Raw genomic sequence first — 144,179 nt, forward strand, 5'->3', positions numbered from 1 at the left:
GGGCAGGGGGCACTGCTCAGGCCTGCCAATTTTCTGTTTATTATCATTCTCACTTGTATCTTCCTCTTATTTTATCCCCTTCATCTCCTGGCCTCCCCTGTCTCCTCCCTGGCCCTTCCCCATGAGGCCATGGCCTTTTTTTGGGTGTCCCTATTTGAAAAATAGAGGGTGAGGCACCAATGCTCTTTCTGGCACAGGGCACCAAAAAGTCTTTTCACAGCTCTGAAAATACGCATCCAGATTTTGCCATTAGGAGCATAGAACTCGGGCAATGTAATAGAGGGGCTTATTCATCATGGATAGCAATTGCAGCCATGTACACAGATCGGCCGATGGTGCGTACTGTGCATGTGTATGCACCGCAGTGCACGTGCGCAGGATAGCATTGTGAGCGCACTGCGATCAAGCACGCACATAGAAAGCCATACAGAGTCAGTGACAGGCCGTGAGTGTTTGTGGGTGTTGACAGGGGAGTGGTCAAAAAAACGCAGATGTGTCTGTCCATTTGAATGCCATTATATGGGCGTGCATAAATTAGCCACTATGACGTCATACACAACTTGTGTACTCACTGCGTGTGACGAGACTTGTAATTTCTGAGGTCACAGCTGCTGGAATTGTGCATGAGGGTCCAATGTCCCTCGATGTTACCGGTGTGTACGCAGGACTGTGAGATCTTACGGATGTGAGATAGCGGCAGTGGGCGTCTCTATGCTGGCTGAGCGGTTGCAAACATTAGCATATTTTCGCAGCAGACCTGTCTGCGAAATGCAGCGGCGACCACAATAGCGATCTGTGCTGATTCAGGGCCCAGAGCGCGAGTGTTTCACTCACACTCTATTACTATCTGTAAACTCGTAAAAAATCAGACCAGCTTCTAGTCTGAGCAGGTCCGAGTTACACAGAAAAATGCACAGATCCGTGAGATCCGCGCATGTTTCTGTGTGTTTAAAATAAGGAATGAGTAAAAAAAAAAATATATAAAAATATGTGCGCCCCCTCTATTAACCTTGACCTCAATTAACCTTGCAGTTCCCAGCATAGGCTACAATTAGCGGTTCCCACCATAGACTTTAATAGCACTTTCCCACCATTGAAGTCTATGGGGAAAAGTCTGACAGGCAGCTTGACCGCTTAGAGCCAGTCAGCAGGCAGCTCCTACGGATGCACCTGCTGATTGGTGGGATGCACAGTATGCTGGTACTTGTGGTTCTCCAAGTACCAGCATGCGGGGGAGGCTTGCTGGGACCTGTAGTTTGCCAGCAAAAGACAATATTATTAAATCTATTTTTTGCACCACACTTTTATAAACAATCAACCCGTCACCCACCGGCCAGGAGTGCCAGGGATAGCCCTGGAGAGCGGGATCCCTCTTGTTGGTGGGATCCCCACCTCCCCAGGGATCCCCGGCCTGGGCTGACTAGTGGTCAGGTGTAATGCTTTGGCTAGGGGGATCCGGTGAAAGGGTTCCCCAGCTGTGGCATCACACACCCGCTAGAAAGAGTCCGGTGCTGGTTATGGAAAATACAAGTGACCAGTGGCAGCTCCAGAGGTGGTGCTTCAGTGCAGGCCAAAATTCAAATAGAGGACACACACCAACTGCCAGAGATGTTTGGCAGCGTTTGGGGTGGCAGTTGGCGTGGCTCCCCTATTAGAATTTTGGCCTGCGCTAAAGCCCCACCTCTGGAGCCACCACTGCAGGGGACCCCTACTCATTTTGTCCACTGTATTTCCACAACCAGACCAGTTCAGCAGAGCTTTGTGCTGGTTCATAAAATACAGGGGAACCCTACACATTTCCCCCCCTGTATTTTAAGAACCAGGACAGATTCTACAGAGCCCGGATCTGGTTATGCCAGTGGTGGGGGCACGTCTTATTATTCATATTGTGCCACATTACAGTGATCACGTTCATATTGGGCCACATTACAGTGATTACGCTCATACTGTGCCACATTACAGTGATCACGCTCATACTGTGCCACATTACAGTGATCACGTTCATATTGTGCCACATTACAGTGATCACGTTCATATTGTGCCACATTACAGTGATTACGCTCATATTGTGCCACATTACAGTGATCACGTTCATATTGTGCCACATTACAGTGATCATGTTCATATTGTGCCACATTACAGTGATTACGCTCATATTGTGCCACATTACAGTGATCACGTTCATTTTGTGCCACATTACAGTGATCACGTTCATATTGTGCCACATTACAGTGATCACGTTCATATTGTGCCACATTACAGTGATCACGTTCATATTGTGCCACATTACAGTGATTATGCTCATATTGTGCCACATTACAGTGATCATGTTCATATTGTGCCACATTACAGTGATCACACTCATATTGTGCCACATTACAGTGATTATGTTCATATTGCACCACATTACAGTGATCACGTTCATTTTGTGCCACATTACAGTGATCATGTTCATATTGTGCCACATTACAGTGATCACACTCATATTGTGCCACATTACAGTGATCACACTCATATTGTGCCACATTACAGTGATCATGTTCATATTGCGCCACATTACAGTGATCACGTTCATTTTGTGCCACATTACAGTGATCATGTTCATATTGTGCCACATTACAGTGCCCCCAGTTCATTTTATGTCACACTACAGTGCCTCCACTTCATATTGTGCCACATTACAGTGCCCCGTTTCATATTATGTAACATTAGATTGCCCTCCAGTTCAAATTATGCCACAATGAAAGTGCCCGGTTCAGATTATGCACATTACAGTGCCCACTTACCATTATAACATCCACTAACCACACACCTCTCAGTGAAAATGGAATGTCACCACATTAAGTTTGGGCAATGTGTTGGAGCCCAATTGCTTAGCAGGAAGATCCAACTACAGTATATATCATAGGTGCAGGGCCCCCTAAGCCACTGGACCCTATAGCAATGGCACCCACTATAGAAATGCCCATGTGCGTAGCCATCTTGGATGAGTCTGGTCCGCTCTTTAATGAATAACCTCCATCGGTGATGGGGTTTACATATAATATAATATATTCTTAATAAAAACAGAGTTATATCAGAATAGCGTAGTTAACACTAATGGCTACATTCATTCGATTTCTTCCTAATGGACTATGGTGCAAAATCTGAGCCAGGGCTACCCTAAACGCCTCACCACTACCACCAACACTAACTAATCACCCAGGGCACTAATCTCTAATACAGACATTGTGCCCACTCTGCCCGTCTTTCAGGGGGTTCTCTGACATCTGCCCCCTGGTCTTTCCTCTGTCTGCCTCTCCTTATCTTCTGATCTCATCCACACTAGCTAAGCCATTTGGATTGCTCTGGTTACTGTAAGGCAGACATCTCAACACCACATTTCCGGACTGACCCAGAAGCAGAAAGATTGGCACCTTGTGCCTCATTTATTGCCCAGACTCCAGTGCCAAAGAAGGCTGCTGCATGTTTGAGAACCCTGCCAGTCAGTGATGTGCGGTCCAGTGAGGCAGATGAGGCAGAGCCTTTCCTGTCATACTTAGGCAAGGATGTCGGAACAGGACGGGGGGGCAGCTCACCCTCCCTATACGTGCAGTAGCCAAGCACAGCAGGGGAAAGGGCTCTGAAAGCTGTTCCTCCAGGTCCCCTGTGCGCTCTGCACTGTCTGCAGCATCAGGGTTGGGAGGCATCGGTTTATTGCCCCCCCACCCCCAACATAAAATCGTTCTGACGCCCCTGTACTTTGGTATACTCCAAAGTTTTTTTTACTATAAAAATTATAAGAAAAATGTAAAGAAAATATTAGAAATATCTTCTTGTATTATTCTAATAATTTTTATAGTCAAAACTCTGGAGTGAAAATCGTATGGCAGGTGAGGCACTGCCTCCCCTATCTACCATTTCCGCACGTCCCTGATCAAAACTCACCAAATTTCCAGCACTATATACTGCTGCACCTTTGTATAATACCCACATGATACGAGTCAGTGTCTCCCCAGCCATTTACCTCCCGGCTGCCAGTGGTGCAAGTAAGGCCCGGAGCGCTGGGCATGCCCCAGAGTGCCGATAAAAAATGTATTTTACCTGCACCACTGGCCCTACCTAAAAGCACAACAGTGAGCTTGGGGCATGTAATTGTGTAGCCTCTGAGGCCCTTGTTATACCATATGTCACAGCTTCAGCGAAGACACCAATAGCTCTACTTAGTCATTGTCTTTCAATAGTGTTGTGCAACAATATTGTTGTCATCTTCATCATCATCACTGTGGCAAGATCACAGTGTCAGGCGTTGCGAATAAAGGTTTATCCCAATGGACACCCGCCTGCAGGTGATGGTCCCAGGGGAAGTGAGTCTCCGTGAGACAGGCAAGATACAGTCACAGCACAGGATCGAGTTCACTGTGAGATGGAACGTGGTCACCTCCAACGCGAGGTTATGACTCCAGTTGGACTGGACACCTGACGGTGAGTGTCGGCAGCAGACAGACAATGGCGGTGAGTAGTGGGAAAGCCTCCGCAGACTCTGAATTATTTGTCAACCAGTCAGAGCTTGAGGTTGAATAGACTTTCAGGAACACTGTCAGGCCCAATGGGATAGGTGATCACCCAGGTCACCGCTCATTGGCATGCCAATCAGTAAGGGGTAGGCCTGAGGCTGTAGTGCCCATGGTCATTGATTTGTGCTTCAGTGCTCGGTCTGTATTCCATTTATTATTAATGCTCAGCTCACGGCCCACAGATGCCCTCATAAATGGTTGTTGCGCCACTCCTCGCTCACATGTTGGCACAAGCACAAACACTGAGTTTTACAGCAGGTGTTTATTTGTTGAAACTGGAAATTAAAATATGTTGCAACATGTGGGAGGGCATTAATGGGTTTAAAACACACTTTTATGTGCTCAGGGGAATCGATATAAAATACCGACGGAGGAGATGTCGGCTATCAGTACAGTGACAGCGGCATCCCAATGGTTGGAATCCTGACAGGGAAATGGTGAGTACTGTTTCCCTGTCCTATTTACCCCCTAACCCTCCTTTTTTTATACCCTCATACTAACCCTCCCTACCCGCACCCTAAACCTCCCGAAAAATACCTAAACCTAACCCTCCCCCTTAGTGCCTAACCCTAACCTACCCCCAGGGGTGTATCTATAATGGGTGAAGGGTGTGCGTGGAACACGGGCCCCTGGGTCCAGGGGGGCCCCGCACCGCACACCCCGCATCCATAATGTTACTTACCTCTCCGGAGTCCCACGTCGGCCAGGGAGTCTGGCGCTGTGAAACGACTGGAAAAGGGCCGCAGCGGCCATTTTCCCGTTGTTTGCTCACGCGCAGTACAGGGAAAATGGCTGCCGCAGCCATTTTCCTGGTGACCTGTGCATTCTTTATAGACTCTGGGCACACTCTAGTGCCCAGAGTCTATAACTCCAGTGCTGGCCGCACACAGCTCAGTGCGCTGCCGGCCGCCGGACGGAGAGAAGGGGGCCCGTGTCGGAGACTGCACATGGGCCCTCTCCTCTCTAGAAACGCCCCTGCCTACCCCCGATGGTGCCTGAACCTAACCCCCCTGTCTGGAGCCTAACCCTAACCTCCCCCCTCCCGCATCCTAACCCTAAGTCCCCCTGGGGTGCCTAACCTTAACCCGCGGCTAATACTTGCCTGGCTTCGGTGTCCTTTACGATCGGAATGCTGGCTGCCGGGATTCCTGCGCTCGGCATCAGCAGTCATGTCGAGATCCCGACGCCGGTGTTCTCTTGGTAATCGGGATTCTGGCGCCGGGATTTCGGCAGTCGGCATCCCGATCGTCAGGCTATTAACTGCATCCCATGCTCAGGTCACATTAGAATGCCTATCAGGATGCCTGGAGGCAGGATCAGGCCAACTGGGGGCCTAAGAGATGGTGGGGTCTATGTACTAAGCCTTGGAGAGAGATAAAGTGGACATAGATAAAGTTCCAACAAATCAGCTCCTAACTGTCACTTTATTGTCACTTTTTGAAAAATGACAGTTAGGAGCTGATTGGTTGGTACTTTATCTCTCTCCAAGACTTAGTATATGGATCCCAGTGTCTGCGGAGACAGTAGAAAACAGTGTTACAGACTGTTCCAGCACCTGACACATGGTGGTGTAGTCCTACAAGGAAGCAGCTGTATTTCTGGGAGCTCCTTCGCTGCAATGTTCTCCGTCTGGTCAGAAGCTCTGCGGATTATTCTGGTGCCGCTGTTTGGAGCTTGGCCCCGTAGGTTAATGCCATCTTCAGATGTCGCTAAACGTTTGTTGCCTATGGAGACATTCTGGTAGGAGAGAGATCTTTCTGTCCCTCGGCCGCAACCTCTATTCTGCTGCAAAACTTGCCAGAAAAAGTCGCTGCATTCAGGGGTCTATTTACTAAGCTGTGTTAGGAGATAAAATGACGGTGATAAGGTACCAGCCAATCAGTTCCTAACTGCCATGTCACAGGTAGTTAGGAGCTGATTGGCTGGTACCTTATCACCGTTCACTTTATCTCTTAACACAGCTTAGTAAATAGACCCCTCAGTGTCAGAAGGTGAGGAGGGGTCTTTCGGAGATCCAAAGGAGTCCTCGTTTGTGTCGGCTTGTATTTTGCAGGGACGGCGTGTCTTAGAGGCCGCTGTCCCTGCATACATTTTTATATATAAGGAATAATTATGTAAAATAGGACAAATGCCCCCTTACAGATGGATACACATTGTGGCACCACCGCACTTATTAATACATAGGCCCAGTATCAGAAGCGCTTTCACCCTATCACCCACCCCAATGGTAAAGCATTTTCATACACATATCTGAATAAAGAATATTAAAGTTTATTTCATTGAAATGTGCACTAACAGCGCTATAGCACTTTATGTAGCCCAGTGGTGCAAGTAGCAAAAAAAAATCTTAGTTGTACTCTATGCGTGCGCACAAAAATGGGTGTGTCCAAACATCACGAGGGGTGTCGCCACTCAAAATGCGGGCGCCAGCATGATAGACCACCCATTTCTCGTCACTCTGGGACCATTCCTCTCCATTCCATTCAAAATACACCTCACCTCTTTGCAACAGGGAACCTTTTTTATTAGGAAAAATAATATTGATAAATATGGCCGTTTATGTGGTATCCAGGGCTCCAAGCTCCCAGCCTCTTAGGGTCCATCTGATCATATATTCCCGAGACAGTGCTTTGGATACATGCCCACAACTCTCTCACAAGAGAGGACGGCTCCATGTGATCGCATTGTCACCGTCCAGTTCTCACTCCAAAACGCCCAATTCCACGGGAAGTCAGATTCAGCCAAGTTCTGTCTAACTCAGAAAAGGGCGGCCATGTCGTCGAATAAAAGTGGACGGTCCAGGGGGGGCGCAGCATCGTAACCCCGCCCTGGCTTTAAAATTTTGGTAATATCGGCATTGTAAAGCAGGGGGCAGGGTTGTGATGATGCAATCGTGCCGCCGCGCCCCCGCGCCGCCCACTTACGCCGCCCGCTGCTGCACCGACCTGGCTGCCCCAGAAAGTCGGTGAGTGTGTCTAATATTGGTACATTCTCCGCACAGGTATATAGTTATTCCTTAATCAGCTTTATAGTATATATTGGGGATATTTATCAAACCACCTTCAATATTTGTTGCATGTTTTTCTCCCGATAATAGTGGCAGCACTTACCCCAACTATAGAGTATATTGTTATCACATTGGGGCACCCCTCGGCTCTAGAAAGAAGAGAGGCAGGAAAGATCTGTGTTCTCGTTACAGTGATTATATCCAAATTGAAAAATATAATCATGAGCCAAATGGAATCCTGGAGAAAATTGCAGGGATCTGTTCTAAGTTACAGTACATTACAACTTCACTCTGTACCCATATACATTAAAAATTAAAAAGGTGAAATATAAAACCTCTGTATAATAATATTAAAGAGCAATAGTTATCTGAAGTCATAGGAGCATGGTTCTACCAAGGAGCAATAGTGTTTCTTCTAGCCGGCTTTAAGGGGTCATTCAGACCCGCTCGCAAGCGCAGGATGCTCGCAAGCGGGTCGATGTTATCCCAATGCGCATGCGCACGACGGAGGGAGCTCCGACGTGCCCATGCGCGAGACCCCGACAGCGACAGCCAAGCTGTCGCTCCGGGTCTCGCACCAAAGGGGGCGTGCTGTCGATGGTGACTGACAGCACGCCCCCTTTGGTGGGCGTGCCGGGGGCGTGGCTGCCAGACGGAGGCGTTCCCATGGGAACGCCTACCGTCTGGGTCCGGCCCCACTGACATCACTAGTGATGTCAGTGGGAGTGATTTTGGCTCTGATAGAGCCAAAATCACTCCAGGGCTTGCGGTCACCGAGACCCTACCGCAGGGTTTCGTCGCAAGCCCGATAGTCGCGATGGTCTTGACCATCGCGACCATCTTTTGGCCGCTCGCATATGCTGTGGGTGGTCACCCACAGCTATGCGAGCGGCCAGGAGGCCGCTCCATTTTCAGGTAGGAGGGCACTGATTCAGAGCGAGCGCTCTGGTCAGAGCGTCCGGCTCTGAATCAGGCCCTTACTTCCCACTCTAAATCGCTTGAGAGGCCCTGACTGCATAGATGTTAGAATCTACTTCAGATCGGCTACTGTCAACCAGCAACCAACTGGTAATGGAGGACACTAAATGGGAGTTATGCAGGGGAAGGGGTTCATTTAAAAAAAAAAAAAAAGTGATTTAAAGAAACATTTTTTGGGAAGACCTTATAATGACCATACCCACCATGATGGATTACATTAACAGCTAGTTATGATCGTGATAAGTACCCTTTTTACGGCAGGGGTTTTCAACTCCAGTCTTTAAGTAGCACCAGCAGGTCATGTTTTCAGGATGTTTTTGTCATGCACAGGTGATTTCATCTATTTCACAGGTTCTCAAACTCGGTCCTCAGGACCCCACATAGTGCATGTTTTCCAGGTCTCCTCACAATCACAAGTGAAATAATTAGCTTCACCTGTGGTTCTTTCAAAATGTGTCAGAGAGTAATGAATACACTTGTGCTCCTGCTGGGTGACCTGGAAAACGTGACCTGTGTGGGGGTCCTGAGGACCGAGTTTGAGAAACACTGTTCTATTTTGCTGAGTCAGTAATTATCCCACCTGCATCCACAGACAGAAGTGCAGAAAAGGTGACCTGCTGGGGGTACTTGAAGGCAGGAGTTGAAGATCACTGCTTTACTGCATGGTTACATTACAATCTATCTTCAAAGATAATCCAGTCTTAACCAGCAGGGATTCCAATGTAAAATAAAAATAGATTCATCTGTACACCTGCGTCCAGGTGCAGATTGTGCTGGGTGGCACCAGGGAGTGTCAGCAGAATGTATACAAACCTTTTCCTTAGAGGTGGATGCATAAACATTTCACAATTTACTGATAAAGAACTAACGCAAGGGTTTTTAACTCCAGTCCTCAAGTAACCTCAACAGGTCATGTTTTCTGGATTTCTTTGATCATACACAGGTGAGTTAATCTATTTTGTTGGGTCAGTAATTACCCCTAATCCAGAAAAAAGGAAAATACAGGTTTGGATGGGAATAAAGTATTGGGCGCGTGCCCACTTATCCCCGTATTCAATTTAAAGGGTGCGGAATCGGGAGCCGTCGAAAAACTCAATGGCGAAAAGTCCAGTCAATTTTCGGGATTTGATCCTGCCACACCCCAAAATATGTCCTGAAATGGGGAATCACTATGGGTACCCCCGATTTGTCCTTCTGCATATTGTCAGGGTTTTTAAATAGCCGCGGCAGGTGCATAAATGCGTCTATGAAGAAGTGGTGAAGAATAGCACTTTGTTGTTTTTTTTTTTTTAAAATAACTATTCCCACTAAATTTGGGGTAAATGAAAATGGGTGCAAGCATATTTTTAAGTCCCTAAAGTAATTTTTAAAAAATCTGCAAAAATGCACCTGCTGCTACCAGCCGCAATTAAGAAAATACCTGCCGCATACATGTGAACCCCTCTGGAAGTGATTTAGCTACTTTAGAAGTTTGTACCCCAATTTTTTTTTTTCAACCCCAAAATTAAAGTAAATTTTTTGGGATGTTTTTATTTAATTTTTTTAACTTTTTTTTAACACAGTTTATTTTGAGATGACACTCCCAGGGGTGCAGGCTATTCTTTTAAGCCTGCACCCCTAAACCCCAATTTTACACATTGGTAAAACATGGTGAAAACTTATCCCCGTTTTTTTAAAAAAGACTTTTCGCCGGTGCGAAAAGTCTTTGTAATTGAATACGGGGATAATTGAAACATGCGAAAATGACATCATCCGACTTGTCGCAGCCAAATTGATTAATGCCCTATGAATACTGATGATCTATAATGATTTATAATAGAAAACAATTAACATGGTGATGGTTACTTCTTAGTACATGTTTGGCCAAAAATGTTTGCCCACCTACCACATCAGGGTGAACCTCATCAGGTGGCTCCCTAACATCCTTAATACTGATATAAATATAAACTTATCTAGGACTTAAATTTACCTTTAATAGTGCCCATTAAATGTGTGTACTGTAATGCACAGGCCCCATACTAATTAAAAATACCTGGGGCAGGTGGGAGGAGCGCTAGGCCAGGAAAAGGGGTCTCACCTTCGAGTGTACCTTAAATACACACTTACATAGGAAACAGGGGGTGTGGGCTGCACATGCTAATTTAAACATAATAAGAGGTGTTACCATGTTGAGACCTGTAGTTCTAAAGCAGAAAAAAATTGTTTGCCCACCTACAGAACCTCGTCACAGTGACCTCATCAGGTGGGTCCCTAACATCATTAATACTGGCACATTAAATAATCAATAATTATCCCACTTGTTCCTGGAGATGGAAATCCTGAAAACATGACCTGTTGGGGGCAATGTTGTGTTCTGTGTAAGAAGAAAGTCAGTCTCCTCTGCACATGCTCCAAAATATTTATTCTTTTTCTTTTTAACTAACAACTATAGATACCATAGGTGTGCACAGGCCCGCTAAGAGCTGGTTTGGTCCTGGGTGAAGGGGGTGTGACCTAATCGCAGGAGGCGTGACCACACCTCCTTCGTGGGGGGGAGAAAAACTATTTGCAGCGCTGTGCACTGGGAAGGGGGGCTCTGTAAACCCCAAAGCCCAGTGCAAATCCAGGGGGGGAGGGGCGATCAGAATGCAGCAGCAAGCAGTCTCCCTTTACAGCCCAGCACACAGCAGCCTGTGAAGCACTGCACAGCTGACAGGGAAGAGGGAGGGGGCGGTGCCGGACCTGAGCCCCCACCGGACCCCTCCAGCAAGTCTGGGCTTGGGTAATTAGTACCTGATCTCCCCCCTCTCGGTGCCCCTGGGTGTGCGCAAAAGCCGTAACAGGTGGTGCCGTATTGGGATCTCCCAGTATGCCGGGTCATGGACTACCCCACCCACTCCTCCCTCCTTAACATAGTCTATTCCCTGGGCGGCTATACGAGTAGTCTATTTCCCGGAGGGAGGTGGGAACTGGGTAGTCCATGACCGGCGGAGGGGAAGGTCCCCCTGTGCCGGCTTCTGTGCACACCTATGATAGATACGAGTCAATACGATGTCATTGATAAAATATTGACTCAATAAGTTGATCAGGAACCTCCGATTGTCAAGCACTACTGGGAGGTTGCAAAATTGGGGATGCAGCAATTTGGGGGGAGCTTGCTGTGGGTGTACCCGCCTCCACGGTGTGCTGCAGCAGCATGGCTCCCGACCTCCCCCTTATTTGTACAGTCCTGTCATAACGGCAATTTCTCTCCAAAATCGTGGTGTTAGGATAGTCTGCAGCGGATCCTCTGTTTGCTGACTGGGTGGGAAGTTTGGGGGAACAAACCGTTCTTTGTCAGTGTGGAAGGCTGGTGTTACCGGAACAGAAGCATTACACATCGCATTTTAATTCTGCACTGTTTACATTCTTTTTTTATGTATACGAGAAGAAAAAGATAAAATAATAAGTGTAATAATGTAAGTTAAAGAAAAACAATGACATTATATATAAGTTATACCCTATCTGAGTTATTTGCCAAGTTGTATATGAAGCTGAAATGTGACTTCACATTTTTAAAAGACTATTTTGTATTATTCATTGAAAAATGTGTTTTTTTTGGTCCTATTTTCATCGTCTCTGTGTCGGCTGTCATCCTTCCAATGTATGGAATTGCTGAATTCTCTGTGCTTGTTTGGCGGTTTCTGCAGCTGTAGTATGTACCGTACACACCGGTCTTACAGGGCAGATTCCTGCCTGGTACAAGCATCTCTGAGATAAGAGATTAGTGTCTGTTATAGAAGGTAGTAGCAGAGAGTACACACATCTTAATCAGGGAATCGGTATGTTATACAGCTGGACGTTAGCCCGGCGGATGAAATACCGACGCCGGAAGGCCGGCATATGGAGATCCCGACAGGGTAAGTATAAAGGCTATCCCTAACCCTCTCCCCCCCTAACCCTAACCTCCTCCCAGGGGTGCCTAAACCTAACCCGCCCTCCCCGCACACTAAACCTAACCCTCCCTTAGGGATGCCTAACCTCCGCCCTTCCCATAGCCTAACCCTAACCCTCTCGGGGGGATGCCTAACCCTAAGGGCTCTATTTCCACATTTAGAATGCAGATTGTAGTGTGTAATGTCACAGAGATTTACTAAAAATCCCTCAGGGACAGAGCTTGTGATAAAGCTCTGTCCCTGCAAATCCCGCGCATGCGCCGACTGGCCGCCACTACGCCCTGCCCCCGCTGCTAAGCCCCACACCCTGCAATAGTGACCCCCTGCGACCCCCCCCTCCACCCAATCGTGACCCTCCACACCCTTACTTACACTTACTTCCGGTGATAGGGGGTTCGGTGATGTCCTCCGTGGCTCCGGTCAGCTGATCTCCCATCCTGCACTGTGACCCAGTCACCTAATGACTGGGTCCCAGTGCAGGATGGGAGACCAGCTGACCAGAGGGAGGACATCATCGGAGCCTCGATCTCCGGTCCCTGGACTTAGGTAAGTTATATATTTTTTTTACTTTTTTTTTTTGCAGTGTATCAGCGTGTGCTCTGTTTAGACCACACAGCTAATCACTGGGGCCAGCTCCGGGCTCTGCTCTGCTTAGGGCTTGGAGTAGAATTTTACGAATTCTACTCCAATTGCCCTTTAGTAACTTTAGGTGATACTAAATAATATGAAAAGGATGTGAAAACAACCTTTTTCACTTTATTTTAGTAAACATAATGATAATAAATAGAGCCCTAAGTCCCTCCGGGGAGACCCGAAACCTAACCCTCCCCCCCCCCGCGCGGCTATCCACTCCCAACGCCCGGCTTACCTACGATCGGTATGCCGGGCATCGGGATTTCGGAGTGGGGCTAATGATAGGCAACGATATTTAGACGCCTATCATTAGTCTCTCGCCGGGATTTTACTGTCGGGAAGCCAGCGAACGGCATTTTGACCGCCAGCTTCCTGAATACATCCCATTAATCAGAAAGTGGCTGTGCTGTATGTAACACTTTGGGTAGCGGGAAGAAGAATTCTATTAATGGTAAAATATGTTGTGTCCACTAGAAGGGTTTATTTTACTATCATTTAATAATATTCAGCAACATGTGTAAAATGTTGGCGTTTGTGCCTGCGTCTAATGGCGGTCGTCTGGCTTCGACTTTATTCAAATGCCGCTACTAAGTCCTTCTCTTGTGTACATCTGTGTGTCCAAATGTGTAAGGCTTGAGATGCCTACTGCCAGCGACGCAGAAATACCGATTGTGCGTCTTTAGACTACATCACTGACCATTCTACTGAGGAAAATAGCCCAGACGGTCTTAATAAGGAAGTATGGATGCTTCCTGTACAGCAACAGTTTAATGGAGACTACAGGCCCCCATACTTCAGAGATTGATTGCAGCAATCGTGCAATTTGCAAACGATTGTGTATAAAAATCTTTCCCTTTTTCAATCGATTGCAGATTGCAGAATTGCCACAATCAATTGAAAAAGGGAAAGATTTTTATACACAATCGATTGCAAATTGCACGATTGGTGCAATCAATCTCTGATGTATGGGGGCCTTCACTTACAAGGTCATTAAGGCATTCTACAGGTGTGTTAGTGTGATTTGGGGGCATAGTGATATAAAGGGGCCTATCCATTAGCAAATGTATTTCTAAGCGATGAAAGACAAAAGATATATCCCTTGAAAATTCCGGTGGATGTGCTGAACGATATCTGTCATGTACATGACAGATTTTGGCAAATGATGAACGATATCGCATGACATCATTCAGGGAGTGGATTTTGTTCTCTGCAGCGCTCTGTAGCTGCTGCTAATATCTTTCGTCGTTCACCGCACATAGGGCCTAATTCAGATCCGCTCACGAGCACTGAGCGCTCGCAAGCGGGTCGATGTTAGCCCAGTGCGCATGTGCATGACGGAGGCGGCTCCGTTCTGCGGATGCGCGAGACCCAGATAGCGACGGGCAAGCCGTCGCTATGGGTCTCGCTACAAAGGGGGCGTGCTGTCGATGGTGAGTGACAGCACGCCCCCTTTGGTGGGCATGCCGGGGGCGTGGCTGGCCAGACGGAGGTGTTCCCATGGGAGCGCCTACCATCTGGGGCCGGCCCCACTGACATCACAAGTGATGTCAGTGGGAGTGCTTTCGGCTCTGATAGAGCCAAAAGCACTCCAGGGCTTGCGGCAACGAGACCCTACCACAAGGGTCCCGTCGCAAGCCCGATGGTCGCGATGGTCTTGACCACGTGACCATCTTTTTGGCCGCTCACTATAGCTGTGGGTGGTCACCCACAGCTATGCGAGCGGCCAGGAGGCCGCTCTAAAATTAGGAAGGACGGCCCTGATTCAGAGCGAGCGAGGTGACAACCCACAGCTATGCGAGCGGCCAGGAGGCCGCTCTAAAATTAGGAAGAGCGGCCCTGATTCAGAGCGAGCAAGGTGACAAACCACAGCTATAGCGAGCGGCCAAAAAGATGGTCGCGATGGTCAAGACCATCGCGACCATCGGGCTTGCGACGAGACCCTTGTGGTAGGGTCTCGTCTGCCGCAAGCCCTGGAGTGCTTTTGGCTCTATCAGAGCCGAAGGCACTCCCACTGACATCGCCTCCGTCTGGCCAGTCACGCCCCCGGCACGCCCACCAAAGGGGGCGTGCTGTCACTCACCATCGACAGCACGCCCCCTTTGGTGCGAGACCCATAATGACAGCTTGCCCGTTGGTATGCGGGTCTTGCGCATGCGCATGACGGAGCCGGCTCCCTTGTGCGCATGCGCACTTGGCCAACATCGACCCGCTTGCGAGCGCTCGGCGCTCGCGAACGGGTCTGAATCAGGCCCTCAGTCCTGTGTCAGCGATGTATTATCTTCAAGTTTACATATTTATGTTTACAGTTTAGAAGCGTTAACAGTTTGTCATTTGTAAAAGTCTGAAAAGTTTTGACAGTGGCTCTATTGTAACCTATTTAATATTGGAAAAAATTATATTTTTATTGAATTAAGGGAGACAATAGCCTATGGCAGCAGTCATGGGCTAGGATATAACACTGTGAGGGCAGTTGTGTTATAGGTTCAGTCAGTTAGGAAAACTGTGATTTTCAGAGGTTAAAGGTTGGTCCCCTCTACTCCATACCACAGCAGGTGCCCTGTCAAAGCATCACATGGGTTAGGTTAGGGCAAGCTTAAGGGGCTAGAACAGGGTTGCAGGGCAAAATACTGCCCTGCGGCCCACATGTGCCCACCAAGCCATTTCAGTCTGGTCCCCTACCTATTATCCCTCCCCAACCTCTATAAGGCCAGCCAAGTAAATACAGATATATGTTGTGTGTGGCTCTCGGCGGCTGGGTGTCTAGCAGTTCCAGAAGACTTGGTGGTCCTGTTATTGGTGGAAGTAAATACATTTTCTGGTAGGGGTTTCTATGACAGTGAACGTCTTCGCCCTGACATCACGCTTCTCCGGAGGGCTGGAAGCTAATGTGATACAGGACTGCAGAGAGTCGGGTGGCTGACGTGATCACCTTCCAAGGGGTGGGTAGGTTGGCACAGGCATGGTCTATGGGGTCTCCAGCCCCCCCTGGGACGTTGCAGCTAGCAGCCTCCTTGGTGTGTGAGCTAACTGGCACAACTAGGAGAGGTGACCCCAGAGAGCCCGTCACTGGTAAATCTGAGCCCGACGCCCCCATCCCTATGTGTAGAGAGGCCTCTAATGTCAGATGATGGCCTGACTGTAACCGAGCTGTTATTTTTTTGTAATTCCCTCTTCCCAAAGGACAAGAGCCACTACCACCCGCACACAGCACTAGTCAGGGATAATGGCAGTGACACAAGACTCAGGCACTCCATTCATAACCTCACATTTTCTTTTACATTGACATGCAGACCTGAAACTCAGATAGGGCTACTGTACTTCCCGGTCGCTCTGTGATTACCCTTGTTATAATCTGGAATAATTCCCCCCGTGTCGTCACCCCCGTACCCAACTCCCCATACAGGTGAAATAATTGTCTACTGCAGTGGTTCCCAAACTTTTTTGAATCACGGCACCCTAGAGTATCAACATTTTTTCCACGGCACCCCTGGGCCAAAAGTTTATTATTGAGAAATTCAGCATCAAGTTGAATGAAATTGTGCTTACATGTCACCCTTAGGTTTAGTTATGAGGTGGTTGACAGGGTTACGCTTATTTTTGTCCAAATATTTTTTGATTGGCAACCACCAGCACTGGTTTTACCAATCAAATAACCAAAATAATTTTCTTTGGTACTAGACCACCATCCCGAGGCACTCCTGCAAGGGTCTTGAGGCACCCCAAGGTTGCCACAGCACCCAGTTTGGTAACCACTGGTCTACTGTCTTCCTGTGTCAGCACAACAACTGGTGTAGAGACTCTAGGACAATGATGTGTGAGCTTCTGTCCTTTCTTTGAAAAGCTACACAGTCAGGGGCGTATCTATAATGGGTGCAGGGTGTGCGGGGAACATGGGCCCCTGGGTCCAGGGGGGCCCCGCACCGCACACCCTGCACCCATAGTTTTACTTACCTCTCCGGAGTCCCACGTCGGCGCGGGCGTCCAGCGCTGCAAAACGACTGGAAAATGGCTGCGGTGGCCATTTTCCCGTCATTTGCGCATGCACAGTACAGGGAAAATGGCCGCCGCGGCCATTTTCCCGGTGACCTGTGCAGACACTATAGACTCTGGGCACACTCTAGTGCCCAGAGTCTATAACTCCGGCACTGGCCGCGTACAGCTCACTGCGCTGCCGGTCGCCGGGCGGAGAGGAGGGGGCCCGTGTCGGAGACTGCACACAGGCCCCCTTCTCTCTAGAAACGCCCCTGTACACAGTAGTTGAACATTGACATTAATTAGACTGGAAAAAAAAAGATTATGACACAGTATGTGAGTGTCAAAAATGGTTTATTGTATTTGGTCACAACATACAAGTTATGCATGATTAGAAGAATTGAGAGTCAAACCACGGGTAGGTTACACATATGTTAAAATTCTCTGTGCGGTGTGTTTTTTCGTATGGGATAAAAGTACTGTAAGTAAAAACAAAAATTAGTTCAGAGCGAAATTTGAGGTGTCACTAGGCTCTCAAAGGGTTCTAGGGCCCAGCCCTAGAATCATACTTGCCACACAAACACACTCGCAATTAACACTAATTACAAAAATAAAAAAAGTTAATTTCTGTGTTTTTTTTTTTTTATATATATATAACTGTAACGGTGTCTTGTAAGTCTTTAACATGGAATTATTAATTTGGCCAATGACCCCGTTCACTGTGCTTGAGAATGGATGTCTGTGGGGGAGGGGGGGCTGCTGAGGGCACCCAAGGGCTGGCGCAGGCCCTGGCAGTCTCAGTGGTAGCTAGCACACATCATCCTACTGTGGAATGGAGACGAAGGAAGCACCAGAGTAGGTGCTGAAAATTAAATTTTCAAAAAGTTTTTCTTTTTCTTTTTTATAAAGTGCCAAGGACTGGTAATCTTTCCATGAAACTCATCCTGGTAATTAACCAATACGTGTGTCTATATATAGCTGCATAAGAATAGTGCCAGATAATAATATTATATAGAATTCACATGTGGTGGATAAATGGACTTACCATGTTAGCAGCGTAGCAGTCTCCCCGTTCATAGCCAGAAAATGAGGCTGACCATGACTCAGGGGTCTAATGTGCAGTAGGTATCCTCTCGAAGAACAGGTGGACTTCATCTGAACACTAGCCTCATTGCATCTAGGCTTTATCTTTCAGTGCAACCTAGACACCTCAACCAGCTGGTAGAATTTTTTTCTGTAGTTTTATTAAAAAAAAAATTTCCGCGAGACACACTTAAGAGGCTAAAATTGTCAGCACCAAATAATTTTTCGTTAAGACAGCTTGTAAGTACAGTATGTTAATGGCAAAGTTTAATGGTTCATAAAAAGTCTCAGACTCAAAATCGAACAAAAGGATTTTTTTGTAAAAAAAAAAAAGTGAATTAAAAAAAATAAATAAATCTTTCCTGCCAATATTAGCATAGTGGAGTTACCACTCCTGAGACCTTAACAGTTTGGGTTGTACCTAACCTCTCATGGTTACACTGGATCATGGTTGGACTGGCCCACAGGTTGACAGGTGAAATCCCGGGTGGGTTATGGCTCAGGTTCCAGACCGTGCACTTGAATAATACATTGTTATCTATTAGAGGGTGAGGTGGAGGGTGACCATACCATGGACTGGTGGCTGGCCACTCCCATTAAGCATGGGACCCTACCATTGGATCGCCTCAGTAGGCCCTTTATGGCCCAGATTGACACTGCACTGAATGCTTTCTCCTAGCATGTAGACCAGGAGAATTTTAAACCTGATCTGGACTCCACCAAGATGTTGGCTGAAGCTAATTCAAAAAGTCATGGCTGCTATCAAATCAGCCTCAAGTAGCACATTACATGAGACCTTGTCAGTCTCAATATATCCCAGACTAGGAGGGTGATGTATGAAGTAGTGAAAAATGTGGAGAAGTGGGCCTATCATTTTATAGAATGCACTTGATAAATGCTACCTCAAAGCTGATTGGTTGCTAGGGACAACTTCTCCGCTGGTCCACTTCTCCACTTTTTTCACTGCTTGATAACCCTAGGCTTGAATAATACATGTCATGTAAGACCTAGGAGCCCAGTATCTGATAAACTGTGAGGGTTCCCAAGGCACGGGGTTCCACAAAGTAAGGGATCACAGGTTTTCAGTACCACATCATTTTGTTTGGGGATCTTATCTAAAAAAAGAAAAGTAGATGACTTCTCTAACTGTTAGATGATGACTAAAGAATCAGGGTAGTACAGACACCTATGCAATGTGTATCTCTGCCAGTTTCAACGAAAAAAAGACTGTTGTCAACTAGATACCGTTCAGATGGAAGATAGCGAGAGAAACAAGGTTTCAACTGAGTGTAGATAATTCTTACTAATAGACAATCAGCAATTTTGTCGGCACATTATAACACCATAAATGCTTACAAAATTGGAGAGATTACACTTATGTGTTTCGTAACCATATACAGTATCCAAAAAAATCATTGCTGGGTGTCAATAATGTCATATTTTGTAACTTACCAATTTTTCTTATTAGTCGTTTGGTTGCGTTGCTAATGGCTCCCAACATATGTTACAGAAGCCCAGCAATAAACACTTGCAAAAACATTTACAAAAAAATATCAATAAATTAAGGATCATACCGATGATAGAATTGCTCCATTTTATGGATTCAAAGTGGGCTGAAATTGTGGTGCGCCTCACAGACAAATATAAACATGACCTTCCAATGCATAGGCCTGACTTTCAAAAACAAAGTGCAATTTTCAAAAAAGTTTTCCTTTTGTGGGCCTGATTCTGAGTCACGCGCAATCCAAATTCGTTCTGCATCTCCGTATGGTAACAAACGAGATGCATGCGCAGTTGCGACTTGAACGCATCGAAGTCACCCACTGGGATAACAACATTAGGTAACAATATTAGACACATTCAATTTCACATCCAAAACACATTTTTTTTAGTGGTAAATAAATTAGTAAGTCCTATGTTATTAAATAATTTGATCAGGATTATGAAAGTATACTAAAAAGTTCCTCGTCTTTCTTACATGTCTTTTTCTTCCAGTTTCTGTTTGATTCTCTGCCGTAGATAAATTGCAGTGATCCCGGTGCAGATGATGAGCAGGAAGAACGAGAGACAAGACACTTGGGTTAATTCTGGAGTGTACCGCGCTGTGAAATTTTCGTGCCTGGCTCTGTAGTCCAGGAGAACAGCCTCGAGCTGAGAAAGAGTGCACAGGCCGAGAAACACATGGAAAATTTGATGACCGTGTCCGATGATATCGCAGCCACCTGGGAAAAATTTCTCTGGGACCGGGCAAGAGAAAAAGTAGGCACCAATGACAAAGAAGATAATCTGTAGACTGTGGAACCAAATAGCTCTATCTAAGCAGTCTTCTGTATTACAAGCTACAATCCGGTGAACTACTGGGCTGATGTCCAAGATGTATGCCAGGCCAGATGGGACAACCTGGCAGATCTTCCTCATAACTGGATAAGGCCGACTGTAGCGATATTTAGCGTAGCAGCAACCTATGCAGGACATCCAACCTAGAAAAGCAGCTCCTGGCAAAAAGAAAGGCCAGGCTTGGTCATACCAAGCTTGGTCGGAACTGTAGTAGTAGTGGGCCAAGGAACTCCCATACTGGTAAATGCTTACTCCAACATAGTCCATGAAGTAGAAGGTATAATGAGCCAACTCAGATTTGGACTGCAGCAGGTGGGCGAGGATACTACATGTGAGATAGGTCAATGAGGCTATTACATATAGAACTAAGGGCATGGATAAAGTTTCCCAGGAGAAACTCTCGGTCTCCACAAAGGCTTTGAACCTTAAAAGAACAGCCAAAGCCACCAGCAGGTGAGTCCAGACATTAACAGATTCATTGTGTTTCTGGAAAAGGCTTAGAAAATAGTATTTCCAGTGTTGGTCTGTTGGTCTATAGCCAGTCTGAATGTAAGGTTCTCTGAAGAGGTTAGGGACATCTGAGTCCTTGACTGTAGAAGGCATCTTCAACAGGCCACCTTCTACAAGCTTGGGCAAGCGACGTAACTGCTGGGCACTAATGGATAACGTGCTGATACATTCCAGAATCGCCGTAGTCATGGTAGAAGAAGTCCGAAAAATCTGACTTTCACCCTGCAAAGTAGAAGAGAACCATAAGTCAGCGTAGGCAATATATTGGTCTATACCGAATGACCATGAGCCAAATGACCATGAGCCAAATGACCATGAGCCATCACGAATAAATGACTAACAAGGACAAATGGCAGATGACAAGACCAATCAACTAATTTAATCAGATTAGTTTTGTTTCAAGGTCTCAATTAATCTTTCGACTTCCCTTATTTCATAAATGACTAATGCATAATGAAATGCAAAGAACTGCAGCTTAGAGCTAGATACATACAGAAAACCATAGTACAGCAACCTGACAGATTTCACTAGTTACTTCTTAGTGTCAACTGCAGTAAGATAAAGACATTGGTACTGTACACTGTAATCACTGACAGTCCACTGTCTCATTATTATTATTATTATTATTATCCTTTATTTATATGGCGCCACAAGTGTTCCGCAGCGCCTTACACAGTACATAAACTAATAAGTGAACAAGAAACAAGTAACTTACAGTACATTACAGTGCAGGACAAGTACACAACTTATATACATTGCTGCAATAGCGATTGAAGCACTCACAATAAGCAGCCGGGAGTTGGCAGTGACGTGTTAGGTGCCTTAATGGGGAGTAAGGAGTAGAATAAAGTGTAGGGAGAAGCATATGAGGGAAGAGGTGCCTGCTCATGAGAGCTTACATTCTAAAGGGGAGGGGCAGACAGACAGGCGTGACACAGAAGGGGAAGATAGGGAGGAAAGAGCATGAGGTGGGTTAGGATGAGAGCTGGAAGGCCTTGATGAAGTAGTGGGTCTTGAGAGCCCATTTGAAGATTTGTAGAAAGATGGAGAGTCTGATAGAGAGAGGGAGAGCGTTCCAAAGGTAGGGAGCAGCATGGCCAAAATCTTGGATGTGGGAGTGGAAGTAATCAGTTGGCAAGAGAGGCGGCATGCATTTGTTGAGCGTAGTGGGCGAGCGGGAGTGTGAAGGGAGAGAAGGTCAAAAATATATGTGGGAGAGGATTTGGTGAGGGCTTTGTAGGCGAGTGTAAAAACCTTGAATTGGCATCTGAAGGGGAAGGGGAGCCAGTGTAGGGCTTGAAGGAGAAGGGAAGCAGATGTAGAACGTCTGGAGAGGAAGATGAGCCGAGCAGCAGCATTGAGAACCAATTGTAGTGGAGATAGGTGAGAGACTGGGAGGCCAGCTAGGAGAAGGTTACAGTAGTCCAATCTGGAGATGACCAGCGAGTGGATGAGGGTTTTAGTGGCATCCTGGGTGAGGAAGGGTCTAATCCTGGAGATATTTTTTAGGTGGAAACGGCAGGACTTCGAGAGGTGCTGATTGTGTGGTTTAAAGGAGAGGGAGGAGTCTAGGATAACTCCAAGACAGTGCACTTTGGGGCTAGAGGAGATAGTTGTGCCATCAATAGATAATGAAATTGTGGGAAGTGAGGTAGTGGAAGAGGGTGAGAAGATGATCAGCTCAGTCTTAGACATGTTAAGTTTAAGAAAGCACTTGGACATCCATGATGAGACAGCAGAGAGACAGTTGGAGATACAGGTAAGGAGCGAGGGGGAGAGCTCAGGGGTGGAAAGGTAAAGGACGTATATAGGGAGAAAAGGAGAGATCCTACAACAGAACCTTGGGGAACTCCTACTGTTAGTGGAAATGGGGGGAAGAGGAGACCTGAGAGAATCAGAGAAGGAATGATCAGAGAGGTAGGAGGACAGCCAGGAGAGGGCAGTGCCACGTAAAAAAAGAGAATGAAGGATTTGCAGGAGGAGAGGGTGGTCTACAGTGTCAAATGCAGCAGAGAGGTTGGGGAGAATGAGTAGTGGCCCTTGGATTTGGCAGCAAGGAGGTCATTGCTGACTTTCATGAGGGCAGTTTCAGTGGAGTGGAGAGAACGGAAGCCAGATTGAAATTAGTCAAGGAGGGAGTGGGAGGAAAGAAAGGTGGTAAGGCGGTTGTAAACAATACGCTCAAGGAGTTTGGAAGCAAAAGGGAGAAGAGAGATGGGTCGATAGTTTGAGATTATGTTAGGATCAAGGGTAGGTATTTTAAGAATGGGGGAGACAAGGTCATGTTTGAATGCAGAAGGGACAGTGGCCCTGATTCAGAGCCGGACGCTCTGACCAGAGCGCTCACTCTGAATCAGGGCCCACCTCCATAAATATGGAGCGTCCTCCTGGATGCTCGTATAGCGGTGGGTCACCACGCACAGCATATACGAGCGTGCAGGATGATGGTCGCGATGGTCTTGACCATCGCGACCATCGCCACTGCGAGCCGAAGCCTGCAGTTGAGTTTCACAACCGCAAGGCCAGGAGTGATTTTGGCTCTATCAGAGCCAAAATCACTCCCACTGACATCACTAGTGATGTCAGTGGGGCCGGCTTCTGACGGTAGGCGTTCCCTTGGGAACGCCTCCGTCTGGGAGGCACGCCCCCGGCACGCCCACCAAAGGGGGCGCGCTGTCAATCAACATCGACAGCACGCCCCCTTTGATCAGACACAACGAGCGAAGGAAAGTCCTTCGCTCGTCGCGTCTCGCGCATGCGCACGACGGAGCTCCCTCCATCGTGCGCATGCGCAGTGCACACCATCGACCCACTTGTGAGCGGACAGCCGCTCGTGAGTGGGTCTGAATCAGGCCCAGTGTCAGATGATAGGGAGAGATTAAGGAGGTGAGCCAGATGGGAACAGGCAGAAGGAGACAGGTAGGAGAGGAGACGGGAAGGGATTGGGTCAAGAGGGGAGGTGGAAGGAGGGGAGGACCGGATTAGGGCCATGATTTCCTCTGCAGAAACAGGGGAGAAGGATGTCAGAGTTGGAGACAGAGGGAGAGGGGTGGTCAGGGCAAGGAGGGGGAGGAGTCCTGAGGGTCTGATTTGATATGATGTCCTCACGTATGGAGTCAATTTTAGATGTAAAGTAGGTGGCAAAGTCAATGGCAGATAGCGAGGAGGGGAGGCGAGGAGGGGAAGGGCAGAGGAGGGAGTTGAAAGTTGAAAAGAGACACTGGGGGTTTGAGGACTGGGAGGAGATAAGGTTCTTGAAATATGTTTGTTTGGAGAGGTACAGGGCAGCACTGTAGGAAGAGAGAATAAATTTGAAATGGAGGAAGTCAGCCTTAGAGGGTGATTTTCTCCACTGACGCTCGGCATCACCAATTGCCATTGTCTAGGGAGAGGTTACACCATTGAAGCTGGAGGCCAACCGCTAAATTAGAGCCCGTCATACAAAAAAAATTATTTACCGGGTGAGAATAATTCCTGGGACCACCAATATTTTGGAGAATTTAAAGATAGATTCAGTATTGGATGGGAATCATGGTCTGACCAAAAGGGTACCGGCCCTTAGAGACATCAGCCATTTTGTTAGGTAAAGTAAAACCATCTAACTACGCAATTCATATTTAGGGCTTGATTTAGAGTTATAAGCAAATCCAGATGGGGGGATCAGGGGGCCGGTGTGGGAATTGTGCTCCTGGTCCGAGTGATACAGGGGGACTATGCACGCCGTCACAAGGAGGTACGTGCACATCGTGAAGTGGGACATTTCTCCTCCACAGCTCTTGAGGCCCCTGCCAGGCCCCTCAGACAATGCCGGGATTAGATAATTAGTACCCTTCCCCCATCTCCATGCCCCTGATTGTGGTGATGCAATTTGTGTCATCATGGTTCTCCCCGTCACAGTAAAATGTTACGATTCAATGCTTCATTCAGCAGGGGTTGGTCTATAATGTATACTCACGGACATTTTGTCTTGTTCCCGGGAGAAGTGGGCAGTGATTGAGGTGGTGCTGGGACTCACAGGCATTTGAATAGGGGGGCAAATATAAATGACGCGATTAGCATAGAATTGCGTTATTAAGCCCCGTCCCCTCCCGACGGAACGTAGAACCACGGTATAATTCTCCCCATTCTGCGGGAGAGGTGTCTATTTTTCCGGTGGTGCGAGGGGCACCTGAAAAAATCATGAGCCTCCTGCAACTTCCGGGAGAATAGGTAAGTATGCTATAATGACGCAAATCACGGCAAATCATGCCCCTGTCCAGCACACTGAGGAACCGGGAGGGGGGGGGGGGGGCTATCTACTAACTGGGATTTGGGAATCTCCTGAACGTTCAGGGAGTATGCAGTTATGGTTTATTCTAGCTGATCTCTAATATGCAGTGCAAAAATAAAATATGTGTGCGCCACGGGAAAAAACAGCCAGTATTCTCCCTGAATACAAAAACACAGCATTTGCAGCCCATGCATGGTAATCTGGTTTGTTCAGTGCCAAAATTACCCCCTTTGCTCGTTATTTTAAAATATGTTCTTAGGGTTCTATTTATCAAAAGCCAGGCCCCTAAAAAGTCCTTTTTTTTTAACCATTGCAATATTTTCTGTGGCTACTTATTTAAAAAAAATATATTATCAGACACAGCTTAACGAAGCACAGCTCCCCAATGATAATGACCGGCATAAGTAAGCCGTTACTTGCAGCCAGTCGGGGGCCCCCGATTGCGCATGTACACTACACCTGTACCTGGAGATTAATCTCCGATTCCTGGTGCTGATTCTTCAAAACTGTAAAATACCAATAAAAAAAAAAAAAAGTAAAAAAAAAAAAAAAATTGATTATTTTAATATTTTATGTAGGGAATTAATTGAATAATTTTTTCTGCACCGAATCTGCTGTCCCCCCCCTGAGGTGAAGACATCATTGGAGGACCGCCAGTGGTACAGGTATTGCCATGGCCATGATCAATTTGCTTTAATAAGCTTCCCTGTAACTAGGATGGTGCAACCCAGGGCGGCCCACTCATGGCGCAAGGCCCTAAATGGGTGCTGCCATGACCGACTGACTACCATTGCTCGGGTGCGCCGCTGGATCCCAACGCCCACGATGGCCACTTCCGACAATACCTGGCGATGCCATTGTATCCAGCGGTGCTTGATAATGAATGAAATCTGGGCCTGATTTAGAGCCGCTCGCACTGACAGAGCGCTCGCTCTGAATCAGGGCCGGGCATTTTTTTTTTTTTAGAATGGCCTCTTGGCCACTCGCATAGCTGCGGGTGACCATCGCGACCATCGGGCTTGCGACGAGACCCTTGTGGTAGGGTCTCGTGGCCGCAAGCCCCAGAGAGATTCTCAAACGGTGGCCCCAAACGGTAGGCATTCTCATGGGAACGCCTCCGTTTGGGCAGCCACCCCCCCCCGGCCCGCCAACCAAAGGGGGCGAGCTGTCACTCAACATCGACAGCACGCCCCCTTCGGTGCGAGACCCGGAGCAACGGATTGACCGTCGATATCCGGGTCTTGCGCATGCGCACGACGGAGCCGGCTCCGTCGCGCGCATGCGCTCTGGGCCACCATCGACCCGTTTGCGAGCGCACAGCACTTGCGACCGGGTCTGAATCAGGCCCTCTGTTTTAAAACCGCCCCTTAATGTTTTAAAACTAAGTAAGTGGGGCCCTGATCCCTTGGAATGGCAAAGGTACAATAGGAAGGGACATGTAATTAACATGACAATTGAGCTGTTTAATAATATGTTTCAAGCTTTAAATCTGCAATTACTTATAAAAACCCCTTATGTATTTTAATCATCAAAGAACAACGTGTAGAAACAACAGAACGGGCATTTATAGCTACACTTTCTGTGTTTCTCCCCAGGCCACACTGGCGCGTGCCAACGCTCTTCTCACTGGCATGTCGATAATCCGTCCCTTGTCAGCAGTACAGGGAGAGAGGGAGAGGGAGGTTTTGAACAAGTAATTATATACAAAGTAATCCGGGGCTTTTACACTGATATACTAGAAGCAAGGCAACTAGTCTGATACCAGCATTGGTGACCCCCAGATTATCGGTAATAATATGATCAAAATCAGTTGAATCATAATCACTCATATTGGCCCAATTTCTGTTGGCAGAATTGACCCATATGTCATAAAAAATTGTAATATTGTGATAAAAATGATCTTTAATTAATCTTTAGCCATATTCACATATAAAATACGTCCCAACAAAATTAACCCTAGTGAGTAAGTGTGTGAGCATGTGGCAGGGAATTTAGATTGTATGCTCTGCTGGGGCAGGGACTGATGTGAATGGACAAATATTCTCTGTAAAACGCTGTGGAATATGTGGGTCTCATTCAGACCCACTCGCAATCGCCTATGCGTTCGCAAGCGGGTTGATGTTGAGGCCCTGCGTACCCGCAGCGGCCGCACTGCGCATGTGCAAGCCCCGGAGCGAGAGAGAAATTCTCTCACTCCGGGACTCACTACAAAAGGGGCGGCTGTCGATGGTGATCGACAGCTCGCCCCGTTTTGTAGGCGGGGCGGGGGGATGGCTACACAAACAGAGGCGTTCCTGACGGAACGCCTGCCGTTTGGGGCGGCTCCACTGACATCACGAGTGATGTCAGTGGTGAGCTTCCGGCTCTAATAGAGCTGAGAGCTCACTGGGGCTTGCGGTAGACGAGACCCTAACACAAGGGTCTTGTCGCAAGCCCCGACGGTCGCGATGGTCTTGACCATCGCGACCATCAACCTGGCCGCTCGCTAAAGCTGTGGGTGGTCACCCACAGCCTAGCTAGCGACCAGGAGGCCGGCTCTGAACATAGAAGCTGCCGCCCTCATTCAGAGCGAGCGCTCGCATTTTGCGAGCGGCTCTGAATGAGGTCCTGTGTGCGCTATATAAATAGCTGGTAATAAGTAATAAATAAATGATCTTCATGAATTTTACATTTCCACCTTCAAACGGCATAAAATAATTGGGCTGCAATTTTTACTAAGTACATTGCTCTGTCATGCGATCACCCATGCTTGCTTTTCAGCCACGTCTTTATATGATGAGGCAGAGTTGTGGTATATGACACAAAGCAGCTCTCAAAGTGTTCAATGCAGAGAACAGGGAAGAACTGCTGCGTCCAAGGACAATACAACCAGAAAGCTCTGCCGAATATTAGAAACACATGGCTGAAGCACACAGAAGACAGCTAGACCTACTGTAAGTGATGGAAATAGCCATATATTTAGTAAAAGCTGAAAGCTAATAAGTAAATGTAATCTGATGCTGTAAACTACCTTTAGGGGCCTATTTATCATATGACTTATGGCCCTGATTCAGAGCTGGACGCTCTGACAGAGCGCTCGCTCTGAATCAGGGCCGCCCCTCCTACTTTTTGGAGCAGCCTCCTGGCCGCACGCATAGCTGTGGGTGACCACCCACAGCTATAGTGAGCTGCCAAAATGATGGTCGCGATGGTCGAGACCATCGCGACCATCAGGCTTGCGGCGAGATCCTTGTGGTAGGGTCTCGTCTGCCGCAAGCCCTGGAGTGCTTTTGGCTCTATCAGAGCCAAAAGCACTCCCACTGACATCACTAGTGATGTCAGTGGGGCTGGCCCCAGACGGTAGGCGTTCCCATGGGAACGCCTCCGTCTGGGCAGCCACGCCCCCGGCACGCCCACCAAAGGGAGCGTGCTGTCAATCACCATCGACAGCACGCCCCCTTTGGTGCGAGACCCATAACGACGGCTTACCCGTCGTTATTCGGGTCTCGTGTATGCGCACGACGGAGCCGCCTCCGTCGTGCGCATGCGCACTTGGGCAACATCGACCCGCTTGAGAGCGCTCAGCGCTCGCGAGCAGTGTCTGAGTCAGGCCCTATATCCTTAAAACAAACCGAAATTACTGTTTCCACACATCTAAGGCAAAAGAAACCATCGCAGCATTTTAAGAAAACTATAACGCAGGAGATATCGTAGCTCGCGGCCATATGGACTGGGATCTATCACGGTCTGCAATGTGGTCTCACAACAGGGGATAACCGGAGACCTCATGGACAGAAGAAGCCGGTCCTATTCTCCTTGATTCTATTCTGAACTTAGGGGATCTCGCTCTTCCTCTGCTCTGTTCAATACCAATAGGTAAACAGGGACAGAGGTGAGGGATCTTCCTCCAACAAGTCAGAATCCTTTGACCTCTTTATCCTGCCTTTTTTCAAGTATGCAATATCAATTGTTTGCTATTTTTGTTTATAAATTAGCTGATATTAATTTTGCAACACAGTAGAGGCAATTACATTCTGATGACTATTGTGGTAAGAACTGTTTATGTCATAGGTGACAGGACTTGAGATAGGAATATATGAATCTGCATATACCTGATCAAATGCTTTTGGGAATTAATTAGCAGTTAATAGAGATTTATTACAACGGTGTGATATTTGCAACAGACAATTTACCATGTACACAGATTACAAAAATTAAGGTATTGAACTGATGCATGAAATAAAAACAAATCTGGTATATGGTCTAATGTCACTTAAATACTATTATTTGAAAAAATAGGTAACAATAGTTATTTCACTCTTTGGGCTCTATTTACTATAATCCGCACTGGGAATGCAGATTGTAGTGTGATATTACCGACTGAATTCGCATTGTGAATTCAGGCAATATCACAGGGATTTACTACAAATCCCTTGCAGGGACAGAGTTTGCGATAAAGCTCTGTCCCTGCGAATCCCCTCCGCACACTTATCACGGTATTTCTGCAAAAAATACCATGACAAGTGCACGCGCATGCGCCGACCAGTGCCGCTGCTACCCCCCATAGCTAAGCCCCGCCCCCCCACGATTGCGACCCCCTCCGCGACCTCCCCTCCCTTAATTGCACTTACCTGCATGATCCGGGCTCCGGTGATGTCCTCCATGGCTCCGGTCAGTTGACATTCCATACTGCACTGGGACTCGGTCACCTGATGACCGGGCCGCAGTGCTGTATGGGAGACCAGCTGACCAGAGGGAGAACATCAGCGGAGCCCCGAATTCCAGTCCCTGGACTCAAGTAAGTAAATTTTTTTTTTACTATTTTTTTTTTGCAGTGTATCAGCGTGGGGTCTGTTTAGACCACACAGCTGATCACTGGGGCTGGCTCCGGGCTCTGCTCTGCCCATTAGAGCAGAGCAGGAGTCCGGTAACCGGGGGAGACCCTGGATAACGCAACCTCCAGGTGGCGTTATTATCACAGGGCTTTCTCCGGTATTTTTTCACAATTTATTTTTAGTAACTTTGGTCAGATCACATTTCCCATTACAGTTATGGGAAATTAGATCTGATTACTAAAAATAAGTGATACTTAGGGGTTGGAGTAGAATTTTATGAATTCTACTCCAATTGCCCTTTAGTAACTTTAGGTGAAACTAATAATGTGAAAAGGGTGTGAAAACACCCTTTTTCACTTTATTTTATTAAAAATAATGATAATTAATAGAGCCCTTTGTCTTTTGGAATACCTGATACTTGACTAAAAGCAACAATGTGTTTATATTGAAAGCTATGCGACTTCTTTATTAAAAAAAATATTTTGTTGCTATAAACACCACAAGTATTCTACACTACCTTGAGCTAGAATAATACTATTCATGTATTAAATACTCTATCCAGAATTGGAGAAGACCCTTGAAGCGATATATCTGTTTAAAAATCGCTTGCAGCATCAAGCTTTAAAATAAGCAAACTGTTTTTGTTGTTTAGTCTTTTTTATATTTTCTGATTGTATTAAAAGCTAAGTTTTAGACAGTATTGTCAGAAAAGAGTGCACCTAAGGAATTATTGTTTGTAGTTGAACCATTTTTTCTTGAATGTTTCAACACAGACTGTATGATCTATCACGGTCATTTGGAGAGTATTTATAGTTAGTATTTAGAGTATTTATAAGTAAACCCTTTGGGGGGAAAAAATATATTTTTTTAAAAACAAAACAAGAATTTCTTTAAAGTTACATTTCTCATGCTAAATATAAACTTTTACATATAAGCTTCACAAGCAAAACAATTATTGTCCTGGTTCACTCTTAAGCCATGCCCGCTTCACATTGTGAAACTTACAAAGTAGTCACAGTTTTAGAAAAATTTTATTTCCCCCCTCCCATCCATTGTGAATTCACCCCCTGTTGGGTCACACCTTGCAAATTAAACCATTTGCAAGGTGTGAATCCAAGCAAATTACTTTCTGAATGGTAGGACGGAGTGCATTTCATATGCATGGAGGTAATTAAACACCCGAGCCTATGAATGACAGGAAGTGGCTAGTTGTTTAGTGAGGTAGTATTGTGGGTGGGGTTAGGTTTGGTTAGCCCAGTGGTTCCCAAACTTTTTGGAATCAGTAATGTTTTCATGGCAACCCTAAGCCAACATTTGTTATTGAGAAAATCAGAAAAAAATAGTAAAGTAGTAAATACCTGTCATCATTAGGTAAAGTTATGTGGTGGGGGACAGGTTTGTGCTTCCGTTTGTCCACATATTTACATTACATTGATCATAAATAATTTGATTTGGTACTGGACCACAAACCTGAGGCACCCCTGCAAGTGTCCCGAGGCACCCTAGAGTGCCACGACGCACAGTTTGGGAACCACTGGGTTAGTCTATAGAATTGGGCAGGGGTGGGTTTTTCAGTGCTATTTCAGAGTAGCTGTTAGAAGGGCACACTGATCAGGTGATGGGGAGTATCCTGAAGAGGAACAGGTGTATCCTGAAATTCTATCCACTCATCCTGCCAGAGACCCACTGGTCTTTGGGGCGACACAACTACAGTACTAGCTTTGCCAAGTTAGACCAACAGGAAGGCTCGGGTGAGAGATTATTTAGCGTATGAACTTGGGAACTTGTGATATATAAATGGATTGGAGAGATGAGGGGCATATGAAAGTAACAGCCTGCGAGTTGCAGACAGCGTGAGATACCGGTAGATTTAAAGCGGATTTTGTTTTTTTAAAGCATTTGAAAGAATTGCTCCATTAAATCTATCGACTGTCCCCAACTCGCAGGCTGCTACATATGCTCTATGGTTTATGCAGCTTGGGAAGGACATCCGTTTTCTGTCTATGGGGCCTATTCATCATCGCCAGCTGGATGAGCGACCTGAGGCACGAGTGAAGAGATGGCAGAGGGATCTGATCCGATCATGGTCACGTTGCTTCAAGTTTAGAACCGGCAGAGCAAGTGCGCATGTGCGGTCACCGGGCCACATACGTGTAAGCGGTAATTACCAGAGAGAGTTCCGAAAGGCTTCATAAACGGGCCCAGTGCAATCCACTACAATCCACTGTTTACTAGCAAATGATGGGATCACCAAGGGGCCATTTATGAATATTATTTACTCCATTCATGAGAAAACAGAATAGCTCACAGGGTTATTTAAACCCACGTACTGATGAGTACCACTGAGCCCAGGATGTTCGGTGCCCCCCAGCAAACTATAAATTTGCGCCCTCCTTACCTCCGCGGTAGGCAGTTGCCAGCTGTCTTTCTCTCGCTCTTTTCGGCGGGTCCTATTCCTGCAGTTGCTGCGTGCAGTTGAGGCAGCTCCTCCGTTGCTCCTCTTCTAGGGCACAGCGGGTGTGCGCAGCGTGACGTGACATCATTGTGTACATCATTGTCTACATTAAGCATGTAAACTGCTGGTCTACATGCTATTGCTGGCAGTGGAGCTACTTATAGGAACTTAACGAGGCAGGGGAACGAACTAGCTCCTCCAGCTCTGGGGCGGGCAAAGATTAGTTCCTGGACAAGCGGCCGCCGGCATAAAATTACACTTAAATTCAGGCGGAGCGGTTATTTGGCTAATGGGTGGTCCAGAGTCTGGACTGCCCATTTGCCAGATCACTGATCCACCTGAATTTAAATGTAATTTATGTCCACGGCCGCCCGGACCATCCCTTAGTTTCGCTCTTAGGCCCTGATTCAGACACGGTCACTCTGACAAAGCGCTCGCTCTGAATCAGGGCCGGGTTTTTTTTTCTTTTAGAATGGCCTCCTGGTCGCTCGCATAGCTGTGGGTGACCACCCACAGCTACAGCGAGCGGCCATGATGATGGTCGCGATGGTCAAGACATCGCGACCATCGGGCTTGCGACGAGACCCTTGTGGTAGGGTCTCATGGCCGCAAGCCCCAGAGAGATTTCGGCTCTAACAGAGTGATGTCAGTGGGGCCGCCCCCAAACGACAGGCATTCTCATGGGAACGCCTCCGTTTGGGCAGCCACCCCCCCGGCCCGCCCACCAAAGGGGGCGAGCTGTCACTCAACATCGAGAGCTCGCCCCCTTTGTTGCGAGACCCGGAGCGACGGAGTGCCCGTCGCTATCCGGGTCTTGCGCATGCGCACGACGGAGCCGGCTCCATCTTGCGCATGCGCTCTGGGCCACCATCGACCCGGTTGCGAGGGCTCAGCGCTTGCGACCGGGTCTGAATCAGGCCCAAAGTTAGCTCTTCAGAACTTACCTACGACATATGACAAGGGTCGTTAAGAGCCAGCCCGATCTCGGGAGGAAAGGGGTGTGGCCTAATCGTGGGAGACGTGACCACGCCCCCTTAGGGGAAAAAAGAATAGATCTAGTTGCAGCACCTCGCGCTGGGGAGGTGGGCACCCCTGAGCCCCTCAGCCCAGCTCAAATCTTGAGGGCGGAGGCACAATCAGTGTGATCGCTCCCCCCCACAGGCAGAGGAGACTGCTCTTGCTGACAGGTAAGAGGTAGGGGGAGGCATCGAACCCAGGGCCCCTCCAGTAAGCCCGCTCCTGAATAATTAGTACTCCCCTCCCTCTTGGCACCCCTGCATCTGACTCCATCTTCGGAAGGCAATAGAGCTACAAGAGTTCTAAGATGGATTTCTGCAGGTTTCTCTGTTCCTTCCACTTATTTTTATGTAGGCTTACCACTATATCCCTTTATATATACATAGGCTTACCACTGTATCCCTTTATATATACATAGGCTTACCACTTTATCCCTTTAAACCGGGACACTCATGAATTACACAGGTTCTGTGGCTGATTAAATCCAGGTGAAATCCAGGCTTGGAGTCAGCCAGCCACAGAGCCTGTGTAATTCCTGAGTGTCTCGGGATAGTATGGTAAGCCTATTTGTACGCGCATGTGCTTACCATTGGTCATGCATACGCAGGAACACAAGGGCCTGATTCGCTCGTTCGCTCTGAGCGATGTTCGCACAACTGCGCATGCGTATGGGTTGTAATACACATGCGCGAACCAGTCATTGCGGTCAGAAATTATGTGCTCGCAAAATAGCAAATGCCTGCTAATTTGAGTGACAGAATGAGGCGTTTGTGGGTGGTAACAGGGGAAGGTGCTTGAAAACGGGGAGTGGAGTTCCAAACGCAGGCGTGCCAAACGGTCAAAACGGGCGTTTTAAGGGTGTGCATAATTAACAAAGCAGCGTCATCGACCATGTCACTTGGTTGTTTCTTAGCCTGAACTGCTCGCATGATTGCGGTAGGAAAATCCAACCACAAGCACTGCGAGCAGTTCATACGCCTTTCGATGTACTCGATTAATCTAATAAATAGCGGAGATGACGTAGGATGCGAGCGGCCAGGGGGCGTTTTATAAAAAATAGCGAGCGCATGTTTCGTTCGCTCGTTCAGACATAGAGGCGTCAACAGACCGCAAAGAGCGAGCGCTCTATTTAAATATACGACCCCTTTTTCTGAACGAGCGAGCACAAATAGCGTCCGGCTCTGAATTTTGCCCACAGTTGGGATAGAACCTGACAGTGTAATATTAGGCAGCTGGGATTGGCAATGAAAGCTTAGGTTTTTCCAGTAGTCATTTTTATCGGAGCAGTTGTCCCGGCATAATGGTTTAGAGCAGGGGTCTTCAACATTGGCCCTCCAGCTGCTGTGGAACTACACATCCCAGCATGCACTGCCACCTTTTTGATATAACAGCATGCTAAAACTATGGCAGTGCATGCTGGGATGTGTAGTTCCACAGCAGCTGGAGGGCCAAGGTTGAAGACCCCTGGTTTAGAGCATCAATGTTACATCTCTTATGGCCATAAAGAGCAGCGATAGGAGATGTTATTTATAGGGCAAAATTGCAAATAATGATAAATATGCCTCCAAAGTACTAATACTGTAAAACCGTGTAACTCTACTTTTCGGATGGATACATTCAGTAGTTTGCGATTTCCCCCTGACACCATATCAGCAGGTAAGTAGTTGAATTTCTAACGGCAAATATATTTTAACCCTGACACTGTTGTTTTCCTGGGGTCATATTTCAATTGTGATACATGACCAAGAAACGCAGGAGCGATAGACACGCCGTGAGGTAATGGTTCTCAGCAGAGATCCGCTGTCATTTCATAAACAGGGGAGAAGCAAACATCTTGCAGAAACCGTTCTTTACCCACAGAAACCGAAAACAACATATTAATGTTTTATGAGGACCTGCACTCTACAGCACTGGGAAACCGCAACAGGCGAGAACATAACACAGACAGCGTAACAGATATATACTGAATGGTCCCAGCAGTTCTGCCATACAGTTCTCTCTTTCCAGCTATATATGGTACTCACTGCACAGTATGTATCATATACAACAGACGTAGCCAACTGTTGCAGAACTACAAGTCCCAGCACTCCTGCTGCCCACTTTAACCTGAAGTCCAAACAGTATCTTAGAACAGAGATAGTCAGTCTACTACAGTATGTGCTGTACTAAAAATACAAGTCGCAGTATTCCCTCTATTTGAATTATATTTAAATAGTGCAGGGTACATCTTATAACACAGATAGGGGAACCCATGTGTTGTAGAACTACAAGTCCTTGTATTCCTTATTTATAGTATATTTAAATAGTACAGGGTTCACCTAAGAACAGTGGTAGGCAACCTGTGTACATTCACAGCTGTTGTGGAACTACAAGTCCCAGTATAACTATCCTGCCTGGAGCTACATTCTCTATATGACATGTCCTCTCGTCGCCTTACCCCTTTCGGACACTGTCTACACCGCGGTTGTCCTCAGGAGAGCTCTGCTGCTTAGTACCAGCTCTACAAGTGCAGCCTATTATTAAAGCTATACACCCCTCCTATTGTTATCTCAGTGCTGTAACCAGGCAGGTCTGGTGTGTGGGAGTGTTAAACAATGAATGACACATTATGTAAATCTGTCAACTCACATAAACCTTGCAGGTCAAGCTTGTTCCCACAAGCAGGTTCCTTTCTCCAGCCTGTTCTCACTTCATTGCCAGCACCAGACCTCTATCAGGGCTAGCTGACTCACGGCCGATATATACTGCAATCATTTCCAAGGATCATAATGTATTTTATATATTCAGTTTCATGAAATTTCGATCTTGAGAGTTGCACCTAGGGAAGCCAATCCTGGGTCGTTTTTCCAATTTCAGGAACCGGGATTTAGTTGGTCAATGGAGAGGGTGTGCGCCGCTGATGGGACGGGCTGGCGTGGGGCTGCGCAACGTGACCTCTGATGTCACAAAATAAAACGAAACGAAACTGCGCAAAAAAAAACTAAACCGCGCATGCGCTCACTAATCATGGGATTGGAAACTCTAATTCAAATCCCGACAATTTTAGGCCAAAATCCCGGGATCCCGCCGATCCCCATCCCAGGATTGGCCTCCCTAGTTACATCCAATGTTACAAATAAGAGTGTATCTCATAATTAAGCTGCATCCCTAATCCACCAATATTCCATCTGTGTTGGTTGGAAAGTGACCTCAACTTCCCAAATGGCAATGTCCCTGTTGGTCTCAGAAAATTGGGATAATTCAATAAAAATTGGGACTGCTGGGAGGTATGTAAGAGGAGGAATCGGTATGAGATGCCAATACCGACAGTGAAAGGTCGAATGGTGAGGATCCCGACTAGTGGTGGTAAGTAGCCTAACTCTCCCCTCTTCCCCCTTAACCCTAGGGGGGTGCCTAACCTTAGGCTCCCCACCAGGGGTGCCTAACCCTATCCCCCCCCTTTCCCTATCCTAACCCTCCCCGGGGGGGGTGCCTCACCCTAACTCCCCCTGTGGGTGCCTAATCCTAAGCGCCCCATCCCCGGCTAAGCCCGCATACTTACTGCCGTCCGGACGTTCGGACTTCTGATGGTCGGGATGCCGACGCCAGTATCCTGGCGTCCATCGGACTATCGGCAGCGGGATATCGGCGGCGGTATTTCGACTGCCAGCATAATGTCCGCCGGCATATTAACTGTATCTCGTAAGAGGATTTGTACTGTATATTTGGGTTATAATGACTTTTCCAGAGTCAAAAATTTTTGCAGGTGAATATTTACTTTGGAAAATAGGGACAGGTGGCTAGAATCCAGGGTCACCCTGTTCATCTTTGAAAACAGCCATCTACTATATCTGTGCACTTGTTATATCTATCAGAGACGTGCGACTTGATTTGTCCAAGTCGCCGTTTGTGAATCTTTCCAAATTTCCAATTTCTAGATGTACTTTTTGGTGCAAATTTGCAGTTGAAAGAAATAGTAATTTGTAGTAGAGAAAGTTGCAAATTGCAACTCTGCATGAGACCTATATGTGTTGAAGAGCTCAGGCAAATACTTGGCATCCTATCTCTATCCCTTCAGCCTGGCACATGACTGGGGTCCATGATCACCTTAATATGTTTCTTGGTGTATGCCACTGAATGGTTCTTCATCGATGGTGCCATCTGTGCTTTATATTGATGGCAGGAAACTATCAATGGAAAAACCAATGATGGCCATCACTAGCTGGGGATACATGGATGTGATGGGCCGATCAGAGAATGGGTGGGGCTAGTCAGCACCAAAGGGGTGGGGCTAAGCATGGAAAAATAATTGCCACACGATCATCAGAGCTTTGTCCTCGATGGTGGGGAAACCATCGATGACCATCCTTACCTTGCTGCATTACAAGCAACACTACTAGGCACCTGAAATTCCAGAATCTAGGGCCCCAAAATTAAATTCTGCATAGACAAGAGGGGAAATGTGACGTTCCTATCCTCAATGCCTAAGAAGCGCAGAGTGGGCTAAAACGGGTGGCCTTCGCACAAGGTAAGTGAGGGGAGGACGGGGTGCCCTCTGGAAACTTTGCTGGCCCCCACAAATTAGTTACACACCTGGATGGAGCCATGTTCTATCCCAGAAGACTTCAGTTACAAAAATAAAATATATTTGCCAATCTGGTGCAGAACCTTCTTTAAAAGTGTAAAGTTCAATTTCATGTCCAAGTTCAAAACCCAGCGCGTTTGCATTTGTGTGTCTGAGCAAACCAGTGATTGTTTGCGGCACGTTTCTCCAAAAACAAAGTCCTCAATGCACTTGTTACATTGTATATGGCATTCTGCATTACCGGTAGTGTAGCAGTAGGAATACTGAATGTTACCGGCACTTTGTAAGTAATCTTCATTGTTATGCTGCATATACAAATCACTATTCGCTCCATGAGCGATATCGTGTAGTGTGTTCCCGGCAGTGGGGTGGTCAATGTCCTTAACGACATTGACCACCCACACTGAGCGATATATCATTCAGTGACGTCACCCTCCCTCATCCCCCTACTTGCAGAACCTGACATTATATAAGTACGGGCAGGAGCGCGCATCGCTGGTCGTTGACGGCATATCCACTGGACGATATAATGAACGATTGAACGATATCTATCCTGTCATCCATATGCATCTTTACATTAAACAGATTAGCACACACACAGATTACAGCTATGTATTGACAGATTATAGATTAATAAATGAAAATTATTTAAAAAAAATATATATCTTTCTGTAAAGATATTTTTATAGAATAAAGGTTTTCATTTGTTTCAACAAATTTTTATCTCTATTTAAACTTTTACTTGTTATTAATACATGATTAAAATCAGAAGCCCAAAACTACGCATGCGCACAGCCGCAACGTGTGACTCAGTGCGGGGGTCAATTGAACCTCTGGGGGCCTGATTCGGAGGCACACCTAATGCCGCTGTTCACGCGTTTAAGCGATCCTTTGCTGCTGCGCATGCGCAAATATCCCTAAAAGCTTGTATGGCACATGCGTCACGCAGTTTGTGCGCATAAAGGCGCTGTGGGGACTGAGACTCACGGTATAAGAAATGTCTTGGAAAAGTGCTGGGCGTTCCTAGGCGGTGACCGGGATCAGATGCATTGAGATGTTCCATCTTATGTGCGTTTTATGGGAGTGTGACGGGCGTGGCGCTAAAGTGTTTGCGCACATAGGCGCGTCATTGTTCACACTAAAGGACAAACTCAGACGGAAAATTTACACCTGCGAATTTCAAAGGCGCAAATGTTCAGTATCACCCTGGACAGCAAAGTATCACTGATCTGCGCTAAAGATATCGTTTGCGGAAGCGACAGCGAGAAATGACATAGGTCTCGTAGATTTGCGCTGCTCCCAGAAACCTCCACACAGACCTGCCTGTTTGTGGCATAAAACAGACGTCTCTTTATGAAACAAATTCTAACACACATTAACCGTCGATATCACAAATGAGGTGTAATTTGTGATATCGATGGTTAATGTGTGTGAGAATATTGCTGCCCAGGTGCCTCGCATATTGCGTGCGATGCGTTAGATGTACAGTATATGTCAATGTAATACAGTTGTACGAGGGATTCAAACTTGAGATACAAGTTGGAATGAGCAGATGATGTTATGTTACTAAGCAAGGCTGGGTGTGACCGAAACATTCCTGAAAAGAGTTTATAATAGCACAGAAGAGGAAGTACTGTAAGTCAACATTATAGATAGCCAAACATTCCGGGGAGCGAAGACTAAATATATACGTTTTGATTGGAAAGTAGAACGTTTTGTACAGCTGCCATGCTTGAGGAATTCTTTGGGGTGTTGTTACTCCTTAGTAAATGTAAGCAGCATTCTGTGATGATATAGACACTGGGGCTGATTCAGACCCGCTCGCAAGCGCTGAGCGCTCGCAACCGGGTCGATGGTGGCCCAGAGCGCATGCGCACGACGGAGCCACCTCTGCCGTGCGCATGCGCGAGACCCGGATAGCGACGGGCAATCCGTCGCTCTGGGTCTCGCACCAAAGGGGGCGTGCTGTTGATGTTGAGTGACAGAACACCCCCTTTGGTAGGCGGGCCGACGGGGTGGCTGCCCAAACGGAGGCGTTCCCATGAGAATGCCTACCGTCTGGGGCCGGCCCCACTGACATCACAAGTGATGTCAGTGGAGAGATTCCGGCTCTGTTTGAGCTGAAATCTCTCTGGGGTTTGCGGCAACGAGACCCTACCACAAGGGTCTCGTCACAAGCCCAATGGTAGCGATGGTCTTGACCATCACGACCATCTTCCTGGCCGCTCGCTATAGCTGTGGGTGGTCACCGACAGCTATACGAGCAGCCAGGAGGCCGCTCTAAAAAAAAATAGCCGGCCCTGATTCAGAGCGAGCGCTTTGTCAGAGCGTCCAGCTCTGAATCAGGGCCACTGTTCTAATGAAACACAGAATAACTTTATTAAGGCTAAACTGCAGTCTGAAAAAGGACATAACCACAATGCAGTTTAGCAGTAGTCAAGCACAGGGGGGGTGAAGTGGTGCGATTTGCCTCTTCAATGTCGTGGCATCAAACAGCAGTTGGGGTGGGCTTGGTCATGATGACGCAGTGTGCTGCAAATTTAGGTTGCTTACACACGGTACGATATCTATGGATGATAACGATATCGTTCAATGATAAATCGTTCATATAGTTAATTTTTAAGCAGTGAACGACCAACGATGCGTGCTCCTGCATGGACGATAACGATATCTATGGTCGCAGGCCAACTTGGACGATTTCATCACGATTTACATATTCAGAGATGCGGCAGGAAGACTTCACCGAAAGATATCTATCATAGATAGTGTGTACACCCAATATCGTTTGTCCTGCACTACAGAAAGTTCAAGGGAAATCGTTCAGTGATATCGTTGGTTGTACAGATCGTACCGTGTGTTCGCAGCTTAAGGGAACCGGGTATATGTGGAGTCTCCTGGACATTCAAGGTAGAGTATGAATTATACCAGTATTATAGGAGTGGACAGTGGGCCTCATTCAGACCCGCATGCAAGCGCTATGCGCTTGTAAGCGGGTCGATGGTGGGGCACTGCGCACACGCGGCGTGCACATTGTGCGTGCACGAGCCCCGGAGCGAGTGACAAATTCATTCGCTTCGGGGCTCGCTACAAATGGGGAGGTTGTCGATGTTGATCGGCTGCTCGCCCCGTTTCCTGAAGGAATGCCTGCCGTTTCAGGGTAGCCCTACTGACATCACTCGTGATGTCAGTAGTGAGCTTACTGCTCTATTAGAGCTGGAAGCTCACTGGGGCTTGCGGGAACGAGACCCTACCACAAGGGTCTCGTCGCAAGCCCGATCGTCGCAAGCCCGATAGTCGCGACCATCACCGTCACCCACAGCTTAGCAAGCACCCAGGAGGCCGGGTTGAAAAAAAAAAGCGGCGCCCTGATTCAGAGCGAGCGCTCGCTTTTTGCGAGCACCTCTGAATCAGGACCAGTCTGCCAAAATAACTTCTTTTTTTTAACACTTATTTACATAGAACCAACGTTTTACTCAGCGTTTTACAGAGAATGTTTACTCATTCACATCAATCTCTGAACCTTATTCAGAGCTGCTCGCACAATGCAAGCGCTCGCTCTGAATGAGGGCGGCCGCATCCATTTTCTGATACGGCCTCCTGGCCGCTCGCTAGGCTGTGAGTGACCATCCACAGCTTTAACGAGCGACCAGGATGATGGTCACGATGGTCCAGACCATCGCGACCATCGGGGCTTCCGACGAGACCCTTGTGGTAGGGTCTCGTCTGCCGCAAGCCCTAGAGAGCTTTCGGCTCTAATAGAGCAGGAAGCTCTCCCACTGACATCACTGGTGATGTCAGTGAGGCCGCCCACAAACGGCAGACGTTCGCTTGGGAACGCCTCAGTTTGTGAAGCCACCCCCCGCCAGGCCTACAAAACGGGGCGAGCTGTTGATCAACATCGACAGCCACCCCTTTTGTAGTGAGCCACAGAGCGAGAGAGTTTCTCTCTCGCTCCGGGGCTTGCACACGCGCAGTGCGGCCGCTACGCGTGCACACAGCCAAACATCGACCCGCTTGTGAGCGCATCGGTGCTTGCGAGCGGGTCTAAATGAGACCCTCTGTCCTACTGTAGCTTACACGCTAACTGGTTGATTTTTCACTGGTGATCTTTGCTGCAAAAGTGCTTTTTTTTTTCACTTAGCTCATCAATCGGGGGGGTTACAGCACCAGTGACACAGAGGGAAGCTACTTGCCAAGTCTTGTTGCCTTAACAGAGGCAGCTACAAAATATTGGTTACAGGTATATAAACCAGCAGGTTTCTATTCAAAGTGATTTTTTTTTTCAGGAGGAGATCAGTTATAACAATAACATAACTCAAACATTGTATCTATAACTACATATTTATGTATCAAAGCTTTACAAAATAACATACGGCCAATAAAAAATTAATTGTGTTGATAAGAAATTTTTTGGGGCAGTAAAAAGAATTCCACTTCTAGCATAGGCCCTCATTCAGAGCCGCTCGCTATTTGCGGTCATTCGTTCTAAAACAAGGGCTGGCTATTCAAATGAACCGTTCGCTAATTGCGGTCTGTTCACGCCTCTAAGTCTGAACAAGCGAGCAAAATTTGCGGTTGTAATTTTGAAAAATACGCCCCCTTGCCGCTCGCACCATACGTCATGTCCGCTATTTATTAAATTAATCGAGTACATCGAACAGCGTATGAACTGCTCGCTATTCTTGTGGCTGGTTTTTTCAACCGCTATTTTGCGAGCAGTTCGGAGTAAAAAAAAAAACAAGTGACGTGGTCAATGACGCTGCTGTATTAATTATGCACTCCCTTAAAACGCCCGTTTTGACCTTTAAGCACGCCTGCGATCTAATTCCACACCCCCGTTTTCAAGCACCTTCCCCTGTTACCACCCACATCCGCCTCCTTCTGTCACTCAAAATAGCAGGCATTCGCTATATAGTGAACAAACGATTTTCGGTCGCACTGACTGGTTCGCGCATGCGTATTAAAATCTGTACGCATGCGCAGATGTGCGAACATCGGTCAGAACGAACGAGTGGCCGCTTACGAGCGGCTCTGAATCAGGGCCATAGTGCATGTTCAAGGAAGCAGAATTAAGTATCCCCTTTGTAGTCCCAGTTCTAGTTATACACTTTAAATTCAGCAATATATGAATATGAAATACATAGTGGAAGCTCAAACCTCTGCGAAACAGCCTGTTCCACAATGAGATTCCATTTGCACAGAAGTTTTGCAGTAGTGTCTAATTACTGACGGCAATCTCTCAAGCTGGGGCTGCGATGAGAAATCTGCTAGTTCCGAACCATTGTACGTGCGGCATGTGGCCACACTTATTCGCACTGCGAGCCGACTCGCTGCTCATTGAACTGACCCCTTAGTGTCATTTGATCTAACAGACCCCAGCCGTGCTTATATTTCTGTTCACGCTAGCATTAATATGTCCGTAATGGGGCTGATTGCGAGTGTCAAACGAGTCGCAATACACACGGATCTTGCGGGATTTTAGCATACGGCGCATGCCCCACAGGAAGGAACCGGATTCCGCGCACGTGCCGGATCAGGTATCCGTACATGGACAGTCTGTAAATGGACAGTTAGGAGCTGACTAGTTGGTACTTTATTTCTCTCCAAAGTTTGATCCATCTCCCCCTCAGACGCAGGCCCAGTGTGTTGTGCTTTACTTAATGTTAGTAAGGAACAAAGAACCACATACAGTACACAGTGCAGCCTGCTCCCTGCACACACATATGGATATACTGTACGTTTATATACTGTGTAAGGCGGAAGCAGTTCTAAATTATACATCCTGAAATTAGAACTTATACAAAGTGCGATCAAAGTAGCAGGATAAACTTTTTTTTTACTATTGTACTCCAGGCAACCTCCCAGTAGCACCCTGCATTTATTACTGTGATCACCAACGCAGGCAGAAGACAGGATTTCTAGAAACACTGTTTTGGAGACGGTTGCTAGGAGACCATTGTCTGCCATTGTGACAGTAAACTCTAATGAGGCCAGCGTGGTTCAATCACAGTGGATGAGCGGTTTTCAACTAAGCATGGTGTCGTTTAACTCTTACCCTGCCAGGCGTGTTTGTTTATGCTCTTGTGTGTACTCTGTTATGGTTAAAGGGACCTTTAAGCTGGACATCCACTATGCAATTATCTGTCAGATATCTGTCCAATCTGGTTGGAATGAACACCTGGTAATGTATGGGAGCAAATGACAGTCGATCATATGGTTTTAAACACTGAAAAAAGGACAAAAAAAATTGTTCAAATTAGTTACATTTGTGTGTTTTAAGTTTTAACCAATTTGTCTGAACAACCATTTTTGGTTATTTTCCAGTGTTTGTGAGCAAATGGACGATTGTCATTAGCTCCCATACATTACCAGGTTTTCATTCCAACCAGCCAGATTGGACAGATATCTGACAGATAATTGTATAGTGGATGCCCAGCTTTAGCTCACTGGACATATGTTGTCTATTCCTGCAAACAATGGCCCTCATTCAGAGCAGAGCGCACGCTCTGAATAAGGGCCGCCCTCCATAAAAATGGAGCGTCCTCCTGGACACTCGTATAGCTGTGGGTCACCACCCACAGCCTATACGAGCGTGCAGTTTGATGGCCGCGATGGTCGTGACCATCGCGACCATCGAAACTGCGAGCCGGAGCCTGCGGTTGAGGTTTTCAACCGCAAGCTCCGGAGTGATTTTGGCTCTATCAGAGCCAAAATCACTCCCGCTGACATCACTAGTGATGTCAGTGGGCCGGCTTCTGCTGGGAGGCGTTCCCGTGGGAACGCCCCCGTCAGGGAGGCACGCCCCCGGCACGCCCACCAAAGGGGGCGTGCTGTCAATCAACATCGACAGCACGCCCCCTTTGATCAGACACAACGAGCGAAGGACTTTCCTTCGCTCGTCGCGTCTGGCTCATGCGCACGACGGAGCTCCCTCCGTCGTGCGCATGCTCAGTGCAGAACATCGACCCACTTGCGAGCGGACAGCCGCTCGCGAGTGGGTCTGAATCAGGGCCAATATTCAGAGTTGGTCGTATTCGCAGGTTTGCTCCCTTCCCCGTCACATACAGGGGCGGCTGCAATACAACTAAAGTTGTGGCTTCACTGTAATGAAAATGCTAAAAATCGCAATGGAAACACATTTGTGTAGGCTCCCGTTCTCCGAGAGTGGCAAGGCCAGGGGCTGTCTGCACGGACGCAGATTCCTGGCCTCACAAGCCCGGTTAGCCCGTGTAAGCTGAGGCTTACTCAGTTGGCCGGTGGCCCGGCGCCGTCCACCATCGCAACCGATGGTCGCAACGGTTATCCCAGCCTGTGACTTCGGTCGCAGTGCTGAGATTGGAAATGCAGCAGAGGGTGTCATACAGAGAGTGTGCTGCGGGGGGTGCTAAGGTAATTGCGGGGGGATAAAAGTGGAGGCCGGGAGGATTGCCTGCCTTCTCGGGAGGTCGGGAGCGGCACACGATTTTCGGGAGGCTTCCGACCAAATCGGGAGGGTTGGCAAGTATGCTCTGTTCCCAAATGGGGGCTCAGCTGCTGCGGCTGTTTTCTACAGTACTTGAAGCAGCATAGTCAGTGCTACTGCATATAGCGCAGAGCGGCTCCTAACTGAGGGCCTGATTCAGACCCGCTTGCTAGATGCGTTCGCCCGCAGCCGAAGTATGCAAATCCTGCACAGCAAAACATTAGCATGCCCACTATGTCTTGGCGTAAAATCGCGGTGTGTATGCAGATGCCCACGAGCCTGTCTTAAGACGCCCACTTTCCCTTCACAATCCACGTCATCTCCAGGAAGTGTATGCAACAATCGGTAACATCAAGAACCATCGGATGCATACGCAGCACTTGTGGCTGACCATACCCTACCGCAAGCACTGCGAGTGCTTCAGTGTAAAATTCAACCAAGTGACGTGTACTATGACGCTGCGTCTTAATTATGCACGCCTCTGAAACGGTGCTAAGACGCTCAGGCATGCCTGCATTCGCACCACCACTCTACCGTTTCCGCCGACCAACCCCTGTCACCACCCACAAATGGCTTGGCCTGTCACTCATTCTAGCGAGGTGGCTATGTGCAGCAAGCAAACGCTTCCCGATCGCTTGAACTAGTTCGTACATGCGATGTGTACGTATGCGCAGATTGCAAACATCGGCAGGCTGCATGCGAACGCATCCTAGCGAGCGGGTCTGAATCGGGCCCTGAGTTCCCTCATCGGCGTCACATGACACATCACGTCAGTGACGCCGATGAGGAAACTAGGGAGCAGCTCAGTCGGAATCGGGAGGATGACAGGTAAGTAATTAGGGACGGTTATGGAGGCAGGGACGGTTATGGAGGGACGGTTATGGAGGCTCTGTGTGGCTTAGGTCATGGAGTGGGGGAGGGGAAGCATTGGTGGGCTCTGTGTGGCTGGAAGGGGGGGCCCCACTATTTAGTTGCCCTGGGGCCCCCACAAGCTTTAATCCAGCCCTGAGCGGACAAGCTTTGGTTAGCACCCTAGAACATAGGAATCAGCCTAGAGCCAGTGAAGCAGACACGGCCTTTGTGTATTTTGTATATACAGGGCCATATGAAGAATGGGATGGATGGGACTACAGCTCCGAGCATTAGTATTAATATTTTCTCACAAAATTATGCATTTTTTTATGTTCACATATTTTCACACATGTAGGGAGACATTGTAGATGATAGTGTGTACACGCCCACATGGTGCTGGCCACACCCACAAAGCACTGTTCACACTCACACAGCACTGGTCACAGCTCCTCTGCTTCACACAAGAGGTCCTTGCTAGGGATAGCCATTGGTATAGTTACCATCGATGGCAAAATAACAAGTGGCCATCGATGGTAGCCAACTATGAAATGGATGACCATCATTGGTGTCACCAACCGATGGTCATCCCTGTTCTATGACTGACTGGCACGTGGGCCAATCAGAACTGGGGGGCATGGCTTAGCGGGTGTCGGGGGCGGAGCTATGCTCTGTGTCCCGGCACCTTATATAAAAAAAACTATTCGGTTCTGCTTTACCATCGATGGAGGGAAACCATCTGGTTCTCCCCATCAATGGAAAAAAAAAAACATTCGACATCGGCCATAAACCATCAATGATTATGAATCATCGATGGTCGATGGCCATACCTAGTCCGTGATCATTTTCAGCCCCAGGCCCATGGGGCCATTAATCCCTGTGTATATACACATTACAAGCCCAGATCCTTATACAGTAAAGGCTGTGACTGCTTGCAGCATAATGGGCAACACACTGAGAGAAAAGTTCATGCTCTGAAGCTGGCGGATGGGAGCCTGAGAGTACAATGGGACATTAAGGCTCGTTTCCATCGTAAGCAGCATGAATGAGCCCATATACATCTGCCGGTCAATGCTTTGATAGAAGATGCAACTATTTGGTACTTAGGTAGCCCCAAAATGATATGCTCCCTCCCTAAGTGAAATGGTTGGTTAACATGGAAACTCAATGGCGTATGTGGATAAAGAACTAAAACCAAAAATCAATACGTCCTATGTTGATAATAACAGGAGGCGCCTTTAGCCAAACGTTAGCGCTAGTCAGTTGTAGAGAAGTTTCTAGGGCTCAGGGCCTAATTCAGACCCGCTCGCAAGCGCATAGCGCTCGCAAGTTGGCCGATGGTGTGCCAGTGCGCGAGCACCGGAGCGAGCGCACAAAGCACTCGCTCCGGCGTTCGCATCCAAAAGGATGTTGATCGACAGCTCGCCCCGTTTGGAAGGCGGGGCGGTGGCTGGGCAAACGGATCGCGGGAGTGTGTCTCCATAGGATAGAATGGAGATGATATTGGGCGTCCCCGATTGCGGGAAGGCGTCTTGCTCAACGCAGCTGGGCCCATCTGTATGTACAGGGGACAGCTGCAGTTATCAGAGATATCTATTTTGAGCCCAGGTTTTTGTTCGCAAAAGCAGCCATGCCCATAGGTTTTTATGGGGGTGCTTAATTGCCAAATTTACAGCTCTGGGCTGCAAAGCATTTAGGAGCTTGGCCCAGTAACGTGCGGGATCGCAGAAGCTGCGATAGCATTAGCTCCCATCTCTGAATCTGGCCCTTAGGCAGGAACAGACTAACGTTTACATTTTTACCATTGGTTTCACAACCGCTCTTAGGGGAGATGTACTAGTATCAAACCTTGGAGAGAGTGCATGCGCAAGTCCCGTAGCGAGTGAGAACTTCACTCGCTCCTGGGCTCACTACAAGACGGGGCGGCAACAGCTTGCCCAGTTTTGTAGGCGGGTAGGGGGGGTGGTTGCACAAACGGAGGCGTTCCCGAAGGAACGCCTGTCATTTGTGGGCGGCCCTACTATTAGAGCAGGAAGTCCACTCGGGCTTGCGAGAGCTGAGACCCTACCACAGGGTCTCCTCGCAAGCCCGATGGTCGCGATAATCGCCACCATCGCCAGGCCGCCTGCTAAAGCTCTGGGTGGTCACCCACAGCTTAGCGAGTGGCCTAGAGGCTGGAATAAAGAAAAAAAACACCCCGCCCTGATTCAGAGCGAGCGCTCGCAAATAGCGAGCGCCTCTGAATCAGGCCCTGTGTTGGAAAAATGATAGTTACAAGCTGTTTGGTTGGTACTTTATTTCTCTCTACTTCCTCTGGAAGGTTTGATATATCTCACCCTTAGGGCAAAATGTATTAAGCAGCGGGTTCTACACCCCTGCGGTTTGGTGGCAGGTTCTAAACCCCGGCGGTTTGGTGGCGGTTTTGTATCGGTTTCTAAATGACAGCCATGTTCTATTATATTCTAAAATGTGTTTTGACTGCGGTTTTGCAGCTATTTTGACCTTAGCAAATCTGCGGATAGCAAAACCGCTGCCAAACCGCCGGGGCTTAGAACCTGCCGCTTAGTAAATTTTGCCCTTAGTCTCTCTGACTACAGCTCCTCTCTTACAAGCCCTGGCTGGGCTCTGTAGTGCCACAGCTTTTCTCTGTCTCACTGGTTCATTATCTGACTACTGACCCCAACTGTCACTGCCTGGCCACACCCCTCTGGTCATTATCTGGGCCGTCGCCAGGGGCTGTGGCCTCACACTCTTTCCGTAGGAGGCGTTACACTAATTCAGACACGTTCGCTAGGCTGCGTTCGCACGTAGCCTGCCGATGTTTGCAATCTGCGCATGCGTAAAAGACACAATGCACGTGCGCGAACCAGACCAGACGCACCGCAAGCATGAGTGACAGGACGTGCCGTTTGTGGGTAGTGACAGGGGGTGGTCGATGGTAACGGGGGTGTGGTGGTGCGATCGCAGGCGTGTCTGTGCATTGGAACGCCATTTCAGGGGCGTGCATAATTAAGACGCAGCATCAGCATACACGTCACGTGGCTGAATTACACACAGCAGCACTCGCAGTGCTTGCGGTAGGGTATGGTCAGCCACAAGTGCTGCGTATGGGTCCGATGTCAGCCGATGGTACCGATTGTTTAATACTCTTCCTGGAGATAACGTGTGTTACTAAGAGAAAGTGGGCGTCTTGTGTCAGACTGGTGGGCGTCTATTCTAAACTAAATGCATACCGCGATCGCACAGCAAGACATAGTGAGCGTGCTAATGTCTTGCTAGCGATTGCCGGATTTGCATACTTTGGCTGCTAACGGCTGCGTGCGAACGCATCTAGCGAACGGGTCTGAATCAGGCCCTAAGTTTGTCTAAAAAATATTAAAATACAAACATTATTTTAGGACTTTCCTACACTCTGCTGTCTGATAACGGTCCGCACCCATCCAGTTCATTCTGCGGCACTCCTCGAGGGATGTAAGGGCCTGATTCAGAGCCGCTCGTAAGCGGCCGCTTGTTCGTTCCGAGCGATGTTTGCACAACTGCGCATGCGTACAGATCGCAATACGCATGCGTGAACCAGTCAGTGCGGCCGAAAATCATTTGTTCGCTAAATAGCGAATGCCTGCTATTTTGAGTGACAGGAGGAGGCGTATGTGGGTGGTAACGGGAATGTGCTTGAAAACGGGGAGTGGAGATCCGAACGCAGGCGTGCTTAAAGGTCAAAACGGGCGTTTTATGGGTGTGCATAATTAATACAGCAGCGTCATTGACCACGTCACTGGGTTATTTTATAGTCAGAACTGCTCGCAAGATTGCGGTAGGAAAAACCAACCACAAGAATAGCGAGCAGTTCATATGCTGGTCGATGTACTCGATTAATCTAATAAATAGCGGACATGACGTAGGATGCGAGCAGCCAGGGGGCGTAGTTTTCCAAAAAACGACCGCATGTTTGGTTCGCTCGTTCAGACCTAGAGGCGTGAACAGACCGCAAAGAGTGAACGGTTCATTTGAATAGCCACCCCTTTTTACTGAACGAGCGAGCGCAAATAGCGTCCGGCTCTGAATGAGGTCCTAAGTCTAGCAATGGGTTAACCTGCAGTCAGTTTCTCCACAGTCTTCCCTGTGTTATTACACTGGCTGCCCCTGGAGATCGTCTGTCCCCATAGCTGCTAATACAAAACCTGTTTACACCGAACCTAAACACGATACTGACTGTTATGCTGCTTTTTTGTGCACGATAGATCACAAACCACAACCTGTTACCACAACACACCGGAAACCTTCATCTTATGCAATGAAGGGAGCAACACAGAATGCTCATATCTACTCCACAATCATATTCATGTATTATCTATAAGTGTCATATTATCACTAGTTATTGATTATATACTCACATATGTTAACTAGCAGGATAGACCCGGGCCTGAGTACTTTGGGGAGGGCAGATGTATCAAGCCTTGGAGAGAAATAAAGTGTAGAGAGGTAAAGTACCAACCAATCAGCTCCTAACTGTCAGTTTACAGGCTGTTTTTGAAATATGACAGTTAGAGCCGATTGGTTGTTAAATTATCTCCATCGACTTTATCTCTCTCCGGGCGGGGTCCATGACGCATCGCACCCGGGATGCAATGCATGCCACCACTCTTCGCATGCATGCCGGCGCTAATTATGCATGAACAAAAACGCAAAGGACAGCTCTCTCTCGGTAAGAGCGGTGCTTTGAGACCGAGTCATAGACCCGGAAGTGCCTCTGGTGTTATTCTGCGCATACGCAGAATGACATACGTTGGTGCTGGGATGGATCCGATTGGGAAGAGAAGCTCATAAGCTTCTATAGGGTAATGCCATGCCCACCGCAACCAAGGCCCAGAATGTATCGCGTTCCGGGGCTTGGTGCATATGAGAAATGCGGTCAAACCCCTGAAAACTAAATTTTTCGTGGCTTTGACCGCATTTCTTGCTTTAATGCATCCTGCCCTCCAAGGCTTGATACATTTCCCCCATTATACCTGCTACCTTCTCGGCAACTGTGACTTACCACTGCATCAGCTCCATCCGGGCATGCTATGAGAGAGTTTGGGACCTAGTATTGCAGGGGCATGGCCAAGAGTATGGGGGCATGCCATATTACAAATAACGGGGTGCCCAGAAGATGCTGAAGGCGCTGGCCACACACCTCTTGGAGTTATGGATGCAGTATGCAGTCGGGATGCGACGGTCTAATCCCGGCAAGAGTCTAAAGCAGGCGTCGAAATCCCCACGCCTGCAATTTTACCTACGCCGAAAGCCCGACGCCCGGCATCCCGATCGAAGGTAAGCCGGGTGCTGGGCGCCAGACGCGGACAGCCACAGGGAAGGTTAGGTTAGGGGCTCCCGGGGGGGGTCATAGGGTTATGCAGCCCCCCGGGAGGGTAGGGTTAGGCTAGGGGAAGGGGAATTTAGAGTTAGGCACCCCCAGGGAGAGGTTAGGGTTAGGCGCCCCCCACCGGGAGACTTTGGTTTAGGCAGCCGGGAATGGGGGTTAGGTTTAGGCACTTAGAGGGGGGTTAAGGTCAGGCACTCTGGGGGGGGGGGGGTTAGGGTTAGGCACCCATAAGGGAGGGTTAGGGGGGCTTAGGTTAGTTTGTACTCACCTTAGCTGCTGTTGGGATCTTCACCACTGCCGAGCTTCCGCTGTCGGGATTTGAACCGCCAGCCATTCGGTAAATCATACCGATCCCGTGGATGCACCTTCTTACCTAGTCTTTCAAAAACGGGGATAAACAGAGATCGATGGGGGGAGATGTAGCTGAAAGCTGGTAAGATCTATTATCAGAGCCTAGCAATGAAGAAGAAAGCAGGATGACCACTCAGAGAGCGGTGGAGATGCAGGGATTCTACTGCTGGGCCCGCCAGGAATGCTGGGAAGGCATGTGGGTGAGCGGCCGAGTTAAACCTGTTTCATTATCCACAATTCTATCTAGAAGTGCCTGTAAGCTCTGGGGCAGGAGGAGGCTAGTGAGAGACTTGTTGATGCAATACATTAGGAAGGATAGCAGTAACCTAGAACTGTGCAGGAATAAGGAAATCTCTCTGTACTCATTATGGGGCCTATTCATCATCACTTAATTTCACAAAAGCAAGTGAAAAGGCACATTTTCACTTGCAATTGTGAAAATTAAGTTATCAGGCCATTCATTAAGAAGGTAAAGCAGGAGATATCACAGATACAGTATCTCCTGCTTACCTTCTGTTTGCGGAATGGCCCGCGGTCCCCATACACTAGTATCACAGATATATCCTGCTTACCTTCTGTTTGCGGAATGGCCCGCTGTCCCCATACACTAGTATCACAGATATCTCCTACTTACCGTCTGTTTGCGGAATGGCCCGCTGTCCCCATACCCTAGTATCACAGATATATCCTGCTTACCTTCTGTTTGCGGAATGGCCCGCTGTCCCCATACCCTAGTATCACAGATATATCCTGCTTACCTTCTGTTTGCGGAATGGCCCGCTGTCCCCATACACTAGTATGGGGACAGAATTCATCAAGCTCCGAAAATATTATATTTTTGGAGCTTGACTGCAGGAGCATTCGCCATGGCGAATACCCCCGCTTGTGGATCGCTACCCGCTCTTCCCTATGGGAAGAGGGTCCGGGTTGCAAGAAGGGATCCTTTCAGATCCCTCCACCCCTGTCTGGCTCTTGTGCCAGACCCCTCCACCCCTGTAGGTCACGTATGCGCACCGCCATCACTGCTCCGACAGGAGCAGTGAAAAGAATCACTGCACCGAAATGGAGCAGTGAAGCCGCTCCCGGAGCAGCTGATTTCGCATCAGCTGCCACGCTGCCGGAGCAATGATGAATTGCTCCGGTGGCTGCGGCGAGTTAGAGTGTTAACTATCGGGGTCCGTTCGGACCCCGATAATTAACATCATGAATAGGCCCCTATGTAGCCACTGACACGTACACCAACGGGCAGCAGGAGGCGTAAGGAGACGGACTGGCCCTGCTGTCTCCGTCATGTGCTGGACAAAGCCAAAAGTGTATATAAAGTTTGATTGAAGTAAGCCCGCAACGCAGAGCTTGATGGTTGTTTTAACTGTACATCAGTAAAGGAAAAATGATCTAGTACCTGGAAAGTGGACTTAGGTCACCACAACACATAGGACATTCATGTATCATTGATGGGCTAGCTGTAATTTTCAGCATTTTCTAAGAAAAGCTTTTCAGGTTCTGCAGGAACGGTGACCTTGAAGAGATTGTAAAAGTGTCCACAATACGCAATAGGGGTGTGCACCGGCCACTTTTCGTGTTTTGGTTTTGGATCTGTATTTTTTGGGGAAAAAAGCATAAAAACAGCTAAAATCAAAGATTTTTAGTTTTTTTTTGTTCCTACGCTATTATTAACCTCAATAACATTCATTTCCGCTCATTTTCAGTTTATTCTGAACGCCTCACACCTCACAATATTATTTTTAGGCCAAAAGGTTGTATCGAGGTAGCTGGATGATTATGCTAAGCAGCGACACAAGTGGGCGTCACACAGGGCAGACCCCGTAAAAACTATTTGGATGACATAAATCACCCCTTTTATTTGGAGTGAATATACACAGGGCACAGGGCAGCGTACCCCTACACCACACAGGACAGCCTCTATAAAAATTAGTTTGTTGAAGGGCAATGTCCCCCTACATCACACAGGACAGCCCCTGTAAGAATTAGTTTGTTGAAGGGCAACGTACCCCTACACCACACAGGACAGCCCCTGTAAAAATTATTTGGATGAATGAAATCACCCCTTTTTATTTGGAGTGAATATACACAGGGCACAGGGCAGCGTACCCCTACACCACACAGGACAGCTCCGGTAAATTTATTTGGATGAAGGGCAGCTTACACCACACAGGACAGCCCCTGTAAAAATTAGTTTGTTGAAGGGCAACGTACCCCTACACCACACAGGACAGCACTGGTAAAAATTATTTTTATTTTTGGGCAGCAGCCCCTTGACAGGAGCACAGCACCCCTGCGCACCTACCTACACCGATGACAATGGTGGTAGGTGAAGAGAGCACCCCTGTAGGACGAGCACCCCCTGGACAACACAACACTACAGCCAGCCCCTATAGTCAGGACAACAGCCAGCCCCTATATGGATAACAGTAGCCAGCCAGCCCCTATGTATATGGACAACAGTAGCCAGCCAGCCAGCCCCTATAGTCAGCAACAGCTCCCAGCTCTCTCCCTCTTCACACAGTAGCCAGCCAGCCCAGTATATATTGTACTATATATAAGTATATTTATTATATCACACAACAACACAGTAGTAGCCAACAGCTCCCAGCTCCCTCCCTCTGCACGCATGCTCCACAGCCGGAATGAAAAATGGCGGCGATCGCGGGATCTTTATAGAATCCAAAACCCGCGAGAATCCAACAGCTGGATGATGACGTTTTGCCTCGTTTCGGGAACCGAGTCTGACAGGAAAACCCGAGTCAGACTCGGTTCCCGGCTCGGATCAGGGGGGCTCGGGGGTTTTTCGGATTTCGGAAATCCAAACCCACTCATCCCTAATTATCAGGTTGATTTTACCTTTTACATGAATGCTACTTTCAAACATCGGGCAGTCTTGCACGGGATTTGCAGACGCCCGCAGTCCGCAGGCTATTACACATATCCTAGAGCCTAATAGGATTGTCCAATTCAAAATTCCAGTATAATTTATACAGAAAGTCCCGAAAGTAATAATCTGCAGTGTGGAACTACAGGTCCCAGAAACATATCATCGGAACAGCAAGTGAAAAGAAGCTGTATAATTACTAGAGAATCCGGCTTAAAATACAGGTTCCCTGGTCCAGCAGCCGTATATATATATATATATATATATATATATATATATATATATATATATAATCACCTGATAGACCTGGGCTTCCTAACCTCTTAGAACTTCAGCACTCCTCTCACAGATGCCCTGGTTAGCTAAATCAGTCCCAGGCTCAGCAAACATCCAGGTGGCCAGCCAGTAAGTATAACTCCTGAGCCGGGCAGCACTAAGGTGCGTCCTGTCCAAGTAGCACATAGTGTTGGCAATATGGCCGCCCAGCAGATTTCCAGCAGATATCAGGAAAAGTTGGCACAAGCGAGAGGTTATAAATAAGAATCTATGAATCAGTGTGTATCCACTGACTAGTTTCGCCCCTGTTTGAGGAGGCTTTATCAAAGAGATTATTATTAAGAATGTGCCTTGACACTCACTGCCCTACCTGTGTTATTTAACCTTTTTTAATATATTTTGTATTTGCCCAGCTTCCACCTCTCTTTCTTTTTTCTTGTGCATAGATTGGATTTTTCCTTAATTCAATATTGAGATCTGGCTGCTCTATGCTTACTTTTTATTATATGATTTACACATGGGTGTTGATTCCTTTTCTACAGACTTGCCGACAATCTAGCTGCCTCTGCCGGCAGGAGGCAGCTAGGTCAGCAAAGCAAAGGGTTGGGGGGGGGCATGACTGTGTGATCGCATCATCGCAGCCCTGCCCCCACTACACAATGCCAAGATTTCCTTACTTATGCAGCAGGGGGCGGGGCCACAATGACGCGATTCAGCGTGAATCATCAACCTGGCCGCTCGCTATAGCTGTGGCCGCTCCAAATCGTCCGTCTCTGAATCAAGCCCACAGTCTAGTAATAAATAATGGCTCCTTGGTATTGACTTTTCTTTGTGTCTGTGAACCTGGCAATTGTTTACCATAGTGATAATGCTGCAAGGCATACTAGGCCAAGAGAGTAAGGGGAAGATGGACTAAGGGCCTGATTCAGAGCCGCACGTAAGCGGCCGCTCGTTCGTTCTGACCGATGTTCGCACATCTGCGCATGCGTACGGATTGTAATGTGCGGCCGAAAATTGTTAGTTCGCTAAATAGCGAATGCCTGCTATTTTGAGTGACAGAAGGAGGCGTATGTGGGTGGTAACAGGGGAAGGTGCTTGAAAACGGGGAGTGGAGATCAGAACGCAGGCGTGCTTAAAGGTCAAAACGGGCGTTTTATGGGTGTGCATAATTAAAACAGCAGCGTCATTGACCACGTTACCTGGTTGTTTTATAGTCAGAACTGCTCGCAATATAGTGGTAGGAAAAACCAACCACAAGAATAGCGAGCAGTTCATACGCTGGGCGATGTACTCGATTAATCTAATAAATAGCGGACATGACGTAGGATGCGAGCGGCCAGGGGGCGTAGTTTTCCAAAGAACGACCGCAAGTTTTGTTCGCTCGTTCAGACCTAGAGGCGTGAACAGACCGCAATGAGCGAACGGTTCATTTGAATAGCCACCTGCAAATAGCGACCGGCTCTGAATCAGGCCCTAAGCCTTGGAAAGTGATAAAGTGGAGAATGATAAACTACCAACAAATCAGCTCCCAACTGCCATTTTTCAAACACAGCCTGTAAAGTGACAGTTAGGAGCTAATTGGTTGGTACTTTATCACTGTCCACTTTATCTCACCCCACGGCTTAGTACATCTCCCCCTAAGATCCAGGCTTTTCCCTTACAGCTTCTGATTCAAGAGTGTATTTCTTCACAAATAACGACATCCCCTTCTGTGATCTCATCAGTGCAGCTTCAGTAATTCTGTCACCCAACTTTCTGGTCGCCACCCCACAGCCAACAATTGTGTCGTTTCACCATCCCGTGTCCCACTAGTTTGTCTCTGGACACCAGTAGATTTGCCAATAACGTGAGAATTTGTGTCTCTTCTGAATGCCCTTCTGTGTCTGCGACATAGGGCTGTATTCAATTTGGAGCGAAAAGCCGTTTCCTCGTGCTTTTGGCGGAAACGTTTCGCCGATGATGTCATTTTCGCTTGTTTTGATTTTACTCCGTATTCAATTTGGAAGACTTTTCGCCTAGGCGGAAAGTCAATGCAATGTAATGGGCGGAAAAGTTTCGCCTATGAATAGCAGGCAGAAAAAAGTGCAGAATTGGGTTTTGGGGTGCAACATTGCGGGAACCCCCCATGCAGCCTTCAGACAGTCCCCCAAAGGTAAACTGTGTCAAAAAAATCTAAAATAAACACTTAACAACACCCCAAAAAAATCACTTTGAATTTGGGGTTGAAAATAAAAATGTTGGGGGACAAAGTTAAAAACTAGCGAACTTGACTCTGGGGGGTCCCCAAGTATGCCCCAGGTGTTTTTTTCATTACAGGGGCTTGCGGCAGGTGGATTTTTCACGATTTTTTCAACTTAACTTTAGCAACTATAAAATATGCTGGTCCCCATTTTCAAGTACCCCAAATTTGCTGGGATAAGTTATTTTCTGCAAAAAAACCTCCTGAATACTATTCTGCACCACGTATAGAAAAACGCTATTTAGCAGCTATTGAGCCCATTTAAAAACACCGAATACCTTCAGCAAGCCAAATCGGGGGTACCAAAGCAAACCCCCATGTCAGAGCATCTTTTGGGGGGTGTCAGGCTGATTTCCCCAAATCTGACAGTACTTTCCGATTGTTTAAGTTTCGCCGGGTCCCGTTTTCGCCTACTTTCAAATTGAATACGGCGATACGCGGCCACGCGCGCGATACTTTTCCGCCTGCAACCAATATCTTCTGTAATTGTTCCTCATACCCCCATAGAGATGCACAGGAAGATTATCAAAAATTGTCTACCGTAATCGTAATAGATGGAAATGACCACAGCCAGGCATTATGGTGATTCCACCCTTCGTCCAAAAACTACAGATCTCTTTCTCTATTGATGAAAACTGCCTATGGTGCAATAGTCCAATAGCACAAAGATGGTCTCATTGCGCTATTGGACTCATCTAGAGCTTGCTGATGTTGTTCTTCCCATTTCAATACAGCATCAAACCCTGATTAAGACATTTTGTGGCCCTAGGCAAGACACTGGTTGTGGGGCCACCTCATTCCCCTGATTTTTAAAAATTACATGCGTATATATGGATTAAAATAATTCAGGCTCTTCGATGTCGACGGGTTGAGGCAGGAGCTTAAGCTGCCTAATGGATAATGCAGCTGTGTATTCCATCATCTCTGCTCAGAGTCCCGCTGAAGTCAGGTTGTTTATCAGTCATGCCTTAGCTGGCCTGCTTGTCTCTCCTGTAGCGGCTAGATATCATTCAAAAATCAATGGCAAGCTCTTCTTCACTATTCCTGTAACAGGACAAGGTCAGCGTAAGGCCTGAGACAACCTGTAGGTGTCGCTGTTTGCTCTACTGCATATGGAGAAATCTAGTCGCAAGCCGAATGCGTTCTTATAGAAGGGGATAGTGACACTGACATCTGTAGGATAAAAAAGGTACTGCACCCTATAGAAATTAAATACTGGAGAGAGGCAAGCCAATACATCTAATAAAATAAATGCTTCATTTTCCATTTAATAAAATAGCAAGGCTCTCATGTATATCTTTACAGAAAAAAAAAAACCTTACTCTATTATCCGGGGGTAAAAAAAAAAACAATCTGATCCCAAGAGCTCCGTTTAGCTATTTGGTGAATTGTTTTTCAGACATGTGAGGAAAAACAATAGTGTTTGTTATGCCTCAATGCAACCATTTGTTTCTGTGCTAATGGAGATCTGAGCTATGCCACCACAGCAATAAGATGAGGTCATCTTACATTGACATTGACTGGTATTTTTGTATCAGTGAGTTGCAGACAAAAAAATAAGGTGCAAAATAAAAACAATAAAAAAATAATAATAATTAGATTTACAAAAATTCAGATGATATAAAATAGGTAAGGGGTGAATTACCATCACTTTAAGGGGTAAATTTACTAAGATTCGTGTTGGTCTGAGATTGCCATCTCGGGTGAAAATATCACTTTTTTGCTTATCGGGAATCTACTATTATTAAACTCGGGTGATTTTATCATCTCTTGGGGGTGAAATCGGGTGTGATAATGCAGCAAATTCGGCCATTTTGATCACTATGAATACATCATCGGCTCAAATCGGAAGTACTTTTCACTCACTTCAGCCGGTCAGCCCAAGCTGGGGATCTCAGGGGAGATGGGGACCCCCCAAAGAAGGGGTCCCCCCTCTCCCGAAACCCTGGAGCGGTGGTTATGGGGGTAATAATGTGTTAAATAGTTCCAAACTATTGTATTTTACAGTAGGAACTACAGGTGCCAGCATGCCTGCCCTTTGGCAATTGTGGAACTACAAGTGCCAGCAGGCGGCCGGCAACCGTACCCCCACTGTAAAATAAATAGTTAAAAAACAGACAGAACACACACACCGTGAAAAGCTTTATTACATACCTACCTATCCCATTCACACATACTTACCTACTACCAGCTGGTCTGTCCCCTTGTCCCATGTATAATTTGTTTGGGTGTACCCGGAATAAAGATGTGATACTTACCTCTATCCTCGCAGCTTGCAACCTATTACATGAGTCCCTATAATCTAAAACTATGTCTAGAACATAAGTACCGGCTAATGGTCAATCAAATGTAACCACAGACTCCAATCTTCCGCTCGTTCCATTGTAACCTCGCTGACCTTGCCAAACCGCACTCCTCTTTTACAAGGTTACTGTGGGATGCTGTCTGCCGGAACCCCGGCATCGGATCCCGAATGCCGAGACAACACTGGAGCTGAAATCCCGACATGACTCAGGATGCCGATGCCGGGTTCCCGGCAGATGGCATCCCGATCGTAAGGACACCGCGGAAAGGTGAGTATTAGCCGCGGGGGGGGACTTAGGTTTAGACGCCCCGGGGGCTGTTAGCGTTAGGCTGCGGGAGGGGGGAGGTTAAGGTTAGGCTCCGGGCAGGGGGTGTTAGGTTCAGGCACCACGTGGGGGGTTTAGGGTTAAGCACTAAGGGGGGAGGGTTAGGGTTAGGCACTGAGGGAGGGTAAGGTTTAGGCACTTACCGGGGGCGGGGTTAGAGTTAGGATACAGGATAGGGAGGGTTAGTATTAGGGTACAGGAGGGTTAGGGGGTAAATAGGACAGGGGAACAGTACTCACCATTTCCCCTATCGGGATTTGAACCTTCGGGATGTCACTGTCAGTGTACTGTCAGCCGGCATCCCGTCCATCGGTATTTCATACCGATTCCGTTACTATCACAGGGGGTTTTAAATATCTATTAAAGTCCTTCCGAAACAGTCGGGCAAAGGAGCTCCATGGCCAACAACTTCACCCAATAGAGGTGCACAAACAAAAATTAGCCAAGATTCCCACCCTATTATACACATACAGTCAGAAATTACGGTGATGTACGGTACCACATTGCGAGTAACTACCCCCCTTCCCCCACGCACATACATTCTGCGCCGCTTTTCTGTCCGGCTCAAGCAGGTGTTATTCAAAATTATTATTATTATTATTATTATTATTACTATTGTTATTATTATTATTATTATTACTATTATTATTATTACTATTATTATTATTATTACTATTGTTATTATTATTATTATTATTATTACTATTATTATTATTACTATTACTATTGTTATTATTATTATTATTATTATTATTACTATTACTATTGTTATTATTACTATTATTATTATTATTATTATTACTATTGTTATTATTATTATTATTATTATTATTATTATTATTACTATTACTATTATTATTATTATTACTATTGTTATTATTATTATTATTATTACTATTGTTATTATTATTACTATTATTATTATTATTATTACTATTATTATTATTGTTATTATTATTATTACTATTATTAGTATTATTATTACTATTGTTATTATTATTATTATTATTATTATTACTATTATTATTATTACTATTGTTATTATTATTATTATTATTATTATTACTATTATTATTATTATTACTATTGTTATTATTATTATAATTATTATTATTATTATTAATAACAACAGTTACTTATATAGCGCCAGCATATTCCATTGTGCTTTACAATTGGGAGCAAACAGTAATAAAACAAGACTGGATAATAACACAGACATGGAGGGGGAAATAGGCATGTGATAGACAAGGATAGGTGCTGCCGATAGCATATTGGCCCAGCCAGGCTACAGAGGCTCTAGGTGGGCTGTATGACCCAGTCACACAGAGGATATGAGTGAAGAAAGAGAAAATATGTAAAAGCAGGGCCGGATTATAGGGAGGGCGACAGTGGCGGTCGTCCCGGGGGCCCCCACACATAGGGGGCCCCAACACAGTGTCCCCGGCCCAATCCCCAAGATGAACTGTTTTTTTTTCTTTAATTGGAGCCGCCTCCTGCTGCCCGCGATTAAGCCCCGTCCCCAATATTTGGCTCCGCCCCTTCTGATGCTGCTGGCCAATTTGCCTTTCCCTGCCTCTGAAGCAGTAAGTAATGTATATATATATATATATATATATATATAGACATCCATCAGGTAGCGGCACTCGTCGGACCTCCAAACCATAAGGAAAATGAGGACACAGCAAGTGTTTTCAACATTTCGGGTTTATTTCAACCCTTTGTCAAGAATAAGAAAACATAACCTAGTCTTACCTTATATACCCCAGAGAAACATAATGAGACGCCGGGATCACCTGGACTCCATCAACAAGCACCTGTTGTACTTCCGGCGGACATCCGGAATATGTGACCCCGGCGCTGTAGAGCACCCGCAGGGTTATCAATGTGCACCAGAGATATATGTCCCCGGTGTCGTGAAACACCCGCAGGATCGTCTGCGTGCATCCAGAATGTCTATCCCCGGCACTGTCTATGTTGCCATGGCTACTCCACGGCGTCTCATATTCAAAAGCCCCACGTGTAAACACCTACAGTAACACATTATACCCATACAGGCTACAACACCTAACTATAAACTCGTATGTTCAACCCTGCATATGTTTTATAGAATAATTATCACATTAGTAACTATATATAAAAAGTACAGTAAAATAATGAAATAATGAATAAATTCTATGTCAATGGCACATACAAAGAACAAATCGATAACATTGAGGAAGGCTAATAACATATAACATATAACATATAATCACATTAGACCTGTCTAGTGGGAACACCATCCTATTATGTTATCAGAATCTTGGAGTATTAGCTTATATTGACCTACCATCTCAAACATTTCCGAAAGAAATCAATCAAGAGAAATCTCAGAAAAAATGTCAGAAAAAATTTTGTCCACCAAGTGACAATGCCACTAAGCATATTTCACGAGCTGCACACAGAAGAATACAATATAATGATCTCGACCAATAAAGGTATCACAAAAACACACCAAAAGATAAATGATCATTGAGTCCTCTGGGTTTGACCGTATCTAGCATAAAAATCCACTTAGCCTCACTTTGCAGAAGTTTCTTATGTCTATCACCTCCCCGAGGGCTTTCAGGGACATGGTCTATAATGATATGTCTGAAACTAGATAGACTCTGTTCAGCAAAGTGTCTCGCTATGGGTTGCTCCGAAGCTTTACCATTTAATGCAGCCCTAATTGCGGATCTATGCAAAGCCATGCGCTCCCTAAAGGTGCGCATGGTTTTGCCTATGTAACACAACCCACAAGGGCATTTAACCATGTAGATGACAAAGCTGCTCATACAAGTCAAAGTATATCGTATGGAAAAACGTTTCCCATTGTGTGGGTGAAAGAAGTTTTTCCCAGCGATCATATACCTGCACGTTGTGCATCCTATACACTTATAGCATCCACTGGCCTTGATTGTCCCTGATGTATTGGATTTCATGAGATTGGTTATGTCAGTTTTGACAAGCCAGTCTCTGAGGTTTTTGCCCCTTTTAAGACAGGACATTACTTCAATATGTTTTAAATCACGCAAGTCTCTGTCTCTCTGAATAATCGACCATAGGGAACGTGTTATTTTCTCTATATTTCGATTGGCGGTACTACATTTCCTCACCCAATGAAGTTTATTACTCTTTCCCTTGTTTGCAGCTTTATTCAACAATTCATGTCTAGTGGTTTTCGCTACCCTCTCCAATGATTCATCTAACATCTTATCTGAATATCCTCTCTCTTTGAATTTATCACACATCGCTTTCAATCCTATTGCCAATTTAGTCTCATCACTCGTGATCCTCTTCACCCTAAGTAGCTGAGAATATGGGAGACTTTTCTTCATAGATAATGGGTGATGGCTATTAGAGAGTAATAGGGTATTGTGATCCGTGGGCTTTGTAAATATTTCTGTACTCAATACTTCATCCAATTTGGATATACTAACATCAAGGTAAGTGATCCCCTCTAGACTAAGGTCATAGGTGAACTTAATAGGGCACTCTGTGGCATTGATGTTGTTTATCAGAGTCACAAAATCGTCAAAGCTGCCTGACCAAAACAAAATAACGTCATCAATGTATCTAGAGTAAAACAAAATTCTATCTCTAAGTTCCCTATTGAAAAAAAACTCCTGTTCAATAACATACATATAAGAATTAGCATAGGTGGGGGCCACATGTGACCCCATTGCACAACCCATTTGTTGTATATAGTAGTCCCCATTATAATAGAAATAATTCCTATATAATATAAACTCTAATAAGGATAGAAAAAAGTCCAATCCAGGCCCTTTATATAGAGGCTTATTATGCAAATGGTCTCGCATGGCTTGTATTCCTTGTCGGTGAGGGATGTTGGTATATAGACTCGTAATGTCCATCGTGCACATCCATGTATTGGCAGGAATAGGGCCCAACTCATTCAATTTGTTCAAAAGTGTGGTTGTGTCCTTCAGGTATGTATTTTTTGCTTGTATACATGGTTGTGCAAAGTGGTCCAGGTATTCAGAAATAACACAGCACAATGATCCCCTCGCCGAGATAATCGGTCGTCCCGGGGATCTAATTAAGCTTTTGTGGATCTTGGGCACACAATACAATATTGGTACTACCGGAAACTCTGTTTTCAAATATAGACCAGTGTCTGAGTCAAGAATGCCGTCACAGACTGCTTTATCCAGTAAAGTATCCAGTTCTTTTTTGTATTCCATTGTGGGATTATGCGGTAGCTTTAAATACATCTTGGTGTCCGCCAGTTGCCTACTGACCTCCTCATGGTACTCCAGGACATCCTGTACCACAATGCTGCCCCCTTTGTCTGCTGGGCGGTAAATTACATCATCATAAGAGCTTAGCTTTTTGAGTGCTTTGAATTCTTCACTTGTCAAATTGAAATGTGTATTACTGTCTTTTTTTGCTGCCTCAATTACCTGGATGTCTAAGGCTTCATAAAGGTAGCAATTGACGTATTGTTAGAGAAAGGCTCAAAAGTGGACTTCCTCTTAAAGCCACTTACACTTTCAATCGGTTCTAATGCATTTACATTCTTCTTATGGCCCAAAAAAAAATTCTCGTAGTTTCAATTGTCTGTGTAGCCCACATTGATCAATTTTCCAATCTAATTCGTCAAAAGAAGTAGTAGGGACAAAACTTAGACCTTTATTAAGTACAGTAATCTCAGTAGTACTTAAAGACCTTGAAGATAAATTAAATACAAGGTCTATCTTTTGCGACCTCTGCCTTTTGCGGGTCTGTTGGTGGCACTGCCCCCCTCTCCTGGTAGGTTTCTTCTGCGACCTGCGCGGGTACTCACCCCTAAAGGGGGTTTACGACTAGTGCTGGCACCCCCTTGGGTTGTCATAGTGTCATCCCCTGAGGTGGAATAAGCCTCACTGGATGTCCTGTTGTTGAAATGAGTTCTGGTTCCTCTATATCTTGGTCTCCTAGGTGGGTATTCTCTAGTAGTGCCAGATAGCCATCTGTAGACCCGATGCTCACTGTAATCATTATTGACTTTGTCCATTTTTTGCTTCTTGAATGTTATGAGGTCCCGCTTATACACTGACATCTGTTGTGCTAGTTTCTCTAGTCATCCACCTTTTGAATCTTTAATCAGGGTCTGTTTATTCAGTGCTTCGAACTCCTGTATATTTTGTCTAATAAGGCCCAATTCCCGTGCAGACTCCTCTATCACCAGGCTCATTAAGTCGAATGCACACTTATTGAGTACTGCTACCCATCTGCGACAGAACTCATTATTGTGCCTGCCAATGATAGGGGTGTTCCTCACCCGAAATCCACGCGGGATTTTCTTTTCTCTCTGATACTCTGACAGTGTTATTCCATGCATCAAAAAGTCTATTTCTTTTTTCTTCATTTTCAATAACTTAATATAAATGTCCTCCGTCGTCAAGTCATAATCAGTGTCATTGAGTCTTTCTTTGAACCATAGTGCCTCTGTTTCACTCTCTGAGAAACTAAGTGTCTCTCCCAGAGGTAAGTTAACTCTATTGAACCCTCCCGGTTCTTCAGCTGGTAGGATATTAATAGCCCGTGAAATATGAAAAATACAATTTTAAAAAAATATCAAAAGAGAAAGAAGAAAAACAAAAAGAAAAACAAAGTGCTACGTGCTTAGGAAAATTTAAGAAATATGCCTTAAACTCCAAACGGGAATTTAGACAATAAGCACACCTAAAAACTGTGTGAAACCACACAGACAAGATCTAACCAAGGCGGCAATCAACAAAAAATCTGGACAATGAGTCTCTAAGAGGTATATAGAGAATATATCCCTATAGGGGTGCTTCAACCACTGTGGTAAATAGCAAAAAAAGCTGTTTACTCACTATTGTACAGAGTCCATAAGGTTGGCACTCCCTCCATATACTAAGACAACCGGGGTGCCAGCAATAGAAAATTTCAGACAGACATCCATCAGGTAGCGGCACTCGTCGGACTTCCAAACCATAAGTAAAATGAGGACACAGCAAATGTTTTCAACGTTTCGGGTTTATTTCAACCCTTTGTCAAGAATAACAAAACATAACCTAGTCTTACCTTATATACCCCAGAGAAACATAATGAGATGCCGGGATCACCTGGACTCCATCAACAAGCACCTGTTGTACTTCCGGCGGACATCCGGAATATGTGACCCCGGCGCCGTAAAGCACCCGCAGGGTTATCAATATGCACCAGAGATATATGTCCCCGGTGTCGTGAAACACCCGCAGGATCGTCTGCGTGCATCCAGAATGTCTATCCCCGGCACTGTCTATGTTGCCATGGCTACTCCACGGCATCTCATATTCAAAAGCCCCACGTGTAAACACCTACAGTAACACATTATATCCATACAGGCTACAACACCTAACTATAAACTCGTATGTTCAACCCTGCATATGTTTTATAGAATAATTATCACATTAGTAACTATATATAAAAAGTACAGTAAAATAATGAAATAATGAATAAATTCTATGTCAATGGCACATACAAAGAACAAATCGATAACATTGAGGAAGGCTAATAACATATAACATATAATCACATTAGACCTGTCTAGTGGGAACACCATCCTATTATGTTATCAGAATCTTGGAGTATTAGCTTATATTGACCTACCATCTCAAACATTTCCGAAAGAAATCAATCAAGAGAAATCTCAGAAAAAATGTCAGAAAAAATGTTGTCCACCAAGTGACAATGCCACTAAGCATATGTCACGAGCTGCAGACAGAAGAATACAATATAATAATCTCGACCAATAAAGGTATCACAAAAACACACCAAAAGATAAATGAACATTGAGTCCTCTGGGTTTGACTGTATATATATGTACATATGTGTGTGTGTCATATATATATATACGTTTGTTGCATAGGGGCCCCCACAGAACTTAATCCGGCCCTGTGTAGCAGCCTGATTGTGTCTGTCTGGTTGTGCTGATAGCAGGTTGGCAAACACTAGTTTATTGTCACATATGCACAACAGTAACTACAATAAGACGGGTAGGGTCACCAGACGGGTAGGGCGCCGCGCCCATTTACATCACTGCGCGCGGCTCCTGGGTGTACGCAGAGGTACAAGGAGGTGACATAGTTTGACACACTGTTGCATTTCCCTGAATTGATTATTCATGTACATTATTGTTACAGCATAAAGGCAGGATCCACATTCTTCCTCTATTCTCCAGGGAGTCATTAGGGCAACTAATGATGTTTGTTTATAATCTCCTGTCCAAGTGGGATTAGGGCTGGGAGGACAGAGAGGTGCACGATTACATACAGGAACTGTCTCGCTGCATCTCTTACTGGTTCAGTACTGGCAAGTCACAGTGTGTGATCTCCATTTATTGTTATTATTATTATTCTGTCATTATCTCTGTATTAGTCACACGAGCGCATCTGAATCATTTTCCCAGGTCTGTCAGCATTCCTGTGGGGTAAATCGTCATCGGTTACACCACACCCAATGTTCATCCCTGTTTCAGGGGTCATGTACTCCCAGGGTGCTGAAATCGGGAGTGTTGGCAGCTTAGGCTCCAGGGGATCTGTGTACTAAGCCTTGGGGGCCTATTGATGATGTTACTTATCGGGGTCCGAACGGACCCCGATAATTAACACTAACTCGCCGAGGCCAACGGAGCAATTCAGCATTCATCAGAGCAGTGACGGCGGTGTGCATGCGCGACCTACAGGATCCCTTATAGCAACCCGGACCTTCTTCCCATAGGGAAGAACGGGTGGCGATCCACAAGCGGGGGTATTCGCCATCTGAAGATGGCGAATGCTCCCGCAGTCAAGCTCCGAAAATATAATATTTTCAGAGCTTGATGAATTCTGTCCCCATACTAGTGTATGGGGACAGCGGGCCATTCCGCAAACAGAAGGTAAGTAGGAGATATCTGTGATACTAGTGTATGGGGACAGCGGCCATTCCGGGAGAGGAAGGTAAGCAGGAGATATCTGTGATACTAGTGTATGGGGACAGCGGGCCATTCCGGGAGAGAAAGGTAAGCAGGAGATATCTGTGATACTAGTGTATGGGGACAGCGGGCCATTCCGGGAGAGAAAGGTAAGCAGGAGATATCTGTGATACTAGTGTATGGGGACAGCGGGCCATTCCGGGAGAGAAAGGTAACAGGAGATATCTGTGATACTAGTGTATGGGGACAGCGGGCCATTCCGCAAACAGAAGGTAAGTAGGAGATATCTGTGATACTAGTGTATGGGGACAGCGGGCCATTCCGCAAACAGAAGGTAAGTAGGAGATATCTGTGATACTAGTGTATGGGGACAGCGGCCATTCCGGGAGAGGAAGGTAAGCAGGAGATGTCTGTGATACTAGTGTATGGGGTCAGCCGGCCATTCCGGGAGAGGAAGGTAAGCAGGAGATATCTGTGATACTAGTGTATGGGGACAGCGGGCCATTCCGGGAGAGAAAGGTAAGCAGGAGATATCTGTGATACTAGTGTATGGGGACAGCGGGCCATTCCGCAAACAGAAGGTAAGTAGGAGATATCTGTGATACTAGTGTATGGGGACAGCGGGCCATTCCGCAAACAGAAGGTAAGTAGGAGATATCTGTGATACTAGTGTATGGGGACAGCGGCCATTCCGGGAGAGGAAGGTAAGCAGGAGATGTCTGTGATACTAGTGTATGGGGTCAGCCGGCCATTCCGGGAGAGGAAGGTAAGCAGGAGATATCTGTGATACTAGTGTATGGGAACAGTGGGCCATTCCGGGAGAGAAAGGTAAGCAGGAGATATCTGCGATACTAGTGTATGGGGACAGCAGGCCATTCCGGGAGAGGAAGGTAAGCAGGAGATGTCTGTGATACTAGTGTATGGGGACAGCGGGCCATTCCGCAAACAGAAGGTAAGTAGGAGATATCTGTGATACTAGTGTATGGGGACAGCGGGCCATTCCGCAAACAGAAGGTAAGTAGGAGATATCTGTGATACTAGTGTATGGGGACAGCGGCCATTCCGGGAGAGGAAGGTAAGCAGGAGATGTCTGTGATACTAGTGTATGGGGTCAGCCGGCCATTCCGGGAGAGGAAGGTAAGCAGGAGATATCTGTGATACTAGTGTATGGGAACAGTGGGCCATTCCGGGAGAGAAAGGTAAGCAGGAGATATCTGTGATACTAGTGTATGGGGACAGCAGGCCATTCCGGGAGAGGAAGGTAAGCAGGAGATATCTGTGATACTAGTGTATGGGGACAGCGGGCCATTCCGCAAACAGAAGGTAAGTAGGAGCTATCTGTGATACTAGTGTATGGGGACAGCGGGCCATTCCGCAAACAGAAGGTAAGTAGGAGATATCTGTGATACTAGTGTATGGGGACAGCGGGCCATTCCGCAAACAGAAGGTAAGTAGGAGATATCTGTGATACTAGTGTATGGGGACAGCGGCCATTCCGGGAGAGGAAGGTAAGCAGGAGATGTCTGTGATACTAGTGTATGGGGTCAGCCGGCCATTCCGGGAGAGGAAGGTAAGCAGGAGATATCTGTGATACTAGTGTATGGGAACAGTGGGCCATTCCGGGAGAGAAAGGTAAGCAGGAGATATCTGTGATACTAGTATATGGGGACAGCAGGCTATTCCGGGAGAGGAAGGTAAGCAGGAGATATCTGTGATACTAGTGTATGGGGACAGCGGGCCATTCCGCAAACAGAAGGTAAGTAGGAGATATCTGTGATACTAGTGTATGGGGACAGCGGGCCATTCCGCAAACAGAAGGTAAGTAGGAGATATCTGTGATACTAGTGTATGGGGACAGCGGCCATTCCGGGAGAGGAAGGTAAGCAGGAGATGTCTGTGATACTAGTGTATGGGGTCAGCCGGCCATTCCGGGAGAGGAAGGTAAGCAGGAGATATCTGTGATACTAGTGTATGGGAACAGTGGGCCATTCCGGGAGAGAAAGGTAAGCAGGAGATATCTGTGATACTAGTGTATGGGGACAGCAGGCCATTCCGGGAGAGGAAGGTAAGCAGGAGATATCTGTGATACTAGTGTATGGGGACAGCGGGCCATTCCGCAAACAGAAGGTAAGTAGGAGATATCTGTGATACTAGTGTATGGGGACAGCGGGCCATTCCGCAAACAGAAGGTAAGTAGGAGATATCTGTGATACTAGTGTATGGGGACAGCGGGCCATTCCGCAAACAGAAGGTAAGTAGGAGATATCTGTGATACTAGTGTATGGGGACAGCGGCCATTCCGGGAGAGGAAGGTAAGCAGGAGATGTCTGTGATACTAGTGTATGGGGTCAGCCGGCCATTCCGGGAGAGGAAGGTAAGCAGGAGATATCTGTGATACTAGTGTATGGGAACAGTGGGCCATTCCGGGAGAGAAAGGTAAGCAGGAGATATCTGTGATACTAGTATATGGGGACAGCAGGCTATTCCGGGAGAGGAAGGTAAACAGGAGATATCTGTGATACTAGTGTATGGGGACAGCGGGCCATTCCGCAAACAGAAGGTAAGTAGGAGATATCTGTGATACTAGTGTATGGGGACAGCGGGCCATTCCGCAAACAGAAGGTAAGTAGGAGATATCTGTGATACTAGTGTATGGGGACAGCGGCCATTCCGGGAGAGGAAGGTAAGCAGGAGATGTCTGTGATACTAGTGTATGGGGTCAGCCGGCCATTCCGGGAGAGGAAGGTAAGCAGGAGATATCTGTGATACTAGTGTATGGGAACAGTGGGCCATTCCGGGAGAGAAAGGTAAGCAGGAGATATCTGTGATACTAGTGTATGGGGACAGCAGGCCATTCCGGGAGAGGAAGGTAAGCAGGAGATATCTGTGATATTAGTGTATGGGAACAGTGGGCCATTCCGGGAGAGAAAGGTAAGCAGGAGATATCTGTGATACTAGTGTATGGGGACAGCGGGCCATTCCGGGAGAGAAAGGTAAGCAGGAGATATCTGTGATACTAGTGTATGGGGACAGCGGGCCATTCCGGGAGAGAAAGGTAAGTAGGAGATATCTGTGATACTAGTGTATAGGGACAGCCGGCCATTCCGGGAGAGGAAGGTAAGAAGGAGATATCTGTGATACTAGTGTATGGGGACAGCCGGCCATTCCGGGAGAGGAAGGTAAGCAGGAGATATCTGTGATAATAGTGTATGGGAACAGTGGGCCATTCCGGGAGAGGAATGTAAGCAGGAGATATCTGTGATACTAGTGTATGGGGACAGCGGCCATTCTGGGAGAGAAAGGTAAGTAGGAGATATCTGTGATACTAGTGTATAGGGACAGCCGGCCATTCCGGGAGAGGAAGGTAAGAAGGAGATATCTGTGATACTAGTGTATGGGGACAGCCGGCCATTCCGGGAGAGGAAGGTAAGCAGGAGATATCTGTGATAATAGTGTATTGGGACAGCGGCCATTCCGGGAGAGAAAGGTAAGCAGGAGATATCTGTGATACTAGTGTGTGGGGACAGCGGGCCATTCGGGAGAGGAAGGTAAGCAGGACATATCTGTGGTAGTAGTGTATGAGGACAGCGGGCCATTCCGGGAGAGAAAGGTAAGCAGGAGATATCTGTGATACTAGTGTATGAGGACAGCTTGCCATTCCGGGAGAGGAAGGTAAGCAGGAGATATCTGTTATACTAGTGTATGGGGACACCCTTTTTGGTGATGCGTGGCTTCCCCGCGCGCACAGCATCCCTCCCCGCACCGGGTGACACCGCAGGGAGGGACTCCACTGTACGGCTGTACATCACATATGCTCCAGTAATTCAACCAACTGGTAAAGTAACTGCGCCGTCTGTAGTGATAAGGCATCTGCTGGTGTGTACATAACTCTGCCGTACCACCGCAGCTGTACTCACACATTTCCACCAGAATGTACCTGTAGAACCAGGCTTGGCGTGCTATCTGCCTGTAGTGTCCCCCTTTTCCTTTTAGCTATACGTGCTCAACGGTTGACCCCTGGTCTTATGCCATACTCGGCGACTTTGGCAAGTCTGAATCTGGGACAGGCTGAGCTCCTAACTGACATTTTTCAAACACAACCTGTAACATGACAGTTAGGAGCTGAGTGGCTGGTAGTTTATCGCTCTCCAAGGCTTAGTACATCTCCCCCTTAGGGGCCGATGCATCAAAACTTTGATAGAGATAATAGAATTGCCCACACCAACCAATCAGCTTCTACGGTAACTGTTATTTTATAAGGATTCGCTAGAAAAATGCCAGTTAGAAGCTGATTGGCTGCTTTGGCCAAATTCTCCACTTTATCCCTCTCTGAGGTTTGATACATCTCCCCCTAAGACAATAATATAAGAGATGATACACTCTGCAGATATAAATATAATATAATTTACATATATTGTAACACGGGGTGTAGAAATGAGGACTCAAGACAGGTAGGTACTCGATAAAGCAGGGTCTTTAATAGCAGCGGACACTGCACTTTAGCATGCATAGCCTTAGGCCTGGACACAGGCATATAACACAAGTAAACAAACAAAAGTAAATGTCCCAACACTTCCAGTGCTTAGAGGTCAATTTGCTGCAATGGCCTACAGCCACAATCTGCTATCCTGCAGCCACAATCTGCCATGCTCTTCCAGCATAGCCAAACATCAGTCCCTGGCACTATCACTATAGAACTTTGGCCTATTAAGCTGGCCGCTTGCCGGCATCAGTGCACAGAGCATCAGGCGGATGAGAGTTTTAAACTCTCCCTGTTCTCCAGTGATGATTCCAACTGGGTTTGTGCAACTGTGAAAACCTGGAATTCCAAATCTCCCTTGATGCTGAAAACTGGACAGGCTTCACTCTAAACTCCCTTGGTGGGAGCTGATCCCACAGAAATGTGTTCAATTCGGGTAAGAGACCACCCCTCTCACAACAATATATATTTTTATACATTAAACTGACTTCTAGAATAAGTATAAAATGTAGTACCTTCAAATGTATTTAGAAGAGATAGATAGATAGAGGAGAGAGAGAGAGAGAGAGATAGATATGATAGATAGATAGACAGACAGACAGACAGACAGACAGACAGACAGACAGACAGACAGACAGACAGACAGATAGATAGATAGATAGATAGATAGATAGATAGATAGATAGATAGATAGATTCTTCAGTCTCTGCCCCAGTGGAGCTTACAATCACAGCAGGGTTAATTATTTTGTCAGAAGCCAGTTAACCTTCCAGTATGATTTTGGTGTTTGGGAGGAAACAGGAATTGAGCTCAGTGCTCTGAGGCAATAATACTAACCGCTACCGACACCATACATGGAATAATACAGTGCTACAGTATTTCCTATTCAGCTCAGGCTAAGTGCATGCACTTTTACAGTACAAAAGTCAAGTTGTCACATTGTTAGTTTTTATTTAGGGGTGAATTAATAAAGAGTGGGCAGTGGCAAACGCAGGATTTTTAGAGGGGGGTTTCCAAATGCTTGATTTTAGAGTGAGCGTGGCCAGTCCATGAATAATTAGCACTTAACCAGCTTTAATATGTGTCATACAAAGTGTAATGTGCATCATAATTCCAGCATATCCAAGACCAGCAATCCCAGTAAGCTATTAAATGTGGCAATAGGGCCATCCTGCCTGAGCTAAATGTTTTTATTTCAGATGGGGGCTCCACTCCAGAGCATTGGAGCAAGTCCGGGAGTCTGGGGGTGCAGCAGAAGAACCTAGCACTACCCTGGGCATATATGTACATATTGGTTTTCTTATGCACTGAATAGTGTATTATACTATATTAATAATTTACCCTATTGATGGTCTATAGCATTGCACCCCTAACTGCATGTTTTCCAGATCTCCTAGTTGGTGCATAGGTGTATTTAATACTGGCTGACACATATTAAAAGATCAACAGGGGGTGCTATTTATTTAATTTGTGATTCTGAGAAGAACATGCAGTAAAATTCTATTATTTTACAATTTCTATTGTGGTTATGGGCTGGGGAGGGGGGTTTCCAGGCAACCGGAAACCCCCCCTGCGTGTGCCTATGGTGGGGAGGGGTTTGTCCCCAATGTGATATCCCCTGAAAACAGGATTGGTTAAAAAAAAACAACATGGGAACATCTACTGTATGTTAGCGCTATACCCACTAATAAGACAAGGGGCGTGATTCAGTGCTGGGTGCATTGTCGATGTTTGCGCAGTTGAGTGATTATTTGCTACTACGGCATGTGCAAAATGTCCTGGAAACCCCTATGGTGCATGCGTCACCCTGAGTGTAGGCAGAGACCACAGCTGTGTACGGCATTGCTCCTAGTTGAGTCAGTCATGGGCGTTCCTAGGAAGTGGCCTGAAGTGAACACAAAAAAGACCACCCCATGGGCGTGCTGTGGGAGCGTCAAAGACGTGTCAGTATACGCCATTGTGTTATCATACGTAGATCCACAACAACAGAGGACACGTTTGAGGTTCTCCTGAAGCAGGCACTGCGCCAGCCTTAGGTCTGTGGTGCACCGATGGTGGAGTGTTTACAACCCGCAGGCGGAGTTGCACTGTCCATGAGCACTAGAAGTGGGCGTCTCAGAGGTTGCACGGTCCGTCACACGCTAGTACACAAGGGGTAGGCTGCATATTATCTCTGCTGCGCATACAACAGGCCCAAAGTCATGTGACGTTTACCGTCAACACGCTCCTGGCTGAAAGCAAAACTCCAAAGTCCTGCAGGTATCTGCCCTAACTCCAGATAGGAGTACCTGCATTGAGATAACAAATCACAAAGTGCCTTTTTAAGTTATCCCTTTCGGTTTAGTCCTCTGTAATGTTGTGTCCATAGTCTACGTAGAATATCATTTATCTTGTGTATCTGACATTACGTGAAGTCTAATTTAATTAGACAAGAGCCCACATTTGTCTGTATTACTGGCTGGCATCGGGCTCTCGGCATGTTACCTCCGAATGAATGGGAAGTAATGTAATTCCTTGTCTCCCAGTACAAGATTAATTGTCACAATAGTTTCGGCTAAACAGCTTTCCGTTCATGCGGGTTATAATCCGGCCGAGGACACGAGCCAAAGCCGCCACAAAGCAATCTCCTCATTACAGGGAAATATGAATTAGTGTTAATTAGTTTTCTTTCTTCTGGATGACTATGTCAGTGGATTACCAGATAAACTGGCACAAAGAACATTACCCAGGATGCTGGAAACATCTTTTTATTTTATTAAACCAAAATATGTTTTATAGAGCTTTGTAACGCAGTCTTCTCCTGTCTTACGCACCATGTTCAAGGCTATTGATTAGAGCTTCAAATGACATTGTTATTATGCTATGTGACCATTAGGTGGCAGTACAATCAATACAGCCTCTTCCACATCCGCAGGGTCTATTTAAGAAGCTGGCGTAAATCCTGGCCAAAGGCTCTATCACTGCATTTTGTTATTTAACAAAGGGTTAATTCCAGAGAAATCAGAGCTCTTTTTGGTCTGGTGGTAACTATTACTATGTATTTCTGCATATCACACAGATACGTAGGGGTAAATTTACTAAGATTCGATTTGGTCCCAATTTGTCCCATTTTTCAACTCGGATAGGATCGATCAAAAATGGCCGTTTTTTTTTTCACTTAAAGAATCAGGAATTTACCAAGCTCCAGGTTTTGACAGGATCGTTTTGATTGATGGTGTATTTGGTCGATCCTGTCCGTTTTGAAGTCCCGATTTCACCGGCCGAATTTCTCTCCCGAACAAGCAGCCTGCACATATTGGTGAAATATGTGTAGACTGCTTGTTTATTTTTTTAGATTTTTAGGGTTAATAAATTTATTTTATTTTTTTAATTATGTGGGGTCCCCCCCTAAAACAGAACCAGCCCCAAACTTTTCATAGCTAGTCCTGGTTGTCTAAGTACAGGGAAAAAATACGTAGTGTTCCACTGTACTTAGTACAACCAGCATGCGGCTATGGGAACCAGTCCTGGTTCTGGAATTACAGGGGAAAAAAATGCATAGGGTCCCCCTGTAATTCCCAGAACCATCACTGGACCCTTTCTAGCGGGGAGCCCTTTTCACCAGGCCCCCAGCCACAGCATCAGTTCTTGAAAAGTGCGCACAGTGCTAATTCAAAAGGAACAATAGTTACAGTACTTCCCAAATGATTTCCTGTCGATGTCCCGTATGTAGTGATCAATTCTCAATGATGTAGTTTTCATTAACATGGAAAATATAAAAATCGTCCATACATAGTGTATTAAAGTTAAAAACTACAAATTTATTCACAATATTTGAAAATAAAGAAAAAAAAAATTAAAATGGATGAATATATTCTCTGTGTTACAGCATGTACACAGAAATACAAACATTCAATGCAAACACAGAATCTTAAAGCAAATAATTCATATATGAGTGTTGTTACTCCTTATTCCAATGAAAAATGGGGAATTACCGGAAGTCCCAAAATTTCGGGCTCGTAGTTTTTATAGGTGGAGGTCTCCGGATGGCCTCTCCCTTTTAAGTCCTGATTGAGGGAACTTCCTTCCGCAATCCCACTAGGATTAATAGTCCTGTCACAGCTTACCACCAATGCGTTTCGGGAGTTCCTGCTCCCTTCCTCAAGGCAATGTGACACTGACTAGAAATGGATCATCTTATATACCTTATCCTGCATCAACTTCCGGGTCATAGGTCATCTGATGTTAACTATTTATATCCTTCAAAAACATCCTTTTGTTATTTTCATGGGTGGTGTGGCGCAACCTGAAATGTAGATTACACAAAGTTTGTTCTATTTACTTATCATATATTTCTTTAAAGATTGCAACCGGACCGGAAGAACGTCATCCAACTTTCGGTATCGGCCATCCCGTGTACACCGGCAATTAAGTCCGTCTGCACTATCTCTCCCACGGCGGCAGTTTCATGCTGACGTCCTCCGGAAGCTCAATTCACACCTCGGTCGCGTCCCACTTCCTGCCTGTGGAGCGCACACATGACACGCGGCACTTCCGATTTCGTCAGCCATCTTTTGTTTGGCGGATGCGTTTCTAATTGGGAGGTTTAACGGCCATTTTTAAAGCAAACCATGTGTTGTTGTAACGTCCATGTGTTTTGTTTATTCCAATTAGATAGGCAATAAATATTTATCTTGGACTTGCTTCCGTTTTTTTCTCCATAACCTTTTGTTATTAATGGTTTCCATATTGTCTGTATTCTCGTTATTTATATGCAAATGAATAAAAAAAGAAAAACTATATGGATTTATAAGTAGACAAATGTAATAGAATAAGTAGACAAATGTAAATTAGCAGGGAAAGGGGGGATTAAATAGGTCCTACATATTTACAATTATTAGTATAATGAATGAATATATATATATATATATATATATATATGAAAGTGACTGGTGTAAATATAAAGTGACAAGGAGACACTTAAACATATCACTATAAATACATATAAAATCTAGAAATATTCTAAAAAATGTAAAAAAGAGGGAGGTGGTTAAGATAGAATCACGATAATAATTACATAATGTAAAAATATAAAAATATATAAGGATAAAATTGGCTAGAAGTAAGAGTATGGGGAAGGTGTTTCATAGAAACCATTTCAATTCGAAGTCTGCATTTAACCCCTTTGGCATGAGTGTTTTTAATTAAAAAATCCACTGGATTTCACTCTTAGCTAGTTTTTTATCTTTGTTTCTATCTCTCCATGTATTCCTGATGTTGTCAATCGCCATAAAACATATTATTTCCTTTGTGGCGCAATTATGTACTTGTTTGAAGTGGTTCGACAGGGAATGTGTTGTCAACCCCTTCTTGATGTTACGGAGATGTTCTCCAAATCTTGTTTTTAATGCTCTACTAGTTCTCCCTATATATAGGAGATGACAGCTACACTCTATTAGGTATATCACATTAGTAGTGTTACATGTCATAAAATGATTCAGTTTATATGTGTTTTCTCCTACTTTGAAGTCCACTTATTTCGATTTTTCTACTTTTATATCTTTGCATGCAACACAGTTCCCACAACGGAAAAAACCTTTACTTCTTACAGGGTGTGGATTTTCCGTGTTTAATGCACTTCGTATTAATTTATTTTTCAAGTTGGGAGCTCGTCTATAGATAAACGACGGTTTCTTCGGTAATGTTCTTTTTAATACAGGGTCTTTCAACAGTAGATGCCAATGTCTTTTAATAATACCTTCCACTTTCCTGAACTGCCCAGTATATTCTGTTATAAATGCATACTTATAGGCGTCACTCTCTGTATCTTCTTTCTGTTTTTCTTGCAAAAGAGTTCTTCTGTCTTTCTCTAGAACTTCCCTCTTAAATGTATTTAATATTGCACTTTCATAACCTTTATCCTTAAACCTTTCTTCCATTATTTCAATCTGTTCTTCACATACTTCTCTCTTACTGCAGTTTCGCCTTAATCTTAAAAATTGGCTCTTAGCACACTCTTGAGCCAATTCTCATGATGTTCACTTAAGCTTGATATAAAGTTATTAGCATCTGTGGGTTTACTGAAGCACTTCGTTTCCAACTTCTCATTTTCTACATATAGCATCAAATCCAAAAAATTCACTTCTTTTTTACTTGCTTGGAAGCTAAAACTAATGTTAAAACTGTTATCATTAAGAGTCTTAAAAAATGATTCCAATTCTTCTTCTGTTTTCTCCCAAACTAAAAAGGACATCGTCTATGTAACGGTACCAGATTTTCAGATTTTCATCGAAAGTTTCCTTCATTTGTTTCTCCTCCCAGTACGCCATATATAGATTGGTATAACTGGTAGCAAATTTGGTCCCCATTGCGGTGCCCGTTACTTGTGCATAATATTCTCCGTTGAAATAAAAATAATTATTTTTTAAAATAAAGTCAATGCTTTTTATTAAAAATTCTTTTTTATCTTCGTTAAAATCCGTTTTGTTCAGGTACCATTTCACTGCCTCTATACCCTTTTCATGTGGTATATTGGTATAGAGAGCAGTAACATCAGCAGTTACCAATGTCATCTTCTCATTCCATTCCATATCTTCTTTTCTTCTGAGAATATCTGCGGTGTCCTTCAAGTGTGACTTTGCCGTGCTTACAATTGGTTGCAGGTGGGCATCTATATATTCAGACAAATTCGTAGTTAAGCTCCCAACCCCTGCTACTATCAGTCTCCCCGGCGAGTTGGTTGGATTTTTATGCACTTTAGGTAAGACATATATGGTAGGTATCGTTGGATCTTCCACTTTTAAGAACTCACACTCTTTTTTTGTGATAATCCCCTTACTTTCTGTGTCTTCTAACATCTTCCACAGGTTGATTTTAATCTTCATTGTAGGGTCTCCACGTAATTTCTGATATACTCCCCCTTCCTGTAGTTGTCTTTCTATCTCAGCGATGTAATCCTCTTTATTCATGATAGTAATGCCGCCTCCTTTATCACATGGCTTGATTACGATACTTTCATCCTTCTGTAACTCTTTCAATGCCATCCTTTCTTTTCTCGTCAAATTGATCTTCTTTAGTCCATTTTTTTCTAATTTCTCAATATCATCTACCATGGATTTTTGGAAGCTATCTATCATTGAACCCTTCAGATGTTTGGGGTAAAACGTGGATTTTTTCTTGAATTCTTTCCCTGTTCTTTCCTCCCGACAATTTTCTGTGGTTTCTTTCCCATCAAAATTTTTTTTAATGGTTAGTTTCCTTGTGAATTTCTCCACCTCTATAAATGTATTAAATTGATTGACATGTTTACTAGGTGCAAACTTTAATCCTTTTAGTAATAATTTATTTTCATCTTTTGTCAGGGTTCTTCTACTTAAGTTGTAAATTTTTCCTTTCTCATCACTAGGATTTTCCGGTGTACGCTCCTTATTATTTGTGTCTTCCCTCATCTCTTTGTGCAATTCGTCTATTATCTTTTTCTTATTCTTTCTCACTTTATTCTTGATCTTTTTCTTTCCCCCTCTTTTTCCTCTTATAGTCTTCTGTCCTACCATCTCTCCCTGTGATGGTGACCCTTGTCTAAAAAACATTTGAAGCATATTCCCCATGTCGTTGTCCATTTCCTGAATATGGATCATTTCTCCTTCTTCTCCATTGTTTCTCATCTGTATGTATAAAACGTTGTTCTATTCCATATCTTTTCTGTTGATTGTAGTAATCTTTATCCTCCTCCATTTGCTCCCAATTTCTGTATATTCCTGTCTGTCTATTATCTCTCTTTCCATTCTTTCTCCAATGTTCATTCATATATCTATCCCTCTGTGATCTGTAGGGGGATATTCTTCCGTTGTCTTCAATATAATATCTGTAATCGTTATTTTTCCATCTCCTCTTTCCGTCAACATTACTATTTTGTATTTATTTCTCCATATGTTTCTTTCCAGTTTTCCGTATATCCTTTCTAAATCTGTTTTGCATCTTCACAGTTCTCTCCTTATTTTCTTTATCTTCATGATATACAAATTCATTTAAACTCTGTGTACTCATAGCTGGTGAACCTTCGGATCCTATCATCTCTTCTTCTGATGAGTAGACTAGGCCATCATGTAACCACTCTGAAGATATCTCCTTTTCCCTCTCTATAGTACTCGTGGTCTCTTTTTAATTTCTTCTGTTTTTTCTTAATTACCTCCCTTGTGTTTCTCATAATTCTTTTTTCTATTGCTATTTCAGCTCTTTTATATTCTGGTGCATTATGAAAAGGTTCCACGAGGGTTTGTTGGATATCAATTTCCTCCTTTATTGCTTTTAATTTACCTCTACGTTATTTCAATATTAAATCCATCAGTGAGAAGGAACAGGTTTCCAATGTCCTTATCTACTCGTCTCTGAAGTTATCCTCTGTATTTTCAAACGTCGGAAGTTTTTTCAGTCTTAGTCCCTTTGGGATAATTTGGTCCGATACATATTTCTCTAACGTAACAATTTCCCACCATAAGCGGTTCTCTCTCATCAGTAGTTTCTCCAGTTTTTTCATTGCAGTATCTACATTCTCATCACTTAATACAGCTTGTTTTTCACTAAATACCTCTTTCAGGGTCTCTTCTCTATATTTCAAATGTTTGTACATGGTGATACACGAAGGCTGCCTGTACTTACTGCTCTCAAGGGTAAATATGGATGAACTAATAACCAATGGGATGAGCAGTTCTAACGGGCGCCTAGCACATTCTTTTGCTGCAAAAACTAGTTTGTTTGAAGTGGTTCGACAGGGCACCCCTGGCCTAGGCTGATAGCCCGGGGCTATCACCGCTACCCCTGAGCGGTGGGTGGCGGGTTGATAGTGTATGTGATGTGTAAAAAAATAGAAGTATCAACATTGTCTTTACAGTCGAAACTGCAGGTCTTAGCAATCCTCCCCTGCATGCTTGTACTTGGAGAACCACAAGTACCAGCATGCAGGATATTAAGGGCCCGCTGGCACCTGTAGTTCACCTGTAAAGAAATGTGTAAAAAAACACACAACACACACACTGTGAAAGTACAGTTTTATTACACACACACACACACACACACACACACACACACACACACACACACACACACACACACACACACACACACACACACACACACACACACACACACACACACACACTCACATTACCAGGAGTGGTCCCCTTGTCCAAAGTAGGCATCCAAGGTCTTCTTAAAACAAAACAACAAAAATCCCGATCCACGCAACAGATACCAACCAGGATGGTTGATATCTCCTGAATGAAACGCTCAGACGCCTTTATAGAGCCGTATCTGAGCATCCATTGGCTGAGAGAGGTGAGACCCCGCCTCTCTCAGTGAAGTCAATGGTGGGAACCGCAGAATAAACTTTAGTAACCTGCGGAACACTTATGGTGACCTATAAACAAAATGTAATAATAATACTAATATTAGTACTGCCATCATTACCATAATGGAGGCGGCAGACGGACACAGAATGACTGCAACTATAATCAGTGCTGCGCATGCGCCGCTTTTGTGAACGTAACGACGCATGCGCAGAACTGATTACAGCTGCGGTAAGTTAGTGTAGTGAGGGAAAATAATCTATTTCCTGGAAAGCTGTCATCGCAAAAATGCTAGCTTTTCCGAATAGATACTGATGGAGAGGAGGAGTGATGAATTCCCCCGGTAATTAGGTAGAACTCAATGGCAGTTCTAATCCTAATTACATCCATTGATTTTTTAGTTATGATGAATAGGCCCCTATGTCTCTGAGTTCACAACCACTACAGCAATACACCTGCGACACTCCCATAAAATGCCCAGAAGACAGAGTGCCACCCGGGAATGGCCAATACATTTCTAAGACTGTGGGTGTGGGTCTCATTCACAACTGTGCCTCTGTGTGTACCTACCGTGGGACAAATGCACTGCGGGCCTGATTCAACATTGTGCGCTTATGCAGACAGCGCAGCAGCAGGAGCCGTGTGAAGTAAAAAGACGCCTCCAGGCAGCATCTCAGATCCGGTGCCAGCGTCTGAAGGTGCAGAATCAGATCAACATCGCGGCCATCGATCGTGATTGCGGCACCAGCTATTTGAGTAAGCCAAAGCTAACTCAGAATGGCCACCTCCTGCCTGCTTGTCAGGACAGTAAATCTGCGTCCAAAGATGCAAACACGGTCCTCGGCCTTCCCAGAAAACAGGACTGGCACGTTCTGGGAACGCAGGCGGCACTGCCCCTTCCCCAAACAGCCGCAGCATGTCAATCATGCCTTGGCTGAGGGGGGACTGAACTGGGCCCTGAGCCACTTTTTAAGACTCATGCGCAGTAGTAAAACATTGACCATTTGCGCAAATATTAGCATTGCGTGCGACTCCAGGCCCATTGTGCCTTCAGAATTGGCAAAAAAAAAAACAATACAAATAAAATTGTGACGTAACCGGGCATGGGCGGTGATTTTTAAAAAAAATTCTAATAAAATAAAAGATTGAGAATCAATGTCCATCTCTGATTTATTGGCAGGTAATATTACGTTCAACTCCCAGAAAAACTTCTGTCATTATTACAAATACCAAATCAATAAACAGACTATTTGTTATCATTTCTGGCTGAGTTGGAGTTTGCAGCAGCTGTATAGCCAGGCTGTGCTGGGGGCAGCCTAATGGTCTAATTGGATATGATTTATCTGGAAACACGTATAAAAATCCTGACTATGAACATAACAATCTATTACTTGTAGCAGGAAATACTTGCTATTTTAATGAATGTTTAATAAATAAAACGTTTATTATTTATGTCAATATTTCCTATAAGTCTTTCAGCCCTATCAGCTCAGGCAGAGAACCAGCACCGATCAGCGCCACGATGAATACTCCTAGTAAGGTGATGGGGTGTTTCTGGGAATCAGTGAATAATCAGATCAAACTAATAATTTCAATCATTAATGGCTGTATAATGCAATTTATATCATTACAGGATATATATATATATATATACACACACACACACCCACAATATGCAAAGTGTGTCTGTCCAGGCATTAGGTATGATAAAAATATACATTGCATAATACACTATATTGAGTTAATAATACATACTTACCTACTCTGCTGGGATACTCCCGATTTTTTTTTTCTTAGTGAAGGGTGCAGGAATCGCAGCCCTGGGCTTCTTTTGGAGAGGAGAATTAAATTATAGGCAAGTATGTAATAACATACTATGATAATAAATGATCCCCCCCATTATTTTTGTTTTCCAAATCCAGCTATTCGTCCAGGCAAAATGTAGAATACCTCCCAACTGTCCCAACTTTGTCTGGACAGTCCCAATTAGAGGGCTCTCTGCATTGTTTCCAGAACTGGGCAGAACCCTCCTTCATTTTGTTATAAAACTAAAAGCACAGTGTCGTCATACATTAGAGAGAGAGAACACGCTTTAACAGTATCGATTAAAGTGGCAAGTCAGACAAATTCCACAAAGGAATATTAATTTAACATGCACCCAAATACAATACAAATACACAAAGCATCTTAGTGACCACCATACAAAACAGAGAGCATCCTAGTAACCACCATACAATACAGAGAGCATCCTAGTGACCATCATATAATGCAAAGAGCATACTAATGACCAACATACAGTGCAAAGACCATCCTAGGGACCATCATACCATAAAGAGAACATTCTAGTGATGCTATACACAATACAGAGAGCATCCTAGTGACCACCATACAACACAGATTTCATGACAATGTCAGCCAAGAGAGCATACTAGTGACTGCCATATAACAGCATCTTAGTTACTATATACAAAGAGCATCCTAGTTGACCCTATACAGTACAGAGAGAATTCTAGTGACTGCCATACAATATGGAGGGCATTCTGTTTTTTTTTTTCACTGCAGTCAGCCCATTGTTTCAGAATGCTGTTGAATTTACCCTTGAAGTTGCGTTGCATTCTAGACCACAGGAACCAGCAGATCATACAACACCAGGGCATAATGAGACATACGTGACATATGTGAGCTTCACAGCAACATTCTGTAAGGCCCCTTATGTAAAGCCTGTGTGTGAAAAGAACACACAGAGGATTGACAGGGAAAAGCGCTCTGCATGAATGACAAGCTACTCCACTAGCACCTCAGAGAAGTCTGCAAGCTAGTTATCATTAGAACATAGGACCCCATACTACTGATATCATCATGATCATCAGCAAATTATATAACCTACCCCAGATCCAGCAAGGTGATTGTTGTTATCGCAAGGAAGTGACTGGCACGGCACCCGCCCTTCTAGTGAAAACAGCCACCCAGACTGGTTAGTGCAGTAGAAGAGCCTGTTTTACGGAATGGGTATGAAATACCGCTGGCCGCATGGCCGGCGGTTCGATTCCCGTCAGCGGCAGCCCGACAGGAGCAGAGTGCGATGCAGCGGAAGCCCGACAGCGCTGGAAATCCCGATCGTGGATAGGTAAGTATCCACTAACCTAACCCCCCTAACCCTAACCCTCCTTAGGGGTGCCTAACCCTAACTTCCCCCCCAAGTGGCTAACCCTAATCCCCCCTCTAAGTGCCTAACCCTAACCACCCCCTTCCCCGCTACCTAAACCTAAGTCCCCCGGGGGGGTGCCTAACCCTAAGTCCCTCCCGGGGGTGCCTAACCCTAACCCTCCCTCCCCCTAGCCTAACCCTCCCGGGGGGGTGCCTAACCCTAAGTCCCCCCCGGGAGCCCTAAACCTAACCCTCCCCCCCGCGGCTGTCCACTCGCGGCGCCCGGCATCACTACGATCGTGATGCCGGGCGCCGGTCTCCCGGCGTCGGGGAAATGCGGGCATCTACATCTAGACGCCCGGCATTTCACCCTTGCCGGGATAAGACAGTCGGGAAGCCGGCTGCCGGTATATAGGCAGTCGGTTTCCCGATTGCTTCCCTGTTTTACAGGTGGGGGGAGAAAAGATGGCATAGTACCCCTAACATTGGTTACCCTGGGCTGTAAGGGTCTGGTTGGAGCATGACTGGGACCCCTGGAGTGGCAAGCTTGGAGCTATAAGCGTATGACATCCGGATTAAAAATGGGGCTTGTGATAAATATATGTTGTTAAGGTAGCCTTATAGTAGAAGCACGCACACTGATTCTGGTCTTCTCCACTACTGTTTTATGGTTTCCAGGATGACCGCAAAACAATGACTTTTACAGAGAAGTCTGATCACAGGCCTGTCACTTACTAACAAGGTCCTACACCCTAGTCACAACCACTATCTGGCCGCGCCAATTCCCCAGTGACCTGCACATGCGCAGTAATCTATGGCATAGTAGCACTAGAGTCTACTTTAGTGCCCAGAGTCTGCAGCTCTGCCGGCCGCCAGGTAGAGAGGAGGGGGCACCTGGTGGAGGCTTTACACGGGCCCCATCCTCTCTTAATATGCCCCTGCTTCACAAGTGTTAAGATTTGGCCAAACAGGCTGCCATCCCAGGGTTGTCTTAACAGCAGTGTGGGCCATGGGCAAAGCAATGCACTGGGGCCCCCTACCCACCAATTCACAGGAAAAAAATGTAAATGGTCAATAAAATTAAACCCTCCTGCATGCCCATCAGACCTCCCACACATGCAGAGAGACTCTGTCTGACTGGTCTGAAGCTGGCGGATGAAGTGAAACTGGGACTGAGGTGACTACTCGTCACCGGGGGGCGGGGGGGGTGGAGTCACAATACAGTGCACCATCGGCCTGCTTATAAAAATATCACAAATGTACCAACTGGCCACGGCTGCAGGGGCCCCTATAAGCTTCGGGCCCTTGGGCAACTGCCCAATAAGCCCAATGGAAGAGATGGCCCTGTGCCATCCTGCAGAGAGAGAGAGAGAGAGAGAGAGAGAGACAGCATTTTCACCAAGCATGTAAAACATCCATTGTATCTTTCAAATGAACTCTGCTGGGCGAGAGAGAGAGAGAGAGAGAGAGAGAGAGAGAGAGGGAGAGAGAGAGGGAGAGAGAGAGAGAGAGAGAGAGAGAGAGACCCCCAGAGTCCGGCACTCACAAAAAAACACATACCTTGATCTGGTGCCTCCACAAAAAGTCCATACAAAATTCTCCATAGGTGCGGCACTCAGATGCAAACAATCAAATGTGAGGCAAGTATCTTACTTATCAATGTTTCAGTTTATGAAAGAAACTGAAGGCAGTTTTTTTCATAAGCTGAAACGTTGATAAGTGAGATACAATACAAATATATATAAATCCCCATAGATGCGGCACTCCACGCTGACGAAAAAATTCACACTGTAGTCAAGGCTTAAGATCTCAACCTTTCAATGCCTATAATTACGTCATTTTCATCAGGACATACATGACTATAACAAATGTCTTACCTTATATGCTAACACCAAGTGAGCACGCTGCCTGGACCTCCCACCCGCCCGTCGGCGCACAATGATGACATCAACACGTCACAACATAGTGAACCATCACCATAGAAACAAAATACACCAGCACTGATCACCATAGAGAAAAACGAAATCAGCGCTAATACATGGAATATACGATATAAGCACTGTACCACTATCAATTACACAGACTGTAGCATTAAGACTAACATTATTATTATTATCCTTTATTTATATGGCGCCACAAAGGTTCTGCAGCGCCTTACACAGTACATAAATGAGCACACAAGAAATACAGTTAATAGATTAGTAATACAATACAATGCAGGACAAGGACATGGTTATACACATAGCTGCATAACACAAGCAGCGGGGCCTCAGCAACCAGGTGTTAGGTGCCCATTGGGGAGTTAGGAGTACATGATACTATAAGTAGGGGGAGGAGAAGCACGTGAGGGACGAGGGCCCTGCTCGTGAGAGCTAACATGCTAAAGGAATTTATTTATTTACATTCTAAATAAACAATATGTGTGATAACCAACACATGAAATGGACGACAATATATATTAATAGGTTTCTTTCAGATAAAGGTTCGTCCAGTAACGTGTCATAACGATATATACATATATGCCAAAAGTTACATACAAAGCTAGGTATCCGGAACATAGGGATATGCAACTTATACATATCATTATAGGTGATGCAGGCAACTAGCTAAGTAATCTATCACAAGAAGTGCCGGACCATTTTGATATATATATATATATATATATTTATCAATGTGTCAATGGTATTCCTTTAATTAAAATATTCACTTATTACTTGTTATAGTAATTTTAATGGTATATTTGTGTACTTGTTTAGCTTTGGTTGGCTTTGTTGAATGCAATATGTTCTATTCCATACCAGTTTTCAGACTTATGTCGCACCAGCAGCTATCTGTTGATTTGTGCTCTGTTGAAAGTTGAACGTTACCAGGGGCCTGATAGGAATACAGATAGATGGGATGTGGCCGATGGCTTGCAGCCGTCATGTGGGCCAGGACTCTGTCTGTGCTGTGCAATGTAATGTCTTTGTGCCACAGGCTGCCTCAGAAGTGTTAGAATTCCCTGAGGTGGGACTCATCCCAGGCTAACCAAACGCTTTTTTGTTTTTTTGTTTTTTACCACTCGATTGCTGTATATAATTAGTACAAACAGAATTCTTTCTTACTCTGACCGAAAGGCGATAACTTTGTATCTAATAACTACTCTTTTACTTATTTCTCTATTTTTCATAGTAATTTACTTTTTCCCATTCTAGACAACCGTATGTAACGCATAGACAAACAAGCTTATAAACTAATATGGCGCATAATTAGCGTGGTTAAACTTTTGAATTTTAAAATTAAACTTTTAAATAAAGATGACAGGAATCCTCCCTTTACCCGTAGGATGCACCTGGGTTGTGTATAGATCCCCTTCGGTATTTGTACCTAGAAGTGACATGGAGTGAGGGCGGAAGTGCGGTTCCATGCCCTTAAATGCCAGCAAAGGAAGAAACTTTGGGCACGGTGGCTCGCCACAGGATTAAATTCCCCCTCTATGTCCATGCGGATGATAGGGAATGACGTTGGACAGTAGCTGATGACGTCAGGGTACATCTACGGAAGGGGATCTATCCACAACCGATGCACCTGGCGCTCAGCTTCCTTTTCCCGGCCTCCTACTCATGACGTGATGATGTCACATGTGTGGCACTTGCCAATGGTAAAAAGCAGCAGGTAAGGTTCACCAATTCCATGGGGGGAGGGGCGCCAGAGCTAGAGCCTATGGGCCTGATTCAGACACGCTCGCGAGCGCTGAGTGCTCGCAAGCGGGTCGATGGTGCCCTAGTGCGCATGCGCACGACGGAGGGAGCTCCGTCGTGCGCATGCGCGAGACCCGAATAGTGACGGCCAAGCCGTCGCTATGGGTCTCGCACCAAAGGGGGCGTGCTGTGGATGGTGAGTGACAGCACGCCCCCTTTGGTGGGCATGCTGGGACGTGGCTGCCCAGACGGAGGCGTCCCCATGGGCCAGGAGGCCACTCCAATTTTAGGTAGGGGGACCCTGATTGAGAGCGTGCGCTCTTGTCAGAGCGTCCGGCTCTGAATCAGGCCCTATGTTCCACCTTATTAACTTAATGTATTTGCCCATGTACGGATTGTGATGTAATAAATTAATTTAATTTTACTTACTGACACCTGTGGTGTTATACAAATTCCATTCCTGTCTGTATCTTCATACAGGTCCCCTGAAACTGCTGACCTTGCACCATTGGGCAGACCCCCGTCATGTACTGCAATTCCTGGCAATTAAAGACACCTGCTATCCCTCTAATACTGTACCGCTCGCATCCAGCCAAGGTTGTCACAGCAACTTCACAATTGTCACTTCAAAGGTAAAAGGAGCCGAGCATCTAGAAAGGGGCCCGTTGAGTTAATTAGGAGCAGATCAGAGATGTGTATATGCAGATTTGACTACAAACGGATGACAGGCAAATCATATTTAAAGACAATCTCTTAAGTCTTTATATACAAGAAAAATCTCTTTATTTGTATAACAGCAAGGCTACAGCAGGTAAATATGAAACAGATGGTGTAAGGGCAGCACAGACAGTGTAATGGTTAGCATTACTGCCTCACAGCACTGGGGTCATGGGTTAGATTGCCACTACGGTCCTAACTGTGTGGAGTTTGTATGTTCTCCCCGTGCTTGCATGGGTTTTCCCCGGGTACCCACACTCTTCTAGTGAGTGGGGTACGCCATTTTCTCTTTTTTTCTTTCTGGTATGGGCTATATAGCTCTTTAACACGGTGGAAATGAAAGAAACCTTTTGATGTATGAAACTACACCACTGAGTTGGGGAGAGCCTGCACCTATTTGAATGAACCATCTGCACTACAAATAATTGTCTACACACAATTTATCCATATAAAACTATATTACAAATATGTATTTGGTTTTTTTTGTGTTTTCATGATATCACATATATATTGGAGAATAAAGAAGGAAGAACTCTCCAGACTTCCATCACGGACATTCTGGGGCCTATTCATCAACACTAAAATAACGTTTTTAAGGACATTTTCCTTAAATAACATTATTTTGGTATTCATGTAGCCACTTAGCACAGGAGATATCACAGATATCTCCTTGCTAAGTTCCCCTGCGTTAATTTCCACACTCCCCATACATTAGTACATTAGTACATTGGTATGGGTACATTAGTACATTAGTACATTAGTATGGGGATGTGGAAATTGTGGTATTCATCAAATTCCGAAAATTATAAATTTTCGGAATTTGATGCAGTTACTATTCGCCACTGGGAGGTGGCGAATAGCAGAATCCACTAACCTGTATCAGCGTGTGCAGGTCCCCCGACGAGTACCTCCGGCGCTCTGCTCCGTCCTCAGGCTCCGGAGGCTGGTCTGTCATGTGTGCTCCCCAGCAGAGCACAAGAAAGTTTAGACAAAAAAAAAAAGTTTTTTTTTTTTTCTAATCAGTCATGTGGTCTGCAGGGAATCCGCATGACAGAAAAGCAGGACGGAGCGGAGGCTGCTGCGCGGACAGGTAAGTCGGGGGGGGGGAAGGCGAGCGGAGGGGGGAGAGGGATCGGGGGCAAGTACGAAACTTAATGCATCTGTTGGCAGTGCTGCACATGCGCTGGTTTTACAGATGTAACAGCGCATGCGCAGCACTGTTTCCAGATGCGATAAGGTAGTGTAGAGAGGGAAAAGTATCTATTTCCCGAAAAGCTGCTTTTCGGAATAGATACTTATGGAGAGGTGGAATGATGAATTCCACCTATAATTAGCTAGAACTCCATGCGAGTTCTAAAGCTAATTATCTCCAGAGAATTTTTATGTTTAATGAATAGGCCCCTTTATCTTCTAAGGAACGTAATATTTCCAATTTTTTTTGCACAAGCGCCTTTTCTTTTCAGTCACATACTTTTTTGTTTATTTACTTGTATTGAAATTTGGTGAGATTTCATAGGTTTGAATCACTGTATAGGCTGCTTTCTTTCTGCGCCATTCACTAGGGATTTACCCCTTTTTTTTATCTAGTATAGATTGTAAGCTCCACTGGTGCAGGGACTGATGTAAATGGTCAAAATATTCTCTGTGAAGCTTTGCGGAATACGTGTGCTCTATATAAATAACCGGTAATAAACACATAAAAGTATGATGTGCCCTTTGTCTGTTTTTTTTAAAGTTTACTAATAATCAGAAGCTTTTGCAACTATACATTGTTAGTGAAGTCGAACTTAATTAATTTGTAAGCTATTTGGATATGAGATAAAAATATGATTGCATTCTATTTGCAGTTGTATTGCATTTTATAACATAATATAAATAAGAGCATACATCTATTATATAACCTCCTACAGCGTGTCTAGCTGCATGAAGGCTCCGCCCCCTCCCAGCTCTCACTGGCTGCCAGATTACCAGACAGAGCCTTACTTCTGCCTTCACCCCCCAGCACTGATAGGTCAAGACTGTTCTCTCCTTTCAGCAACTGCAGCTAGCAAACCCCGACTTGTGGACCTATGGGAGGGAATAGGGGGCTGGCAGTGGAGGGGTCCAGCTGCAAGTGGGGACAAACCTGTCCTAGAAGTCTTCCTTGGCGCATGCTCTCCCCCCATCCGCCAGAGGGTGAGAGAGACTTACATGGGAAGGGGGTGGGGACAGAGGTGAGAGAGACTTACATGGAGGGGGGGCGGGGACAGAGGTGAGAAAGACTTACATGGGAAGGGGGTGGGGACAGAGGTGAGAGAGACTTACATGGAGGGGGGGCGGGGACAGAGGTGAGAGAGACTTACATGGATAGGGGGCGGGGACAGAGGTGAGAAAGACTTACATGGAGAGGGGGCAGGGACAGAGGTGAGAAAGACTTACATGGAGAGGGGGCAGGGACAGAGGTAAGAGAGACATGGTGAGGGGGTGGGGACAGAGGTGAGAGAGACTTACATGGAGAGGGGGCGGGGACAGAGGTGAGAGAGACTTACATGGAGAGGGGGCGGGGACAGAGGTGAGAGAGACTTACATGGAGAGGGGGCAGGGACAGAGGTGAGAGACATGGTGAGGGGGCGGGGACAGAGGTAAGAGGGACTTACATGGGGAGGGGCAGGGATAGAGGTGACAGAGGAGAAGAAGGAGGAGGTTGGGGAAGAGACTGAGGGGTGATGTATCAAATCTTGAAGAGTGATAAAATGGAGAGAGATAAAGAACCAACCAATCAGCTCCTAGATGCCTTTTTACAGGCTGGGGGTGGGATCATACTTGCCGACAATCAGTTCCCTCCTTCCGGGAGGGAGCTGATTGTCAGCTAACAGTGGGGGACGGTCCCGGCCATTGACGTCACAATGGGGGCGGAGCCGGGGGTGGGGACACGTGATCGCATCATCGTGGCCCCGTCCCCTCTTTGCAGTGCTGTTATTTTCGGCATTCTGAACCAGGGGGCGGGGCCAAGATGACGCGATTCAGCGCGAATCACGTCACCGGGCCCCCCCGCTGCGGGGTTTTTTAGTTTATTCTGGGGGGAGGTCGGGAGGGTTGCTGGCTGCCGGGAGGCTTGCCTGCCTTTCCAGGGGTCCGGGAGCGGCACCCGAAAATCGGGAGGCTCCCGGCCAAATCGGGAGGGTAGGCAAGCCTGGGTGGGATACACTATCAATTATATAGTCTAACCCCTGAAAATTACGTTTTTGGGGGTTTGACCGCATTTCTCATTTGCATCAAGCTTTGGAGAGCAATACTTTCCGCAGCTTGGACCCGGTGGGCAAAGCTTTCTTCAGATGGCATTGCCCAATAGAAGCCTATGGGCTTCTTTTGCAAAGTGCTCTGAGAGGGACCCCATCGGATCATTCCCAGCAACCCCCTGGCAGACGGACTTCTGAGTCATAAACCCGGAAGTCCTTGTATCGCAAAGGACAACTCTTATCAGGGGAGCTACTGTATCCTTTGCGATTTTACTCTCAAATCTTCATGCATACCGGCGTTATTAATGCCATTATGCATGCGATGAGTGGCGGGATGCATACCAGTGTTCTTAACGCCAGCATGCGATGAGTGGCGGGATGCATACCAGAGTTATTAACGCCAGCATGCATGCGATGAGTGGCGGGATGCATACCAGAGTTATTAATGCCAGCATGTATGCGATGAGTGGTGGGATGCATACCAGAGTTATTAACGCCAGCATGCATGCGATGAGTGGCGGGATGCATACCAGAGTTATTAACGCCAGCATGCATGCGATGAGTGGCGGGATGCATACCAGTGTTATTAACACCAGCATGCATGCGATGAGTGGCGGGTTGCATACCAGTGTTCTTAACGCCAGCATGCGATGAGTGGCGGGATGCAAATCAGAGTTATTAATGTCAGCATGCATGCTATGAGTGGCGGGATGCATACCAGTGTTATTAACGCCAGCATGCATGCGATGAGTGGCGGGATGCATACCAGTATTATTAACGCCAGCATGCATGCGATGAGTGGCGGGATGCATACCAGAGTTATTAATGCCAGCATGCATGCGATGAGTGGTGGGATGCATACCAGAGTTATTAATGCCAGCATGTATGCGATGAGTGGTGGGATGCATACCAGAGTTATTAACGCCAGCATGCATGCGATGAGTGGCGGGATGCATACCAGAGTTATTAACGCCAGCATGCATGCGATGAGTGGCGGGATGCATACCAGTGTTATTAACACCAGCATGCATGCGATGAGTGGCGGGTTGCATACCAATGTTCTTAACGCCAGCATGCGATGAGTGGCGGGATGCAAATCAGAGTTATTAATGTCAGCATGCATGCTATGAGTGGCGGGATGCATACCAGTGTTATTAATGCCAGCATGCATGCGATGAGTGGCGGGATGCATACCAGTGGCAAACGCAGGATTTCTAAGGGGGGTTTCCAAGTACATGATTTTACGAGTAAGGCCAGTCCATTAGGAGGGCATAATCAGCACTTATCCAACTTTAAAATGCATCATGCAAAGTGTTTTGAACTTTTGAGTGTCATTATATCAGCATATACAGGATCAGTGATCACAGTAAAGCTGCATACACACGTAAAGATTTTCTGTCCAACTATCCAAAAAGTTGATTGGTTGGAATGAAAATCTGGTAAGGGATGAAAGCAAATGACAATCAGCAATTTGCTCCCAAACGCAGGAAAATGGACAAAAACTGTTGTTTGAACAAATTATTTAGATCAAACATTTATCAAACTTGTCTGACGCCATTTTCATCTGTTTTCTGGCATTTAGGAGCAAATTGCTGATCATCAGTTACTCCCATACGTTACCAGATTTTCATTCCAACCAATCAACTAGTTGGATGGTTGGACAGAAAATCGTTACGTGTGTACCCAGCTTTAGCCATTAGATGCGGCAGTAGGGCCATCCTGCCTGGGCTGAATGTTTTTGTTTCAGATGTGGGCTCCATTCCAGAGTATGGGAGCAAGTCCGAGAGTCTGGGGGAGCAGTAGAAGAACTTAGCACTGCCCTGAATATATATGTGCAAATTGGTCTCGTTATGTACTGGATAGTGTATTATATTATATGGTATTAATAATTAACCCTATTGATGGTCTATAGAAGTGCACCCCTAACAGTGCATGTTTTCTAGATCTCCTAGTTGATGCACAGGTGTATTTATTGCTGGCTAACACATGTTAAAAGATCCACAGGTGGATTATTTCATTTGTGATACTGAGAAGAACATGCAGCATTAGTACTATTCTATTATATTACTATTTCTATTGTGGTCATGGTGTGGGCTGGGGAGGGGTTTCCAGGCAACCGGAACCCCCCCTGCGTTTTGCCTATGCATACCACCCAAGGCTTTATGCATCTCCCCCTAAAGAGACTGACATTAGGGACAGAGGGCCTGATTCACTACCGTACGCAAAACTGCGATTATGCATGCAATTGGCCGATTGTTTCATTCTGCGCATGCATCACAATGCGCGTGCGCGTACTAGCTATTGCGATTGGGACTGCGATCACAGAGGCTACACAGACCCCTCGCAGAGTGATTGACAGGAAGTGTCATTTGTGGGTGGTGACAAAGGGGTGGTCAGGGAAACGTAGGCATGTCAGTGCTTTCACACACTATTGCAGGGGCCTCCATAAAGTAGCCACTGCGATCCCATACACAGCTTGAGGTCTCATAGCGTGCATGGTTGTTAGCAATTTCTGAGTAAGGTCAGGGCTTGTGCAAGTGTGCGTGAGGCTACGATGGTACTCGATAGTTTCACTATTTTGGGGGCTGGGTATTGTAATGGCAGGAGAACCCTGCAACGGGTGTCTCCCTGCTATAGCGTCAGCCCCCGGCTGGTTCAGTCTGGTGCTGGTTATTAGAAAATTGGGGGAACCACATGCTATTTCCCCCCCTCCTGGTTTTCCAATGTCAGACCAGGCTCAGAGGTGCAGGGCTGGTTATAGATTCTGGGGGGACCCCTAGTTTTTTTTCCCCCTAACATTTAAACATGAATTTACTTTCGGCACATAAAGCCTGCACAGATCATACCGCCAGCGTGATTTTGCACATAATCAATATCAACACACCTCTACAATTATAGGCTGACGCATCATCAATATCTACATACCTCCACATTTATAGACTGTCCCATTCACATCATCAATAGCTGCAGACCTCTACAATTACAGGCTAACAACCCATGCACATCATCAATATCTACACATCACTACAACTACAGGCTAACAATCCATACACATCATCAATATCTACAACTACAGGCTAACAACCCATGCACATCATCAATATCTACACATCTCTACAACTACAGGCTAACAATCCATACACATCATCACTATCTACACATCACTACAACTACAGGCTAACAAACCATACACATCATCACTATCTACACATCACTACAACTACAGGCTAACAATCCATACACATCATCACTATCTACACATCACTACAACTACAGGCTAACAAACCATACACATCATCACTATCTACACATCACTACAACTACAGGCTAACAATCCATAGACATTATCACTATCTACACATCACTACAACTACAGGCTAACAATCCATACACATCATCACTATCTACACATCACTACAACTACAGGCTAACAAACCATACACATCATCACTATCTACACATCACTACAACTACAGGCTAACAAATCATACACATCATCACTATCTACACATCACTACAACTACAGGCTAACAATCCATACACATTATCACTATCTAAACATCACTACAACTACAGGCTGACAACCCATGCACATCATCACTATCTACACATCACTACAACTACAGGCTAACAAACCATACACATCATCAATATTTACAACTACAGGCTAACAACCCATGCACATCATCACTATCTACAACTACAGGCTAACAATCCATGCACATCATCACTATCTACACATCACTACAACTACAGGCTAACAATCTATACACATCATCACTATCTACACATCACTACAACTACAGGCTAACAATCTATGCACATCATCACTATCTACACATCACTACAACTACAGGCTAACAATCCGTACACATCATCAATATCTACACATCACTACAACTACTGGCTAACAATCCATACACATTATCACTATCTAAACATCACTACAACTACAGGCTAACAATCCATACACATTATCACTATCTACACATCACTACAACTACAGGCTAACAAACCATACACATCATCAATATCTACACATCACTACAACTACTGGCTAACAAACCATACACATCATCACTATCTACACATCACTACAACTATAGGCTAACAAACCATACACATCATCACTATCTACACATCACTACAACTACAGGCTAACAAACCATACACATCATCACTATCTACACATCACTACAACTACAGGCTAACAATCCATACACATTATCACTATCTAAACATCACTACAACTACAGGCTAACAATCCATGGACATCATTAGTATCTACACATCACTACAACTTTAGGCTGACCACATGCACATCATCAATATCTACACATCACTACAACTACAGGCTAACAATCCATACACATCATCACTATCTACACATCACTACAACTACAGTCTAACAATCCATACACATCATCAATATCTACACATCACTACAACTACTGGCTAACAATCCATACACATCATCAATATCTACACATCACTACAACTACTGGCTAACAATCCATACACATCATCAATATCTACACATCACTACAACTACAGTCTAACAATCCATACACATCATCAATATCTACACATCACTACAACTACAGGCTAACAATCCATACACATCATCAATATCTACACATCACTACAACTACAGTCTAACAATCCATACACATCATCAATATCTACACATCACTACAACTACAGGCTAACAATCCATACACATCATCACTATCTACACATCACTACAACTACAGGCTAACAAACCATACACATCATCACTATCTACACATCACTACAACTACAGGCTAACAATCCATACACATCATCACTATCTACACATCACTACAACTACAGGCTAACAATCCATACACATCATCACTATCTACACATCACTACAACTACAGGCTAACAATCCATACACATCATCACTATCTACACATCACTACAACTACAGGCTAACAATCCATACACATCATCACTATCTACACATCACTACAACTACAGGCTAACAATCCATACACATCATCACTATCTACACATCACTACAACTACAGGCTAACAATCCATGGACATCATTAGTATCTACACATCACTACAACTACAGTCTAACAATCCATACACATCATCACTATCTACACATCACTACAACTACAGGCTAACAATCCATACACATCATCACTATCTACACATCACTACAACTACAGGCTAACAATCCATACACATCATCACTATCTACACATCACTACAACTACAGGCTAACAATCCATACACATCATCACTATCTACACATCACTACAACTACAGGCTAACAATCCATGGACATCATTAGTATCTACACATCACTACAACTACAGTCTAACAATCCATACACATTATCACTATCTAAACATCACTACAACTACAGGCTAACAATCCATACACATCATCACTATCTACACATCACTACAACTACAGGCTAACAATCCATGGACATCATTAGTATCTACACATCACTACAACTACAGTCTAACAATCCATACACATCATCACTATCTACACATCACTACAACTACAGGCTAACAATCCATACACATCATCACTATCTACACATCACTACAACTACAGGCTAACAATCCATACACATCATCACTATCTACACATCACTACAACTACAGGCTAACAATCCATGGACATCATTAGTATCTACACATCACTACAACTACAGTCTAACAATCCATACACATTATCACTATCTAAACATCACTACAACTACAGGCTAACAATCCATACACATCATCACTATCTACACATCACTACAACTACAGGCTAACAATCCATGGACATCATTAGTATCTACACATCACTACAACTACAGTCTAACAATCCATACACATCATCAATATCTACACATCACTACAACTACAGGCTAACAATCCATACACATCATCACTATCTACACATCACTACAACTACAGGCTAACAATCCATGGACATCATTAGTATCTACACATCACTACAACTACAGGCTAACAATCCATACACATCATCAATATCTACACATCACTACAACTACAGGCTAACAATCCATACACATCATCACTATCTACACATCACTACAACTACAGGCTAACAATCCATACACATCATCACTATCTACACATCACTACAACTACAGGCTAACAATCCATACACATCATCACTATCTACACATCACTACAACTACAGGCTAACAATCCATGGACATCATTAGTATCTACACATCACTACAACTACAGTCTAACAATCCATACACATTATCACTATCTAAACATCACTACAACTACAGGCTAACAATCCATACACATCATCACTATCTACACATCACTACAACTACAGGCTAACAATCCATGGACATCATTAGTATCTACACATCACTACAACTACAGTCTAACAATCCATACACATCATCACTATCTACACATCACTACAACTACAGGCTAACAATCCATACACATCATCACTATCTACACATCACTACAACTACAGGCTAACAATCCATACACATCATCACTATCTACACATCACTACAACTACAGGCTAACAATCCATGGACATCATTAGTATCTACACATCACTACAACTACAGTCTAACAATCCATACACATTATCACTATCTAAACATCACTACAACTACAGGCTAACAATCCATACACATCATCACTATCTACACATCACTACAACTACAGGCTAACAATCCATGGACATCATTAGTATCTACACATCACTACAACTACAGTCTAACAATCCATACACATCATCAATATCTACACATCACTACAACTACTGGCTAACAATCCATACACATCATCACTATCTACACATCACTACAACTACAGGCTAACAATCCATACACATCATCACTATCTACACATCACTACAACTACAGGCTAACAATCCATGGACATCATTAGTATCTACACATCACTACAACTACAGTCTAACAATCCATACACATCATCAATATCTACACATCACTACAACTACTGGCTAACAATCCATGCACTGCAGTGTGCAACGACCAGCTAAAGCTTATCCACAAGTGAGTGGCGTAACTTATTTGTGGGCAACAGTATAGGGATGTGGTTTCACACAGGAACGTCACATGAATATTATATTGCTCAAAAAACAAACAGAAAATAAGTAAGCAACTTTGCTGGGAATATATCATGCAGAAAGAGGCATGTACTGACACGGTACACAAACACGACTTAGGGCAGTGGTTCCCAAACTGTGCATCGCGGCACCCTGGGGTGCCTTGGGATACTTGCAGAGGTGCCTCAGGTTGGTGGTCCAGCACCAAATGAATTTTTATATGGTCAATGTAATGTAAATATGTAGACAAACAGAAGCGCAACCTTGTCCACCACCACATAACTGTCCCCGGGGATGACAGGTCAGCACTATTTACTTCACATTACTACTGTACATAGCTAAAAAAAATTCGGGAGCTTCTCAATAACAACATTTTGGCTCAGGGGTGCCGTGAGAACAATGCTGGTACTCTAGGGCGCCGTGATTCAAAAAAGTTTGTGAACCACTGACTTAGGGCCTGATTCAGCAAGGAGCACAACTGCGAATGCAATAGCGATTATGCATTCAGTCACACTGCGATAGTATGCTAATTCATTGCGATCGCTACGCCACCGCTGCACTACATAAGGACGGACACTTTACTTAGCACACATCCAGGGCCGGTTCTAGACATTGTGGAGCTCAGGGCGAAAGTTCCCAGTTGCGCGCCCCCCCCCCCCAAAAAAAATAAAAAAAATAAAGAAAGAAATAACTTTTTTTAGATGGCGTTCCCCTGCTCGCGCGCTTCCGCAATGGGGGCGTGTCCTTGTGGAACACCCCCAATACATCACACTGTGGGGCATGCCCAGCACTTACGAAGGTGCTGGGCTTCCCCAAGCTCTCCCCTCGTGGCGAATAATTGGCATGTGCAGTAATGCGCCTTACACAGTATGTGTTACACAGTAATGCCCTTTATAAACACATTATGCCCACATGCAGTAATGCCCTGTATAACACATTATGCTATATACAGTAATGCCCTGTATAACACATTATGCTATATACAGTAATGCCCTGTATAACACATTATGCCACATGCAGTAATGCCCTTTATAACAAATTATGCCACACACAGTAATGCCCTTTATAACACATTATGCCACACGCAGTAATGGCCTTTATAACACATTATGCCAAATGCAGTAATGCCCTGTATAATACATTGTGCCACACACAGTAATAACCTGTATAACACATTATGCCACACGCAGTAATGCCCTTTATAACACATTATACAACACAAAGTAATGCCCTGTATAATACATTGTGCCACACACAGTAATTCCCTTTATAATACATTATCCCCAATTCAAATTACGCCACACAGTAGTCCCTTATTCATGTTATGACACAGTGGTGCCCCTTTTACACAATGCCCAAATTAGTACCCCTTATACACAAGGCCCACAGTAGTAGTGCCCCTTATACAATGCCCACAGCAGTGGTGCCCCTGACACAATGGCCCCAGACGTGGTGCCCCCCAATTTAGTGGCCTCATTAGCAGTGCCCGCAGTGGTAATGCCCCCATTGGTAATGCCAAGTGTTAATGCCCCCAGTAGTAGTGCCCCCATAGGTAATGTCCCGTATAGTAATGCCCCCATTGGTAATGCACCCAATAGCAGTGCCCACGGTAGTAATGCCCACATTAGTACCCACAGTAGGAATGCCCCCTAGTAGTGCCCCCATAGATAATGTCCTGTATAGTAATGTCCCCATTGGTAATGCACCCAATAGTAGTGCCCACTGTAGTAATGCCCACATTAGTATCCACAGTAGGAATGCCCCCATTAGTAGTGCTTTCAGTAGTAATGCCCCCAGTAGTAATGCCTCCATTAGTAGTGCCTCCAGTATTAATGCCCCATATAGTAGTGCCCCCTATAGTAGTGCCTCCAGTAGTAATGCCCCCATTAGTAGTGTCCACTGTAGTAATGCCCCTATAGTAGTGCCTCCAGTAGTAATGCCCCCATTAGTAGTGTCCACTGTAGTAATGTCCCTTATAGTAGTGCCTTCAGTAGTAATGCCCCCATTAGTAGTGTCCACTGTAGTAATGTCCCCTATAGTAGTGCCTCCAGTAGTAATGCCCCCATTAGTAGTGTTCACTGTAGTAATGTCCCTTACAGTAGTGCCTTCAGTAGTAATGCCCCCATTAGCAGTGTCCACTGTAGTAATGTCCCCTATAGTAGTGCCTTCAGTAGTTTTGCCCCCATTAGTAGTGTCCACTGTAGTAATGTCCCCTATAGTAGTGCCTTCAGTAGTTTTGCCCCCATTAGTAGTGTCCACTCTAGTAATGTCCCCTATAGTAGTGCCTTCAGTATTAATGCCCCCATTAGTAGTGCCTTCAGTAGTAATGCCCCCATTAGTAGTGTCCACTGTAGTAATGTCCCCTATAGTAGTGCCTTCAGTAGTAATGCCCCCATTAGTAGTGTCCACTGTAGTAATGTCCCCTATAGTAGTGCCTTCAGTAGTAATGCCCCCATTAGTAGTGTCCACTATAGTAATGCCCCTATAGTAGTGCCTTCAGTAGTAATGCCCCCATTAGTAGTGTCCACTGTAGTAATGTCCCCTATAGTAGTGCCTTCAGTAGTAATGCCCCCATTAGTAGTGTCCACTGTAGTAATGTCCCCTATAGTAGTGCCTTCAGTAGTAATGCCCCCATTAGTAGTGTTCACTGAAGTAATGTCCCCTATAGTAGTGCCTTCAGTAGTAATGCCCCCATTAGTAGTGTCCACTGTAGTAATGTCCCCTATAGTAGTGCCTTCAGTAGTAATGCCCCCATTAGTAGTGTCCACTGTAGTAATGTCCCCTATAGTAGTGCCTCCAGTAGTAATGCCCCCATTAGTAGTGTTCACTGTAGTAATGTTCCCTATAGTAGTGCCTCCAATAGTAATGCCCCCATTAGTAGTGTTCACTGTAGTAATGTTTCCTATAGTAGTAATGCCCTCCGGTTCCCTGTATCACTCCAGTCTGATGCTCCATGTCACCTACAGCCTTGTGTGTCGACTCCAGCCTCCTGTCCCTTTGTCTCTCTTCCTCCTGCCCTCCGTGTCCCTTCTAGCCTCCTGTGTCCCCTCCAGCCTTCTGTATCCCTTACAGCCTCATTTATACATTACAGCCGCCTGTGTTACTTGAAGACCAACCCCCACCTGTTTACCTTCTTTTTTAACAGTCTACCCGCTCCTCTAACATTCGGTCCTCCTGTTCACTGCACGCTCCCTGCTCCTCCAGGTTCGGCTCTTCTCAGACACTGGCAGCTAGCTACACAGAGTGCGCACGGGGTGACCTAATCTGGTCACGTCGCGCATGTAAACAAAAGGTGGAAGAGCTCGGGATGGGTCCGGGAGCAGCAGAGGCAGATTTCACATATACATGAAAGATATAAAAATATCTTCACTACGCACTAAACGTGTGTGTCCAAAAGATATATCCTAGGCCGTATGTGAGACCCAAAATAAAAATAATCACAAGATGTAAATACAAAAACATGGGCTGTTGCCCCTTCCTTTCCAGTGTAAGATAATGGAGAATTACCAGAAATCCGTAATATATAGGCCTGTAGTAGTATCAATGGTAGTAACCGGATCACCTCCTCTCATATCCTTCCGGTGGCTTTCTGCAAGTAGTCCTGTCACATGGACCAACGCGTTTCAGGAGCTTAACTCCCTTCCTCAAGGCTATGACATAGCCTTAGTGCATTGTGAAGAATACACCAGTTTAATTTTTTAAGCATTGATGTTCAATTAATATGTTTTTACTATATCACACTATGTTTGATATTTTTATATCTTTCATGTATATGTGAATACTATCAACTGCAGATCATCGTTTACTGGATCCACATATGCAGAATTGGGAAATATTGTAATAATTTCTATATACCCACCCACAGCACCGTGCGCACTTGTGTCATCATAAATCACCAATCTATTTGGGCACATGACTATGGGCCTTACACAGCAAGGAACGCTGTTGCTAATACGCACGCAATTGGCCGATTGTTGCGTACTGCGCATGCATACGCATCATAGTGCACGTGCGCGAACCGGCCACTGCGATCGGGACTGCAATCTCAGTGACTACGCAGACCCTTCGCAGTGTGATTGACAGGAAGTGCCATTTCTGGGAGGTGACAGTGGGTGGTCGGCGAAAAGCAGGTATGCAGGTGTGTTTCAACAGCGATGCCCTACGCAGCCTGAGCACTCATAGCGCACGTGGAAGTTAGCAATTTCTAAGTAAGGTCAGGGCTTGGGCAAGTGTGCGGTAGGCTGCGATGGTACTCTATTGTACCGATGGCTTCGCAGTCTTCCTAAATATTACGGATGTGGGTAAGGTAAAGTGGGCGTCCTTATGTAGTGCAACGGCAGCATTACGATCGCAATGGATTAGCATATTATCCCAGTTGAACTGCGTGCGTAATCGCTATTGCATTCCATAGTGAATTAGGCCCACTGCACAGTGCAGCGCTTATTCTATGATAGTGAGTATATAATGAGGAGCTCACTCTCTGATAGTGAGTATATAATGCAGAGCTCATTCTCTGATCGTGAGTATATAATGCAGAGCTCATTCTCTGATCGTGAGTATATAATGCAGAGCTCATTCTCTGATAGTGAGGAAATACTGCAGAGCTCACTCTCTGATAGTGAGTATATAATGCAGAGATCACTCTCTGACTTGAGTGTATAATGCAGAGCTCACTCTCTGATAGTGAGTATATAATGCACAGCTCACTCTCTGATAGTGAGTATATAATGCACAGCTCACTCTCTGACTTGAGTATATAATGCAGAGCTCACTCTCTGATAGTGAGTATATAATGCACAGCTCACTCTCTGATTGTGAGTAAATAATGCAGAGCTCACTCTCTGACTTGAGTATATAATGCAGAGCTCACTCTCTGATAGTGAGTATATAATGCACAGCTCACTCTCTGATAGTGAGTATATAATGCACAGCTCACTCTCTGATAGTGAGTATATAATGCACAGCTCACTCTCTGATAGTGAGTATATAATGCAGAGCTCACTCTCTGACAGTGAGTATATAATGCAGAGGTCACTCTCTGATAGAATATAATGCAGAGCTCATTCTCTGACAGTGAGTATATAATGCAGAGCTCACTCTCTGATCGTGAGTATATAATGCAGAGCTCATTCTCTGATAATGAGTATATAATGAGGAGCTCACTCTCTGATAGTGAGTATATAATGCGGAGCTCACTCTCTGATAGTGAGCATATAATGCAGAGCTCACTCTCTGATAGTGAGTATATAATGCACAGCTCACTCTCTGACAGTGAGTATATAACGCAGAGCTCACTCTCTGATAGTGAGTATATAATGCACAGCTCACTCTCTTCTGACAGTGAGTATATAACGCAGAGCTCACTCTGATAGTGAGAATATAATGCACAACTCACTCTCTGATAGTGAGTATATAATGCACAGCTCACTCTCTGATAGTGAGTATATAATGCAGAGCTCACTCTCTGACGGTGAGTATATAATGCAGAGGTCACTCTCTGATAGAATATAATGCAGAGCTCATTCTCTGACAGTGAGTATATAATGCAGAGCTCACTCTCTGATCGTGAGTATATAATGCAGAGCTCATTCTCTGATAATGAGTATATAATGAGGAGCTCACTCTCTGATAGTGAGTATATAATGCGGAGCTCACTCTCTGATAGTGAGCATATAATGCAGAGCTCACTCTCTGATAGTGAGTATATAATGCACAGCTCACTCTCTGATAGTGAGTATATAATGCAGAGCTCACTCTCTGACAGTGAGTATATAATGCAGAGGTCACTCTCTGATAGAATATAATGCAGAGCTCATTCTCTGACAGTGAGTATATAACGCACAACTCACTCTCTAATAGTGAGTATATAATGCACAGCTCACTCTCTGACAGTGAGAATATAATGCAGAGCTCACTCTCTGATAGTGAGTATATAACGCACAGCTCACTCTCTGATAGTGAGTATATAACGCACAGCTCACTCTCTGATAGTGAGTATATAACGCACAGCTCACTCTCTGACAGTGAGAATATAATGCAGAGCTCACTCTCTGATAGTGAGTATATAACGCACAGCTCACTCTCTGATAGTGAGTATATAATGCACAACTCACTCTCTGATAGTGAGTATATAATGCAAAGCTCACTCTCTGATAGTGAGTATATAAAATGCAGAGCTCACTCTCTGATAGTGAGTATATAACGCACAGCTCACTCTCTGATAGTGAGTATATAACGCACAGCTCACTCTCTGATAGTGAGTATATAACGCACAGCTCACTCTCTGATAGTGAGTATATAACGCACAGCTCACTCTCTGATAGTGAGTATATATAATGCACAGCTCACTCTCTGATAGTGAGAATATAATGTAGAGCTCACTCTCTGACAGTGAGTATATAATGCACAGCTCATTCTCTGATAGTGAGTATATATAAAATGCAGAGCTCACTCTCTGATAGTGAGTATATATAATGCACAGCTCACTCTCTGACAGTGAGTATATAATGCACAGCTCACTCTCTGATAGTGAGTATATAACGCACAGCTCACTCTCTGACAGTGAGTATATAATGCACAGCTCACTCTCTGACAGTGAGTATATAATGCAGAGCTCATTCTCTGATAGTGAGTATATAACGCACAGCTCACTCTCTGACAGTGAGTATATAACGCACAGCTCACTCTCTGATAGTGATTATATAACGCACAGCTCACTCTCTGACAGTGAGTATATAACGCACAGCTCACTCTCTGATAGTGAGTATATAATGCACAGCTCACTCTCTGACAGTGAGTATATAACGCACAGCTCACTCTCTGATAGTGATTATATAACGCACAGCTCACTCTCTGATAGTGAGTATATAACGCACAGCTCACTCTCTGATAGTGAGTATATAATGCACAGCTCACTCTCTGATAGTGAGAATATAATGTAGAGCTCATTCCCGGGAGCTAATGCACAATACAGACTTTGTCATGTCCCCTCCTATGACTGGTGCATCCTCTCTCTCCTCTCCCAGATCCAGAAGTCCTGTAACTTGCACGGACATACAGAATGTTTCTCCTTAGGGGAGTTTTCCATGTTGGAGTCTCCAGCTAAAATCCCCCCTGGATACAGCTTAGATGATCAGGCTTAGTATCTGCACTAAGTTATATGCTGTAAGATCATTACTGAACAATTATACATTCTCATTACCTTCCCTTCATCTCCACCTGTGAATCATCAAGTCAGTATGTAGCTCCTCCAGATAATGATAAAGTACAGGGGTCACCCAACCTGCAGGTACTCCTAGGTCAGGGACACCTGCGGAAGTAATCCTATCCCTCTGCAAAAAACTACAACCAGTTCTGTAAGACACAAACATCATTATGCCTCACATTGTAGCAACTGGACCACAGCTGCTTGAGAACCTTTTGGGATAACTTATCATTGACTAATGATTACACAGTAACTGTACTGGAGCAATTTGCATGAACACAGCGAGTGACTGAGAACATGAAGTAGGTGTTGCTGTCAGAGGCAATTTAAGTATCTAGGACACTGAATAACAATAAGCTGCCAACATACAGTACAGTACACTGCTCACACAACATAGACTAACATAGAGCTGCAGTACCTGCTCAGAGTCCCCCTTTAGAGTTCAGGGCTGACCCTCCTGGGGCTGTCAGACTGGGATAAGCAGCGAGGCTGAATGTTCAGCCAGATACAGATCACAAACAGGGTGTGTTTGTGAGAAGTGAGAGGGGAGGAGGGAGGAGGAGGCAGCAGCAGAGGATCACATCACTACCAGATACAGTGTAACACAGTCTGTGACTTCCTCATCACATCACATCACTACCAGATACAGTGTAACACAGTCTGTGACTTCCTCATCACATCACATCACTACCAGATACAGTGTAACACAGTCTGTGACTTCCTCATCACATCACATCACTACCAGATACAGTGTAACACAGTCTGTGACTTCCTCATCACATCACATCGCTACCAGATACAGTGTAACACAATCTGTGACTTCCTCATCACATCACATCGCTACCAGATACAGTGTAACACAGTCTGTGACTTCCTCATCACATCACATCGCTACCAGATACAGTGTAACACAGTCTGTGACTTCCTCATCATATCACATCGCTACCAGATACAGTGTAACACAGTCTGTGACTTCCTCATCACATCACATCACTACCAGATACAGTGTAACACAGTCTGTGACTTCCTCATCACATCACATCGCTACCAGATACAGTGTAACACAATCTGTGACTTCCTCATCACATCACATCGCTACCAGATACAGTGTAACACAATCTGTGACTTCCTCATCACATCACATCGCTACCAGATACAGTGTAACACAGTCTGTGACTTCCTCATCACATCACATCGCTACAAGATACAGTGTAACACAGTCTGTGACTTCCTCATCATATCACATCACTACCAGATACAGTGTAACACAGTCTGTGACTTCCTCATCACATCACATCACTACCAGATACAGTGTAACACAGTCTGTGACATCCTCATCACATCACGTCACTACCAGATACAGTGTAACACAGTCTGTCATTTCCTCACCACATCATATCACACCGATACCAGATACAGTGTAAGACAGTCTGTGACTTCCTCATCACATCACATCACTACCAGATACAGTGTAACACAGTCTGTGACTTCCTCATCACATCACATCACTACCAGATACAGTGTAACACAGTCTGTGCCTTCCTCATCACATCACATCACTACCAGACACAGTGTAACACAGTCTGTGACTTCCTCATCACATCACATCACTACCAGATACAGTGTAACACAGTCTGTGACTTCCTCATCACATCACATCGCTACCAGATACAGTGTAACACAGTCTGTGACTTCCTCATCACATCACATCGCTACCAGATACAGTGTAACACAGTCTGTGACTTCCTCATCAAATCACATCGCTACCAGATACAGTGTAACACAGTCTGTGACTTCCTCATCACATCACATCACATCACTACCAGATACAGTGTAACACAGTCTGTGACTTCCTCATCAAATCACATCACTACCAGATACAGTGTAACACAGTCTGTGACTTCCTCATCAAATCACATCTCTACCAGATACAGTGTAACACAGTCTGTGACTTCCTCATCACATCACATCACTACCAGATACAGTGTAACACAGTCTGTGACTTCCTCATCACATCACATCACTACCAGATACAGTGTAACACAGTCTGTGACTTCCTCATCAAATCACATCTCTACCAGATACAGTGTAACACAGTCTGTGACTTCCTCATCACGTCACATCGCTACCAGATACAGTGTAACACAGTCTGTGACTTCCTCATCACGTCACATCACTACCAGATACAGTGTAACACAGTCTGTGACTTCCTCATCACGTCACATCACTACCAGATACAGTGTAACACAGTCTGTGACTTCCTCATCAAATCACATCTCTACCAGATACAGTGTAACACAGTCTGTGACTTCCTCATCACATCACATCGCTACCAGATACAGTGTAACACAGTCTGTGACTTCCTCATCACATCACATCGCTACCAGATACAGTGTAACACAGTCTGTGACTTCCTCATCACATCACATCGCTACCAGATACAGTGTAACACAGTCTGTGACTTCCTCATCACATCACATCGCTACCAGATACAGTGTAACACAGTCTGTGACTTCCTCATCACATCACATCGCTACCAGATACAGTGTAACACAGTCTGTGACTTCCTCATCACATCACATCGCTACCAGATACAGTGTAACACAGTCTGTGACTTCCTCATCACATCACATCGCTGCCAGATACAGTGCAACACAGTCTGTGACTTCCTCATCACATCACATCGCTACCAGATACAGTGCAACACAGTCTGTGACTTCCTCATCACATCACATCGCTACCAGATACAGTGTAACACAGTCTGTGACTTCCTCATCACATCACATCGCTACCAGATACAGTGTAACACAGTCTGTGACTTCCTCATCACATCACATCGCTACCAGATACAGTGTAACACAGTCTGTGACTTCCTCATCACATCACATCGCTACCAGATACAGTGTAACACAGTCTGTGACTTCCTCATCACATCACATCGCTACCAGATACAGTGTAACACAGTCTGTGACTTCCTCATCACATCACATCGCTACCAGATACAGTGTAACACAGTCTGTGACTTCCTCATCACATCACATCGCTACCAGATACAGTGTAACACAGTCTGTGACTTCCTCATCACATCACATCGCTACCAGATACAGTGTAACACAGTCTGTGACTTCCTCATCACATCACATCGCTACCAGATACAGTGTAACACAGTCTGTGACTTCCTCATCACATCACATCGCTACCAGATACAGTGTAACACAGTCTGTGACTTCCTCATCACATCACATCGCTACCAGATACAGTGTAACACAGTCTGTGACTTCCTCATCACATCACATCGCTACCAGATACAGTGTAACACAGTCTGTGACTTCCTCATCACATCACATCGCTACCAGATACAGTGTAACACAGTCTGTGACTTCCTCATCACATCACATCGCTACCAGATACAGTGTAACACAGTCTGTGACTTCCTCATCACATCACATCGCTACCAGATACAGTGTAACACAGTCTGTGACTTCCTCATCACATCACATCGCTACCAGATACAGTGTAACACAGTCTGTGACTTCCTCATCACATCACATCGCTACCAGATACAGTGTAACACAGTCTGTGACTTCCTCATCACATCACATCGCTACCAGATACAGTGTAACACAGTCTGTGACTTCCTCATCACATCACATCGCTACCAGATACAGTGTAACACAGTCTGTGACTTCCTCATCACATCACATCGCTACCAGATACAGTGTAACACAGTCTGTGACTTCCTCATCACATCACATCACATCACTACCAGATACAGTGTAACACAGTCTGTGACTTCCTCATCACATCACATCACATCACTACCAGATACAGTGTAACACAGTCTGTGACTTCCTCATCAAATCACATCTCTACCAGATACAGTGTAACACAGTCTGTGACTTCCTCATCACATCACATCACTACCAGATACAGTGTAACACAGTCTGTGACTTCCTCATCACATCACATCACTACCAGATACAGTGTAACACAGTCTGTGACTTCCTCATCACATCACATCTCTACCAGATACAGTGTAACACAGTCTGTGACTTCCTCATCACATCACATCGCTACCAGATACAGTGTAACACAGTCTGTGACTTCCTCATCACGTCACATCACTACCAGATACAGTGGAACACAGTCTGTGACTTCCTCATCACATCACATCACTACCAGATACAGTGTAACACAGTCTGTGACTTCCTCATCACATCACATCTCTACCAGATACAGTGTAACACAGTCTGTGACTTCCTCATCACATCACATCGCTACCAGATACAGTGTAACACAGTCTGTGACTTCCTCATCACATCACATCGCTACCAGATACAGTGTAACACAGTCTGTGACTTCCTCATCACATCACATCGCTACCAGATACAGTGTAACACAGTCTGTGACTTCCTCATCACATCACATCGCTACCAGATACAGTGTAACACAGTCTGTGACTTCCTCATCACATCACATCGCTACCAGATACAGTGTAACACAGTCTGTGACTTCCTCATCACATCACATCGCTGCCAGATACAGTGTAACACAGTCTGTGACTTCCTCATCACATCACATCGCTGCCAGATACAGTGTAACACAGTCTGTGACTTCCTCATCACATCACATCGCTACCAGATACAGTGTAACACAGTCTGTGACTTCCTCATCACATCACATCGCTACCAGATACAGTGTAACACAGTCTGTGACTTCCTCATCACATCACATCGCTACCAGATACAGTGTAACACAGTCTGTGACTTCCTCATCACATCACATCGCTACCAGATACAGTGTAACACAGTCTGTGACTTCCTCATCACATCACATCGCTACCAGATACAGTGTAACACAGTCTGTGACTTCCTCATCACATCACATCGCTACCAGATACAGTGTAACACAGTCTGTGACTTCCTCATCACATCACATCGCTACCAGATACAGTGTAACACAGTCTGTGACTTCCTCATCACATCACATCGCTACCAGATACAGTGTAACACAGTCTGTGACTTCCTCATCACATCACATCGCTACCAGATACAGTGTAACACAGTCTGTGACTTCCTCATCACATCACATCGCTACCAGATACAGTGTAACACAGTCTGTGACTTCCTCATCACATCACATCGCTACCAGATACAGTGTAACACAGTCTGTGACTTCCTCATCACATCACATCGCTACCAGATACAGTGTAACACAGTCTGTGACTTCCTCATCACATCACATCGCTACCAGATACAGTGTAACACAGTCTGTGACTTCCTCATCACATCACATCGCTACCAGATACAGTGTAACACAGTCTGTGACTTCCTCATCACATCACATCGCTACCAGATACAGTGTAACACAGTCTGTGACTTCCTCATCACATCACATCGCTACCAGATACAGTGTAACACAGTCTGTGACTTCCTCATCACATCACATCGCTACCAGATACAGTGTAACACAGTCTGTGACTTCCTCATCACATCACATCGCTACCAGATACAGTGTAACACAGTCTGTGACTTCCTCATCACATCACATCGCTACCAGATACAGTGTAACACAGTCTGTGACTTCCTCATCACATCACATCGCTACCAGATACAGTGTAACACAGTCTGTGACTTCCTCATCACATCACATCGCTACCAGATACAGTGTAACACAGTCTGTGACTTCCTCATCACATCACATCGCTACCAGATACAGTGTAACACAGTCTGTGACTTCCTCATCACATCACATCGCTACCAGATACAGTGTAACACAGTCTGTGACTTCCTCATCACATCACATCGCTACCAGATACAGTGTAACACAGTCTGTGACTTCCTCATCACATCACATCGCTACCAGATACAGTGTAACACAGTCTGTGACTTCCTCATCACATCACATCGCTACCAGATACAGTGTAACACAGTCTGTGACTTCCTCATCACATCACATCGCTACCAGATACAGTGTAACACAGTCTGTGACTTCCTCATCACATCACATCGCTACCAGATACAGTGTAACACAGTCTGTGACTTCCTCATCACATCACATCGCTACCAGATACAGTGTAACACAGTCTGTGACTTCCTCATCACATCACATCGCTACCAGATACAGTGTAACACAGTCTGTGACTTCCTCATCACATCACATCGCTACCAGATACAGTGTAACACAGTCTGTGACTTCCTCATCACATCACATCGCTACCAGATACAGTGTAACACAGTCTGTGACTTCCTCATCACATCACATCGCTACCAGATACAGTGTAACACAGTCTGTGACTTCCTCATCACATCACATCGCTACCAGATACAGTGTAACACAGTCTGTGACTTCCTCATCACATCACATCGCTACCAGATACAGTGTAACACAGTCTGTGACTTCCTCATCACATCACATCGCTACCAGATACAGTGTAACACAGTCTGTGACTTCCTCATCACATCACATCGCTACCAGATACAGTGTAACACAGTCTGTGACTTCCTCATCACATCACATCGCTACCAGATACAGTGTAACACAGTCTGTGACTTCCTCATCACATCACATCGCTACCAGATACAGTGTAACACAGTCTGTGACTTCCTCATCACATCACATCGCTACCAGATACAGTGTAACACAGTCTGTGACTTCCTCATCACATCACATCGCTACCAGATACAGTGTAACACAGTCTGTGACTTCCTCATCACATCACATCGCTACCAGATACAGCGTAACACAGTCTGTGACTTCCTCATCACATCACATCGCTACCAGATACAGCGTAACACAGTCTGTGACTTCCTCATCACATCACATCGCTACCAGATACAGCGTAACACAGTCTGTGACTTCCTCATCACATCACATCACTACCAGATACAGCGTAACACAGTCTGTGACTTCCTCATCACATCACATCTCTACCAGATACAGCGTAACACAGTCTGTGACTTCCTCATCACATCACGTCACTACCAGATACAGCGTAAAACAGTCTGTGACTTCCTCATCACATCACGTCACTACCAGATACAGTGTAACACAGTCTGTGACTTCCTCATCACATCACATCACTACCAGATACAGTGTAACAGTCTGTGACTTCCTCACCACATCACATCACTACCAGATACAGTGTAACACAGTACTGTGACTTCCTCATCATATCACATTGCAACAAGATACAGTGTAACACAGTCTGTGACTTCCTCATCACATCACATCGCTACCAGATACAGTGTAACACAGTACTGTGACTTCCTCATCATATCACATTGCAACAAGATACAGTGTAACACAGTCTGTGACTTCCTCATCACATCACATCGCTACCAGATACAGTGTAACACAGTCTGTGACTTCCTCATCACATCACATCGCTACCAGATACAGTGTAACACAGTCTGTGACTTCCTCATCACATCGCTACAAGATACAGTGTAACACAGTCTGTGACTTCCTCATCATATCACATCACTACCAGATACAGTGTAACACAGTCTGTGACTTCCTCATCACATCACATCACTACCAGATACAGTGTAACACAGTCTGTGACTTCCTCATCACATCACATCGCTACCAGATACAGTGTAACACAATCTGTGACTTCCTCATCACATCACATCGCTACCAGATACAGTGTAACACAGTCTGTGACTTCCTCATCACATCACATCGCTACAAGATACAGTGTAACACAGTCTGTGACTTCCTCATCATATCACATCACTACCAGATACAGTGTAACACAGTCTGTGACTTCCTCATCACATCACATCACTACCAGATACAGTGTAACACAGTCTGTGACTTCCTCATCACATCACGTCACTACCAGATACAGTGTAACACAGTCTGTCATTTCCTCACCACATCATATCACACCGATACCAGATACAGTGTAAGACAGTCTGTGACTTCCTCATCACATCACATCACTACCAGATACAGTGTAACACAGTCTGTGACTTCCTCATCACATCACATCACTACTAGATAGTGTAACACAGTCTGTGACTTCCTCACCACATCACATCACTACCAGATACAGTGTAACACAGTCTGTGACTTCCGCATCACATCATATCACTACCAGATACAGTGTAACACAGTCTGTGACTTCCTCCTCATATCACGTCACTACCAGATACAGTGTAAAACAGTCTGTGACTTCCTCATCACATCATATCACTACCAGATACAGTGTAACACAGTCTGTGACTTCCTCATCACATCACTACCAGATACAGTGTAACACAGTCTGTGACTTCCTCATCACATCACATCACTACCAGATACAGTGCAACAGTCTGTGACTTCCTCACAACATCACATCACTACCAGATACAGTGTAACACAGTCTGTGACTTCCTCATTATGTCATGTCACTACCAGATACAGTGTAACACAGTCTGTGACTTCCTCATCATATCACGTCACTACCAGATACAGTGTAACACAGTCTGTGACTTCCTCATCATATCACGTCACTACCAGATACAGTGTAACACAGTCTGTGACTTCCTCATCATATCACGTCACTACCAGATACAGTGTAACACAGTCTGTGACTTCCTCATCATGTCATGTCACTACCAGATACAGTGTAACACAGTCTGTGACTTCCTCATCATATCACGTCACTACCAGATACAGTGTAACACAGTCTGTGACTTCCTCATCATATCACGTCACTACCAGATACAGTGTAACACAGTCTGTGACTTCCTCATCACATCACATCACTACCAGATACAGTGTAACAGTCTGTGACTTCCTCACCACATCACATCACTACCAGATACAGTGTAACACAGTACTGTGACTTCCTGATCATATCACATCACTACCAGATACAGTGTAACAGTATGTGACTTCCTCATCATATCACGTCACTACCAGATACAGTGTAACACAGTCTGTGACTTCCTCATCACATCACATCACTACCAGATACAGTGTAACACAGTCTGTGACTTCCTCATCACATCACATCACTACCAGATACAGTGTAACACAGTCTGTGACTTCCTCATCACATCACATCACTACCAGATACAGTGTAACACAGTCTGTGACTTCCTCATCACATCACATCACTACCAGATACAGTGTAACAGTCTGTGACTTCCTCACCACATCACATCACTACCAGATACAGTGTAACACAGTTCTGTGACTTCCTCATCATATCACGTCACTACCAGATACAGTGTAACACAGTCTGTGACTTCCTCATCATATCACGTCACTACCAGATACAGTGTAACACAGTCTGTGACTTCCTCATCATATCACATCACTACCAGATACAGTGTAACACAGTCTGTGACTTCCTCATCATATCACGTCACTACCAGATACAGTGTAACACAGTCTGTGACTTCCTCATCATATCACATCACTACCAGATACAGTATAACACAGTCTGTGACTTCCTCATCACATCACGTCACTACCAGATACAGTGTAACACAGTCTGTGACTTCCTCATCACATCACATCACTACCAGATACAGTGTAACACAGTCTGTAACTTCCTCATCACATCACATCACTACCAGATACAGTGTAACACAGTCTGTGACTTCCTCATCACATCACCTCACTAACAGATACAGTATAACACAGTCTGTGACTTCCTCATCACATCACCTCACTAACAGATACAGTGTAACACAGTCTGTGACTTCCTCATCACATCACCTCACTAACAGATACAGTGTAACACAGTCTGTGACTTCCTCATCATATCACATCTCTACCAGATACAGTATAACACAGTCTGTGACTTCCTCATCACATCACATCACATCACTACCACATACAGTGTAACACAGTCTTTGACTTCCTCATCACATCACATCACTACCAGATACAGTGTAACACAGTCTGTGACTTCCTCATCACATCACATCACTACCAGATACAGTGTAACAGTCTGTGACTTCCTCACCACATCACATCACTACCAGATACAGTGTAACACAGTACTGTGACTTCCTCATCATATCACGTCACTACCAGATACAGTGTAACACAGTCTGTGACTTCCTCATCATATCACGTCACTACCAGATACAGTGTAACACAGTCTGTGACTTCCTCATCACATCATATCACTACCAGATACAGTGTAACACAGTCTGTGACTTCCTCATCATATCACGTCACTACCAGATACAGTGTAACACAGTCTGTGACTTCCTCTTCACATCACGTCACTACCAGATACAGTGTAACACAGTACTGTGACTTCCTCATCATATCACGTCACTACCAGATACAGTGTAACACAGTCTGTGACTTCCTCATCATATCACGTCACTACCAGATACAGTGTAACACAGTCTGTGACTTCCGCATCACATCATATCACTACCAGATACAGTGTAACACAGTCTGTGACTTCCTCATCATATCACGTCACTACCAGATACAGTGTAACACAGTCTGTGACTTCCTCATCACATCACATCACTACCAGATACAGTGTAACACAGTCTGTGACTTCCTCATCACATCACATCACTACTAGATAGTGTAACACAGTCTGTGACTTTCTCACCACATCACATCACTACCAGATACAGTGTAACACAGTCTGTGACTTCCGCATCACATCATATCACTACCAGATACAGTGTAACACAGTCTGTGACTTCCTCCTCATATCACGTCACTACCAGATACAGTGTAAAACAGTCTGTGACTTCCTCATCACATCATATCACTACCAGATACAGTGTAACACAGTCTGTGACTTCCTCATCACATCACTACCAGATACAGTGTAACACAGTCTGTGACTTCCTCATCACATCACATCACTACCAGATACAGTGCAACAGTCTGTGACTTCCTCACCACATCACATCACTACCAGATACAGTGTAACACAGTCTGTGACTTCCTCATCATGTCATGTCACTACCAGATACAGTGTAACACAGTCTGTGACTTCCTCATCATATCACGTCACTACCAGATACAGTGTAACACAGTCTGTGACTTCCTCATCATATCACGTCACTACCAGATACAGTGTAACACAGTCTGTGACTTCCTCATCATATCACGTCACTACCAGATACAGTGTAACACAGTCTGTGACTTCCTCATCACATCACATCACATCACTACCAGATACAGTGTAACACAGTCTGTGACTTCCTCATCACATCACATCACTACCAGATACAGTGTAACACAGTCTGTGACTTCCTCATCACATCACATCACTACCAGATACAGTGTAACACAGTCTGTGACTTCCTCATCACATCACATCACTACCAGATACAGTGTAACACACTGTGACTTCCTCATCACATCACATCACTACCAGATACAGTGCAACAGTCTGTGACTTCCTAACAACATCACATCACTACCAGATACAGTGTAACACAGTCTGTGACTTCCTCATCATATCACGTCACTACCAGATACAGTGTAACACAGTCTGTGACTTCCTCATCACATCACATCACTACCAGATACAGTGTAACACAGTCTGTGACTTCCTCTTCACATCACATCACTACCAGATACAGTATAACACAGTCTGTGACTTCCTCATCATATCACATCACTACCAGATACAGTGTAACACAGTCTGTGACTTCCTCATCACATCACATCACTACCAGATACAGTGTAACACAGTCTGTGACTTCCTCATCACATCACATCACTACCAGATACAGTGTAACACAGTCTGTGACTTCCTCATCCCATCACATCTCTACCAGATACAGTGTAACAAAGTCTGTGACTTCCTCATCATATCACATATTTACCAGATACAGTGTAACAGAGTCTGTGACTTCCTCATCATATCACATCACATCTCTACCAGATACAGTGTAACAGTCTGTTACTTCCTCATCACATCACTACCAGATACAGTGTAACACAGTCTGTGACTTCCTCATCCCATCACATCTCTACCAGATACAGTGTAACAAAGTCTGTGACTTCCTCATCATATCACATATTTACCAGATACAGTGTAACAGAGTCTGTGACTTCCTCATCATATCACATCACATCTCTACCAGATACAGTGTAACAGTCTGTGACTTCCTCATCACATCACTACCAGATACAGTGTAACACAGTCTGTGACTTCCTCATCACATCACATCACTACCTGATACAGTGTAACACAGTCTGTGACTTCCTCATCACATCACATCACTACCAGATACAGTGTAACACAGTCTGTGACTTCCTCACCACATCACATCACTACCAGATACAGTGTAACAAAGTCTGTGACTTCCTCACCACATCACACCACTACCAGATACAGTGTAACAAAGTCTGTGACTTCCTCATCATATCACATCACTACCAGACACAGTATAAGACAGTCTGTGACTTCCTCATCATATTATATCACTACTAAATACAGTGTAACACAGTCTGTTAGAGATGCAGTCAATATCTCAACCGTGGAGATTCTGGCGGTCAGAATGTCGGTGCTGCAATCCCGACACCTGTCAGAATCCCAGCGCTGGCATCGTGACTGCCGGATTCCCAAAGTTATGTAGTCGGGTTAGCGTCAGGGGTTAGGCACTAGGGGGAGGGGGAGGGTTAGGCACTAGCGGGAGGAAGGGTTAGGCACTATGGGGGGGAGGGTTAGGTTTAGGATGCGGGGAGGGGGAGTTTAGGTTTAGGCACTAGGTGAAGGCTTGGTTTAGGCACTGGGGAGGGAGGATTAGGATCGGGAGAGGGGGAGGGTTAGGATACGTAGCGACAGGTTCCGGTAGCCTAACCTTGTCGGGATGCCAGCATTGGAACTCTGACTGCCAGGATACCAAGTGCTGGTATCCCTTACCCTTCCCATCTGTGACTTCCTGGCTCTGCATCTGAGAACACAGCTGCTGTCACTGCCATGCCCATTACACGTCCATGAGAAGGTCCAGATGCACAGTTCTGCGCTTCCCTATGCACAAGCGCTTTCTTCACCCAAGAAAGTGGTCTACAGGGAAGGCGACGGCCGCCCATTTCCCAGAAGTCAACTGTCCGGAGTTCGTGCGTCCCCTGGCACCTCCATCTCAGGCGTGTTCATCATATGCAAAATACGGGCATCATGAATTTGTGTGGACAGCTCCTTCTCCAGGGTTTTTACCACTGCTGAAACTTTCCCACCTCAGATACAGGTACTTGTACAGGTGGGGGACAGACTTGTGATGGGCTTGTTGGATCCGCTACTACCCTGGTATAAAGGGACTTACTTTCCTCTGAGTGTTTGTTGTCCCACAAGCTAGTTTGCATCTGCGGTGTGCACTGGCATTCTCTAGCCTATTCCACCTCTATGGTCCCTTTGACAATGAGGGGAAAAACTGCCAAATTACGTGTGGGTGTGTGTCCATGGTTACCAGTCCCTGTGTTAATAGGGTCATGATTGGCCTCACTTTTAGCCTCTTCTCTTGCCTGAGGAACAGTTCACCAATGGAGGGACATTTCCCTCCTCCCCAGGCTTTAGTCTGTCCCGCATAAAGGACCTCATTCAGAGACGGTCGTTAGATGCAAGCGGTCGCACAGAATCAGGGCGGCCGCTTGCATCCTGAACGGCCGCCTCCTTGTCGATCGTTAAGCTGTGGGTTACCACCCACAGCTTAATGACCGACCAGGTTGATGGTCGCGATGGTGATCACCATCGTGACCATCGTGGGTTACGACCAGACCCTAAGGTTGGGTCTGGGCACTCGTAAGCCCCAGGGAGCTTCCTGCTCTGATGGAGCAGGAAGCTCCCCACTGACATCACTGATGATGTCAGTGCGGCCGCCCACAAAACGGTAGGCGTTCCTTAAGGAAAGCCTCCGTTTTGGAAACCACCCCCCCGGCCCACCTACCAAACGGGGCGAGCTGTCGATCAACATCAACAGCCGCCCCTTTGGTAGCAAGCTCTGGAGCGACAGAGTTTATCTGTAGCCCCGGGGCTTGCGCACGCGCAGTGCGGCTGCTGCGCATGTGCAGGCCTTACCATCGAGTCGGTTACGAGCACATCGGCGCTCGCGACTGACTCTGAATAAGGTCCAAAGTCCCTTAAATCCCATAAACAACAGAGGAGGGATCACACAGACCGTCTTACTCGTCGTGACGTTCTGGTAGGACAAATGTTTCCATGTAACAGTACTGCTCGCATTGTGCATACTAATGTACTATAGAAGCACTATACATAGGTCCATACTAATATGCCTATGAATGCTGATGTATCTAACCATATTAAGATTCCTAAGAATGCTGATTTATCTAAGCAGCTGATTTATCTAACTATGATAACTTGCCAAGGAATGCTGTTTTGTCTGACCGTGATGCTGTTCCTGCTAATGTCTAACCATGATAATGGGCCTGTTCGAGATGATTAAGAGTTCTAATGTGTTAGAAGCCATGCAGGGTCCCAGGTCAGACCAATACTGGTAACCGCAGAAGTAGTGATGATAGCATTCAGGTGGAGATAAGTGATATAAATGAAGAGGTGTTAACATTTCCCCCTGTTCCTCAGGCTGATTTAATAAAGGTGCAATGGAAAGACCCTGAAAAGAGTCTTTGAAAATGTACTTTCAGTGGATAGTGTCATGTTATCCCTTATAATGGAATTAAGACATCCCTGTTTTTGTGTTGCTCCATGAGATTTTATAGTGCGTAGACCAGCACAAACAGGGCAGAAGGTACAGCAGTTAGTGGTGCCAAGCCCCTTCAAAAAGCAGGTTTGGTTTTCAGCCCATGCAAATTCTTAAAGTGGCCATTTAGGCTATGACAAGATGGTGGAAAGGATAACTACCCGATTCTTTTGGCCAGGTGTTTATGCTGAAGTGTCTCTGTTTTGTCTGCAGACAGCAGTGAACCAACCGTTTCCTGCTCCATTGATTCCCCTCCCAATTGTAGGGCTCCCAGTAGTGATATTGAATATGGTTGAGATTATTTGGAGCCTGGTCAAGTCCGCAAAGAATAGAAAGTGTCATAAATCAGGCAAAATGTTTGCTCACAGCCAACACCTAGACTTATACCTGCGAATCCAGGCTCGGGACGAGTAGCGAAGGGTGCGAGATGTGGTGCCATCGCCGGCGTTTAAACACCGTCATAACGGCACATCGCAAGCTTCGCACCTAATTGGATTGACTCCATATATTCATCAGCAGGAGGTATGATTAAGCCAAGGAAACTTTTGTGGTTGCAGTCCCTTTTTTATATCTGTAATTTACTGCTAGTTGTCCTGGGTTAAGCGCTGAATTCCTTCCAGGAAGTTTATTTCTATTCTACGCAGAGAGTTCTCTATTTACACATCAGTCACTCGTATTGTGGTTACACTTCCTATAGTTACTATGGAGATATTTCTGTGTAATCGGCACTTTTTGAACTTCTCTTTTGCTGGACATATGACAGAAAAGGGGGAAGGCATCGCGTACAGATATTAGTGATGTCACTCTTTGTAGAAGCTCCTGTTATTTATAGAAACTATATAAGGGACAATCACAAACCAGGAAAAAAAAATCATGGATCTTAGATGACACTGAAGAAACGAGCCTGGCCCACACTCAGGACCTCATTCAGAGTCGGTCGTTGCGGCCGCACAGTCGTAGGAGAAAGGGGCCGGAAATGCAAATGAAGTGATCACAAGTTGCGGTCCTAAGATGAGATCGTTAGCCGAACGACCGAGGGTAAGAAGCGGTCGTAAGACTAAATCACGCCCCCTTCTCAATCACAACACACGTCATCTCCTGGGATATAAGGATTAATCGCGAGTATCGGGAACCATCGGAGCTGGTCGTAGAGCTTAAGGTTGACCATACCCTATCTTAAGCACTACGATCAAGTCAGTGTAAAAACCTCCCATGTCACATGTGCCATGACGCTACTTTGTTCATTATGCACTCCCATTAAACGCCGTTCACATAATTAGGCACGCCTGCGTTCGGATCTCCTTCTCCCCCGTTTTCAAGCACCTTCCCCTGTTACCACCCACAAACGCCTCATTCTGTCACTCAAACTACCGACCTGGCTGTGTTCAAGGAGAGAGAAATTTCTGATCATAACAGCTAGTTTGCGCACGCACAATGTGAACTTTATGCATGCGCAGTTTAACGAACATCGGTGGTGTACGAACGTGCGGCCGCAACGACCGACTCTGAATGAGGTCCTCAGATCCTCCCACAAGATAATTGTGGCCACAAATCCATGCACGTCCCTGTAAATACTGAGGCAAAGGTTTAGGGATGGCCTTGGACCATTGATGACTCATAATCATCGATGGTTTATTGCCGATGTTGAATGTTTTTCCAATCGATGGGGGAGAACCAGATGGTTTCCTTTCATCATGGAGGAACATAAACGAATAGGTTTTTTTTTTTAAAAGGTGCCTGGACATGGAGCATAGCTCCGAGACCTGAGAAGCTACGCCCCCTGTTCTGATTGGCTCACGAGCCAGTCTGTTTTAGAACAGGGAAGACCATCGGTTTGGTGAAGACATCGATGGTCATCCTTTGCATAGTTAGTTACCATTGATGGCCACTTGCTATTTGCCATACATGGTAACCATACCAATGGCCATCCCTACAAAGGATCACAAATATAGGCGAGCTGAGGGCCTAATTCAGACCCGCTCGCGAGTGCTGAGCGCTCGCAAGCGGGTCGATGTTGGCCAAGTGCGCATGCGCTCTGTAGCCAATAGGATCATAAATGTAATATTTGGAGTCATATTTTAACCAGTATATAAGTATATGGCAGTACCAGTGTTATACTTGTACAGGAAATGTCTGTTTAACATATGTCACATTCCGAACGTGTCCTCTGTGCAGTGATTCTTTATTTACTGCTCTTTCCATGGCAAAAACCTTCTTCTCTCTATCTCCTCCCGATGAGATGTCACGGTAAGATCCATGACTAGGAACAACTCCCTGAAGGAGAAAATAATAAGGTTTTGGTCACTTAAACTGGAGACAAAAGCTCCATTCACACGTTATTAAGGAGCTTATTCCCAGCGCGCCTTTGTTGGGACTGCCAGAGAAAGTGGCAGGTATTGTGTTTTAGTGAGGCCTGTTCCCTGCTTCCTATACACTTCATTCATTTTAACCCATCTTGGGCTCCCTCCAAGTCCATTGATGGAGCTCAGTGTCAGTACAGAACGGCCCCAGCAGCCTCTATCCCCCCCTAGTTTATTAGAGTTCAGGCTGAAGGGGTCTCTTTGCTGCCCCAAGGTTTTACCTCACAGATTCTTTCCAGTATATTTTCATATTCTCCTGTTGCTGGTCCTACGCGGAGGGAGGGGGAACAAAACCTCCCTCAGATGTCAGCTCGGAGCTGGCAACTTCCCAACAAGTGTCCACAGTTTCCAGAGGCACCGTACAGTAGCTCCATTGTCACCGAGCTACTACTAGATGCCAGCGCCTTGACCATTCCCTGAACTGCAATAAACAGAAGGGAAATTATTATGATCCAGTATTTACAAAGCAGCAACAATTTACGTAGCATGCGCTGCAATTTCTGCCTGATGCAGAAATGGACGCCAATGATATATATGCAAGTATTGCAGGCGCCAGGATTTGTATTGAGACGCCCATCGGCGGCAAATCCAAGTGACTGTGTACAAAGGGCCTGATTCAGAGATGGACAGTAATGCAATCGCAGCTGCATTCTCTCACGGATCGCGGTTGCTAAAATATGCTAATGCCTTCCAAAGCACAGCCGAGCATAGCGACGCCCACTGCTGTCTTCTCATATCCGTACGATGACGTACAACAGCATAAACATCAGTACGATCGATGCACATCGGGCAGTCACACAGCGTCTAAGTCAGGTCTGACCTGCCGGAAGCACTGTGCAGGAGAACGCAATGGCTAATTTATGCGAGCTCACGAAACGGCGTTTAAATGCCTGCGTTTTTCTAACCACCCGGTTAGCACCCCCAAATGCTGACGGCCTGTCACTCACTCTGCGAATGGTTTCTCTATATGAACGTAATCTCACTGCAATCACTGCGCACGTGCCGTGCTGCGTTTCATGCATGCGCATTAGTAAATAATCACTCGTTTAGTGTAAATATCAGCATTGCGTCCATCTCTCAGAATCCGGCCCATAGTCACAGCATCGGTCACAGATTAGTCGATTACCGGACTTCTAAGTAACTCTACTGCCGCGCAGAATGGCACCGTGAACTGAGATGCCCTAGCCATTTTTACTGCATACGGGATCGCCAGCAGAGATACGCCCTGAAAACGGTCGTGACGCACCTGCGTTTGATTCTCCACCCCCCCTCCCCCTCGTTGTTGCCAACACAACCGTCCCTGCTTGTCAATCACTTTGTGAATAAATCCTCATTGCGAGTGACAACAAAAGTGAAACATGACGTATACTCAGTGCGACTCATACGCGCAGATTACCGATAATCACTCATCTGCATAAACATCAGCACTACATACCTCTCTGAATCAGGCCCACAGATATCACAAGCTGATATGATCACGGCCCGATCCCTCGTCATCATCTACTGAAAGGCATACTTACCTACTCGTGTTGGGGAAACTCCCGAATCTTGGGCAGCTTTCCCAGATGCCCAGAAATGTAGGCGAGTCTCCCACAGGCCCCTTGCCACCGCCTGCTGCCGCCCACTTACCGAGTGTAAGTGGACGGTCCAGGCGCCTTGATGATGCGATTTGTGCTGAATTATGTCATTGTGGTCTTGCCATCTAGAATGTCGGGAATCATGGCTTTGTGTATCAGGGGGCGGGGCCACAATGCCATGACCTTGGAACCATGATCCCCCCTACACATACACTACCCACCCCGCTGCACCAAACCCTCCTGCACCTCCCGCCTGGCTGACCCCTACTGGAGGGGTAAGCCCGGTTGTAGACAAGTATGTCCCAGAGTTGTCTGTGATCTTCAGTTGTTCTAATTACTGTGTTTTATTTATATGGTGCCATAAAGGTTCCGCAGAGCTGTACATAGGGGAGTGACATAAACAACGTGCATACGTAAAAAATAATACAGACAAGAACATAACGTTACATAATTACATAGGGCTCAGACTGATTACAGAGGTACGAGGGTCCTGCCCGCAAGAGCTTACAATCTACAAGCGTGATAGGTGGACACAAATAGAGTAATTGCATCAGAGTTGGGGAGCGCGGCGGCTGCAGATTAGGAAACTAAGGTCCTGATTCTAAGGTGCACGCAAATCCGAATGCGGTCACATCTAGCGATTTTTCACATGCGTGTGTCTCGGGCTGCATGCGCATCTTTGCGAGTTTACGTGCGATTCAGATTCGTATACATCTCAGTCATCTACCTGCAGCAATGCGAGCGCACGTAAGAGAACCTTTTTGTGTGGTGTGTGTGTGTAGCCAGAGTTGCTATTCTGAGCCATGTGTATGTAGCGGGGTCTGGTGGGGTTTCCGGGCATGGATCCCAGGGGGTCCAGTTCCCGCCAGCCAGTGCAGCGGAGTTTGTTTGCGTATGCGTGTCCAGCGGCTGTGGAACGAACACAATGGTGGGCCTGAGGGCCTGATTCAGACCCGGACGCTATGCTGCGCTCGCTTGCATTGAGCAATTTTTTGCAATCTGCGCATGAGTCGCAATGCGCGTGCGCGAACCAGTCATTGCGATGGGAAAGTGCTCGCCTGTAGCCCGCAGTCGGGCTGCTATTTTGCGTGACAGATAGTGCCGTTTGTGGGTGGTAACGGGAAGGTGCTTGTAAACGGGGGTGTGGATGTGCGAACACAGGCGTGCCCGACCGTCAGAACGGCATTTAATGGGTGTGCATAATTAGCAAAGTAGCGTCATTACACACGTGACTGGGTTGTATTTTAGCCTGAACTGCTCGCAATGTTGTGGTGGGAAAAGGCTACCACAAGCGCTGCGAGCAGCTCCGATGGCTCTCGATGTTCCCGATTAATCCTACAACTGCCGGAGATGACGTGTGTTGCGAGTGTCAAAGGGGTGTCTTTATACAGGTGTGAGCGCATAGTGCGGCCGCTCGCTATTACTTAGTAGGCGGCTTTACGCGACACAGTGCGGGCACATGATTTAAATAGCCGGCCCCTTTTAGCCAGTGAGTGGACACAAATAGCGTCCGGCTCTGAATCAGGCCCTGAATCTGCAGAGATTCAGGCCCCACCCACAGCAGCCATTTTGTAAAGGGTGCTGTGATCAAGCCAATCATGGCTCGCCATGGAGCAAATCCAAGATCCAATAGCGTTGAGCCACGTCATCGCCCCGCCCCCTGGCACTGGCTTATAATAGCCAGTGCGAGGTGGCGGGAGTCAGTCCGACGGCAGCGAAGGAGAAGAGAAGAGCTCCTAAAGATGAAAGAATATAGGAGACGCCGGAAGCCCTGCAAGGCTGCGGCCATTGTGAAAGAGATTACACAGGCTGCCACCCACCAGGTGAAGATAGAATGGCCAATGCCCTATGAACGAGAGGTCGATGAAGACACTGAAAGTCATGGGGCAGCAGTGGCCTTTACAAAAGAGCTAAAGCAGGCAGGCCACTGTTTTCTGGGTGAAGGTCAGCACCACAGATGCTGGAAGCGCTGAGGTGGCGAGGAGTGGCAAGTCTCAGGTGAAGATGATATGGAAAGCCCTGGCTGAACTAGGATTGGTTCAGCTAAAGTCGGCAGGACTGGTAAGTCGTGGGGTGTGCCCTCGTTCAACTAGACCACCAGAGTGTCAGGCACTAGGGACGTGGGGATTACACCCAAGACCACAGGGATCACCTCCCATGAATAGGCGGTGGCTAAGCCAGAACCACTGTGGGCATTAGGCACAATTTTTTGTATCAGGCCCCTTGTTAGGCGGGCACTAGGTCCAAGACGCAGAAGGGCACTAGGCTCTTTAGTATTCATACTAGCTCCAGGCCTGAGGAGCAAAAAGGCATTAGGCCCTATAGTATGTAGACCCCTTTTGATGTATAGTGTCCATGGGGTCAGTCATCCTGTCACCATGGCTGTGTATCGCCCAGAGTCAGGCCCCAGTAAAGGTTGGCGGTTGGTAAGGTATCTGTTTGTGTTTATTGCATTGATTTGTAGATGTATTGTTGGGGCATATAGGGGCCTATTCATCAACACTAAAATTACGTTTTTAAGGACATTTTCCTTAAATAACGTTATTTTAGTATTCATGATGACACTTAGCACAGGAGATATCACTGATATCTCCTGTGCTAAGTACCCCTGCGTTAATTTCCACACTCCCCATACATTAGTACATTAGTATGGGGATATGGAAATTATGGTATTCATCAAATTCTGAAAATTATGTATTTTCGGAATTTGATGGAGGTACAGTCAGGTGCATAAATATTGGGACATTGACAGAATTTTCATATTTTGGCCTCTATTCACCACCACAATGGCTTTGAAATGAAACAAACAAGATGTGCTTTAACTGCAGACTTTCAGATTTAATTTGAGGGTAATTACATCCAAATCAGGTGAACGGTGTAGGAATTACAACGGTTTCTATATGTGCCTCCCACTTTTTAATGGGCCAAAAGTAATGGGACAAACTAAACAATCCTAAATCTAACTTTCACTTTTTAATACTTTGTTGCAAATCCTTTGCAGGCAATTACAGCCTGAAGTCTGGAACGCATAGACATCACCAGACGCTGGGTTTCATCTCTGGTGATGCTCTGCCAGGCCTCTACTGCAAATGTCTTCAGTTCCTGCTTGTTCTTGGGGCATTTTCCCTTCAGTTGTGTCTTCATCAAGTGAAATCAATGCTCAATCGGATTCAGGTCAGGGAATTGACTTGGCCATTGCATAACATTCCACTTTTTAGCCTTAAAAAACTCTTTGGTTGCATTTTGCAGTATGCTTCCGGTCATTGTCCATCTGCACTGCGAAGCTCCGTCCAATGAGTTCTGAAGCATTTGACTGAATATGAGCATATAATAATGCCCGAAACACTTCAGAATTCATTCTGCTGCTTTTGTCAGCAGTCACATCATCAATAAATACAAGGGAACCAGTTCCATTGGCAGCCATACATGCCCACGCCATGACACTACCACCACCATGCTTCACTGATGAGGTGGTATGTTTTGGATCATGAGCAGTTCCTTTCCTTCTCCATACTCTTCTCTTCCCATCACTGTGGTACAAGTTGATCTTTGCCTCATCTGTCCATAGGATGTTGTTCCAGAACTGTAATGGCATTTTTAGATGTTGTTTGGCAAACTCTAATCTGGTCTTCCTGTTTTTGTGGCTCACCAATGGTTTACATCTTGTGGTGAACCCTCTATATTCACTCTTGTGAAGTCTTCTCTTGATTGTTGACTTTGACACATATACATCTACCTCCTGGAGAGTGTCATTGATTTGGCCAACTGTTGTGAAGGGGTTTTTCTTCACCAGGGAAATAATTCTTCTGTCATCCACCACAGTTGTTTTCCGTGGTCTTCCAGGTCTTTTGGTGTTGCTGAGCACTCCGGTGCGTTCTTTCTTTTTAAGAATGTTCCAAACAGTTGATATGGCCACACCTAATGTTTTTGCTATCTCTCTGATGGGTTTGTTTTGATTTTTCAGCCTAATGATGGCTTGCTTCACTGATAGTGACAGCTCTTTGGATCTCATATTGAGAGTCGATAGCAACTGATTACAAATGCAAATGTCACACCTAGAATCAACTCCAGACCTTTTACCTGCTTAATTGATAATGAAATAACGAGGGAATAGCCCACACCTGTCCATGAAATAGCTTTTGAGTTGATAGTCCCATTACTTTTGGCCCATTAAAAAGTGGGAGGCACATATAGAAACCGTTGTAATTCCTACACCGTTCACCTGATTTGGATGTAATTACCCTCAAATTAAATCTGAAAGTCTGCAGTTAAAGCACATCTTGTTTGTTTCATTTCAAAGCCATGGTGGTGGTGAATAGAGGCCGAAATATGAAAATTCTGTCAATGTCCCAATATTTATGCACCTGACTGTACTATCCGCCACTGTGAGGTGGCGAATAGCAGGTAACACTTACCTGTGTCAGCGTGTGCAGGTCCCCCTCAGCTCCCTCCGGCGCTCTGGTCTCTCCTCTGGCTCCGGTGGTTGCTCGCACACTGTGGGCCTGATTCAGAGCCGGGCGCTATTTGCGCTCGCTCGTTCAGAAAAAGGGGCCGGATATTTAAATAGAGTGCTCGCTCTTTGCGGTCTGTTGACGCCTCTATGTCTGAGCGAGCAAACTAAATATGCGCTCGCTATTTTGTAAAGACGCCCCCTGGCCGTTCGCATCATACGTCATCTCTGCTATTTATTAGATTAATCGAGTACATCGAAAGGCGTCTGAACTGCTCTCAGTGCTTGTGGTTGGATTTTCCTACCGCAATCATGCGAACAGTTCAGGCTAAGAGACAACCAAGTGACGTGGCCGATGACGCTGCTTTGTTAATTATGCACTCCCATTAAACGCCCGTTTTGGCCGTTTGGCATGCCTGCGTTCGGATCTCCACTCCCCGTTTTCAAGCACCTTCCCCTGTTACCACCCACAAACGCCTCATCCTGTCACTCAAAGTAGCAGGCACTCGCTATTTTGCGAACACACGATTTCCGACCGAACTGACTGGTTGGCGCATGCGCATTACGACCCATATGCATGTGCAGATGTGCGAACATCGCTCGGAGCGAACGAGCGGCCGCTTACGAGCGGCTCTGAATCAGGCCCTGTGTTCTCCCAGTAGAGCACAATAAAGTTTATAAAAAAAATAAAAAAATAAAAAATTTTTTTTTCCTAATCTGTACTGTGGTGTGCTGGGGGACCACGTGTCAGCAGGACGGAGCCGGAGGCTGCTGCGTGGGCAGGGAAGTGCGGGACGGGGGGGGGGGGGAAGTGAGCGGAGGGGGGAGGAGGAAAAGGAGGTTGGGGGGGACAAACTTCCCGCCGCTGTAGGTAGTGCTGCTCATGCGCTGGGTTTACGAATGTAACAGCGCATGCACAGCACGGATTCCAGCTGCGGTAAGTTAGTGTAGAGAGGGAAAAGTATGTATTTCCCGAAAAGCTGTCATCGCAAAAATGACAGCTTTTCGGAATAGATAGTTATGGAGAGGAGGAATGCTGAATTCCTCCGGTAATTAGGTAGAACTCCATGCCAGTTCTAAACCTAATTACCTCCATCGATTTTTAAGGTATGATGAATAGGCCCCTCAGTAGTAGTGTGTTGATAGGTGAGTGCACTACACCCAGCCTGTGATTGTCACTGCTGTCTCCCGGGGTCAGTTAGAGTTAGTCAGGCTGTGGGTGGTACACGCCTAGAGAACGCGTCAAAGTCGTACAGCCGCCTGGGCGGGCCGCTTCTTTATGCCTATTTGCAGGTATTGAGATTGTGATCACTATCACTATCCATCAAGGTGACAAGAGTACCCTGGGTGAGTGGAATCTGTGTTCTGTTTGTTACCACCAGCCCCTTCCTTTCTGGCTGATGCGAGTAGGTGCACTGTGGTGGGGTGTCACTAAGTCTGAGGCCAAGTGCGCCAGTGATGACCTTCCGCTGAGCCCAGTGGCGGCCACCCGGACTTAGTGCGTCTGCCTTCCTTTGCAGGGATTGGGATTTTCCCTCCTGCACCATCCGCGCCCGACCTGCGTCCCAGGACTGTCACTTCAGCAGTGGCCCGGTTAGACCGAGAGGAGCACCATAAGTCCCCGACTATACCTGCACGGCAGCAGGCTGCCACGTCCCGGGTACCTCTTACACGTGTGCATTGTGTCACATCTACTGCACCCAGCAAGGGGTAGGTGTCAGTGATAAGAATGACGGCTACTCCAGCAGGAGGAAGACTGGGATGGTGCGATCGTATGGATGTACACGACGAAAGTGCGTTGGGTCGCATTAGCATTACGTTCACATTGTTTTCTTTCCATTCGCAGCGGGCGCCCGGAGTTGTTTGCGTAATGCGCGACTCAGGGCCTAAAACACAAATTGCTGGATCGCCCACAACTTGGTCGTTCAGTCTGTGTTGTGCATCCGGTGCTGGAGTCACAGGGGTCAGGTCACAATCAGTGGTAGAGAGGGGACCATGCTTGCCGATCCCAGAGAGGAGATGCAGCTGACTGCTGATGGGGGTGCGGCTGGACTTGTTGCATCACTAGGCCCCACCCCCTGAGGCATAATGCTACAAATAGCGGGTCTATGAAGAGAGGCCGCACCCAAAATTATGTGATTCTCATAGAATCGTGTCAGTTAGCCCTAGTGTTCACTCTATGTCCGGCGGCAGGCAGGGCGCCGGACCTAGAGTAAGGGCACTTATGTGCGCGCCGATGGCGTGCAGGCGCCCGAAAAGGGACATGACCAATTAAAAGGGCGCATGCACCCGGCATCCATTCACCGGTGGTGACCGCTGCACCACCATTTTCCCACCCGCGGGACACTGCAGCCCGCGGATGGAGACAGAACCTGCAGGCTGTTTCAGCTGGGCGCCGCGCTGGAGGGCAGGGTGCTTTCTGAAATAGGGCAGGGTGAGGCTCCCTGCTAAAACAGCCTAGCAGGAATGTTAAGCCCCATGCCCTCCTCATGGACACATTATTCACAGCATTATGCTCATTGTCCTGCCCATTTCACTAGAAAGTAGGGGTGTGCACCGGCCACTTTTCGTGTTTTGGTTTTGGATCTGGATCTTTCTTCGTGTTTTGAATCTGGATTGGTTTTGCCAAAGCCACCCTTCTGTGTTTTGGGTTCTGGGTTTTGTGTTTTGGATATATATATTTAAAAAATAAAGCATAAAAACAGCTAAAATCACAGAATTTGTGGGTTTTTCTGCTCCTATGCTATTATTAACCTCAATAACCTTAATTTCCACTCATTTCCAGTCTATTCTGAACACCTCACAATATTGTTTTTAGGCCAAAAGGTTGCACCGAGGTAGCTGGATGACTATGCTAAGTGACACGAGTGGGCGGCACAAACACGTGGCCCATCTAGTAGTGACACTGCAGTGGCAGACAGGATGGCAGTTTCAAAAACTAGGGGCCTGATTCAGAGCCGGACGCTATTTGCGCTCGCTCGTCCAGAAAAAGGGGCTGGCTATTTAAATTGACCGTTCGCTCTTTGCGGTTTGTTGACGCCTCTATGTCTGAATGAGCGAACAAAACATGCGGACGTTTTTTTATAAAGAAAGCCCCCTGGCCGCTCGCATCATACGTCATCTCCGCTATTTATTAGATTAATCGAGTACATCGAAAGGCGAATGAACTGCTCGCTATTCATGTGGTTGCATTTTCCTACCGCAATCATGCGAGCAGTTCTGGCTAAAAGACACCCAACTGACGTGGTCGATGACGCTGCTTTGTTAAAACGCCCGTTTTGACCTTTTGGCGCGCCTGCGTTCGGATCTCCACTCCCCGTTTTCAAGCACCTTCCCCTGTTACCACCCACAAATGCCTCATCCTGTCACTCAAATTAGCAGGCATTCGTTATTTTGCGAGCACACGATTTTCGGCCGCACTGACTGGTTCGCGCATGCGTACTAAAACCCATACGCATGCGCAGATGTGCGAACATCGCTCGGAACAAACGAGCGGCCGCTTACGAGCGGCTCTGAATCAGGCCCTAGGCCCCAAACAGTACATAATCCAAAGAAAAAAAAAAGAGGTGCAAGATGGAATTGTCCTTGGGCCCTCCCACTCACCCTTATGTTGTAAAACAGGACATGCACACATTAACAAACCAATCATTTCAGCGCCAGGGTCTGCCACACGACTGTGGCTGAAATGATTGGTTCGTTTGGGCCCCCACAAAATAAGCTGGCAATTAATCTGTCCTTGCACAAACTGGCTCTAAGGAGGCAAGATGTCGTCCTCATCCACCGATTCCTCGCCCTCTTCAGTGCTGTGTACAACCTCACAGAGTATTAATTCGTCCCCGCTGGAATCCACCACCACAGGTCCCTCTGTACGTTCTGGAGGCTGGTCTCCCTGGAAGAGTTGATAATTCATTTTTATGAACATCGTCTTCTCCACATTTTGTGGAAGCAACCTCCTACGTCTTTCGCTGACAAGGTTCCCGGCTGCACTAAACACTCTTTCGGAGTACACACTGGAGGGGGGAGCAACTCAGGTAAAATAGAGCCAGTTTGTACAGAGGCCTCCAAATTGCCTCTTTTTCCTGCCAGTACAGGTACGGACTGTCTGACATCCCTACTTGGATGCTGTCACCAATGTAATCCTCCACTGGTGACAGTATCATATGCAGTGAAAGTAGACATGTCAGAAATTGTTGGCCCGTTCTCCAGTCCGGACCAGATGTCCAAACCGGCCCTTGACTTATGACACAGGCGCACTCTTGGCGCTGCTACTGTGTTGATGCACGTGCGGCTACAGCGCACACAAGTCACAAACACAGAAAAAAAAGAATTGTTTATTTTTTGTGGAGCGCACTTTGGGGGTTATACCACCCTTTAACAAACTTATGGGACACAGGCGCACGCTGGCGCTGCTCCTTTGTTGATGCACGTGCGGCTACTGCGCATACATTTCACACACAAACACAGAAATAAAAGAATTGTTTATTTTTGTGGAGCGCACTTTGGGGGTTATACCACCCTTTAACAGACTTATGGGACACAGGTGCATGCTTGGCGCTGCTCCTTCGTTGATGCACGTGTGGCTACTGCGCATACATTTCGCACACAAACACAGAAAAAAAATAATTTTTTATTTTTTGTGGAGCGCACTTTGGGGGGTTACACCACCCTTTAAGAGATGAGCCAGCTGGCCCTTTACTTATGGGACACAGGTGCACACTTGGCACTGCTCCTTTGTTGATGCACGTGCAGCCACAGTGCACACAATTCACAAACACAGAAAAAAACATTTTTACATTTTTTTTGGAGTGCACTGGAGTGGGGAAGCCAGCCGGCCCTTGATTTATGACACAGGCGTACGCTTGGCGCTACTTTGTTGATGCACGTGCGGCTACTGCACACACAATTCACAAACACAGAAAAAAAAATTTACATTTTTTTTTTGGAGTGCACTTTGGGGGAGCACCCCTGATGGATAGATCACCCCCTGGACAACACTACAGCACCCCTTTAGGACTACAGCATTTATGGGACACTGCATAACACAGGGCCTGATTCAGACCCGGTCGCAAGCGCTGTGCGCTCGCAACCGGGTCAATGGTGGCCCAGAGCGCATGACGGAGCCGGCTCCATCATGTGCATGCGCGAGACCCGGATAGCAACGGGGAATCCGTCGCTCCGGGTCTCGCACCAAAGGGGGCGTGCTGTCGATGTTGAGTGACAGCTCGCCCACTTTGGTGGGCAGGCCGGGGGGGCTGCCCAAACGGAGGCGTTCCCATGAGAATGCCTACCGTTTGGGGTAACGGCCCCACTGACATCACCAGTGATGTCAGTGGAGAGATTCCGGCTCTGTTAGAGCCGAAATCTCTCTTGGGCTTGCGGCCACGAGACCCTACCACAAGAGTCTCGTAGCAAACACGATGGTCGCGATGGTCTTGACCATCGCGACCCACAGCTATGCGAGCGGCCAGGAGGCCGTTCTAAAAAAAAAAATCCCGGCCCTGATTCAGAGCGAGCGCTCTGTCAGAGCGACCGGGTCTGAATCAGGGCCACAGTCCTACCAGCCCCTATAGACTTTGGAGTGGACACAGCCCCTATGGACAACTGACTGCACAACACAGCCCAGCCAGCCCCTATGACAGCAGTACAACACAGCCCAGCCAGCCCCTATGGACAACAGCAGTACAACACAGCCCAGCCAGCTCTAGCTCCCACCCTCCCTCTTCACTGTCCACAGCCGGAGTGAGAAATGGCGCCGACGCGGGTACCTTATATAGAATCCAAAACCCGCGAGATCCGGAAGGCGGGATGATGACATTTTGCCTCGATTTCAGTTCCGAGTCAGGCGGGAAAACCCGAGCCGGACTGGGTTCCCGACTCGGATCGGGGGGGCTCAGGGGGGGGGTCGGATTTCAGAAATCCGAACCCGCTCATCCCTACTAGAAAGTGGACGGGGTGCGGGAGAGCCACCAACTCTTCCAGATGTCCGGGGAGAGTATGTAAGTATGGACAGGACAGGGGCGTATTAAGAGAGGCAGGTGCCCGTGTACAGTCACTGTCTAGCCTTGTCTTCATATCATTGGACAATTGTTTTGTCTTTGTTTTTTTAAATTGTTGGTGTAACGCTTTTAAAGTGCATCTTTCACCTGTATAAAGTTCCCTAAATATTGTCCTAAATATTGCTTCAGCTAATGGTGACCTCCACTGTGTATATAGGTGATGGCAGTGGCGTAACTAGGGTATTTGGAGCCCAGGGCAAATTTGAAAAGGGAGCCCCCCCCCCCCGATGTGCGCGCGCCAAAGGCGCCCTCGGCAAAAAAATGGGCGTGGTCACTTAAAAATGGGGCGTGTCAACATGACACACCCCTTTATTTTCACACTGAACATTCCTATCCATATGCACCTTAACCCCAGTAGTACCCCTTATACAGTACCCCCAGTATGCAGTTGTGGTCCCTCTTATGCAGGCCCATAGTAGTGCCCCTTATACAGTATCCCCAGTAGTGGTCCCCCTTATACAGTCCCCAATTAGTTCCCCTTACTCAGTAGTCCCAGTAGTGGCCCCCCCAAATGCAGTGCCCCATGTAGTGTTCCCCCTTATGCAGTGCCCCCAGTAGCAGTCCCCACAATGCAGTGTGCCCAGTAGCGGTATCCCCTTATGCAGTGCCCTTTATATGGTGCCCCCAGTAGTAGTCCCCCCCATGCAGTGCCCTTTATATAGTGCCCCCAGCAGTAGTCCCCCCCATGCAGTTTCCCAGTAGTGATCTCCCCTATCCAGTGCCCCCTGTAGTGGCCCTTCCTATTATTGCCCCCAGTAGTGGTCCCCCGAGTGCAGTGCCTCTCGTAGTAGGCCCCTTTTATAATGCCCCCAGTGGTAGTTCCCCCCCCAAGTAGTAGTCCCCAGTAGAGGTTCCCCCTCCCGATTAAGTGTCCCCAGTAGTAGCCCCCACCCCAGTAGAGGTCCTCCCAATGATGGTGCCCCCAGTAGTAGCCACCCCTCCCCTGTTGTGCCCCCACCCCCAGTAGAGGTCGTCACAGTAGTAGCCACCCCCCTCCCCCGTTATATATATATATAAAAATATACTTACCTGAATCCACGCTGCTGCTGCTCCGGTCCGCGACGCTGCTCCCGCCGCCGCCCACCAGTCCTCCCGGGCTGGCGCGCTCAGCATTATGGGACAGACGTTATGATGTCATGACATCTGTCCCATTACCCACTGCAGGAGCTGGACGGAAGTCCGGCTCTTACAGTGGGTGCTGCAGCAGTCAATGAGAGTCTATCTGACTCTCATTGGCTGCTGTTTAACACACGCATCGCCGCCAGCGCTGGTGGCGATGTGTGTGTTTTGCACAGCCTGAGCCCGCCTCCTGGCGCTATTGGGGCTCAGGTGTGCAGCACAGGACCGGCGCTGGAAGCCTAGCGCCAGTACTGTGTAAATGTGAAGCGCTGACCGCACTCATTGCGGTCGGCGCTACACTGGCTAACTAGGGCGAGCGGGCAGGTACCGTGGCCGGCGGCGCCCGGCCCCGCGCCGCCGGTCCAACGGCGCCCAAGGCATGCACCCCGCTCGCCCTGCCCTAGTTACGCCACTGGGTGATGGGTACACTTAGCAATGGACCACCCAAGCTCTGTTTGAATAATAGATTGTTGTGTAAATAACACAAGCAATAAAGGATTGAGCAGGAGAATTTGAATTTTTAATGCCACTTTGTTTTCCCCTCCTAGGTACAGGTGTACACAGAAGCGCTTAATAAACATTACAGACATGTACTCTAAGCTGTATTTTTATTGATGGTCATAGTGAGAAAACCTCCGGCGTAATTTAGTCAAGTTAATGTGAGTCCGGCTGGAGCAGTCAACAATTCGAGGAATTCTAAAAATACATTTATCATTTTGTAGATCTCTATTTACTGCAGATCTCTGCGACTACAGAGGAAACACTGACCCTTGCCATACGGTCGGTCTTCCCAGCTCTGGATTACTTTGGCAGTTATGTACAAAGAGGAGCAATGCCCTATTACTGTGTTTCGTGGAAGCAAAGAGCCGCGTCAGCATCATGTACATAACTGAACGGAGGATTACAAAAATAAGCAATTAAACATGAAGGTGACATTTTTGAAAACTGGCACACAGCTAGCTGGCGGCCGAGGTCCCCGTGTAAGATTAATTGTCGTCTTCCAGCCAATTCTCTATGGGGCTCATTCAGAAATTGTGCTGCAAATACTTTTCTCTTTGTTTTTTCTAAGGGGGACGCGGTCATACTTCCCCACAATGCAGTCCCGTCGCCATCAGAGAATTGGGTTTTCCGAAAGAAATAAATGAGGGTGCCCATGTGCCCATCAGAAGGAAAGCTGAGAAAACCCAAGCTGTAGGCATTTTTGCTGTGATACAAACAATGCAGCGTTTTACAGGGACAGAACAGAAATATGGCAATAAAAGACGACAAGTTTGGCATAAAGGCTGTAATTTTCCTTCTCAATTAATTCTCTGTTGGTGCAATAGGATTACAGGGACAACAGAGCGAGGTGAGGACACAAAAACATCGGATGGAAAGTAAAATCCTGGGGGAGGATTGTCTGTTACATTACAGCCAGTTTGTTTATTACAGCAGCTAAATCTAAGATCCTGTTTTCCCTATGGGGAGTGTGGGGTTTGCTGCAAGACTATTCTCACTGAGAAGGGTATTATAGAGCACCTGTTGCCTAGACACAATGACGGCCGCCATTTTGTGGGCTGGACAAATATCCATGAGAACTCTATCAATGCACCAGGAACTTGTGCTCTATAAATATTGGTCGGCGATGTCACTTGGCACAGAGGGCCTGATTCAGAGCCGCTCGTAAGCGGCCGCTCGTTCGCTCCGAGCGATGTTCGCACAACTGCGCATGCATATGGGTCGTAATGCGCATGCGCCAACCAGTCAGTGCGGTCGGAAATCGAGCGCTCGCAAAATAGCGAGTGCCTGCTAATTTGAGTGACAGGATGAGGCGTTTGTGGGTGGTAATAGGGGAAGGTGCTTGAAAACGGGGAGTGGAGATCCGAACGCAGGCGTGCCAAAAGGTCAAAACGGGCGTTTTAAGGGTGTGCATAATTAACAAAGCAGCGTCATCGGCCACGTCACTTGGTTGTCTCTTAGCCTGAACTGTTCGCATGATTGCGGTAGGAAAATCCTACCACAAGCACTGCGAGCAGTTCAGATGCCTTTCGATGTACTCGATTAATCTAATAAATAGCGGAGATGACGCATGATGCGAGCGGCCAGGGGGCGTCTTTACAAAATAGCGAGCGCATGTTTCGTTCACTCGCTCAGACAACAGACAGCAAAGAGCGAGCGCTCAATTTAAATAGCCGGACCCTTTTTCTGAACGAGCGAGCGCAAATAGCGTCTGGCTCTGAATTAGGCCCAGAGACTGTATTGTAGTAGCCTGGGAGGGGCAAGGAGCCACGAGATTCTGGCGTCTTAGCCCTCCCCCGCCACAACGACGGCGACACAAATCCAAATTTCGGGAAACAGAGGCCATTGCCGTCCCCTCCCCGTCAACAAATGGCAGCAGTCTGTCAATTAATGACAGTCCGCTGCCAGTCTACGTGCGGGATTGCAGACCCGTTCTGCACATGTGTAAAACGGGTCAGGCTCAGCATGTAAACATGTGACTGGTAGCAGAACCCCTATTAAAGAACTCAGTCTCAACCAGTGACGAATCTAGAGGAGGCTATTTTGCATAGCCCCACCCCTCCTGTCCTGTGATTGGAGGATGCCCAACTGGATGTGACAAAAGTTTGTATGAGTTCAGCATCAGTTCCCCCTCTCTCTGACCGGAGCACTTCTCTCACTCTAGCTCAAGTGAGAGGGGTTTCTGTTTCCGAAGGTGAAATGTATACAAAATTCTGATGCACCCAGTCCCTATACGCCTACATACTCCCAGTCCCTATACGCCTACATACTTCCAGTCCCTATACGCCTACCTACTTCCAGTCCCTATACGCCTACATACTTCCAGTCCCTATACGCCTACCTACGTCCAGTCCCTATACGCCTACATACTTCCAGTTCCTATACGCCTACATACATCCAGTCCCTATACGTCTACATTCTTCCAGTCCCTATACGCCTACATACTTCCAGTCCCTATACGCCTACCTACTTCCAGTCCCTATACACCTACATACTTCCAGTCCCTATACGCCTACATACTTCCAGTCTCTACACGCCTACATACTTCCAGTCCATACATGCCTACATACTTCCAGTCCCTATATGCCTACATACTTCCAGTCCCCATACGTCTACATACTTCCAGTCCCCATATGCCTACATACTTCCAGTCCCCATACGTCTACATACTTCCAGTCCTTATACGCCTACATACTTCCAGTCCCTATACGCCTACATACTTCCAGTCACTATACGTCTACATACTTCCAGTCCCTATACGCCTACATACTTCCAGTCTCTACACGCCAACATACTTCCAGTCTCTACACGCCTACATACTTCCAGTCCATACATGCCTACATACTTCCAGTCCATACACGCCTACATACTTCCAGTCCCTATACGCCTGCATACTTCCAGTCCATATACGCCTACATACTTCCAGTCCATACATGCCTACATACTTCCAGTCCATACACGCCTACATACTTCCAGTCCCTATACGCCTACATACTTCCAGTCCCTATACGTCTACATACTTCCAGTCCCTATACGCCTACATACTTCCAGTCCCTATACGTCTACATACTTCCAGTCACTATACGCCTGCATACATTCAGTCCATATATGCCTACATACTTCCAGTCTCTACACGCCTACATACTTCCAGTCCCTATACGCCTACATACTTCCAGTCCATACACGCCTACATACTTCCAGTCCCTATACGCCTGCATACTTCCAGTCCATATACGCCTGCATACTTCCAGTCCATACACGCCTACATACTTCCAGTCCCTATACGCCTACATACTTACAGTCCCTATACGTCTACATACTTCCAGTCCCTATACGCCTACATACTTCCAGCTACATACTTCCAGTCCCTATACGCCTACATACTTCCAGTCCCTATACGTCTACATACTTCCAGTCACTATACGCCTGCATACATTCAGTCCATATATGCCTACCTACTTCCAGTCCCTACACGCCTACATACTTCCAGTCCCTATACGCCTACATACTTCCAGTCCCTATACGCCTACATACTTCCAGTTCATGCATGCCTACATACTTCCAGTCCCTATACGCCTGCCTACTTCCAGTCTCTACACGCCTACATACTTCCAGTCCATACACGCCTACATACTTCCAGTCCCTATATGCCTACATACTTCCAGTCCATATACGCCTGCATACTTCCAGTCCCTATACGCCTACCTACTTCCAGTCCCTATACGCCTGCATACTTCCAGTCCCTATACGCCTACATACTTCCAGTCCCTACATGCCTACATACTTCCAGTCCATACACGCCTACATACTTCCAGTCCCTATACGTCTACATACTTCCAGTCCCTATACGCCTACATACTTCCAGTCCCTATACGTCTACATACTTCCAGTCACTATACGCCTGCATACATTCAGTCCATATATGCCTACATACTTCCAGTCCATACACGCCTACATACTAACAGTCCATATACGCCTGCATACTTCCAGTCGCTATACGTCTACATACTTCCAGTCACTATACGCCTGCATACATTCAGTCTCTACACGCCTACATACTTCCAGTCCATACACGCCTACATACTTCCAGTCCATGCACGCCTACATACTTCCAGTCCATACACGCCTGCATACTTCCAGTCCATACACGCCTGCATACATTCAGTCCATATATGCCTACATACTTCCAGTCTCTACACGCCTACATACTTCCAGTCTCTACACGCCTACATACTTCCATTCCATACATGCCTACATACTTCCAGTCCATACACGCCTACATACTTCCAGTCCATACACGCCTACATACTTCCAGTCCATATACGCCTACATACTTCCAGTCCATATACGCCTACATACTTCCAGTCCATACACGCCTGCATACATTCAGTCCATATATGCCTACATACTTCCAGTCTCTACACGCCTAGATACTTCCAGTCTCTACACGCCTACATACTTCCAGTCCATACACGCCTACATACTTCCAGTCCATACACGCCTACATACTTCCAGTCCATACACGCCTACATACTTCCAGTCCATATACGCCTACATACTTCCAGTCCATATACGCCTGCATACTGGCATATTTGATCTGTGGTGTTCAGGAATGCTTACCTGCTGGAACACAAAACTTCAGTGTTTATGACCTGAAAGTCCTATTGTGCATGTGCGGCCATCAGCCTGCAGAAGTTGGCGTGGGGCAGAGGGGGATCCCACCAAGGGGCTTCTATAGGTAATGCCATTTATATATGCACGCAGGAGCATACAGACATTACCGTATATGTATGTTTTGTGTGTAATGCATACCACTAGTGTACCTTTAAAATAAGTGCTTAAGGCCTCATAGCCAATAGTGTTAAAGGACATACGTTTACTAGCACTGTAAACTCTAGTGCAATGCACGGATCCGTTCCACGCCGTGTCTGGGATTTCCAAATGCTTCTCGGTCCGTTCAAAACACTTAACGTAAGACAAAGGCATTGAGGACATTGGAGTGGCATGTACATAATAAGGGACGCTTATAATGTGTTCGTCCTTCCCAAGTGTCTTGTGGTTTGTGTCATCCCCCCCAATAATAAAAAATGTTGCCCCTCTTAGAATGTCGGTTGCCAGAAGAGAAACCGAATGATTGGCATAAGAAGAGAGGTGGTTTCAACCTCTAGGAAGGGGCAGTCGTGGGTGCTGATCACTGATCTTAGCAGCCTATGATAGTGTGGGGGCTTGTTTTTGTTCGAGGCTATTAATTGGCTTGGGCTATAGTCCAGAGCCTCTTTGTTTCCAGTCCTGCCACCCCTCCCTTTGAGTATGTTAGTTTGGTGGTCTCTGCGTTGGCTAGTTTGCAGCGGGAAAGAACGGCAGGTCACCAGGTAGCGCTGCACAAAGGGCGGTCCCCAGCTCCCAACACACCCTCCCCAGTGATAAGAAAGCCGAATGGGAGTTCGCCCGTGAGGCCACGCCCCTTTCCCACGCCCCTTGATGATGAGGCCACACCCCTTTTTTGTGGATGCACTCCTCGCACCAGGTGTCAGTATATTTTGTCCGAAAACACATAGGTTCAGTGATAAGTTTACCTTTCGCTGAATTTATTTTTCCGGGAAACATCAGGCCCTGAAAATCCACCATAAGTGCCGACCTCAGGCCGTACTTCGGGGCTAATTGGAGATACCCACGATGATCCATTAGCAGTGCTACTTTAACGCTGCTAATGGGATGTAGTCTGGAACCCGACGGTCTAAATGCCGACTGCCGGCTTCCAGACTGCTTTATCCCGACCAGGGCCGGCGCTAGGCAGCGCTGCGCCCAGCGCCATCCTGTGTTGCCGCCCCTTCCCTGCTCCGCTCCCTCCCCCCTGTGCTTAAATATGTCCTATACCATCGGGCGGGTGGTGGGCGTTTCCTGCGCCCTCCAGAAACAGTAGTGCTCCAGGCGACAGACCGGCTTGCCTGTGCCTGGAGCCGCTACTGATCCCGACTAGGGACGAATGACAGGCGTCTAAATCTAGACACCTGTCACTTGCCCGATGTCTGGAGACCGGCACCCGGCATCCCAACTGAGCGGATGCCGGGCGCCGCAGCAGACAGCCGCTCGGGGGGAGAGGATTAGGTTTAGAACTCCCAGGGGGACTTAGGGTTAGGCACCACCCCGGGAGGTTAGGGTTAGGCTAGGGGGAGGGAGGGTTAGGGTTAGGCACCCCCCAGGGGGACTTAGGTTTAGGCAGCGGGGATGGGGGGGTTAGGTTTAGGCACCCCTAAGGAGGGTTATGGTTAGGGAGGTTAGGTTAGTAAATACTTACCTTTAGGAAGATCGGGATTTCACCGGGCAGCCGCTGTCGGGAATTGAACCGCCGGCCATATCACCATATCACACCCCTGCTAATAGGATTCCGGCCTCTGTCTTTATTTTATCTAATTTAGTTAAGTGGTTAGCACAGATGACTCACCTCATCTGATAGAAGGTTTATGTGGACAACCGA

The 144,179-nt window shown here is 46.0% G+C and overlaps 1 protein-coding gene across 5 annotated transcripts; it reads right to left on the reverse strand.

Moving 5' to 3' along the window:
- Window positions 1–17,397: 17,397 nt before the first annotated feature.
- PAQR8 (progestin and adipoQ receptor family member 8) lies at window positions 17,398–107,493 on the reverse strand. 5 transcript variants are annotated; one of them, XM_088467309.1, is made up of 2 exons: window positions 107,412–107,493; window positions 17,398–21,212 (listed from the first exon to the last, which is right to left on the reverse strand). In XM_088467309.1, exon 2 carries the CDS (start codon window positions 21,177–21,179, stop codon window positions 20,118–20,120), a length of 1,062 nt encoding a protein of 353 aa, XP_088323435.1. In that variant the 5' UTR covers window positions 21,180–21,212; window positions 107,412–107,493; the 3' UTR covers window positions 17,398–20,117. The 5 variants fall into 5 exon arrangements, with proteins under 5 accessions (XP_088323435.1, XP_088323437.1, XP_088323439.1 ...); XM_088467311.1 differs by lacking the exon at window positions 107,412–107,493 and adding an exon at window positions 106,991–107,070; XM_088467313.1 differs by lacking the exon at window positions 107,412–107,493 and adding an exon at window positions 106,765–106,833.
- Window positions 107,494–144,179: the final 36,686 nt, after the last annotated feature.

Source organism: Taudactylus pleione, unplaced genomic scaffold (genome assembly GCF_031769625.1).
Source record: "Taudactylus pleione unplaced genomic scaffold, aTauple2 ptg000070l, whole genome shotgun sequence".
Classification (NCBI taxonomy): Eukaryota; Metazoa; Chordata; class Amphibia; order Anura; family Myobatrachidae; genus Taudactylus; species Taudactylus pleione.

Excerpts from the sequence above, each read along its gene's own strand:
- PAQR8 (XM_088467309.1), bottom strand. The coding sequence starts at position 21,179 with ATGACTACGGCGATTCTGGAATGTATCAGCACGTTATCCATTAGTGCC.